At 42.8% G+C, this 144,179-nt stretch overlaps 1 protein-coding gene and 2 long non-coding RNA genes across 8 annotated transcripts; all 3 read left to right on the top strand.

The window, feature by feature from the left end:
* The first annotated feature begins 26,519 nt into the window (after positions 1–26,519).
* On the top strand, positions 26,520–117,058 carry LOC120731025 (neuropilin-2-like). 6 transcript variants are annotated; one of them, XM_040027750.1, is made up of 18 exons: positions 26,520–27,350; positions 39,048–39,228; positions 51,118–51,299; positions 58,029–58,256; positions 60,296–60,451; positions 60,542–60,711; positions 64,056–64,211; positions 73,036–73,180; positions 77,278–77,453; positions 78,188–78,355; positions 79,396–79,540; positions 90,499–90,573; positions 92,909–93,073; positions 98,474–98,742; positions 98,845–98,941; positions 100,463–100,495; positions 112,641–112,703; positions 113,415–117,058. In XM_040027750.1, the coding sequence occupies exons 1-18, from the start codon at positions 27,275–27,277 to the stop codon at positions 113,738–113,740; spliced, it is 2,811 nt and encodes a 936-aa protein (XP_039883684.1). In that variant the 5' UTR covers positions 26,520–27,274; the 3' UTR covers positions 113,741–117,058. The 6 variants fall into 6 exon arrangements, with proteins under 6 accessions (XP_039883684.1, XP_039883688.1, XP_039883685.1 ...); XM_040027754.1 differs by lacking the exon at positions 112,641–112,703; XM_040027751.1 differs by lacking the exons at positions 112,641–112,703; positions 113,415–117,058 and adding an exon at positions 105,452–112,271.
* Positions 39,235–50,024, top strand: LOC120731027. Its single transcript, XR_005695262.1, has 2 exons — positions 39,235–45,069; positions 45,118–50,024. It is a non-coding gene; the product is annotated as an uncharacterized LOC120731027 (long non-coding RNA).
* LOC120731026 lies at positions 64,218–72,047 on the top strand. The gene is made up of 2 exons (XR_005695261.1): positions 64,218–66,110; positions 69,130–72,047. It is a non-coding gene; the product is annotated as an uncharacterized LOC120731026 (long non-coding RNA).
* Positions 117,059–144,179: the final 27,121 nt, after the last annotated feature.

The following is a 144,179-nucleotide window of genomic DNA, read 5'->3' as shown; positions in this document are numbered from 1 at the left end:
AAGAAAATACCCGCCAGGTTGTTACAGCCCCGGCAGCAGCCTGAGCTGTTGATACGAGGCAGGATGGATCCATGCCTTCTTGTTTTTAACGCCAAATTGTGACCCTACCAGCCCAACATCGCTGTGCACTCATCAGACCAGACACCGTGTGAATTGTAGCCTCAGTTTCCTGTTCTCAGCTGAGGAGTGCGGTCTTCTGTTAAAAGTTGACTTACTGTTGCTTCACATCAGCTCAAAAGCAGTCTGGCCGTTCTCCTTCGACCTCTGGCGTCTCTCTGAGAAAGCCGCTGCTCACTGGCACGCCACTTACAAAGTCGCTTAGCTCACCTTTCCTCCCCGTGATGTTCATCTTCTAAATTCTGATCAAGTTAGGAGTAAAACACACGAGTAAGGTGTGATTCAGGGTGCAGCTTTCAGGTGACTGATACGTTGTTACCGCATCATGTCCTTAGTTTCTCTGATTCATCCCTCATTTGTGAGTTCTCGTTTGAAATTAATAAATAAAAATAAAGATGACGTTGATGTTATTGTGACTACATCCATTTTTAATATACAGTCTGTGGCTAAGATGTAACATTTATGAGCCGCCATCATTAAATCACCACTAGAACTGCTTTGTAGTTTTTGGGGAAGAGAAAACAAAATCCATGTAAATGAGACTAATTAAACTGTGAATTTGGCTGAATGAAAACACTGCAGAGGGGGAGCAGCGTATCGAGACTGTGTCTCTTCCACTCCTCACCAGATGTTGTTTGTGTTGCCCAATATTGTCGTTTGCCACCTGAAAAGAGGACGAAGGCTTAGATAAAAGGCAAACGGAGAGGAAGAGAGGTTTAGCCTTTATCCTGTTGTTCTGGTTTGTTTCTGAGAGACGGGGTCTCAAACTTCACACCAAAATAAAAATGATAAAAATGATACTACTTCTGAGTCAGCCGTGAATATCTGTGTGTGTGTTCGAGCAGATTGAGCTGAGCACAGCTCCTACGTCCGCTTTGGTTTTTCACTGCGATGTGTTGTCATGGAAATGTTCTCTCCGTCTCCTGTGGATGCGTGCGTGTTCATTAGGCTGATTTCATTAGCTGAATTAGCTGCTTTTGAAGCAGACACGCAGACCGGGGAGAGAAAGGTTAAAGATTCAAACCGAACCAGAAATGAATGAAAAGGTGAGGAATTGAACCCAAAGAAGGGAGAAGTTGACTCTCTGCAGCTAAAATTCAGTTTCACTCTGCTGGGTATGAAAGTGAAAATGACGCTGATATCGTGTTTTGGCAAGTTTTCTGCAGGCTTAACGATGGCGCAGCAACAAAGTGGTTACTATCATCAGTGTGGTGAAGTTTAATAGTTAAACTACTTTGACAAAGGTGGTCATGGTTCTCCAATGCACTCACAGCCCAGGGTGTCAAATACTGCCATTCTTGCAGTGCTGCTGGCTTCACAGAGTGGTGTCCTTTGGTGTCCTTGCTGGAGCCAGTGCAGCAATAATAGATGGCAAGAGACAACGGTCCTCTTTCAGAGAGCTACAGTGTCAGCGTCAGGAGGCTGGACAAGTGAGGATGGCGAACGTTACAGCGCTGTCTGCCAGGAGAATGTGGTTTGTGTCCAGTTTGGGAGCTTTTTGTGTTGGCTCTTTTGTTCCTTTGGTTTTCACTCCCCAATGTTGCTCACTGTTTTAACTTTTACTTCGTGAGCTGGTTCGGCACTACGACTGGGTTAGAAATGACCGAGGACACAATTCCCCTGTTATTGAATGCAATTTCAATGTGCTTTACTTTGTAGTTATATTTACCTACAAATACTTAAAGGTACAGTGTAAGTAAGTTTAAGTTTAGTTTGTTTAAGAAAACCAAACAACTGTGAGCTGCAACTGTAAACAAACTGTAAGCACACTGCACTCTTTGAGCCACAGGTTTTATGGGGCGTGGCTTAGTGTTGCCTAACTTGTGGGTGCTTTACAGGAAAGACTCGATTACATCATAGGTGAGTAAATATTGATGGTATTCTTTTTTTCTTGTTGTTTTTTTTAATCACATTTGTCTTGGTAAAATTAAAAAAAAACGTTGAGTCATAGAACGCTGATAATGCACATCAACATGATAAATATTACAAAAAAAATAAAAAATAAAGATGCAAAAAGGTCAGATTAATCCACTCTATAATACAGTGCATGCACCCAAAACGTATTTACGATGTGAGATGGAGAAAAACTGTTTATTTTTCTGTAAAATTACAAAGAAATTATGTAGTACTTCAAATTGCTTACACTATAATTTGTCTCCTTTCTTGTAAAATCTTGGAATATATTACTTATATACTGCTTAAATTTTCTTACAATGTAACTATTTCTTCATTGATGTGAAAAACACAGAGTTATGCTGTATTTAAAATTACTTATGCATTATTTGCACAGTGTAATTATTTCTTTGTATCCTGTAAAAACCTGACTTGTTACCCTGCTCTAGTGCAGCTACCTTTAAGTAGTCATAATTACGTTGTAATTACACTTAATTACGAGAGAATTACACCCTTATCTGTGGGCTATTATAGAGTGTTACAGGAAATTTATGGTTTGGATTAAAAATACTGTTTTTGCAACACTGTGTGTACCTGGTGTGTTTTAATGCTCAAATTGTTGTTTTCTTATAGGCGCAGGGAGTGAAAGACGTGTATCATGCGTTGCCTAAGACGGTGTATCATGGAAGTCATGCCTAAGGGTGCTTATTGTGTGTTTTTGCAACAACTGCGACTTTGATGAAACTGCAGTATTTCACGCCCTGGGAATGAGAACAGGCTGTTTTCATATCTCTGACTTTTCTCTGTGACCACTCCAGTACAGAGTAATCAGTCACACATTGGAAGTTTATTATTTGACCTACAGTTTTATTAGAAAGTTGTGTTCCTCGTTGAACTACAAAGGAGGAACAGTAACACAAACCTCTGAGAGCAACCTGCTTGATTTGACTGGGTCAGGCTGCTGATGCCTCATATTATCAGCGACTAATATGTATATTTTTTCTTTGTGTGGGAGCTGTGAGAGTGAGGGGATGTGTTCCTGGAGGAGAAAGACTAGACTGAATACAGTCCATGAGCAAAGACCTCCGGTACTCATTTGTTTGTTTATATTCAGTTTAATGGGATATGAACTCCTGGTGAAGTCCAATCATCCCTTCCTGCTTCCTCAGTCTCTGTGCGTATGCACATGAATATACGTGAACACAGTTTCTCTGAGGGAGAGAGCAATGAACGCTGAAACGTCATCTTTTTTCATCTTCTGTCTGTCTGCCTGACTGACTACTCCTGCTTTCCCTTCTCATTGCTTCCTTCTGACTTTGCAATCTTTACTCTCAGCTCATGTACACTTGCTGTGCATTATCGCAAGAAAACGACTCAACCTGGAGCTTTTCCAAAGCTCTTTTAGTGGCTGTCACTATTTCTTGAGCCCTGTTGAGCTGATGCTTATCCATAAAATCTCCAGTGCTCATCTTCTTCTCAGTCTGAATGTTCCTAATTCAATGGCCTCTCGAGAAAAAGTAAATGAAACTATACTAATATTCAACCCAGAGGCTCCTAAAGTGGAACTATTTGCTTTTTCTTGTTTTCTGTATTGCTGTAGATACACTGACAGTAAAACTCAGGCTTCAGCCAGATCTAAATGCTCAGTTTATCTTTCTGGTGTTTTATTTTTCCTGCTTTTGTGTCCGTATGACGTCAGAGCATGCTTGCATGTTTGTCTTTGGCACACAGCGCCATTCAGCTCAGTTCAGGGATCAATCACAATAAGGCTTAGTGGGAACATTGTTGCAGACAGAGGAACACATTAGTGAACCGCAGCATAAAATATTAAGTATTATTCCGAGCTGTACAAAGATTTGGAACTAGCTCACCTTTTCATTGGCTGCTGTGAGACTGCATTAATCTTGTGAATGTATTTTTACATCTAACCAACAAAAAACCAATAAAATCCAAGTAGAGATGTGAAGGAAGTGATTGTAGGTTGAGTGCAGTTGTTTTGTTCCTGTCATATTTGAGTTCCTGTAAAGTCGAACCTTTGGTAAGATGAGTTTAGCGTGGGTTTGTTTTCTCGTGTATTTCTCATTCGCAGGGCTGGACTGGTAATCTGGCATTTTCCCGGTGGGCTGAAGCACTTTTTGGCTGATGGGTCTATTGAAAGGCCGCTGTGCGCCGGCCCTACAAGCACTGACAGCAGCCCATTGGTTCATTTTCAATACTGACACAGAATTTAGTGGCAAAAGTCTGGAGCTGAAAAGCCAAGACAGAAAAAGAAAGTAAAAATAAATGCAGAAAAAATGTGTCAAATAACGACACGTTAGCTGTCGGTGCTGCTGCTGATGCACCGTCAACAGCTGTACCAGCAACAACTCCTCACAGTCGCAGGAGGCTGTGACTCCGTATAGAAGAGCAGGAGGAGAGAGCGCAGTCTCAAGGAGGCAGCGAGGAGGAGAAAGACGGAGGTGAAATTAAAAGGGGACGTAGGGACGTAATTAGAAAGGGACAGATTCAAGTAAGTTCAAGCGACTTTGACCATGAGCCACGTCTAAAAGCTAAAGCTAAGCACTAATGCAACAACTGTACTAACCTGATTAAAAAGGAAAACTGTTCCAATATCGATAATAAAAACCAAACATGGCAGGACCGATTTGTCCCAGTCCAGCCACGGGCATTAGTATGTATTACTGGACTTGTTATTTGTTCCCTCCCGGTTCCCCTTTACCTCATCCGCCCTCCCCTCTCTGTTAAGTTCATGTTTCATATTTCCTCAGTTCAGTCACTGTTCCTCATTTCCTGCTTTACGTTGGTAACTATGTATCTCTGCCGTCTTGTGTTTAATTTTGTCATTGACTGTCTTCACCTGCCTTACCCTGCTGTGTCCACTACCCTGATTATCCTTCCCTGTATATACAACATCAGCCCCTTTGGCCTTTGTTGTGTGTGTTTTTTGCCCGTTTGCCCCTCTGGTGTGTTTTCCTGCATCTCTCTGGATTTATTTTACTTGGTTATTTGATTCCTGGACTTCACTTCCAGCTAACAAAGGTGTGTTTTCTGCTTCATCTACACGTCTCCATGTGGGTCTTAAATTTAAAAAAAATCTCTCCAACAAGCTTCTCCTCCAGCTTTTTGGTTGCTATGGTGATTGCACATTCAACAGCCATTTGCTTTATGACAGCAAGAAATCACCTGCATAAAGTGCGGTCATTTCTAACCCCACCTTTCAAAATCAATTTTTATTGTCGTTATTCTGATGAGGTGTGGCTGACCTTCACATATTTTACATTCATAACTAGACCTCGAGTATTTCTTAGTCTGAGTAATATTCACACCCATAAATTCATACAAAAAGCATACACACACCATCAGATTACTCACCTACAGCACACAGAGTATAAAATTGAAACTCTCTGCACTGCTGTAGTTGCCTGGCAATATACTGAGCTGTGTTCCAGAAATAAACACAAACACCACAGAATATATGTGGAGAAGTATTTGTTATAATCCCTCTGCATATGCTCAGAGGAAGCAGAATATTTTCAGGAAATGAAAAGTGAATAAGGGAAATGAAGAAAACCAAATATATAGGGAGAAATGCACAGATTTATTTCTACCAAATATAGACTTTATCGCAGTTGCTTTCTCTGACTTTTCTCTGCTACTTTTTGATTTACAAGGCTGAATTTCAGCTTTTAATGTCCTTACAGTTTATATGTAAAGCAAGTGCACACGCATGCTTTTCTGTATAAGGATCAAGTAAAGACATTGTTTTGATTTGAAACGCAGAGGCAGTGAAATAGTCATTCAGGACATGTCATTAGAAAAGTTTTATGTTTTGTTATGTGTTATTTATGCTTTCCTGGCATTTAAGATCAAGATCAAAGTGCTTATTGTCATGTGTCACAAGAGAAAAGGCATTTCTTTGTGCAATGAAATTCTTTCTTTGCTGTCCATCCACAGATGCCGTTTAATATATACAATAGAAATAGAACATATAAATACAATAGAACAAATAAATAGCTGAAGACAGAAAAGGCTCCAGCAACAAAAGCTAGAAATCCCTCAGAAACCAGCTACAAGCTCTGCCTGGAGGAAAAGTTTGGATTCTGCAGGTAGAGGCTGAATGATTTCTGGAGGTTTATTTGTGTAATATGAAACTGGGCACAAAAAACGGTGCTGCACTGAAAATCTTGCAGTTGCTTTGTTTGCCTGTTGTTTGCCAATTTTTCTGCAAACACTTGCAAACTTCTTGCCAAGCTGTAGTGAAACTGAAAAGTTGAACATAAACTGGGAACAGAGACGGATGAAACGCATCAAATCGGCTTCATCAAAAGCTTCGGCATATGTCACAGCTTTTACTTTACAGGTCAACATTGTCCTTTTGCTCTTTGACGAGCACTTCTTCAACATTGTTGAGTGTTTACAGGCAGGTTGGCATCTTGCCTGTAAACACTATCAAACCATGGCGATCACAACAATCTGCTAGTGACCAAAGCAGCTGCAAAAAGGTGCATGCCGCTCCTCGCAAGCAATTTCACCTGACAGCCAAAAACCTCCAGCAGCCACTGGTCTCTAGATCGGTGTGACCGAGACCTTAAATATAACCTTTGGAAACATTTTGCTGACTAAGGGCCAGATTTACTAACAGGTTGCATCAGTGTTGGAAAAAAGTGCTGCCTGTATTTACAAACAACCCTTTTCCTCAGCTCGGTTTTCCATTAGGTGGTAGTACCTGGTACCAGGTACTTTATTAGTACCTACTCGGCCGGGGTTCCAAGTGATCTGATCCTAATTTTTGAAACGGGCCATATGCGTGCACAAAGAACAACACCGTGGTCTCCAAGTCTGACAAAATCCATGCTGAACAGCAGATATACCGTCACCTGGTTGTCCTCGTGTTGTTTCTGTCGCATACGAATGACGTCACAGGGCTTTCGGCTGCATTGAGAGCGCACTGATGACTGTGTAAGAGGCGGGAACAGAGATGGGCAGATAAGATAAGATAAAACTTTATTAATCCCTCGGGTGAGTTCCTCTGGGAAATTAACGAGTAAAGTAAGGGATTACTATTGCAAAAACGGTAATTAGATTACCGTTACTTTCCCGTAGGAACGCTGCGTTACTGCGTTACTAAAACCGTGATTTTTTTGCGAGAGTGTCTCATGACAGTGACGTAAGCGAGTGCGACGTTCGTGACAACAGCTGTGTGCAGATCAACAATGGATCACATATCGAGTGCAGAGAGAGTATGAGCATGCAGCGTTTAAAGCGTGGAAGTACTGACCTTACTTTGAGTTTGATTCCATAAAAAGTGACAAAAACATTAGTGTCCGCTGTGCGTGGGAAGAAAACTTCTTTTTACAGCGAAAAAAACCCCTAAACTTCCAAACAAGCACCCAGTAGCTACGACGTAATGGGAAACTCACAGAGAAACTCGCGGATTCTTCCACTGACCGCAGCACACCTGCACCAGGGTAACCCTCCGCCTACCCCACTCCTGCTTTACAGGTGAAAATAGAGCAACAGGACCGCTGAGTCTTTGACTTTATTTATTTTCTGCTGTGTTTTACTTGCATCTATTTGAAAGACTGAGTGTAAACACAAAAAATATTTTATTTTATGAGCTGGAATGTGCAGAAAATAGGTTTAAATGTTAAACTAATTTCTTCCAGTCAGAGAATGTTGCATATAATTACATTTTTGCTTGATGCATAAAGTTAAAAGATTAAAACTAATAAAACAAGTTTTAAAAAGAGACTTTTCCATTTGATTACATTTTGTATGATGGATTATGCAGAAAAAGTAGAATTGGGCTGAAAGATCTATCGCTTTATCACCTCTTCAGGTTGTAAATCGTGTTTTTAAAAAGTAACTAATTAATTACTTTTGAAAATAAGTAATCAGTAAAGTAACGGGATTACTTTTTTGGGGAAGTAATCAGTAATTAGTTACTAATTACTTTTTTCAAGTAACTTGACCAACACTGGGCGTGAACTCGTTGATTTTTGTGACCGACCGTGCTGCATATGTATGTCTGGGAGTTCTTTTCTCAAAACACACACAAAAAATATGTTTTGCACTATATTAAAAAAAAACAGCAAAAATGAAAACTAACCACACCTGTGAGGATTGAGATCATTTAGTAAACGTAGTCCCAAGTTTAAGTGTAAAAAGTTTTAAAACGAAAGAAGAAAATTAGCATTTACAGACACAGATGTTTGCTTTCTGATTGGATCTTCCCAATCACAATAATTAAGCCAACACATGGTAGCTGGACTGACATGTATTATTTCCGTCTTTCTTGTGTGGGTCCTCCTCGCCACGGCTTCCTGCTGGCACTGCTCTTTTGTCATATTTGCTTTGCAGCAACTTCCAATCTGTTTTCCACCTCCATAGCCGCCTTAACCCATGTGCTACCTTCAGTTCCATCTCATCACTGGTCCTTGGAAGAATCCACCAGTCTCAGTTTTTACACCCAGTCTTCTGTCTGCCTGCTGTTTAATGCAGCACTCACATGCCAGGTGTACACTGGATAAAGATCTGCACATAGATCGTTTTCAACTGAAATTTGGTTTTAAAATAAATATATATTAGTGTATATGTAACAGCGTTCAGACGTATAAAATGTGACTGGGATCAATGCACTGGTTTACTTGTGAGTTATTTCATTAATTCATCTGTAATCTGCGTGTGTGTGTGTGTGTGTGTGTGTGTGTGTGTGATAGAGAAAGAAGCACAAAATCTCACGCATCTAGAAATGTGTATGTGCGTGTGTGTGTTGTTTGTAAGTGGGTGTTAATTGATGCGTTCTCTCCTTTTGTCTGTTTAATGGAAAAGCACTTCTCATTAAACTGTCACTCAAAAATGTGTGCTGGTGTGTGCGTGGACCGGGAGAGAGAGGAAGACGGGAGCGGGTCATTATAATACAGTGTGAAAGGAGGAGAGAGAGGTTGCGGGAGAGGTGCAGAAGAACAGACCATTACAACAATTAGTGCGCCTTTTAAAAAGCTTTTCCTCACAGGCGTTTGATATTGAAATGAAACAATGTGTCTCTGCAGGAGGCTGTCGAGAAATTAGCCTAACAATACATTAAATGACACGCTCGCACGCTGCCTTTTCATCACCTGTGGAAGACTTGTTTCCCTCCCCCTCCCATTTCGCTCATTTCATTTAAATTAAATTCACTTTTGTTCAGATCTATTGTGTTAAATACTTTTAAGTTTACCTCTATTAAGTGAGCTGTTAGTAAATTTTACTGAAGAAAATAATGTTTTAAAGGTTACTTAATTTGCTCTGGGGTTTTCTACAGAGGATTTTAACCTAATCTTAAATACTTACTTCCTGCTTTAATTCATGGGCTTACAGAATATTTGTACTTGTGTAGCCTTGACTCAACCTGTCACTTCATCTTTGATCTAAAACAAGCAATTCTGATTTGCTGCCCTCACAAATAGAAAGCTTGAAGTGCCAGTGGGTGGGGTTTCTGAGCTCACAGTGGCTGAGATCATCATATAAAAGCATCCACTCTCAATGACATCACAGAGACCTGAAAGTAAAAAAATACTGTCAGTCACCAGTACTACCCATCGGCCTTCTGCTTGATGCACTCATGGTAAAAGTTTGAATATCCTCGGTGACTTCTTGAAGTATCACATTAACAAGATTTTCCAAGAACTTGACCTCTGACCTTGACTTTGAGGTCAAGGTCACTGAGATCTGAGATTTTGAGTAGAAAACATATCAACTTTAAAATCCTATGTCACCTCATTCTCGAATGATCACCTTCACAAAGTTGGATGTCCACACCGCCGGCACGCCCACTGGGATGATGACATCAGCCGACTGAGGGGTAAAACATGTTGGAAGGATTAGAAAGATTTTGACTCACACGAGTACTTATAGCCTTGTGTGACCTCATCAGGGTCGTCTGCTCTCACTGACGTCACACACAGTACACGTTTTATAGGCTTGATGGTCAACACTGACACTGATTGGTTAGCTTATGTAACATAGATCTTTTTGAGAGATGAAACGCTTTATTAACCCGTTTGTTGGAGCCACACTTACAATTTTTAGTCAAGAAATCCCACAGGAGAGATATAGTTACGTATTTATCTTTTTTCCTCTAAAACACTGAATGTGATAAACTAATTATTACCTTTTGTTTATTTAGTAGCAGCTTGTGTAGTCCAGTGTAGGTCAAAGTTGGTCATGATGATGATCTGGTGTCCATTGTGCTGCTCCTGTATTCTGATTGGGAGCCTTTAAATCTTTAAATGTTTGTTTGGTGTTACACGGCAACAGTTTTTATTTTTTTTAACGACACTGTATGTCATATTTTTGTTTAATCTTTTATTTCGTTTTCTCTTGGAAAAGTCATCCAGAGTTTATTGCTCAATAAATCAGATTTTGTGGGCTTGTTACTCCAAGTGTTGAGTCGAGTGTGCGTTGGCAAATCTACTCCTCACCACAGGTGGCTAAAATAACTACATTTGGATCCGCCAAAGTGAAACTCTTTATGTCATTCAGACATTAACGTTTTGAAAAAGGAGCCACAGTGCACGTTATTTACCATCTAACTCACAAACTAGGCAGCACATGTTGTTGTGTATCACGGACGAACATTCTTGTGGTCCTGTTAAGCTGCCTGCTTATGTCATCCACAGAGAAACAATACCTCCACAAATTTAGTAAATTCTGGAATTAGCTGTCACGCTTGGCAGGCACAGCATCCATAAAAACATCCTAAGCCAATACTTTGTAATCTTGTGCGTGCCTATCTGTCAGCTTGGCTGCACTTATTCAAGACTGACACGTTAAACTGTCGTCAGATAAATGAAAACAGTTGCATGGTTGAAAGGGGGCACCAATCTCTACGCTTCTTGGAAGAAGAAGAGTGGAGATTATGTGAAACTTGCTATGGAGTACATTGTTACAAACCCACAATCCCCTCCCCACCGGGTCGTCCTAATTTAAAAAACTTACAGTCTAATTTGATGTTATTTCAATCATATATTCGTGTATCAATCACAATGCCTCTTTTTAAACACTGCTAGTTGGATTTCAGTACGGATGCATTCATAGATGTGTCTGCTCCACAAACAAAAAAACGAACCAAAAACCAACAAAAAATGATTCAAACACAAAAAATCACAAAGAAAGAACAATACAGTATCCATATCTGAACCAAAGAGTAAAACAGTGAAATGTGGATTATTAAATATCAGGTCTCTCTCCTCCAAGTCTCTGTTAGTACATGACTTAATAACTGATCAACAAATCGATTTACTCTGCCTTACAGAAACCTGGTTGCAGCAGGATGATTATGTTAGATTAAATGAATCAGCACCCCCGAGTCATTCTAACTACCAGAAAGCTCGAAGCGCTTTTTGAAAGTGCTGTAACTAAGTTTAAGAATATATTTCATCCACTGTTATCATCTTAGCTACCTGAACGCTGCTCCAACAGAGCTCGATTATCTTGTTAATAATTTTATTGCAAATGACTCTGGATACTACAGCTCCTCTAACAAAGAAAGCCTCAAATCAGAAGTACTTTCATGGCATCTGACAGTGGACTCGTCTCTGTGCTTGTCCCTTAGACCTCAGTGCAGCGTTCGATACTGTCGACCATAATATCCTATTAGAGCGATTAGAACATGCTGTAGGTATTACAGGTACTGTGCTGCAGTGGTTTGTATCATATCTATCTAATAGACTCCAGTTTGTGCATGTAAATGGAGAGTCCTCTTCACACACTGAGGTTAATTATGGAGTTCCACAGGGTTCAGTGCTAGGACCAATTCTGTTTACATTATACATGCTTCCCTTAGGCAGCATCATTAGAAGACATAGCATACATTTTCACTGCTATGCAGATGACACCCAGCTCTATCTGTCCATGAAGCCAGATAACACACACCAATGAGTTAAACTGCAGGAATGTCTTAAAGACATAAAGACCTGGATGGCCGCTAACTTTCTGCTTCTTAATTCAGATCAAACTGAGGTTATTGTACTCGGCTCTGAAAATCTTAGAAATATGAACTGAAAAACTAGTTCATGCATTTATTACTTCCAGGCTGGACGACTGTAATTCATTATTATCAGGAAGTCCTAAAAACTCACTGAAAAGCTTTCAGCTAATCCAAAATGCTGCAGCAAGAGTCCTGACAGGGACTAGAAAGAGAGAGCAGATTTCTCCTGTTTTGGCTTCCTGTTAAATCCAGAATTCAAAATCCTGCTCCTCACATACAAGGTCTTAAATAATCAGGCCCCATCTGATCTTAATGACCTTGTAGTACCATATCACCCTATTAGAGCACTTCGCTCTCGCTCTGCAGGCCTACTTGTTGTTCCTAGAGTATTTAAAAGTAGAATGGGAGGCAGAGCCTTCAGTTTTCAGGCCCCTCTTCTGTGGAACCAGCTTCCAGTTTGGATTCAGGAGACAGACACTATCTCTACTTTCAAGATTAGGCTTCAAACTTTCCTTTTTGCTAAAGCATATAGTTAGGGCTGGACCAGGTGACCCTGAATCCTCCCTTAGTTATGCTGCAATAGGTCTAGGCTGCTGGGGGATTCCCATGATGCATTGAGTTTTTCTGCTTCAGTCACCTCCCTGAGTCTGGTTCTGCTAGAGGTTTCTTCCTGTTAAAAGGGAGTTTTTCCTTCTCACTGTCGCCAAAGCACTTACTCATATGGAGTTGTCTGATTGTTGGGGTTTTCTCTGTATTATTGTAGGGTCTTTACCTTACAATGCAAAGTGCCTTGAAGCCACTGTTGTTGTGATTTCATGCTATGTAAATAAAACTGAATTGAATTGAAACTAGTTTGGCATACTTCTAAAGACTCAGTAACACAGGCCCAGTATTTCTTCTTCGGTCACCTTTCTCACTCACTATGTGTTAATAGACCTCTCTGCATTTAATTATTTGTTATCAATAATCTCTGGCTGTCTTCCCTAACACATGTTTGTCCTGTCTTCAACCACTCACCCCAACCAGTCACAGCAGATGGCCCCGCCCCTCCCTAAGCCCTCAAAGTGCGAGCTCTTTAAAGTTAACAAGAAGCATTAAAATAATATAACACTAAAATATGACTTAAAAGGAAATAATTAATGAGACAATCAATTTCCTAATTAGTAACATAATCGCGCATTTCAGTACTCTAAAACACAAGTTCCACCTTTAAACTAACTAAACTGACTAAAGTCATACTAACAGACTTCTGTGATTATATTTAACAACCTCTGCTAAACATAGCAACTCAAGTTAATGCATAAAAAACAAATATTTAAAGCCACATTTTCAAAACATCACTAAAACACAAACATCTCCATACCTGACACACAGAAAAACACAAGCTGAGTGTGTTTGTGTGTCTGTCTTCTGATGAAAGAGCGGCAGAGATTTCTTTTACTCACTTTAACTTAGCATGCTAGCGTTCGCCTAATAACATTGAGATAAAACTTGTTAAAAACTTTGGTTAGCAAACTCCAACCTGTGTGGGCGTTACACTGGTCGACTCATATATGAAATACAACAGCTGTTTGGTCATATTCAAATGACAGTTAACGGCTTCAATAATCTTTTATTGACAGAGAGCAAAACGACCGTTCCCTACCTCCGGCTACGTTGGAAACCACTGTGACCAGAGTGCACACGCAGGTAAGTATGCCATCACACAGTGCACGTCCAGCAGGAGGTGGCAGAAGATTCAAATCCAAATTAAAATATTTAATAAAAACCAGATGTTTTGGTAAAATTAATCAGCGTTAAACACAACAACTGTGATCTACTCCCACATTTACTCCAGTGGCTGTTTTTATGATTTTCTGTCTTCTTTATCCTTTTTCTTTTTAATTCGTTCTTCATTTTCCATGATCCAACTTTCCAGCTGTGATATATTCATTTTATTTCTTACTTTAAGGCAGGAATGTCAAACTCATTTTTCATGGTGGGCCGCAGACAGCCACTTTGATCTTAAGTGGGCCAGACCACTGAAACCTGTCTGTGGGAAGAAGTTTAACTACACATTGAGTCCCCCAAATATGTTAATGTAAGAAAAAGAAGTATAGTTTCAGCAGCATGTCTCAGTTTTCCTATATGATAAAGAAATGCTGCTACAGTAAATGAAAGAAATCTATCAGCACAACTCTTTAAGGTTAAATTGTAATAAATAATTCTGTAAAATTACAGTTTTAAAGATCAGCTTAAAAAACAAATATCTGTGGTAGACGGTGAAAAACAGGAACTTCTCTCTCAGTGAGTCGCTTATTTATTATTTATTTAGTTTAGCATAGTATGAACATCCATGGGAGAGGTCTTTATCACTTCATCAGTAGGAAAAGCTGTAAAACTTATGAAAATACAGTTAAAAGCCCAAAATCTAAGCCCTCCTTCCAAAAGCCGTCCTGTAGGCCTGATTGGAGTATTTGCCCGGCTGATGTTGGCCCCCGGGCCTTATGTTTGGCCTGTCACTAAAAAGTGGGATTGCAGAAACATGAGCAGATGGATATTTTTACACAGAACTTCTTTATTTTGTACTTCTGATAAAAACATTCAAGGCACAGTTGATGGCCTACATCTCCCAGCATGCCTGGATGGGTTCCACAGGATCCTCCATTTTTCGGCTGTAATTTAACTTTTGAATCTGAGTTCCACAGCTTCGACTTGGCATGTGTGTATCTGGAGGACTGTAAGGGTGATGGGGACACAGAGATTGCTGATGCAGATAGACAGACCTTGTGTTTTAGTGCTTTCTCACTGAGACTGGATGCTTGTTTGTTTTGTTTGTGTTTTAGCCCATTAGTCCCAGTCTTGACGGACAGGAGCAGCAGCAGGGGGTCACACTTAGAGGTTAACTGTGATTATGAGGACTTGAGTTTCACAGTGATTTAACCCTTGTTGAGCAGCCAAACTCTTCAAAAAAGCTCTTAAAACTGTGATTTTGTGGGAACTCTTCAGTGCATTTAATAGAACATTTGAATTTCATTATATTTCTTATTTTATTTTGCTGCTAAGCAAAAAGGTAAGTTAAAATACAAATGTGGCCGCCTGGCCACCTGGTTTGGGCCCTGGCTGTCTGACTCTGTGCTAACCGACTTGCTAACTGACCAGCTGAATGACCAAGTGAACGGTAAACGTCCCTCGCAGAAGCAATTCTTCACTGACCATTTGTCTTTCCTCTGTTTTATTACGCCACCGTAAAACTCTGCAGTGAGAGACGAACCCTAAAAAGATAGGGCTGTAAAAGGAGAAGCTGTCTGTGTGTCTGTGTGTGTGAGAGAGATGCTTCATTAAATCCTTTGTATTTCATCCTGTGCCTTATGCTAACACCATCCAGAGCCATAAAGACGAGGAAGAGAGAAGCAAATGGAAAAGAAGAAAACATAAAAGACTGAGTTACAGTGGTCTTCTTCATCCCTCTATCTTCTCCTTTCCGTCTACACTCTTCCTCTATCAATAAATCTGCTAAATGTACTCTTATCTTGGAAAGGATGCATTGCTTGAAAGCGGTAGAGAGAATTTAGGAGGACAGGGAGAGAGCGTTTGCAGATAAGCATATCTGAAAAAGAGTGAGAACACGATGGTCAGGGAAAAACTGGTTTGGCAGTTTTTCTGTCGGATTAACTCCCCTGCCTTTAAAACAGGAGCAGCACGTGGCCACGTCCCACAGAAACAGGAGTCACAATACGACATCCGACATAAATTCAAGACGGTTTAGTGCACAAAGTTTTTGCAGTCTCACACAAAGAGTTCATGCACACACACAGTTTCCTTCTAGTAGTCTTTTAATCCTGACTGGGCTTTTCGTGATAGGTGAATTAGACAGTTGGGCAGCGTTTCTTTAGCATGAGGGAGAAAATCGAGGTGACGACACTGCACAGAGCACGAATGTACAGAGTGGAAACTGTTGAAACAACAATAAAAGAGAGAAACAGAATAATAATGAGAAAACTGGAGAGAAGAGCTTTAATTAGTAACAGATTTCTGTGACATGAGAAATGTGCGTGCGGTAAATTACACTGCAGCTCATTTCTTACACAAATGCATCAGGACATCTTCTTTATGAATAAAAGCAACTTTGTGGCCAATTTATGCACATTTTTCAGATTCCACTTAATGTGTGACTGTTATTTCCAACGAGCTTAGACAGCTCATAAATCTTTGAAGCCGTGTGATTTTGAGACAATCGAGTTGTTGCTCACGTGCGACTTTTATTGTCTGGCCTGCTGCCGGTCAGCAGTTTAATGACCTCTGAGCTTCTGACCCAGAATTCAGCGTGACGGTTTAATGATCACACACGATCACTCCAGATCTCTGTTATCAATCTAAAGGTGACCTGACACAGCACATGTTACGCTCCCATGGTCGAGTGTGTGTGTGTGTGTGTGCGTGTGTGTGTGTTGCCTTTTGTGTCCACTCAGTAAACAGCACACGTGCTCAGTCAAGCTTGTATGATAGCATTATAGGAGTGCGTGTGTGTATCTGTCTTCAATCTGTGTCATCAAGCCATTCAGTGTGTCATTGTGCGTGTTTGGTGTCTGTTAACACACTTTAGTAGGTCTGGGAAATGAAACAGCTGTTGACCCCCCCACCACCACCACCCATCTCCTGCACTGATCTCAGATGCTGTCCATCAGCCAAAGCTCCTCAATCAATTAGTGTCCACTAATATCTGTGTGTGTGTGTGTGTGTGTGTGTGTGTGTGTGTGTGTGTGTGTGTGTGTGTGTGTGTGTGTGTGTGTGTGTGTGTGTTTGTTGCACGGGGGTGACGGAGGATGCAGTCAACCATGTCAGTGAAGTGGCGGCCCCCAAATGACATTTGTGGGCCAGTATAGCAACCCTTCATTTCCCCTTCTCATCTATTCTTGCTCAGTACACACACACACACACACACACACACACACACACACACACACACACACACACACACACACACACATCCAGATCCACACAAACTCGTTTTTTTCTGCACAGCAGATTATTATTGTAATCTGACAATTCCAGGTGTTAAATCTACCAGCTGCAAGAAATAGGATTTTACAAGAAGCATCACATTCCATCCATCCGTCCGTTTTTTGTTTTTTTTTGTTTTTATCAGGTCTCATCAGCTGTCCCACCACCACAGTTTCATCCATCCACCCATGCGTCCAGCTAGTCAGCTAGCCAGCCATCTGTCTGTCCTCTCCTCTAAAGCAGACAGAAAAAATGGGATTTTCTCCAGGAAGCAACTTTGTATTCCTCCTTTTCCCCCAATCCTCCTTCCATTCACTGTCTATCTCTGCCAGATTGCGAAAATAGGATTTTCCCTGGAAGTAACTCCAATTATTATATCACCTCCTCCTCCTTCTAGTCCTCGCTGCTCTCCCTCCCTCTGTCCTATAAATAGATACCCAGCTACAAAACTGCATTTGTTCGCTGGTAACTCCCTCTCTAATTGACATCATCACAGTCTTGATATTTAAGTTATTTTATTTTTTACATTTTAATTTAGTGTTTCTGGAGGTGGAGTTATTTTAAATCTGTGATTGCGAGCATATGTCATCCTCCCACTTTTTTTCATGTTTGTTCCAAAGAAATAGCTGCTAACTTGCTGCCTGCCAGAGTGAATCATCGTGTTGTTATACTGCAGTGCATTAAAGGCACCCTATTATGAAATAAAAAGTTTTGACCTTGTTAGCATGCTTGTGTTTGTCTGTGTTTTGATACGCTGGAGCAGAGCAAGCAGCCGTGACAGCACCATGGTGTGTATGCATTTCATTTGGACTCACGAGTGTCTGTTGCTGTTTTGCTGCCCTGCTGTCTGTCCTCTAAAGCAGACACAGGTGAAGGTAAGACTGCATTGCTCAAGCTGACACCAGGTCATTCCATTGCTGTCGATGTTAAGAAGTGTTAATCTGAGTAAATGCTGTGTTCTCCATTGTGCTGCAGGTATTGTGGGCTTCTTAAAGCACCCTATGACCTTTTCTCAGCACCCTCTCTGTATTTTCTCCTCCTGTTAAGGTGTAGCGCTACAGATGCGCTTTTTTTTGGCAGGAATGAATTATTTTCATGCCAAATATATAGTTTTGATAAGGAGAGTTGAGGTTTTAGTTGTTTAAACAATGACTGGATAAGAACTGTAACCCAGGAGTACTTCACTGGATTAAAAAGCCTGACTTCTGCCTTTACATGAACGCTTGTTAAAGTGATTCCTTGAAAATTATGTAAATGAGAATCCTGTTTCTGGAATTGGCGTGCACCCCCCTGAAAAAACCACACTGAATAATCTTGTTTCCCCTCTATAACCTGATTACTTAAATTCATGCAAATGCGCCGTGACCACTGAATTTGGCACCGTGGAAATCTGGTGGCGCAAAATTCTAATCTGGCTCAGATTTTTCCTGCAATGCAACGTTTTGTGCACATTCCTCGAAGAAAACGGCGTAATTCCACCGACATCACTGCTGACTTGATGAAGGGTTTAATCGGCGCGACTGTTCAAACCTGAGCGTTATGTTTCCCACAGTGTTTTGGGTTCTGTGCCGTGTTTTTGGCACTTTATGAACCATTAAGCTCACAGACGTATGACTAAAGAGAGTCCCGCGCATTTTTTAACACTGTTATTTTCAGTCTTAACACTGCTTTTGTCCAATATCCTTCTCCATCTCTCCTCGCCCTGCTCCGTCTGCTTTTAGCTTCTTATATTTCTGTATCAGATATGATAGTGGTGACATTTCTCCATCCCTCGGTTGTTCCAGCCTTCCCCATCATATTCCCCCAATCCTACAGGAGTGGCTGCATGAAGGTCAAAAAAGTATATATATATGTTTTTTTAAATCACCTATAGGAGATGGAAATGTCACATGTACTGTATATGAGCTGGTTACAGCAGACTTAGCGCATGTTGCCCAAACATGCTCTTTCTAAGAACAAGTCCCCAGGTAAGAAAAAAGAGACCCTATTGTGCTGTGAACCTTTTATCTGTTTGTGAGTGTGGACAACAGCTTGATGAGTTCAGGGTGTTAACAGTCAGGATTAGCACACAGAGGGTAGAGAGGACAGGGAGCACAGAGAGGTGCCACAAATACTGTAACGCACAAACAAACACACACTGATACAGTTTGTGTAATGAGCCTCCGAGGGGTTAGAGGCCACTTAATCAGCGTTAGGTTTCCTGACCCATCATTTATCATTATCAGGCTGCTCTCTCTCCACATTTGTGTGCGTGCATGTGTGCTTTTGTGAGTTCATGATTAAGTTATTAACCATAATCCTATCAGTGTGTGTCATCTAAGACAGACAAGAGTCACCCCACCAAGAAAACCACTGCTATTGTGCTTCACACAGCCAGAAGGCTCCACTCGTCAAACACAGACAGACTCACTAACAAATCCCCCAAGGCTGTTGTTACTGATGATGTCATTAGACAGAGAAGGATGCTGGGATCTCAGCATCCTGTCATGTGTGTGTTCGTTCTACATACTTGTGAGCAGTGACCCGTTCTTCTCTTTAATTCCAGGGTTACAGTTGAGCAGCTTGCCCATAAACAGGTCCGCCCTTTGTTTCCCTTTAACAATACCACCATACATATGAGTGCTCTGTCTGCAGATGGAAGGTGGTGGATCGTGCAAACGGTGCACGCGTGCATCTCTTCCCCATAAGTAAAAGTAGAGTTAGTTCTAATTACAGAAACTGTGTCGGCAGTGGCTTAAACAGAGAAGAATGGGGCGACCAATGAAGTGATCTAAAGTTAGAATAATAATAGAGTGAGGGGAACAATGGAGGGTGATGAAAAGGGGTGTAAAGAGCGTAAAGGGCTTTTTTCTTCCCCCCTCACTGTAAGCTGTCTCGTCAGACAGTGACTGATGATGCTAAACACAGCGCCTCAGCTCTCACACGGAAACCACGTGACTGTAAAACTTCAGATTCACAGGAAGGAGGCTGTGTTCAGACCGATGTCCTGAATTAGTGCCTTTATTTGGAAGTGCGGTATTTTTCTCTACCATCTGATAAACTTCGAATATTTAAGGCTGCAGCATGTTTATGAAAATATTTTGGTTGTTTGCGACGGTTCTGTGATTACTTAGACACAATTCATCAAAGCAATCAAGAGGAAACAGACATGACATAGTTAAACCTTTAATGCCAAACGTATCATATCTGATATGAGTTTCTGTGAGTCATCAGTGTGATTTTTTTTGCCCCAAAAAAGTAACAAAAATGCCTTCTGTAGCAAAAATGACACAAACTAAACTCATATGTGCCAATTTATATTGGATCTATTTTTTCACATTTGTCAGAATGTTCAATAAAAACCTTTTTTTTTTACATTTAATTTTCTCTCAGTTCTTTGATGCTTCACCCTTTAAAGGGTTGAAATCTGCATGACAACCAGGAAAAAAATAAAAATGTGTTTTCATTTTCAACAACTCAGCAGACAAAAGTCATTTAGAGACTCACCTGTAGAGTCGACGAGCGTAAAACAAGTTATTAAAAGAAAAACTCTAAAGCTGTGAGCTAGGATTTCTTGCTTGCCGTACATTTTATTTTTCTTAAACAATATGAATATCAGTTTGATACCCACTCCACACGCAGACGAGTACTTACAGAGTCAGTCTGACATCTTAGCAGCACCTGCTTTTTCCCCACTGTGGAACGCTAAGCTACTAACTGCTGCTGCTGCCGTGCTACCAGCTGAGTCAAACATCCAGAGAGGACACTTATCTCCAAACCACACAGAGAGAAAGAGAGAAAAGAAACGGAGGGAGGGCAGTGGGTAAATAAATATATATATATATAGCAAGAGAGAGGAGTAAATGAGAAAGTCAGGCAGAGTGGAAGAAAATGGTATAGGATGAAAGAGGCCTGCAGACAGAAAAAGTTCTACAAGGAAAGCAAAGAAATTGTAAAAGAGTGGAAATAAAGAAGAACGAGAGGGCAAAAGTTGCACGATGGAGAGAAAGAAGATAAAAGGGAGAAAGATGGAAGACACGAGACGCTTGTAAAGAAAGCCGGACAATACAATTTTTAGAAAGAGTGCAGGCATCGTTCACAAACTCCCCGCAGCTCTGACGGCCGACTGTGATCAATGAATGTCTGTGTGTGGGGTTGTGCGTATATTAGTGTCTCTCTATCGTCTTTGTGTCCTTGCTAATAGCTGAGTGGACTCCCTGCAGTCTCCACAGGCTGTACTGTGATTATCGCTGCTTAGCTGCGCACCCACACAGAAACACACACGCATGCCGACACAGCTCCAGCGCTAAACGAGTATGTCAGTGTAGCGCGTGTTAACTGTTGACACACTAATTTACGGTGGCCTCCCGTAAGATCTGCTCGGTAATATGGCTTATTGATGAGGCCGCGGGGAGCGTGTGTGTTTGCATTACTGAGAATTTTCAGCATGGGGCTAAATGGGTATTAGTGGCTTGTGTTACTGCAAATTTTGATATTAATGTGATACCAAATACATACTGAGCTAGTAACGCTGATAGCGTCTTACTTTCAACAAAAGATAACTTTCAGCTTATAAGGGCAGCTTATGTAGGGGAGAGCAGCGTGCCACGATTGTGTCAGGATTTATTACACCTGGATTCAGTTGCTGTGTGCGACCCCCAATCGCAGCAGATGGCCCCGCCCCTCCCTGAGCCTGGTTCTGCTGGAGGTTTCTTCCTGTTAAAAGGGAGTTTTTCCTTCCCACTGTCACCACAGTGCTTGCTCATAGGGGGTCACATCATTGTTGGGGTTTTCTCTGTATGTATTATTGTACAATATGAAGCGCCTTGAGGTGATGATTTGTATAAATAAAACTGATTTGACTCTGTGTGTTTATGAGACTCGCTGACAGATGTGGGTGAGGTATCATCATTTCGTGTGTGCCACATTGTTGTTACAGAGTCCCTTTTTCCTGTTATTCAGTTTTTCTGGCTTTGTGCTTGGACCATATTTATGACTGTTGATTTTAGGAGAGAAAATAAAAGAAGAGACGAGAGGTAACCTGATTCACGATGTGGGAGAGATCTTAGACAGGAAATTTCATTTTGGACTGCGGTGAAAACCTGGACGAAGTGCAGCCCTGCAGAGTCCCCGGAGCCTTCAGACGTCAACAGGTTGACACTACACACACTTACTCAGAGATAAAAAATATCTAGCACTCTGACAGCTTCCAAATATGCACTCAGAAATCTTTAAAGTCGTTGACATACAGACACTTGCCCAAACATTTACTCCCTGGCACGCTCACAGGCACAAATGAGGAGAGGTTGATGGACACAGTGCTGCTGATCCCTCTTTGGTGGCTTTTAGCTTTAGAGGAGAAAAGCAGTTTCAGAGCGTTAATCAGAGGGGATCAAAAAATCTGGGAGAGCGCTGCCCTGGGCCCTTGCAGGCAGGACTAGCTGAGTGTGTGAACAGTTTGTGTGATTTTCATTTGTTCCCAGCAGACCTGGCAGAGCTGAACTTGATTCCTGGGATCTAATTTCTTTGGAGGAGGGCTTTGAAAAAACATGGATATTGCTGATATTAGAAAGAGGAAAAAGCCAAGGAGCTGATCTACATCATTCACCTCCCAGGAAAAATGTGCCTTCCACTCCAGGTCCTGGGAAAACAGATTGGGGAGATGTGCTGTTTTGATGAAAAGCCAGGAGTGAAAATTAGAAATAAATATTGAAAGAATAATATTTATAAAGTACAACGAACAAGAAAGAGAAGGACACGATTAATGTGCGAAAGGAAAAAAGTACAGAGCAGACGTGAATGGAAAAGAAAATCCTAAAAATAAAGAGGTGGCAAAATAAGAGACGTGACGCTGCAGAGCGATGGTGCTGACGAAAACACAAATTGAGAAAGCAATGGAGTGAAAGACATGAATCCATGAAATCATTCGTCAGAATAAGTGAACTAGAAAGAGAGAATAGCAGAGGTGCAGCGTGTTGGCGAGGTGTGGACATTGCTTGTCGACAAGACCGCCGACAAGTTCTTCCCTCGACGCAGAGCAGGGATCGCCTTACCCTCGGCTGGCTTCACAGCTCTGCAGAAACACTGTTTATAAGGATGCGGTGATGTTTTACCCAGCAGGTCGGGTAAAAAGATCAGGACTGTGGAACGTGCAACAGTTACTAAATAGCAGTAAATGATTCATCATGGCCACACTGTTGAAATGTAGCATCAGTGACTTCTTATACTTAAGACATGTGTGTTGTTACCTGCAGGACTAACTGACTCAGGAAACGTAGAGAGAGAAATGCAAACATGCTAACGTCATAGCTCAGTGTTGCGTTACAGTGTTGTGATAAAAGTTACACAATTTATTTATTATAAATCAGAAGGAGGGAAACGTGTGCTCACTGTTCTGCTGCACTTTAATCATTTCATGTCTTTAAAAGATGTTTTCAAAGACAAACGTTCAGTCCACGCGATCTCTTTGCTGAACACACTGAGCACACACTTGGTTTCTTTCCCCACATTTACAATCAAACGCTGAAATCCTGTAAAGACACAGACTGTCTGTCACACTGATTTTCCGTCTCCATGAAGGATCAGGCTGAACAGTAAACTTCAGGTCTGGAAAACAAAGCCGATGTGGGGAAAACTGTGAGCTGGTGGAAATGTGTTAACTTTCAGTGCTGCTCTCTTCAAGGCGCAGGCCTTTGTTGTGTTTACACACTGAAGTAAACTTCTCATCTGTGTTTGAGGTGTTGGTGGCGTTTGGAGCCGCTGTAATATTTGCAGTTTACTGACAAATATTATGTCCTGCTGCGTTATTTGTAACAGCACACGATCAAAGAATCTGGACCATAGTTTTCTGATGACATTTCTAGTTTACCGATCACTCAAACAATGTTCTGAAGACGATTGCTATTCCCTCCAAAAATCCAAGATATCCGATCCAAGATGATATTTCTTTCCATCGAGTCTTTGGTGCAAACGGTCTGAACTATTCTAGCATCTTTGAACTTTTTCTTATTTCATTTTTATCTTAATTTATTTAACTGTTTTAAAGTTAAATAAGTTAAGATAAAACATTTTTAAAATCTTTTCTTCAAAACATTTTACAGTCTATTTAATTCATTCATTAAACACACAAACTAATGGCTGAACATCTGGATTTAGGAGCTCAGGAGTTCATACAGTCCAGAGACTTTAACACCTGCTCCACAGCTGGCAGCTGTAAAGAAACAAATATTTATGGCAAATGCATCAATGAGAGAAATGCCAAAGCATCAGTGCATGGTAATGACTCTTTGTAAACTAAATAATAAACAATGGTAAGTGTCTTAGATATATTTGTACCCCCCAAATGTCACTTTATCGTGACTCCAAGTTGTGTTGTGCAATCAAATGTACCTTCATCACAGGCAGGTGGTTCTCTCTGAGGTGGAAACACTGGCAGGGTTGGTGCTGTGAGCAAACCAGCAACAAGTCTGTCAGTTTCCCCAAAACTGAGTCTCGATGATGTCATTGGTAACTTCTTGGAAACCCAGTCGACTGTTTGGCAGACGGCAAAGGTGCCATGGATCAGCAGAGCCTAGTTTCACAACACTGTGTCAGTCATAAAGAAGAACGAGCGGAGGGGAAGTCCAGAAGGTTTGAGCTCGTGTGGCGCGGTGCTGTGGATAAGCTGAAGTTATTTTTCCCGCCAACTGAAGGATTCTCAGACTTCCAAAGATTTTCCTTTAGCATCCTCTGCTCCCGTCCTTTAAAAAAGAACCAAACTAAAATCCACTAAAAAAAGACATTTTTCAGTCATATGCAAAAGCTGAAAAATGTTTAGGAATCAAGACTTAGAGTTAAAAACTGCTGCTGAACATCTTAGCTGCTGCCTGGCTGCTCAGAGTAAATCATGTTTGCAAACCGTGACTCTGAGCGCTGGGACAGACGATACGGCGACATTACCACGTGACTGCAGTGCGCTTTCATCACCTGACAGATTCCAGGGGACCGGACCGGTTTCGGTTTCAGTGGAAAGACACAGCACGAAAAAGGCAAGACGGGTGAGAGTGGCAGGTTACAGAGGTCGTACACTAGAGGGACCCGAGCAATGAGAAGGGTGACAGTTACTCACTCTTTCCCTCACCCTCTCTCTCACACACATTGAAATCTGTCATGGAAAAAGAACTCAATACCTTTAGGCCTCCGGAGATGTTAGAAAACATCTGAGTGACTGTATGCGTGTGGTGTGTCGCTGCTCTGAGCTGAGATCACTGATTTACCTTTATTTTGCTGATTGGAGGACAGGAAACATAAATATAGACTGAACATTTACCTGCTTCCCTACCTTGCGACTTTGATTTGGGAAAACAAAATCCCCACATCCCCCTTTCAGGCTGCTTGTTCTCAGAAACTCTTGTGTCAGAAGAAATATAAATATTTGGCACATGATGTAAAACGCATCAGCAGCCGTGTGATTATCGTCTCTGTAATAAAGGAGTTTTGATGGGGTTTACTTCCCACATGAGTTTTTTCACTGAGTGGTCAGTGGTGAGCTCAGCTGCGTGGATCCGTGTGTGAATTTGTGTAGGGTGTGTCCTGGGAAGGCAATGCAAAGAGCTAAGATTGGATTGGTTTTTTAGACCACAGGCTTTGGTGTTGCTAAAACCAACACCTCCCACTGACATCTATTATACTGCAGGGAGCAAATGAGCGAGGGAGGGAGAGAGAGCGTGCACGTGGAAAGAGAGTGGTTTTAAGTCTTAGTGCGTGTTCAGTAAGTAGACAGAAATCCAGTCACCTTTCCATTCAACTTCATTACCGCTGCAAGTGTGTGTCAGCACATGTCCATGCTTGTGTGGTGAAAGTGTTTGTTTGCATGCGTCTGCATCGCTTTCCTGTCTGTCCTCCGCCCCTCGTTTAGATTCTGTTCAGCACTGACCCATGTGCCCTTGGTAAACAGCTTTTTGCCCTGGCTTGTAGACAAGGGCTTATATGTTTGCATAAAGGTGTGTATGAATTTTTGCATCCCGGAATTCAGCCTTTAAACCACAACGGCCGCTCTGCATGACAAGTAAACCTCTCTCATAGTAATCCCGAGTCAAAGTTTAGATTCCCCTTCGTTCTGATTGGTCTATACATGCAAACCATACATGGATCAATGTTTCCCCTGTAATGCTGTAAACCAGCACCAGGTACCTTAAATCTCCTGGTGCTATACTACAAAGCTCATAAAGCTGTGCTGTGGGCATCTTCTCTCCCAGTTTTCTGCCTCTCTCCTTTCAAACTCGATTCCCTTTAATACCAGGAGGACTGGAGGAAGAAATGTGAGCAGAAAGGCGAAAGTATGAAGCCACAGAAAGAGAATGAAGTGGAACATTTTGGGGAGAAGGCAGAAAGAAATTTGGTAAAATGAAAGAAATGGTGAGAGTGGGAAAGATATGTTGGAGGTAAGAGATGGTCAGAGAGAGAGGAGATGAAATTGCTCTTTAATCAGTGAGGGGCTATATGGAGGCGGGCCGAGGTGCCTACTGTAATCCGATACACGCGCACGCGCATGGTGTGCACGCGCACTCAGGCAGGGGACTGAGTGAGCGGTCCTGCTCGCTGCCACAAACCAGGCGGAGAGTGGAGGGGAAGGAGCGCGTGCTACCGGGAGAGAGAGAGAGGGAACAGGGCAGAGCGTCTGAGCGCAGACACGCACAGTTGTGGGAGGACAGCGGAGAGGCACCACGTTTCTTTCTGCCTACCAGCTTTACGCACGCAGATCGAGCTGCTCGGAGATCCTGCGTTGTCTTTTGCGCATGAACGGACCATTACCGGGAAACTAGATCGGAACACATTTAATTTCCTTACCAAGAAAATGCGCCTGAAGATATTTGCATAAAACAATTGGAAATATTTTTAATCCAAGGAGGAAAGACGCGAGTTACTTTTCCCCGTTTCCGTCGCAGTTAGCGCTCTCTGATGATCTTTTTGGTTTCTAGTTAATTTGAAACGCACAATTTTCTTTATTTACTCTGCTGATCTGTTTCCCTGCGCTGCCGACTGTGCGCACAGCAATGGATTTTAAACCGTGTTTAGAGTTCAAATTGCGTTTCTAGACAAGTTGCTCTGGTTGAGGAGAAGTGGCGGCACGCACTCACACTGCTCGCATGAACTGTTTTTCTCCGGCGTGTTATTCTTAGAGAGTCGGGTGAACGCTGTCCGGCTTTTGGATTTTGGACACAACCGTGTTGCACGTTAGAAAAACAGATAACTGTGGAAACGGTCAGGGAAGTGCGACCTGGAGCCGTGTGTCAGATAAAGCAAATAAAACCACACAGGAGGAGAAGACGTGTTTTATTCTGAGGGGGAAAGATGGATTTATTCGTTTGGCTCTGTGGATGTATTTTGGCTCTTCTGTTACCTTCAGCGGTAAAAGCCGGGGAAGGAGGTAAGTTTGATGCTGTTGCTGTCCGCCTAAATCCAAGCGTCACACAAGGTGTAAAAAGAGAAAATAAGAGCAGTTACACATCACAAAACGAATAAAAGTTGTTTTCTTTCAGTGCGGTGAAAGTAAATTCAGGGAAAGCATCATTGCGCAATTGGTGACTACGGGCTCGAGCCAAATCTCCGCTCCGTTCCAAGTAATGCGCTGAAACGGCGCACTGCTGAGGGACGTTGATTACTTTCATCACATTTAGGAAACAGACCCGCGCTGCTGGACGGCCTGTGAGCCAGCTCTCTCGGTCCGGTGCAGGGACAAACGTTAGGAAGTACGAACGGGCAACAGAAATGATTTTGTCACGATGACTTTACAGATGAAGTATCTTCGTCACCAGCCGTGTTTTTTTTTAAAAATTTAATCCAGGGCTGATTTCGAAGGGATGCTGGTTTAATCAGCGTTGATTTTATCGTCTTAAAAAACATCAGTAACGACGTTCAGTAATAAAAAGATGACAGATCGAATCTTCTGTAAATTCCTGTCGGGAGTAATTTTGTTGTCAGCAGTTCTTCTTCCAGCACGTTTCCATCTCTTGCGCTCTTCTAAAATTCCTCGAAACTGTTTTTACTAAAAGGAAAAAAGCTGAACGCATTTCTTTACGGTGACTTCCTGTCATTCCGGGAGCGCGGAGAGGTGGCGGCCGGTGTGACGGGACTGCTGCCTCCGTGTACCGGAGGTCAGGTCCGGCCCGGCGCTCCACGGAGGCTCGCGTTCGCTCCCGAGCCCGTGTGAGCGACGGGATTTGCGGCTGTGTAACCCGACCACGAGTTCACCTTCGAGTGCATAAGCGGGAATATGATGTGAGAAGGGAACGCGCATTTGCTTTTTACGCTCTGTTAAATGTGGGGAGGCAGAATCTATCGCTGTGTGCGTTTTCGTCTCCAGACAACCTTTACGCACGAGGAGGATAGCCACAAAAATCTTTTTCCATATGTGAACTTGATGCACAGACGACGTTTTAAGTCTCTTTGGTTACAACGAACCTCCTTGTCACCACATAAAACACTCGTTACCCAAAGTTTCTGTTACATCGTCACAGGCAGGGGTGTATGGGGAGTTCGACTCAACTGATGGACACTCAGGACTCCGAGTGGTCTGACTCAGTTTACGTAAATTTAAGAGCTTAGCTACTGCGGCCTTTACCAGGAGACTGATGACTTTTGTTTTCGCTGCACACACTGATTGTTAGCACTGGTTTCTCATTGCTGCCTGTGCAAAGACCTGAATACTTGGAGATATATTTCTAGTCTCTCCTCGAGTTTCACTTTCTGCTTTGTGGTGAATGCATATGTGTAAATCTAGAGAGAGAGAGAGAGAGAGAGAACCGAAAGGGGGTGGCTGCAGGGAGGTTGGTGGCATTCGAGGTTTTACGGCCTTATTCCGGAGGGCTTTTGCAGATCTCATGACTTGGATTGAGTGGCCCTGATTGCCAAATGTTGTTTTGGAGAACCACAGAAGTACAGAAGGCACAGGGAGGGCATTCTTTACATACAATTCACTTCTGATGTGAGGAACTGTATGGTGGAGCATCCTGCTATCTGTGGGCATTTTTACATTAGGTTAAATCTGAACTAGTAATTTAAGGCCTGTATGAGGTGATGTGAATGTTCAGATGATTAATATTATAAATAATTAAAAACTGCTGACTTTGTGCAAAGCATGCAACGGGTCTGAGGTTTTCCTGTCCAGAAGAAAGAACAGCAGGTCATTTGATCAGCAGTTGTTTGTCTTAAAATTAGTCACATTTATATTCCACACCAAAGCAGGAAGTATGTGCTGCAGTCCAGCACAGGAAACATTCAGATGGAAACTCTGTGGCATTCAAGGAAGATGAATGAGGTGTTTAACTTCAATGCCAACGACTGGAGTTTGTTCTTTTTCCAGCTAAATGACGCTGACAGTGGGGTTAAATATGAGAACATGTTGATATTCTGTTCTTTTTTGACCTCTTACTTTATGTTTGCTGACAGCAGGTGAAGCCTGATTTTCATGGGGACCCCCTCGAGCGCCCCTCGAGGTTTCCCTGCAGGTACACCGAGCATCTCTGGAACAAACACACACATTTTGAGCAGTAGGATATGCAGAATGGAGCTTTCTCAGCAGTTAACTTTTATAGATGCCTCTACTTTGTTCTCTCTGGAGAGATGAGCAAGGAAAGCATAGTGAGACTAAGAAGTGTATATATAGAGAGACGCGGGAGGGTTGGAAGTACAGAGGGAGGAAGTAACAGAGACAGCAGAGACAGAAACAGGCAGAGGGAAGCAGCAAAAAGCAGTGAACGAAACGGAAGAATGATTTTTAGCCTCGCTGTTTGATCCTGTTTCTTCATTCCGTTTGATCACAGCTGTGCCTGGAAGGGAGATAAACGGACATAATTGGCCACTCAAGACCAGCTGTCTGCCTCCATAGTGTCTCTGCTGAAATATGGTGGATGATGAAACAGGATCACCATGATACTAAGTGTAAGAAGTGTGCTAGCGGTGGTGGTGAATTGCCCACAGGTACGCATTAAGGTTTGGTTTATGTGATTGTTTTTGATGGCTCCACCCGGCCTGGTGTGATTTTAAAAGTCTGAGCAGTGGGAAGAATTTCCGGAGGTGAAGTTAACAGCTCCATTTACATGCAGGGGAATAAATAAGAACGTCTGGCAGACTTAAAGGCTTACCGTCTAGCAGGTGCTTCACCATCCACGTGAAGATGTTTTAGTTTGGTCGCTGAACATGAAACAGCTTCTCCTGTACGTGCACCGTGTGCTGTGAGTGTGAGTGGGTCTGTTTCCCGGTGGGGTCAGCTCGTAGTAATTAAATGTTACATCAATTTGGGTCATAATGCTTTGTAAGCGTCAGTTGGCCACCAATAAAACAAATCATCCATGTCATTCACATAATGGGGTTATAGCTCAGAACCTAATGAACTGACTCGCTGCCACAAACAGTCATTCCACGTAATTACAAATCCAGGTTTTAACCTGAAACACTGCAGATATTAGAGTACGCAAATATGAATTCAACAGTATTTTCTATAATTGCACAGGCCTTTATAGAGCTGTGTAAAAACTCAAACAGCATGCTTATCATTAAGAGCAATTAACGATCCTTAAATCAGCTTCCTGGTGAATTTGTGTGCATTCTCCATAATCTGTTTGTTTTGAGTTATTCTTTTCTGTCATATTTGTCGACTGATCCACTGATTCTGAGGGAAGGAAAACAGAAGATTATGTGTAACGTGCGAGCTTTCCCCAACACGAATTGGAAACTTTTCTCCCCATAAAGTACACACAAAAAATGGAGCAATAAAAAAAATGAAAGAGATGCATTGAGCAAGAAATCAGGAGAGTTTGGACGTGTGCAAGAGAGAAAATGAAAGGGAGAAAGTATTACGGGGCATTAGTGAAATAAGAGGAAGGCAGCAGAGTGTGAAGCAGTAGTTGAGTGGAGCCACCTGCAGTAAACTAACCCAGATTTATTCTTCTCCTCTGAAACGCACAAGAGAGTTTCTGGGCAACGTACTGCACATTTTATTAATAAATATGTACTCGTATTATACACTGAAGGTGAAGGATTTAATTTTCTTCATGTGATCTTGATAAGTGTAAAATGACATTATAATAAAGGGATGTTTGACACTGAATATGAAATGTTGCTCACCCGTTTTTACAGATATCAGGGAACAGATCGGACTAAGCGTTGCGTTGGCCTGTGATGGTCAGGTTTATTAAAACATTTTATCAGATAGCTGAGTTTGCCGAGCTGGTGCAGGTGACACCTTAGAGCCTTTCCACTGATTTCATTTTAATCATCTTGCAGGCAGCAGGTGTTTTCCACCAGGCCTCAGGATTAAGCGTTACACGTATTCATCAGGGACTCAGATCACCACGGCGGCTTTTTTTCCAGTTTTTTAAAACAAACAAACAAACAAAAACAAATGCATTACATGCCACTGAGCCGTGCAGCTAGAAGAGAGACAAAAATCACATGCATCAAGCACGATGACATTAGTCTCTCAGTCATTAGAATAATGATAGCCTAAAAACAGAGTGGTTTTTCCATCGACATCAACAACCTAGCTGCAATGAGCGAATAAACATTAACCCAATTAACCTTTGGCACAGTCGCCCCTTCTCTTTCTCTCCTCTCATCTGTAAAAGGGAAAGGACAATTAGTGGGTCCAGCAGGATGTTCTAATTACAGTTATCATGCCATTAGTAAACTGTTAGTATTCTAGTGTCTTCATTGGCCACTGGTAATGACTGGAGTAATTAGAGAGGATGCTGGGAGCGAGTGGGTGTTCTTGTGTTTGCAGCCTTGTGAAGAACATTTGTCCTCAGAGGGAAAGGGAGATCACGGAAATCTTTCAAATGAGGATATTTGCCTGTTCCCACTTCTTTTAAAATCCTCGCACACAAAGAAAAACCTGTGTGTGTGTTTGTGAGAGAGTAAGCCGGGCCTTCTGTGTCTGCAGCAGTCCCTCCGGAGCGCTGTGGAACGAGGCCACAGGTTGTTTTCCTTTTTCTCTCCTCGTCACACCGAATCATCCTGTTGTTTTCTACTTTTCATGGCACTCCAGCTCTTCTTTAATAGTGCGCTCTGTGTCTTTCTCCACACCTCCCTCTGTCAGTGTTTTCCCTCACCCCGATTAAGAAACCTCCCTCACCTTCTTTTAGCCCCACTTTGCCACGGTGGAAAATCTCTTTACTGTTTCAGCCGCTCACTTTCTGTCTGGTCCCTGGAACTCTGTCAGTCTGTGTTTTCTCGTACTTTGGAGATCCATTCACACGACTCGCTAGAGACGCTCATTCATACGCTGCTTAAAAGGAGCTCTTTTCAGTGACTTAAAGGAATACGTCACATTTACGGCCCACCGATCAGCAAAAACATTCCTTACATAATCAATTTTTTTATATACAAGATACAGGATGATTGATAGCAGCCTTCACTACAACCGTAATGTCAAAGTTAGCAATTTTATTCAGCTGCACAGCAGGGCTTAGATGTAGCTAAAGAGATTAAAGAAGATATTGACTAAAAAATGTCTAAATATATGAAAAGTCTGTGTTAAATGTGCAATACGTCAGATCACTGGCTTGGAAACACTACATTTCTGACAAAAATGTAAAGAATGACCAGTTATGTGACGTGCATGCGATGTATTGCAGCGACAGCTCAAATCATTGCAGACTTCAGTCCAGCACACAAAAATGAAATGTGGTGCAGGCCAAAGACCAGTTTTGTATTTTCTAATCAGTCTTTAGTTTGACCTTTTGTTTTTTAATTCAGTGTAGTTTTTATTAATGCCGTCAGCGTTACTCTCGTTAAAATGATGTTAACGCCAAATCTCCGTTAGCGAGTTAACGCGGATCGCCCCGTACGTGGGGCTGCACGGCGCTAACGCGTTGATGCCGTGCAGCCCCACGCGTGGGGCGATCCGCGTTAACTCGCTAACGGAGATTTGCCGTGTTAATGCGGTTATGGCATTTTAAGGAGATTAACGCCGACAGCACTCGTTTTTATTGCTTTCAGTGTTAGTTTTGGTCTTTTTCAGTTGTTATTGTATTAAAAGTATATGTCAGAGGTGAGATTTAGGGAAACGAGTGCACGTATTACAATAAAAACACAACTTTTTGAAAGCAGTGACTCCAGAGTCTCACTAATCACAGCCATCATCACCTCATCAGGCAAACGAATTATATTTTCTCAACATTTGAGTTTAATTTTTGTTCATTATTTTGTTTTAGTTACTAACAACAACCATTTTTCTTTTTGCACAGTCATCGTCAGGTCGGTAAACACATCGATGGATTTGCATTTGCAGCCATTAGAGAGCCAGGGTTTATTTTTCACCTTGTACCGCCTCACCTGCACTTAGAACGTCTCCCACAGCCATCCATCAGCATCAGCTGACACTCCCAGCTCCAAACTCAGATCTTTAGCTTCTTCAGTGATAGCTGGCACGCTCACACTGATGTTCGTTTGCTTAGAGAACTTAAGGAAAGTCGGGTCAGACCGAAGCAGCACCAATAAAAACAACGACTCGAGGAATTCTACTGACTGCACCTTTAACGGTCTCCTTCCCTCACGCTGCTCTGCCTCTGAGAGTTTTTCCAATTAGCCGCTGCTGCTCTGGTATTGATCTGAAGTCTTTCTCTGTGTCTTATTTTGTCTATTGTTAGATTCTGTGTCTACTGTCTAAAGCCCCGTAGATCAGGGTGTGCCTTTGCTCCCGAGCAGAGAAGCTTGATCTGATGTCGGTGCTTTTTCTGTATCACACGCTCAGCTTTTTTTATGAGTCACTTTCTCCCTTCTCCTCATTCTCCGATCGCTCTTTCCTTTCTTTCAGATCCTTTGTAGTCTTCCACTCATCCCTCCCTCTGCTTTACACAGATATAAACACACGCTCACTCTGTGGTTTTCCACTGAGTCTTAATGCAGGGCACCTGGAGAAAACAGCCCCACCTGTTTGTGTGTCTGTGTGAGTACAGTATGTGTGTGTAGGTTATAATTTTTTTGGTCCGGTGAGCTTTTTCTGAGCTGCTGACTTTCTCCTTTCAGCTGATGAGAGACAGATGTTCTTGCATTACTCTCCCTTTCTCACTTTCATCCAGCTCTGGCTTTTTCTCCTTTGCTCTGTTTTCTCTTTCTCCGTCCATTCCTGAGGTTTCCCAGGTTTGGGGGAATAAAAGCACCTGGGTATGATCCAAACAACACATTTCACTTTGTTATTTTCAGTGTCTGTCATATTCCCAGAGTCACACCAAAGGTTTTTAATTGTGTTTGTATCTCTAACGTTTAAGGATTCAGTGTCTGCAGCCTTTGTAGGCGTTTCACAATGTTTGTAAATAGTGAATGAAATGCAGAGAAAGATTGGAAAACTGCAGATGCAGATGGCCAGAACATACTGATAAATTTAAGGACCCGACTCTTTAAAGGTCACCGTAACGAGGTTGCAAGTCTCACGCTGCTGTTGGTGGATAACAGGTTGATAGTTTCTGAACAAGCTTTCTGGTTAGCTGACACATTTTCTTGCTTTCATAACAAACACTCACTAAACCACTAATGCTTTCATGACGGGTCGGACCGGCATGAAGAAATGTGGACTCTGACAGATTGGCAAAGTTCTCGCAGACAAGCAAATCGATTGCTGCGAGCTGAAAAGTGTCTGTTTAGAGTCCAATCAGACTCCCTCAGAGGGAAAACGAATCTGTAAGAGCTTAAAAACAAGGTCAGAAAATTTGCATTTGGGGCCAACAAACAAGGATCTGGTTCAACTGTGCGAACCAGCTTCATGGAGAAGAGTGTGCACGAGTTCGGGTCTGTAGGGAAATGTCATAGATTCCTCTGTGGGTACATCTGAGTGTATGTGTGTGCTGAGGTGGGAATGTGGGGAAAAGTTGCTGAATAGGTGTTATCAAGGATGCAATACTAAACGGCAGAGAGCCATAAATAATGCAATGAGCTGTCTTATATCTGTGCTCGACTGCTTAGCACCATTTACTGCTGCTTATCGTGTGTGTGTGTGTGTGTGTGGTCTGTATTCAGAATGGGGATGTTCAGTGGTTGCATTTGTTGTGAATGTGTGGTGCAAATACAGCCTCTCCCTGAAGATCACACACGCTGATGCGGTTGAGAGAAAAGCTTTACTGTGTGAAAACGAGGGTCAAGAGGAGGAAAGTGTTTGGATAAGGCAAGGACACACTGCGCCAAAGAAGACGCCGATGTTTTGATATGGCGCCTTGTGGAAGTACCCGCTCGGCGCTGTATCGGCCAGAGCCTAGTTTGATGCTACGCTGTGGGTTTAGACCAAATGATAAAAAACAAAGTCAGACAGGACTTAACGCTGATTCAGGTTTCCACGGTACTACAGTCACTGTAGCCTCTTTCCCACTAGCTAGCTTTTTCCCTAGTTTTCCATTAGGTGGTAGCACTCCTTCACAGGAATCAAACGGCAACGACGCACATAGCCACACCCAAACCTGGAGTCCGACAGAAAGCTGCAGGCCGAGCAGCAGGCGCACCATCGCCTCGATGTCCTCCAATCTTGTGTTGTGTCGCGTAGAAATGACATCACTGGACTTTCAATAAGTGCCCCTCAACTGTAATGGAAACCAACCATTACAGTTGAATCAAATCTAGTGGAAAATAAGCTTAAACCAATGAAGAGAACCTCTGCTGTTATAAACTCTACTCTCTGTGTTAGTGTAATAAAAGAAAAACGAGTAAAGCAAGCATTGCTGTCTCCCGTCTCCTGTCGCCGGCAGCTGCTGCACTCATCCTGTTTGCCCAGCCCCACTTCACCAGGATGGACCGTCACCTTTGCAGCTGCTCGCAGCAGGCTGCTCTGTGACGATTAAAGGATGATTCTGTCTTTAACCTATTTGGTAATTCTTGACGTGAAGTCAGGCATTTCCCCCACTCAGCATCTTCTCTGTTCTGACACACATTGCACTTTTTTCACAGAGTGCATGTCTGGGTGGGGAATACAAATTAGGATTATAACAGGTTTGCTTTTGGAAGCTGTATTTATGCACCTCCCTGTTTTACAGACATAAACCCGGAGCCGTGTCCCTCCCTTTGCACGCTGGCCTATCGCTGCAGGGGCCTGACGTTTCACCGGCCGTATATTTACATGTTTCGTGTGCAATATGAAATTCATCATGAATGGCACTTCATTCTAAAGGATCTGATGTCATCCGTGCCCTCATCGCCTCAATTTGTGTCACTCTCTGCTCTGTTTGGATGCAGTGTTTGTTGAACGACTTTGTGTATGTGTGCACGTCCGGAGATTAATAGACCCTTAAAGTAAAGCAGACACTATACTTCATGCACACACGGGCGCTGCCCCCCCTTTTTTTTTTCCCGGGGGGTGGCCTGCCTCCCTCAATATCACACCGGCCTTATTCATCAGACACTTGGAGGTGCTGTCTTTATCGGCCGTATGCCAGAGGTGAAACAGGGAGAGGAGAGGTACTTAAGCTTCCCCACATGTGGAAAACAGAAAACTATGGATTTCAAATAGGAATAACCTTATTTTAATCAAAGTGGTCCTAAAGGATACCATTACAATCACGGAGCGCAGCTCCTGAGGTAAATGCTGAAGTGTATAGTTGCACAGGTATTTGTTTAAAGCGTCCAGCCAACTTTAACCACAAATGATTCATGTGTAGCTGAGTCAACGTCTGTGGAAAGAACAATTTGGTCAGCTATTAAAAACGAAAATTTAAAAAAACAACCTGTGGATGTGCCAGAGTCGATTTCCTTATCCTTCAGATAACATCCGAGCAGGAGTTCATTTATCAGTCAGATTTGAATCCGTAGTCATTGATTTTACACCCCTTGCATCACCTTTCCAAGAGTTTTCATTAGCTACGTTTAGCAAAGCAGCGTGTGCTAAAAGTGGTGTTTGGCTGATGTCGTTGTGAGATTCCAGAGTGGTTAAACACTAATCCAGGTGGTGCTGAGATGAAATCCATCTGGCTGGCTTACATCGCCCACGTAACCCTACTCCTGTACCACTGTATGTCAGGAGGACATAAACAGGACTCGTTGGTTCACAGCGCCAGAGACCAAAGAGAGGCAGGCAGAAACGCTGAGATACGGAGCGGTTATCACTAATTGTTTGCAGACAGAGTGAGGTAGACACCAGATACAGATGCCAAAGTGTCACTCACGGTGTGCGCTGAGCGCTGAAGTCTTACCGGCTCTTTAATCCTCTCTTACTGACTGTCTGATACGCAGTCAGCCATGTGAGCGTGGCAACAACGTGATATTTTCGACGTGCGTTTTTGTTTGACCTTTTCTTTTAATTAGTTTCGAAGATGGTGCCTGATAAAGTGTTTATGCGTGCGTGTATTAATGTTTGCATATGTTGACTCCACTCAGAGTAAGTTTACAGTAGCCACACTATTAATAGCTATGGCTTTAAAACATGCTGCATTCTGCCGAGCAGTTTGACTTGGCTATGTCATCCCTCTCAGCACAGTGGCGATAAATAAAACGTCACGGCCCAGCGAGTGAGATCGTAGCAAAGACAGCTCACCTAACCTCCTCCTGCTGCTCTTCCTCTGCTTTTTTTCTTTTGAGGCGAGTTTCTTGATGCATATTTAGTCACGGCTGAGAGAGCAATAAGCTGCTGACTATCAAGAGCTTGATTGTGAGTTTGTTTTTCCTTCTTTTGAAAACAGGAAATTATTTTTAGGGGCTGCTCACCGGCCAAATATTTCCCATCAAGCAGCCGGCGCTCACAGATGCTGTTTTCACTAGAATAACCTGGCCTATTGTAGCCATCTTTTCTTCCTCCAAAATATTTGCAGAAAATCCATCTGCTTTGTTGGAGATGCTCTGATTGATCACATTTTTGGTTGCTCAAATTCTTCCCTGGATATTTGAAATAATAGTCTCTTTTTTTTAAACAAAAAGCACTTACTATTAATTTTCTGCCATTGCAGAAGAACAAGTTACTCGTGTTATATACTTTAACCCTAACCTGCATCACTTGGGTGGATGTTATTTTGGAGCAGACTAAAAAACGTGGCGGTTGACTGTTCTCTGTCTGTCGCTGGCTCAGACTGCGCCATTATATCGGACTCAACAAAGCTCGCATTCAGCACATACTCGCCACGATGGTTTAACTTGTGTTTTGCAGATCTTAAACAATGAAGAAGCTCGGCATATTTAGCCTGTGCAGTCCATCAAACAGGAGAGCCAGCATTGTGCACAATAAGTGCCAAAGATTTCATACAGTGGAGTTGTGTGTGTTGTGCCGCTGGGTGTCACAGATATGTATGAGTTACCCATCTATGTCAGGGTACATCTGCGGCAGTGAACGAGGAGTATTGTTTATGATGTGACACAGACGTATGAGTGCTGACAAGTGGGTCCGCTCTGTGACAGTAACTGCTGCATCTGGAAGTGTGTGTCTGCGTGTGTGTTTGTGTGTCTGTGTGCGTGCATGGCAGTCCTTCCAGGCCAGAATGAAGTCTTTGTGCTTCACGATGCTGTGTTGACCTTTAACACCGCACACACAGAGACACACTCATATCCTGTCTCTGCACACACTGCTCTTATCTGCATTTTATCTGTTTTGCTTCATTTATTGTGAGAATTCATGCACGATGAACAAATATGCTCTGAAATAACTGGAAGTTCACTCGTGCTCCTGGTCAGTATCGATAAGCAGACAGAACTGTAGCCCCGCCTGCTGCTGTGAAGGTTATTACAGATAAAAATTAATATGGAAGTTTATCTCTCGTCATTGTTTTATTATTTGTCTTTCAGTTGTATTTTATTTTTTCACCTTTAGTCTTCTGGGTCACGTAGCCTCTGCCCTCTTGCTCCTGAATTTCCCTGAAAACGTGAATCGGTGAAATGTGTCTGTGAAGGTTCTCAGTCATCCAGGTCATCGTAGTCAAAGGAGCTTGCAAAGAAAAGCGTCTGGACTTCTTTAAGTTACTTGAAGACGTTTCACCTCTCATCCGAGAAGTTAATCGGTGAACTTAATCTAACTGTGAACTCGTGTATTGACCTGTGTTAACGTTTCAAACACGCAGGATGATTTTGGTGACCAAAGCCTATAAGTAATCATATCATCCACTTGAGTTTCCAGACTTGTGTAAAACATGATTTCTCCTTATCTCTCTCTGTTTCCATCCAGCATCTGAACCATGCGGCGGCAATTTAGATGCAAGCGATGCGGGCTACATCACCACCCCCGGCTACCCTCTGGAGTATCCACCTCACCAGAACTGCCGCTGGGTCATCACGGCCCCTGAGTCTTCGCAGCGCATCGTCCTGAACTTTAACCCGCACTTTGAAATAGAGAAACTGGACTGCAGGTAAGCGAAAAATGCACAAAGGACTTGATATATCTTGCCAAAAAAAGGAGTAAAAACTAGCAGATTAAGAGATTTAAAGCTGCTCGCTAAGTTGTAGCTAAGGAAAGACGAGAAGTTTTGCAGACGGCTTTTTGTGTGAGCCAGCCTTTCTCTGTGTGAGAGTTGCAGAGTGTTTTCGGTGAACTTCAGCCCACTCTCCTCCTGTTTCTCTGGCTTTAGCTATCCCATAATAATCACTCTGGGACCTCGCTGGGTCCCCTGTCTCTAATTATCAGGGTCTAATTACAACACATTTACTGTTCCAGCATGGTTTTCACACTTTGGAAGAATTAACACAGATTAGAGGATTTGGTGTCCATCATTGTTTTTTGGCTGTTTGGCTTCGGTTGCACACCGAGGCTCACAGAACGAGGACATTTTGACAGTCTGAAATAAAAATACAGCAAGCAGTGATAAAGGCAGGCTGAGTAACAGGCTTCCACCAGGGTTTGAGTCTACTGTTACCTCCACTTTGGCTGCAAACAGCTGAGTACAGAGGGAATGATTTGCCAAAGTCATATAGAAAGTTCTCACTTCAAGTTATGAATGTATTAACTGTCCAACGCTTTGACTTAAAAGAAACTGCTTACTGTCACATCATGAGTGAATGCATCCTGCAAACAGCAGAGGAGACCCTTTGGGGCGTTACCGCCACTGTGAGCGCGCACGCACGCACGCACGTGCACGCTCTTCAGCCTACGCCTCCGTTCCCGTGCATTCCCATCCAGTTATTAACATTTCAGCCGTATCAATTATAGATAGGTGAATTTCCCCACTCAGATGTACCAAAATCATTCAGACATTCCTTTGTTGGAATTGAAGCATCAATATTTCAACCGGCTGCCTGTTTGTTGAGAGGCTGAAAGGTTGAAAAGCCCGCTGTGCTTTGCTCAGTTTTGCTTCTTTCGCGCTGTGCTGTGGAAATGAAAAGCATACTTCTCTCTCTTGTCTCCCTGCCCCCAACATTTTTTTTCCACTTTTACTCTGCATTCACTTTGATACATTAGATGCTCTTTCTCTCTCAGTTTTGTCTCTCTGACATATCTATCCTCCCTTCTTTGCTACATCTGCACTTCCTTTCCTCTTCCTCTCTGAGTTTCTTGCATCCATTTAAACCCCGGCCGTTTCCCAGGAGGAGGAAATCTGCAAGAAACACCAGCAGCTGATTTATTTATTGTGGTGCATGCATACTGATTGTGTACATGTGTGTTTGTACACTGCCTTTAAATAACTCCAGTTTGTTCCCAGTGATGACAAGCACCTTTTTTGCAAAGTCACCGTGCAGATTATGCCATTAAGAGGGAGACACTGTTGGTGGTAACATCTCAAGCTTACAAGTGCCCTACAACTCAGGGCTATTTAAGTCTGCAGGCACTGAGTACGTGCATATGTGTGTGTGTGTGTGTGTTTGTGTTTGTGTAACAGTAGGCTGAAATTTAGCTGTTAGGTTCAGAGGGCAAAGAGGCCGAGGAGAAGAGGCTGCCGGTGTGCGTCTGTGTTTGCGGGGGGAGTGTACACACAAACACCAGCACAGCCCCCTGATGTCTCTGTCATTTAACACTGTTTGGTCATAAGGACGTTATAAATGTGTTTCTTTTCTTGGACGTGCAGATTTTCAGCTCTGAGCAAGTGAAAACTGCCATTAATCTTTAGTTTGTGGGGACGAAAACACACACATTCACATTATTGGGACAAAGGAGTCATCTGTGTTAACAGACAAAGAGTACATTATGAACAAGCATATGCTTCCTCCCATACTTTTTATCATTAAAACAACCCCCTCGCCGTACAGTAGCATCTGTCTCTCCACCAACACTGAGCTGCGACAACAGCACGGTTATGAATCTGCATGCCCGGCCAGGCAGGACTTGTTTTATTATGTCACTACGATGAAGCAGTCTCATCTATTATGGGCCTGATTGCAATTTAAGATGGGAATCTGTAATCTATAATGCATCACATTTTGTCAAGCACTCCGGTGGCTCTGCAGAGAAAATCGATGGAGTGGAAGCCAGAACAAAGAGAGATGTTTTCATTAAGATTCATGTACAGCAGTAATTTAAGTGCAGGGAAACAGCTGAGGGGACTCGGGGAGATGAAAAGGAACGACAGGAACATCGGGAACTCCGTGAATCAACATGGCTTCCCTTTTTGCATCACGTGACCATCACCGTGGTAACATGTATGTCCATGTAAGTCTGCTGTATTTGTTATACCTGTGTGTATTTTTAAGCCAGTCTGAACTCGATAATCTGACTGAAACTGTAGCTATTTGTGTCTCTTTATGTAGCTTGTATAGATGATGAAAGATATTTCATATTCAATTATTTAAGAAAGTCATTTCCAGTTTGTTACATTTACTCATTTATAACAATTCGAGACTTTATTGTCAAGTCTAAGCATACAGGAGATACTGTTTCTCTCTTACCTTCGCATAAAAAAGCGATTAGGAATATTTGAAAAAGATAAAAGGATACTCGAGGGAACATATAAGACACTTTTAAACGTTTGTGGTATGTTTAACCAAAATCACAGCTTTTTACCGAACCGTAGTCTCCCAGGTGACAAACCCACGATTTGCTCCGTCACCAGCGCTGATGACGGATGGCCTCAGAGGCATTTCAAACGACTGCGGTCTTCATCTGCGTTGCCATCGACCTCTCATACAACAACAGCACTCGCTGCCCCGAGATGAAAATGTTCTGCTTTATTTCACCTTAGAGGCACGCATGCTTGGTGTCGCTGTTATTCAGCACACCCAACAGTGCAGTATGAAGCACTCAGGAAATCAAATAGGTTTATAATTGCTCAAAACTGAAATGCCAGCTGTCCCAGAGGGCGATGGGAAACAATGCTGCTTGGATATGTGTCTCTCCTGGAAGACATTCTGAGCGTTGTGCTTGGTCGGACACAAAAATAGTTTTGTAATGAATGGAAAATATCTAGGAGGGAGTTCAAACCCAGCCTCAGAATATGGCATGAAGATGAGCGTGACCATCAGAAATCACCACACTAGGTTTCGCCTTCAGCTGAATGTTAGAAAATTTAGAGGGAAGTTTTTTAAAGCCTAACAGATTTATGAAAAAGTGTTGAGCACCAGGCAAACGATGGTAAAGAAGTCCAGCTCTCTCCCAGGTTTTTGGCTCTAGTTCTTCAACCTGATTGTAACCTAAATATATTCTGTGTGAGTGTTCACAGTATTTGTGAAATCCAGGTAAAGCGCTTCTCTGGATTGATGTGAAACTTCTGGGATCGTCAGGTAGAGTTTCAAAGAGATGCTTCCTGAAGTTTACCGTATGAGACAACAGCTGGTTCACTGCTTCAGAGCTTCCTGTAAGCTCACTGCACTGCTCTGTCTCTGAAAGCAAGATCTCTATTTTGGAATGAACACACACACACACACACACACACACACACACACACACACACACACTGAAAAGTGCAGCGTCAGGGTCCATTGGGGGCAAACTCAAATCATCCTGACAGCTCCCTCCTCTCCTCTTCCCGTCTGGCCCTTTTCCCGTTCCCTTCGCACTATTCATCTCACCCTTCCTTGCCCCTCCCACCCTCACACTGCCGTCCAGTAGACCCCATCTATCATCTTTTATCCACCTCCATTTACCTATCCTCTTCTCTCCTTTTGGGTTTATCTTCTCCAGTCTCCTCTCTCTGTTTCCAGCTAATTTCTCCTCTTTTTGTCCCTCCTAAACCAAATCATTATTGAGCATCGCATATCAGAAAACATACACTTCCTTTAAATGCTTTAAATGCATCTGCTCTGTCTTATTCATGATTCGTGCCTATACATCACTTCAATTCCTTTTCTAAGTCAGCCTCCTCTTATTCAGCGGGACCACACCCTGTTAAGATGCTATCTGCTAATATTGAAAGGACATGCAGCATGAGGCTTCCATAAACCTGCATAAGGAGCAGAAGCAGATGCTGGGAGTGGATTCTGGCTCTAGAATAAACCCTTATAGCGTGTAAAAGGCAGACAGTCACATCACCGTTTTCACGGCTGCATGGCTTAAACAATAAGCACGAAGTAAAGCAGTGAGTTAAAAAGTGATTTATATGACAGAGAAGCACCAGCCGACATTAATGCTTTCACTAATGATTTAGACCTTGTCTTTGTACTCTGCCTCAATCAATCATTTCACTTCACGCTAGCTTTTCTCTTCTCTTCTCTTCTCTTCTCTTCTCTTCTCTTCTCTTCTCTTCAATCTGAGGTGTATCAAATACAAACATTGCTAAATCAGTAGTATTGTGATACTGTTATTTTGTCACACACACACCTGTCTGGTGAGCAAAAGTCCCAGCGACGCGACCAAGAGACGAAGTAAAGGGAGAGTGATGTGATGTGACACTAGCCTGAGGGCAGGATGGCAGAAAGAGAAAGGTGGGAAGAGAGATGAAAAGCCTATATGACAGAGGGAGGAAGAACATATGGAGTGACAGTGGCTGTTCAATTACCAGCTGTGGGCATTTAGCAGCTGCCTGCAAGTTTGAATTAACATCACAGTGACTACAAGCAGGAGAGTCAACGTCCAGACAAGTATCCCAACACAGACGAGCTGACGGTTCTTCTCCGAGCCTGAATCTGTGCCACGACACATAGTTTGAGTTTATTTACCTGCTTTTGAGATGGGAAAACTCCTGCCCAGGCAAACCTTCAGGCGGATGCCTTCCTCCCCTGCAGGTTGGATCACGGCCATGCCGCCAATTTATTTGTAGAGAGAGGGGTCTCGTTGTTGTTGCTGCATAGTAGTTTGTTCATCCCTCATCTGCCACTCAACCAAATAACAACAGCTTCTACATGCTGAAGCAATAAACAACATCTGCAGTTACTTACAGCTCCTGTATAGGGCCCTATTTGTGCTAAAATGACGTTCACGTGCTGACTCGATGCAGGGCAGCACATCTGGATGGTGAGCAACGCAGCCAGTTGACGAGACCTACATAAATGTTTTGTCACGAGCTCAGTCCACACAGAGTGTGTGCAGCGTGAAGCCTCACAGTCACAAACTAATGAGACTTCCTCCGTTTAGTTTTGTCTCTTCAAATGTTTCCATGTGATCTTTTCTCGATTCTCAAACCTCAGATTCTATAAAAGTAAGAAACCAGAAACAACAACGATTTAAAGTGTCAAAGTGTTGCTTTCTCAGGTTATTCTTCTCCAAACTAGAGAAAATGCCTCGAGTACATAACCAGTGCAGAACTAATAAGCAGACACTTCAACCCCAGTGGAAGGTGGGATTAAGTTATCCTCCACTGCTTGAGTGACCTGATGTTACAGAAAGAGAAATTAGAAGATTTGTTGAGCTCCGAGGTAGTGATTTTAGGAAACGCACATGAACACATGCACGCACAAGCACGCACACACACATACACACACGCCTCAAGGTAGCGTAGGTAATAATGATAATATCAGTGCTCTGATTTACAGACACTCCCCGGTGCCCTGAAGGTGTCCCTGCTATCTTGTGTGTGTGTGTGTGTGTGTGTGTGTGTGTGTGTGTGTGTGTGTGTGTGTGCGTGCAGTAGTGAAGGACTGAGCCTGATCAATGTGTGTTAAAGCCATAATGAGGAATCGATTGGTTGTCGTGGAGACTACTGGTGGACACATACACATCCGCACTTATATATACACACAAACACGCACTGTCCAGCTGTCTGCAGTAACAGTACTATTACATGATATCAGTGAAGCCAGTCATCCTCCTTACTCTCTGGTAACGGGTTTGGTGACAAACTCACTGCTGCTTTACGTTTACACAGGTATGCACACAGGTATACACACAGGTATACACACAGGTATGCACACAGGTATACACACAGGTATGCACACAGCAGGGAGCCACAACAATCAGCTGTGAATATTTTGAATAAGAAATAAGTGGGAGCGCTACATGATCTTTTCCTTCGTTCTGTGAACGCTTTACAAATACTTCGTTTCGACATTTAGCCTCAGACTGTATACAAAAGATGGGCGGAGCAGCTGCAGCACCACCTTTGGGTTTTTGCATTCACAAAAACCAAAATTTGAAGCCTTGACTTCGGGTGTGTAGGTGTTACAATACCTTACAGTGGTGAAAACCACAAGCGCACACACACACAGCTACTGAGTACAGACCTGTGTGAACAAACAGGGTTTGAGTTTGTTTTTGAATGTTGGCACAGATGTAACTGATCTCAGGTCAGCGGGCAGCTGGTTCCAACGAACCGGACTTTCCTCGGCACGCTGGGATCTGATCCTGGGCCAGTTCGCTGTCCTTCAATCTCATCTTTTTATTCCGGAGTGAACATATTTATTGGAAATGGTGGAGCATTAACTTATTAGCACGCTTGGTTAAAAAGGAACATCCATACACTGTATGAGTGCGTTACACAGACTCTAACAGCTGCTAATTCCTGCTGAGTATCATGGAAATGAAAGCGTGGCACAGGTTTTATTGAAAGTCCGTTAGCACAATGAAACACACAACAAACTGCATTATTTAAGATTTGTGTTGAAAATGCTTTAAAAAGATAATAAACCACAAACCTGGCTGGAAGGTGCAGGTCAGTGAGGGTAAAGCACAGCAGACAGCTACTGTGTCAGCATCCAGCAGCCAGCCAAAGCAGCCATGCTCTTAACTTTACACAATAAAGTTTATGATAAAAGTACAGCCCATGGAGAGCTATTATGAAGGGGTAAAGTGGCTACAGAGAGCAAAACACTCTGAGCGTACCAGGCTGTGGACATGCGCTGTTGCAAGAAGCACTTGTGATTCCCAGAGGCTTGCTAAAACCACCAAACCTATAATTATTTCTTGTCTTGACAGTGAGTCGATAGTTTTATTCACTTCCTTTTGAACCACTTTAAAATATCACCGATATGTTTAGCTTAGCTTAAAGTCCGTTGCGTCGTTCACATGACTAAAGCTGCAAAGTGTGTCTGCATGCATGCACGTGTGAATTGCTTGAATATGAAGTTAATGTCATTTCCCTTAAAAACTTTCTCAGAAGCCTATCAAGCTAACATATCATCCCCCCAAAAAACATTTAATAGACTGAATTTGCACCAACGCTTTAACAGGCGTTCGTCCTCTCTGTTTCCTCTCCGTGAAAATCCTGTCACACTTAAACGCCCACCTGGCCCGGCTTCAGCTCTCTTTGTTGTCACCGGCCGTGTGTGCTGCACAGACGCTCCGTCTGCCTGTAAGGGCGCCCCTGATGTTTGAAAGAAACGTGCAGGTGTAAGAAGACAACTCCCAACCCAAAAAGAGGGAATGTGTGGAAGGCAATTAAAAAGAATCAGGGGTGGAAGTTCATCTGTATCCAAATCTTTCGCTTGTTTCCCGGCAGGCAGGCTTTGGAAAAGCCTTGGCTTCTCTCGTTTCTGAAACATCCCCAAAACACAAACAAGCGCAGGCACACAAATCTCTCAGAATGTCAAATGTTAGAGGCCTTCTTTCACAGCTCAGTTTGTGCTCACAATCCTCACTTGTCCTGGTTTCCAGTGTTCCCTCCCATGTTATGCAAACAGCTCGTTAACAAATACATTTTAGGGAGAAGTGTGGGAGAAGCACATTTGGGGTTCGTGTTATTCCCCGTGGCAAGTCTCAGTACATCACTGATTGGCCTGCAGTGAAATGTATTGGGGTGATGGGGTAAGATTAAACAGTTTGTTAGAAGCTGTGAACCTCCTACACACAGACAGATTGGGAACCCTTCTATAGATCAGTGTGCATGGCCACAGGCTCTGTGTGTGTACATGTGTTTACATGTGCGTGGAAGCAGGTCTCATGCGAGCGTGTAGTAGTCGTGTAAGCACAGAGCTGGAGGGAGGACGGCTGGCACGAAGCACACCTGTCTCTGTCTGTCTTAGGTGTGGAGCTGGCAGAGTGAATGCAGTGTCATGTTCCCTCCCAGACTACATCCACGCTGCACCGGCTAAATCTCAAATCTTCTCCTCTTCGTTTTGACCCCGCTTCTACACCTGAAAACTGAGCTTTTTCCAAAATGCTTTCCAAAAGTGGATAATGCCGGCTCGAGGACAGCTGGGCCTCGGAAAAATGATCATCTTGTTTTTTTTGTTTTGTTTTTTTGCCACCTGCCTATGTATCTCGCTCGTAATCTCATGTTTTTGCCCTATAAGTACAATTAATGAAGCGGAGTTAAACATTAAAACATGTAAAAGCTCTCCTAATCCTTCTTCACCATCTCTGCTTCTTCTCTCTTACCCACACACTGGCTCTTAGCCACTGGTTATGTGCCTGACAACATTAAAACAAGCCACGCAGAGGAAGAGAGGAAAGAATGACAGTAGAAAGAAAAGAATAGAAATCACTAGAAACAGCGCAGGCCAGAACAAAGAGAGAAAAGGAGATCTTGTGCTGGTGTGAGTAACTGTTAGACAAAGTTGTCAGTGCTAGAGAGGGGAGGAGGAAACTGTCACCACAATGAGGCGTTCTCTTGGGGAAATATGACAGGAACTCTGACACGTACACGCGCGCGCGCATCCACACACACATGCTCGCAGTGCGCTGACAGCTCGCGTCATAACTGTGTTAGTTCCTCACAAAGCATGATGGGAGAGTGGGAGGTGTGTGACCCTCATTATGTTGGGAGGTGGCTCACCTGTCAGACTGCACGCTCACACACTGCTCTTCATCGCTATTGTTCGTGGGGTTTATTGTACAAGGCAAATGTTATGAGGAATGAACATGTTGGAAAATGCTCGCTGAGAGTATAACATGCTGAAAATGTTACTCTGTAAAAAATGTACCACCTATTTATTATGGCAGGATGTGTCAAGTAATGAGAAGGAGCACAAACTAGAAGGCGCTGACTAGAGTTAAAGGCATAAACTGTACTTAAAAGATGGACACAGCCACCTTGACTTCACCTGTAGGCTAGCAAACCCCCGTTTGGAAGCTTTTAGCATTTATTTTAGTATTTGTTTTAAATTTGGAACCAGAAGTAATCATATTCGGATGAGGGAAGTGCTTATTTATCAGGTTCATTTATCACATTTATACATTGTATGAGTGCTAGCCCTAATTAACATTGTAGTTGCTAATTAGGGCTAAGTAACATAGTATTAAATCACTGGAATTGCAGTTTAAAGGCTCCAGCACAGCTGTGAGCCTGCATTAGATGAGTGGAAGAAAATGGATGGATGGGATTGCAGAGACTGTTTGGACATGCTGTGAGTACACTTAACCTCAGACACAGTCGTGTTTTTGTATCAGTCTGTAGGCCTTTCTCCTCTAAAGTGGAGTATTTTAACATGGGAGTGCATGGAGCCGGCCCCGAGTGCCCATTTGGCGGACTGGAGTTTTTTGTCACGTTGTCACACATTTTTCGACCACAGAGGTCATGTCTCTCTTAAATCCTGGCACCTCATTATGAGGTTTAGAGTCTGGGCTGAATAGTTTTCGTAGAGTTATCACTATCCTTCTAAATGACAAAAAACATCTATCTGTGAATGTGTTTTGGCCTCTTTGTCCACAAACAGCAGCATTCATGGCCAGCATCGGAGTTTTTCTTAATAAAGCTTATGGATATTTTTTCCTGGAAAAAGTACTCTGTTACATTACTTGGCATTACTCCATACCATGGCCTGTAATGCACTATAGCATATGAAGTCAACAATATAAACCTTAGGCTACAGTCCGACACGCCAACACGAATCCCTATCCTGCTGAGGACATGAATTTTCTTCTAGTGTTTTCTTTTAGGGTCGTTGCATTTCTATCGCAGAAGCATTTACAGGCTGTAATGGAGGCTTCAGCGCTGAGTGTGGCGGCTCAGCACTGCCGTCGTTACCTGTTTAATTACAGGCTCTGGCTGCTATGCTGGGGTCTGCATACACTCTGCTTTAACACCAGTCTGGGTTCTTTGGATGCAGTTTGCACTTTACCATCACACTCTTGTCCTTTCATACAATAAAAATAAAAATAATTCTCACGTCATGACTCCTTAAAAGTTGTAGACCACGCTGTAGTTTTCACTCCTCCCTGCACGGGAACTGAAATCAGCTGATCATAGCGCGAGTGCAGATGTGTGCGCATCCTGCAGAGAGCTGAGGAAAGTTTGTAACAAAGTAACAACATGAGTGTAACTTTAATGCACATTACTAATGCATGCTGACAAATACTGAAAAGACCAACTGGCCTTATATATGTTTTTAACTTTAATATGTCTGTACTGCATGTTTAATATGCAGTGGTACACGATCCATTAATCCACTGGCTCACTGGGAGGTTTTCTGTTTCCACTGTAAAGTATTTTTGAAATGTATAAACCTTTTAAACTCCAGGGTAAATGGAAGCGTGTCCATTTGATTACTTTGGAAAAATGTTGAAAGCTCAGTGTTGAAGCAATTCATGTGACTCATGTGGTCAGAAGTAGGCGATGTGATGGACAAACATCTACAGCGGGAGGTCAGCCAGAGTTTTGTTTTGCTGTAAGAAAATTAGCTGCTGGAGGAAACTGTATTGAGGAAGCTATTTTAGAGGCAGGCAGGTGTGTCTCTGGTATTCAGACACAGAGGCAACGCTCCTGCTGCCGCTCCGGAGATGGGCCGTAACATTTGTGCTCAGAAAACATGAAAGAAAGAAGAATAAAAATAGATGTGCAGTCAGTACCAGCGTTTTACAGAGGAAAAAACATTTGCTCGCACCCGTCTGCTGATCTGTAGCAAATAAATGTGTAATATTGAAAATAACCGTGAAATTCGAAGACACCGCTATTAAAAAGTACTAGATATGAAAAAACAAGGAAACTTTCATTTAGTTGTTGATCATCTTGATTATTTGTAGTTAATTGTGTATCACAGTGCTTCCTGTCTTATTTAAACATAAGGATTTAACACAGCCGGAGGGAACAGCACAGACATGACCTAAATCCTTTTGAAAATGTGGATTTGTCTTTGAAAACAAGCCGAGCAACAAACACGATCCACTCACATTTCTGCGAGACGTAAACCAGAGTCATTCGGTCCACATTAGTCAATTTGTACCATCAAAGGGCCTCGTGTCCGTCCGCGGTTCAAACAGTTTGGCTTTTGTGTACGTTTGTGACTTTGACCCTTTAACCAGAAATCTCGTGATTTATGGGAAACAGATCGATCGCTGTTTAAGTGCTGCGTTGTTTTGTGCTTTGAAAGCCATCAAACTTGTAAATATATTGTGTGAAAGTGGGAATCTGTTTGTGGGGATTTCTAAACTGCATTGTGTGTGACATCATGCAGAATAAAAGAGTGCTCGCCATATTACTCACACGTTCCTTTTGTTTGTACTTATATTCTGCAAACCACGAAGCTCAGCTGTTGGAGTCTGTGATCAGTCGGTTACAGAATCTTAAAAAGGTTTCTTTTTCTATTTTGCTTCACGCAGGTGGTGCTTTTCATCTCGCACCATATGTGAACTGCCAGCTTCTTCTGCTGTATTTATTTGAATCGCGACGACACCCATGCCGCCGCTGATAGTAACTGTGCTTTCAGAAGTCCCTCTAGCCCCTTATAGATGCAAACAATCTGCTCTTTGCTTCCTTTTTACAGTCAAATCCAATGTGATGCCTGCCAAATAAAAAAGAAAGGAGAAGAAACTAATAAGATCAGAGTAAAAGCAGCTTGTGGGGAATTTAACAGTTTTCTCTTCCTGTAATTGAACCATCATTTCCTTTCCTCCTCTAAACACCTCATCAGTCTACTAATGCAATGCTTTCAGATGTTCTCGAATATACTCGGGTATTTTAGGCTGAACGTGATTGGTGAATGTGTGTTTCTGCCTGCGACCGAGCTCTGAATCGCCACTGGAAATTCTGCCCAGGTGTTTAGTGAGGTGTGTTTGTGTGTCGCAGGTATGACTATGTAGAGATCCATGACGGGAACTCAGAGTCAGCTGACCTACTGGGGAAGCACTGCAGCAACATCGCCCCCCCGCCGATCATATCCTCAGGGCCTGCGCTCCACATCAAGTTTGTGTCAGACTACGCCCACCAGGGGGCGGGGTTCTCGCTCCGCTATGAAATCTTCAAAACTGGTAAGTTTTCACTTACGCTGCTCTTTTTTTAAAATATATATATATATATAAAGAGAATAAAGATCCTTTGATACTGAACAGTTTGTATTCAGTGGTTGAATCATGGGCGGATGTGGTTAGCACATTTGGGCTTCTGTGTGGAGTTTGCATGCTCTACCTAAGCCAGGCTGCTCCAGTTTCATCCAACAGTCCAAAGACATGATGACACGGACTGGTACTGATGGAGTCCCTGCAAGTACACCCCATCCCACAATGCATCGGGGCAACATGGGGTTCAGTATTTTAACCAGCAGAGTGGAGGATTCTGATTGGTGGATGACCCGCTCTATCACCTGAGCCACAGTCACTCAACATACTTTTTTCTGACTTGTGTGGATGCCTGCCTTTGTCATCCTCCAGCCTCTCCCCCTGTGTTGGCTGCGACAGGCTCCAGCCCAGGTGACACGGATTGCAGACTCAAGCTTAATAACCTGTAATGACATTTATTAAATTAGAATTTAAACTGCCAGGACAACCCCAGTACGACACTGTTGTACGGCTGACAAAGCCCTCTTCATCGGCACCCATAAAGTCTATCCAGCACTCCCAAAAAGGACATTATCACTGTAAATGACCCGCACACGCGGGCAGCCTTAACAGTGAGTGAACAGGATTTTATAAGAACTGCACCCATGAATAGGCTATTAGTAACTGTATTACAAGCTAGCAGAGGATTGAACATGCTTCATTAGGCGACCAAGACTCGTTTATCTCCCTGGTGTCAATGGAGACAGAGCGAAAACCACGAGAGACGCAGCCGAGGACCCTCGAGAGCTCTTTAGTCTGTCCAGGCAAGACATCTCTTCCCTTCATGGCACTTTGTGTGTGTGTAGAAGTGTGTGTATCCGACACGGCTCCCCTTCACGCTGCTACGGGTCAGCCAAAGCGAGACCAATTGAGATCAAGGGCATGCGAGACAGAGAGGCGCGTAGCGTCGGCCCCATGGCCATCTTGTCCCGTTCCCCCTGAAAGCATTCCACACATGCCTGCTTAATTGAGTCCTGAGCCCTGCTCCCCTGAGACACACAAACACACACATGCACACACACAGAGGGCTGAGGTTACTAACACAACACGTGTGCTTGTTGGTGTTTCTCACTTGCTGGCACCAGCGTTTTGGGATTTCTTGTCTTTCCCTCCGTGCATGCGTGCATGCGTGTGTGTGTGTGTGTGTGTGTGTGTGTGTGTGTGTGTGTGTGTGTGACTGTTACACAAGACAGAGTCCACCTGATGAACATGAGTGTCAGCGTTCACACTCAAGCACCCGAGGGAGAAATAGAGAGCGACAAATTGTGAATCAGTTACTTTGTTTTGAATTTATCATCAAGTCATTTCTCTTTTTCTTTGCATGTAAACACTCGTTTGTGTCTCTTTTTAATCTTAACTCCATAATTCCAACACATTACTGTAGTTTATTCAGTAAAATGTATGTAATGTGCAGCTTAATGAGCAAGAAAAGCATTCTTTGTTCATCGCATTTCTCAGTTTCTGCCATTTGTGGTTTGGAAATGCTGATGATGTGTGCAGTTAGGCTGACATTAAAACATTACAAATACCTTGTTTGGGTATTTTGCCATAACTACAATCACACATTTATTGTGTTTAAATGGTCAAACGTTTTATTTGAGATATGAGAAATACTTTTAACTCATTCTACTTATCAAATTTTAATATGTAACCACTTAAATCCAACTCCTATGAATCCTCTGCAGGACTTTTCTTAGTTAGTTTGTGTGTGTGTGTGTGTGTGTGTGTGTGTGTGTGTGTGTGTGTGTGTCCAGCCTTTTCTGGCAGTAATGATGGAGCCATTTGGAAAATTCAAGCTGTTGTCATACGGCTAACAAGATCTTGTTATCCTGGAAGGTGCAACTGAGCGTCTGGTTGTGTGGATGACTCGATTTTGTGTGTGAGTGTATGCTAGACAATCTGTATACCCTCATGGAGAACCATCTAAATTTATATCTGTTTTTGGCACCTGCACATTCAGTTCTGTTCAATGAAAAAGAAAGATGAAAAAGCTTCTCTTCTCCTCTTTTCCTGCATTTTCACGGCCTCCACTTACGGGTAAATATAGTCTCACTGCTTGGCACAAAAATATGTGGAACAAAACAAGACAGAAACTTCTTGAGAAGAGCTTTAAGTTTATGCATTGTCCTCTTTTTAAAAAAAACATTCACCACAGCTCTTCTTCTTTTAAATTTCTTCCAAAATTTGAATTTATGACTATTTTTTGCTTTGATGTAATTCATCCGTTCACTTCGTTGACCTTTCTCTCATTTTATTTGATTTCCTCCAGTAGCAGTAAACATCGTTGCACCGAGACACTGTTTACTGGGGTGAGAGCCTTGCTGTTTCTTGGAAGAGGAAGGCTTGATTTCTCAGGAGCATAACATTCAAAATTAAATTAAACTGAATCTTTCCAATTCAAAAAAAAAATTCTTTGTGAATCTGAAGCTCACACTGAAGTCTTTGTTATAAGAAAGTTCAGTGATTCGCTCAGTTTCAGTGCCCTGTGTTGTTGGATTGTTAGCATTTCAATGCCTTAACTCGCTTGGCTGAACATTTAGAGGACGCCTTGGCTACAAACCCTTCCTGTTACTGGGGTGTGTTATGGAGTGAGGAGTAGGTTTGCATGGAGAACACAGGCACATGTAATGCATTCACACATACATGTGCACGAACATGGGAGGCTCACGCGTGCACGCCAGTAGCCGCCATTAAAGTCGAAGCACATAAACAGACATAAAATATAAACAACGGAAATGTCAAAACAAAACGACGTGCTACTGTTGTTATTGTTTACAGCCCTGTTGCTATGGAGATTGTAGTAAGATTCCAGCCAATGGAAACACAGCCGACCAATCAAATTTCACTGTCTAGGCAGTGTGCCCCCAGCTGTTATTGTGACCCAGAACTCACCACACACACACGAATTCAGTGATGCAGGCTGAAGGGTTACTCACAAATGCAGGGCAGCTTGCGTGTCTGCATGGAGATGTTAATTCACACACACACACAGACACACACACACACACACACACACTGCTTATCTTTGCATTAGTGGACATTTCACTAATTAATAGTGTAGACGCACCCTGGCCTGAACTTGAGCCGAGCCTAACCTTAAACCTTTAACACTAACCCAAAACCGAACGCTCACACTGAGTTAAGAACGCGACCTCGTGGGCAACAGTTTCTGACCTAAATGTGAAGTGATTGAAACTGAGCAAAACAATTTCTGTGAGTAATACAAGCACACCCACGCACACCTTCCCACACATGCGCACACTCAGCCACCTCTCTCTATACATGCACTAGGCGTGTAATGTGGAAGCTGTCGTGACGATCCTTCCGATTACCGCTGTTGTTTCCTTTCTGCCTAATGGCTTCAGGCGCTTCCTCTCTGCCTCTGTCCGGCTACCCATCGAGTCAGTTCATTAGACTGTTAAACCAATCACGTCGCTCCCTCCTGCCGTCGCTGAATTTTATTGAAGAAAGTGGATCCAGATCTGACCTAGCAACAAGCAAAAGGTGCCCCGAGCTTAAAGGAGTGCAACAAAGAGCAGAATTGTCTTTAAAATATTCAATAAATTTACAGTTAATTAGGAATCTTTCACTTATCTGCAGAGTTTCAGCTCCAAAACAGATGCAAATATCAAATTTCCAATGTTTCACTCCGTTACACATCACTGAAGAATCACAGTGTTTTGAACTTTTAGTAAACTGGAGTGGGATGACTACAGGGATGGCAGTTAGTTTTCATGTCAGAGTGAGTTTATAAAGAGAAATCCTCAGTGATGCAGTGACAGAGGCTCAAATGTAATGTCAGAGTTTCAGCGCCACGAGCCTCCAACTTAAACAACGCTGCAGTGGAATCCAAACACATATGGAAAGCAAGGCTGCGGCTGCGCTGGAGCTGTTAAACTGTGTGTGGTCGCCTTTCAGTGTGTGTATGTTACAGTAAATCTGCTCTGCATGTGGACGTGTGTGTGTTTGTTAGAGATTGATGAAAGGAGAGCCCGAGAGCCTGGTGAAGGCTTGGAAAGGAGCTTGAATAAAATGTAGAGCTTCACATAAACAAACGTGCAGATTTTTATGGGAATTATATTTTATGTTCACATTTAAGATAAATAAAAGTGTTTACATGCACTCACAAGCTTATAATTTTAAAACACACACTGAGAAAGTTGGTCCTATCTCTCAGTGCCTTGCGAGCCTTAAGCGCCATCACCAAATCTACCCAGCAACACACACGCACCCTCATGCAGACACACACACGGCACGCTAACCGCAGTTCCCCAACCCTTACAAGTTAAACACGTGTTTCTTTCACACCTACCCGCTTCAAACAGATGGGAAGGAAGGTGAACACAAAAGGAAATCGGAGAAGGTGGAGGTAGAGAGCGAGACGGGACAGACTGGAGGAAGATGGGAGAAAGGAGGGCACAAGTGTTTTTGCAGAGTCCACTAACGTGAAGTAATGAAAGGGGAAAAAATCACTGCGGGCAGAAAACTGGTCAGGCGTTTACTCTACACATGCACGGGCACTCGCACTAATAGTCACACGGGCTCGCGCTATTCAGTGATGGACTCTGCAGGGGGGCCAGACGCAACGAGCGACAGTGTTTGTCTCTGGGTGAGCGTGTGTTTGCTCGCATCTGAGGTCACCGCACGAGGGAAAAGGTCACAATAACAAGAAAAATAGACCAGGGAGGAAGAGGAAGAACCGGGATATATGCATGCAGGCCATCTTTATCAAACTAAAGATAGATGACGTTGTGGAAAATTAATGATGCCAGAAATAAAGGAGACATTCGGTAAACAAAGCAGAATGTGAGAAAAGTCCACAGACGATGCTTTGGTTTATCGGAGCTGGCATAAATCAGTCACATGTCCCGGCAGATTTATGCATTTGCTGAGTGAAATTCCACAGACTGAAAAAAAGCAGGGAGGAGACAGAGACATGTGTTGTATTTTGTTCATTCGCAAATATAGAAAGCTACGATGAGCGATCGTTGTGACCATGTGGACGATGCTGTAAGAACAACTAAGCATCTGTGGTGTCTGAAGTGTTCGTGTGCGTGTCATCAGGGCCGAGTGTCGACTATGAGCAGCAGAAACATTTGGTTAAAATGTCTACTCGTCTTTAGTCATTCAAGTTTCCTTTACACGCTGACTTACGCTCACTATTAGCTGCAGTGATCCATTACAGCGGGTCTGTTTATCCACAGTACTTTGATACATTTAGAAACATTTTTGCAGCTTCCATGTAATTTTGTAACACAAGTACAAAGTAAAATGTCACCTTTAATGTCATTTGATCAGATAAAATATACATTCAGTTCATACCAAACACATTTTCCTTAAAGATTAAGCATTTAATCACATAAACCTTTGATTTTATATATTTATATATTTTGGATTTTACTCAAAAATGTTGCTTCATGTTTATTTAGGGTGAATTTTTTTTTGAGTGTACGCCATCTGTTTAGTTATGCATGTAAGTCAGAATGAAACAGACTTAAAGCTCCAAAAACCCGTTGGGTTGCTGTGAAAAGCATAAAACACAAGCTGTTAGCACTAAAGAATTCAGCTGAAACGTGTCTATTGTACAGGTTGTTGCAAACACACGTAGTTTAGGTTCATTTTTACAATGCCACAGAGCTCACAGTGTTTTAGTGTCTGCTAACTTCTCTTCATTAACTCATGAGAGACATGAGTTACCCTAAGAGGCTTAGACAGTGTTTGGTCTTATGGCTGGGTGGCCTGGAATAATGGTCCAGTTGGTGCAAGCACACTGTGTGCGTGCATTAATAGAGAGGGTAACACCGCCCTGTCACAGCATGTTTATGTGTGCGTGACTGTGCGCATGTATTATGATGTCTAAAGCTCCTCTTAACTGCTGGACCACCCGTCCATGACACCGTCAGCAGACCGTCTGTCTCTCTCACTCCTCTTATTCTGTTTGTCTCGTACCATCTCCAGTGTTGCTAATTTTTCTTAAAGATTGCAGCGGGTTTGAAACTCTGTGCTTTTTCCCAGGAATTGTCAGCAATAGAAAGTCTGGCTTAAGTGCACTTAAAACGTGGGCCGATCCTTTTCTTTCTGCATACTGAAACTTGGCATTCGGTGCAGAATATTAGTGCTTTTTTTTGTGGTCTTGCACAACGTGGAAAAGTTGGGGATTTACCACCTTAGAAAGGCAATATTTAATATGAGTTGACTTTTTGTGTTTGTTTTTTTGAGCTGGAAAAACAAACAAAGAAATTAGCCGTCTGTTATCTTACAGCTTTGTCCTCTGTGAAACCCTCGGCCTGTGTCTGTCCATGAGATCGGCCTTTATGTGAACTCGAGCTACTTAAGCACACTCATTGACACTCTGTAGCCCCAATCATAGACATATATTATGTGAAGTGGATGTTTTAGTATCTAAATAAAACTGAGATAGCAGAGCTGGGAGTTATGAAACAGAGAAACATGCACTGAGTTGAGTTTAAAGTGCTCGCCTCTAAAAACAGCACCTCTGGGTGTCTGCCCGGAGTAATGTCATTAGTTTGAAGTGTAATTCTTCTCTAAACAAATCTTGTTCCAAGATTTTTCCAGTTAATGATTTAAATCAACGTTTAACTGCTATTAACATGAAGTTTTGATTAATGTACACAACGTTTTGTTTCTCTGTCTTCATCCCAGGTTCAGACTGTTCCCGTAACTTTACCAGTCCCACGGGCCTCGTCGAGTCCCCGGGATTTCCCGACAAATACCCCCACAACCTCGAGTGCGCCTTCATCATCATTGTCCCGCCCAGAATGGATGTCACCCTCACCTTCCTCACCTTTGACCTGGAGAACGATCCCCTGCCAGGTGGAGATGGAGACTGCAAGTACGACTGGCTGGAAGTTTGGGACGGGCTCCCGGGAGGTACGACATTTATGCTTCGGATCTGTCGGATCGAGTGATCACTGCGTTATTGTCACGGCTGCTGCGATGATGCTGATGGAGATGTCAAACTATTTCTCAGCCTTGTCATGAGTCAGTGCAGAGAGCAAAGTGAGTAATATATGCGCTCTGCCCTGCCTACATCATTATTGACCGAGGTGGAGTAGCAGCTATTTTAGAAGCTATGCGTTGGTAGATGAAAGCTAAGCTTACAGGCAGGATGCTGGCACCCACTGTGGAGAAACAATGCAACTTTTCAAGGGAAAAAAATAGCAACTGTTGAGCAAAGGGAGAAAAGAAAGGGAGTGAGAGGAGGAACAGTGGAGGGTGGGATATTTCTGGTCTAACTGCTACAAGAACTGGAAGTTTAGAAGGACTCCAACTCCGAGGCGCACAACCCTTGGACTGAGTTTCAAGCAATGGAAGAGGTAGAAAGAAACAGGAGAAAGAGAAGTCATCGACTGCTGGGAACGCTGGAGCAAAGGAATGACCTCTGGTCTACCTTCGACAGGAGGAGTGGGAGAACAAAGCTGGGCTGGAAAGACGTCCAGAAAGAAGCATTTAAATATTTGGAAAACTTTGCCAATTTTATTTTAACTTTTAAAACTTTGCTTTAAAAACTGTCAGAGTATAGACACAGAGGATATTAAACAAGTATTATAAAACCATTAAAAACATGAAGCAAAGACTGACTGGAATAACACAGCGCTTTCCTTTCTGTAAACATGAATTTCGCCTTAGGCACAATGGAAAAACAGAGACACGATGCACATTACGGAGGAAGCAGCTTGAAGGGATACTAAAAAAATCCCTTTCTTCAGGGGTCAGAGAGAAGAGAAGACTTCTGCTTTGAGTGATGGAGGGAGGCAACGGGAAATACAGCGAGATGAAGAGGGAGAGGGTTGGAAAGGGAAGGAAATTTACTGGGTGAGAGTCAGAGGTGAAGGACTTTTAGTTTCAGGAATAAAAAAATCCTCGACAGGAAGAGTGAAAAGGCAAGCGGAAAGAGTCTGTTTTTTTTAACAGCAAAAGGTGAAAGGAGTGGGAAGGAGGGAGGAGACGCTGCGAGACAGCCAGCTGACCTAAAAATCGATTTATTCAAAATGTAAAGGGAACGAGAGCCTGATAATAAAACAGCGCTCACTCGATCAGCGGCAGAGACACCAAACGGTTGTTTTCAGTTTTTCCTCTGTGCACACATATGCACGAGTCATTTCTGTTGAGTTCGTTTTCATCTCCTAAAATCTAAACCCATCCATCCGAAATGGGAAGCCAAAAATATATAATCTTTAAAAATATTCACGTGTTTGCCTCCTCTCGTTTCTCTCGTCTTCTTTTCCTGCTTTCCTTTTCTCTCACCACAATCAAGAAAAGACTTATTACCATTATTTGCTCAAGAGCCCTATTTCAAATATCCACCCATTCCAAAAGGGAAGGGGAGAAAATCAATAGCACTGATCGATCGCCGGCTATTTTCTCTCCTCCTCCACAAACCTTCTCATGTGTATATGTGTGTGTGTAAAAGAAGAAGAAGTAGCAGGATGAGTCAACTATTTGTGTAACACTCACACACACACACACAGACCCTTGGGCTTTAAATCACACTCATCTGTTTGTGTTGACATATACAAGTTGTGGTATTAGAGAAGAAGACAGTAGAGGAATCACTTAGATCCACACACACACACACACACACACACACACACACACACACACACACACACACACACACACACACACACACACACACACACACACACGTACAGTATGTGTGTATTTGTATATATTAGTGCACTTTCTCAAACCGTGTCCAGATGGATGAAAGGAGGGAGGTGAGGACATGAGGGGGTGGAGTGATGAGCAGATGCAGGAAAATCAGTGCAAGTCATGAAGGATACAAATAAACAAGCGTGAGGTTAAAAGATGAAAAACATAAGATTATAATCTCGACCGTTGGACGTGTGCGATGTTCAGTAACACACAAACAAATAAATGATGACTAACTGCCGTTTGATTGACAGTGGGCCCTCTGATCGGTCGATACTGTGGGACCAGGGTGCCTCCCGAGATCCAGTCATCCACTGGGATCCTCTCTCTGTCCTTCCACACGGACATGGCCGTGGCTAAAGATGGCTTCTCGGCTCGCTATAACATGACGCACAAGGAAGTCAGCGAGAGTAAGCCGGAGTTTGTAGCGTGTTTTCTCTCAAAATAACGCAAACGAAACACGGATATTTGTCAAGATCTGCTCCCCCCTCCTCTTACAGCCTTCCACTGCAGTAACGCGTTCGGCATGGAGTCAGGAAAGATCACCGACGACCAGATCGCGGCGTCGTCGACCTTCGCCGACGAACGCTGGCTGCCGCGACAGGCCCGACTCAATTACAACGATAACGCATGGACGCCCTCGGACGACAGCAACAAGGAGTACATACAGGTATGAGTGTGTCCATCCGGAAACCTCACACGGTTCAAAAAGCCGCTCCTCGAACACCTCGAGCTCTGGAAAGATTATTTCACGGACGCTTCACTGTTTTATTTCCAGACCCTAATCCTTAAATGCAGAAGTTTACTCTGCCTAAACTAAAAACAGACTGCGCTCCCATCTTAACACCATATTTTTCCTCGTGTTGACATATCACACATAATAACTCTACCGCAGATATATTTGTCAGCGTATGTGGGAGAGCAAGTGAGAGAGACAGAGCGAGTGGGAGGTGTGGCGCTATCAAGGTTCAGCAGCTCGATGCCCGGGCAAGGCATTGTTTCCTGTGTTCCAGCTCTGTGCCAACTTTGCACCATCCCTGAGCTTGAGTTATGAGGCTGTCTGGGTGAGATGGGAAGGGAAGGCGAGGCCGACTCACCCCGTAAGACGGGGAAGACTCAGGCGGGTCAGAGGGCTGCTTTTCAGCCAGACACCTTTTGTAAACAACAGATTACCTTTTTGGTTGTCACGTAGGGGTAGCCTCACAAAGCCAGCACGCAGCTTTAGCGTTGTGCTTTGCAAAGGGACAAATACCTTTAGGGGGGACTGGTTTTGCTACAGGTGTGTTTTGTAGAAGAGGCTTTAACCTTTAATGTAACTAAGTAGTAAACATGGGATCTTTACTGGGGTTTCTTCCAGTTCTTTAAAAGGAGAAAGCATTTATAACTCACCAGTATGTTTAAAACGACTGTTTTTAAAGCCATTTACACATGTTTCCACATATATATTCATATTCATGCACACATGTTTGAAGGGGGGGATAAGGAAGCTTTCAGGACTTCTATCGATCAAAGAGCAGGCAGAAGAGCGAGCCTCGACCCTGATATGGCTGTTTCAGCAGACGAGTGACTTTCAAGATTGATTATCACTTAAACCCGTTTGACCTACGACCCCTAAAGCATTGCCTATTGAACGTTCTTTACAGGTTGCATTTGTTAACTAGTTAGGATCAGCTCAAGCATGGATTGACTAACCGCTGCATACCTTCTGTGTTTATTTTAGTCCTTTAAGGGATACAACTTCCTGTTTCAGACGTATGACATTTACACTTTCCTTATTTATTTTATCTTTATCTTGGAACCTTTTTTTGGAAGATGCTGCACGCCAGATTGCAAACTGCTGACCTTAACTTCTCCTACAGTTTTCTGACTTGCCTGGATGCCAGCTGCAAGGCTCAGTTTATTCCCAGGTTTCCTAAATTTACTACACAGTCAGAGTGCAATACGAGCCTAGCATCCATTTGTTTGTTAGCAGTGTCAGTAACTCAGATATGTATGCATTAAATGTTTTTAGAGGAAAAAATGTATGTATCTTTAGTGGCGGGCTGCAGAGATTAAACATTATTAAGCACATATTGTCTATGACAGACAAACGTCTCCTTTATGTTAGCTGGACCTGTGTCACAAACACAGTAGTCACAGACGTGGATTAGAAGCAGCACTTCAGACCTCATAAAAACACAGGAAGAGATTGTGGCCAAGAGGAAGTGCACAACGCCTCTCACAGCTGAAACCTCACACCCTCAGGGCCCCTCTCAAAAGTAGCTGACAGAAAACAATTTGTATAAAACACATTATTTCATTTCCATGTTTTTCCTGTTTTTCCTCGGACGCTCAGACAGACGATGTGATCTCACAGGGAGAAACTCCCGGTTTGCGTTGGGTTTGTGTCTCTGTGGTCGGCGGTGCTGTGGTCGGGGCATCGTGTTCCACAGAGGCTCTCAGCTGTTCCTCTGCATTAACACCTAGCACAGAGCAATGCCTCTGCATGCATGCATGTGTGTGTGTGTGTGTGTGTGTCCGCCTTGATGAGCAGCTGTCATAAATGCCAACGTGCCTCTCCTTCTTGTATCTTGCACCCTGTGGAGTCTTACAGCTTAGTGCTTGTGAGTGCAGGGCTGAGTTTTCAGATCAGGCGTGCTTTAATAAATTTAGGATAGCTCCTCTATTCTATTCTATTCTGTTCTATTCTATTCTATTCTATTCTATTCTATTCTGGCCTGGCTCACTGAGGTGTGGTGCAGATTGATGATGCGAGTGCTGGTGGCTCTGTTATTCTAACAGCTCTGTGATTGATGAGGGACCTTCCTACCTTCTTTGGGAAGTCTCACTTAGCCCTCAACCCCCCTGGATTTCATTCTCTTTTCTCCCTCTTCCTCCCATACTCACCCCGCCTTCTCCTCTCATCCGTTCCTCTCCTCGGTTTCGTGTTATCGATTAGTTGTCTTGGTGGATCTCTGTCTGGCCCTGCCGGTGCACGCCTGTGTGTGTGTTTGGTGGAAGTAATCTGGAACACCTGTCTCTCTGACAGATAACAAACGCAGCATTTTACCTCCCCTGGTGTTTTGTACGATACCTCAGTGGGACATACAGCACACACTTGCACAGCAAACACACACAACAAGTTCTGATTAATCTGCAGGTTTCTGCAGCTCCAGTCGAGGAGAGCAAATGTTGTAATCTACACTCGAACTTTTCTCATCTGCTCCTCTGTGTGTGTGTCTTTAAAAATGTGAAATACTCGGGTTAAAGAATCACAGGTGTGCTCTGATCCTGGCAGGTAACTCCACTAAAGCTTCAGTGATTTATATTAATACATTTTACTTCAGGTATTTTCAGACCGGCAGTGTTTGTTATAAATATGCAGCCGTTCATTAGCAGTGTTCAGTGTCTTCCCAAACACCATCACTTATTGTTTCTTTAGACTCCTTCCATATTGAGAGAATTTATAACAACGTCTTGTTATTTTCCGTTGTTATTTAAATACCTTCATCGCTCTGCTGTGTTTACTCGTTTTGGGCACTATGGAGCAAATAAATTCGAGTCTACTTCAGGGACCTTGAAATCCCGGAGTTTGAAGCTTCGCATCCTACACAGTGCTTCCCATGTATAATGCAACGCAGCGAGCAGCATGCCAGCCACGTAGTGTAGCATCCACAATCAGGACGGGGAGGTGATTATAGCTATTGTATGGGAGGAAATTAAAATGAGCCCCGGGTCATTACTATCGATCTGCCAGGAGAGAGCCGCAGAGTGGAAAGAAACCGAGAGGAGTAGATGAGGAGGGGAGGAGAGAGTGCCGAACGGGGGAGATGGATGCAGATAACTCCAGGTGTATATTTGTGGGATTATTTTTGTGTGTCTTCAACTGCTGTTGCACTTAAAAGGTCTTCAGACATTTCTTTGATCAACGATAGCTTTAGAATGAAATCTTACATCTTCAGTACATTTGAGTCTGAGGATTTCTCATCATTTTCTTATTAAGTAAAAGTTTAAAACCTTTCTCTCCCCAAACAGGTGGACCTCCATACTCTGAAGGTGCTTACCGGCATTGCCACACAGGGCGCCATTTCAAAGGAAACGCAGAAGAATTACTTTGTTACCTCCTTCAAGCTAGAGGTCAGCACGAACGGAGAAGACTGGATGATCTACAGACACGGCAAAAACCATAAGGTAGGTTCAGGCACATGAGGCGGGAGCTGCTAACCGGCGTCGGGCTCCGCTGGCATCTTGATGGGAGAGGTGGACGGAAATATGAGATGGATTATATGCAGCAAGAGTTGACCTCAAGCCCAAAATTTAACTGGTGTCTGCAATTACAGCCTTTCCACTGCCATTCAGTTGGCCTCATTTAAGGCTTTATGACTGAGCCAGAACCAGCACGAGTCTCCAGGCTCTCGGTGATATCTGACATCATTGTATGCAACTGCATTTACACTGCACATTCTGCTTTCCCATCCCATCTGGTTTCTTTTAGTTTCTGGTCTGAGCTCTGCCTAACGTTGACCTGATTGGGGCCGGGTTCCAAGCCGTTTTTCTCTGAGGTGTTAAGGCATGATGTGTCATCAGTGTGCACGCTGCAGTCTGGCCAGCCAGGTAGAAATAAAGCAGACGGCATTATGAGTCTTAATGGTTGAGACTGCAATTAAAGTAAAAGAACATTCCAGTGGTTTTGGCTGGTTTTTCCATCAGAGGCGTTCTCCCCCTGCCCGTGGTCACACATGTTTGTCCTGCGGTCTAACTTTGTGCTGTAAACCTTTATTTCTTCATGAACGCTAATGCATGCACGCAGTCACATATGCATGCGCTTTGCTATGAGAGGGAAACAGGAGCTCCAGTCTAACCATGTGGAATTCCTTAGTGGAGATCCCACAAGACTTACAGCAAATGTTAACTCCCACAGAAGTGATGGTGGGATAAAACAGCACAGAAAATAAAAGATGGGGATGATGGATGATTGAGGAAATGAGGGAGTTTCTTCAGTTATATTTACAACATATTAAGCTTAGTTAACTTTTATTTTTAAGGAAAAAAAGCTAATATCTTTGGTCGTTTGTGTTATGTGGTAATAAACGGCATCTGTTTTACAGTAAATGGAAGGAATAATCTTTTACATTTCCTGTGGAAATTTGGACTACAATAATAGGAGCTCAAACATGATGTCAAAGTTGATGGTCTCATTAACTGTCCACAAAAATCTAGGCAAAAATAAAAGTTTATAGCTTTTAGAAAACTTCTTTATATATATATTTTATTTTTCCCAGGCATGTGTAAGTGTAACCGATCATATTTTAGATTAATATCTCCATCATAAGTTACAGGCACTGGCCTAAATGCTCACAGCACACAGCAGTTTATCTACAGTAAGGAACTTGGATAAATCTCCAGGTTCAAGAGATGACAGGTTTGTGATATTCCTGGGAAGGGTGAGGCTGAAGCTGTGGGAGCGAGAGGGTTAATCGTGCTCTGCAATCGTTGGTGAACATATGCATGGGTTTTTTGCGGACCTGCACCACAGCTTACCAAAAATGCAGTTCACTCTTTCTCCTACCAAAGCTGGAAAATAGTGTCATTTTCAGCAGTGAATGTCTCCCTGGGACTGCAGAAGCAAGCATGCTAGTGCAAAGAGCTGGGAGACACAGGGACGCCGCACAACTGTGCACTTTTTAGCTATTCTAATTTTTAATATAATGCTTCATTATTTCAAGTTTGGATTGGAGCGCATTTCTAATGCTTTTGCATGTTTTATGCATGCATCATTCTCAACTACAAAGGTATAACTCAACTGCAGATCTTCATTTTTAGTGGCGCTAAAGTAAATCCACCGAATAATGAGCCATGATACCGTCCATGCAGACACGCAGCAGCTACAGCCCAGTTTCACAGTGACATCGGGCAACGAGACAATAAAAACATCCAATATGCAAAACAGATTAATGTGTCGAGGCTAGTTGCTGGTGTCACCGCGCATAATCCTGCTTGTTTCAGCCACAACCCTGGAAAGCTGTTTGGAGCTGAATACCAAGGGAGACATTGAGTTGCACGTGTGTGTGTGTGTGTGTGTGTGTGTGTGTGACGAGGAGGGGATTGCCATAAATCAGCAGCACACAGAGAAACACACACACACACACACACACACACACACAGGCAGGGTCTTTCTAGCTGTTTGGCTCCCTGGTGTGCCAGTCTGTGCTGTAATCTGAGGCTTCGGCTCAGTGTTGTCCAGCACCCCTTTTAATCCACATCTACACACCACTGTCTCAGTGCCATAATAAGGATATTATGCAGATACGTACAAATATTGTGAATGTGTTGTGGCAGCATTATGTTAGATCAGAACTAAACGGCGGAGTGGATGATGGTCATTTATCTGATGATGAAACGATGATGTCAGCATCTTGTCCTTTCTCGGTTGACACGCCTCAGACGGGCCACTCAGCACTGGCCTTGCCCTGCTGACTTTCTCTATCGTCTTTCAGGGGTTGTTGTCGTGAGTTTTTGTGTGTCTGTGTTTTACGCTAGAAAGATATAAATCACTCCACAGCAGTGGCCAAGACCTTTTTGGCAGTGTGTTTTATTCTGCAGTTTGTAAAACGCTGCGTCTGCATTAACAGGATAATTCAAGGAAATTGTATTTCATAATTGAAAGCAGATCCTGGATCAGTTTATGCGATAGATCACAGTTTTCCTTTTGTCTCGCGGAAGCCTTAAATCAACACGGCTAAGTTATTAATTTTGAGAAGTCGTAGCTGTTTTAGCCATCCAGGAAATAAACAGAAGTGCCCCGACTGTACACCTATCCATCCATCTCCCCTTCTTGACATTTTCATTCACTTGCCTCTTCACTAGTTCTCTCAGAAGCTCTTCATCCATCAATTGCTCCCTCCACGTCTCCTCGTTCACTCACTTCACATCTTCCTTCGGCCTCTCCTTACACTCTCTCCGCTCTCACAGCTCTCCATCATTCGCTCTCCCTCCTCCTCCTGTCTCTGAGAAAGTCATCAGGAAATACGCCGGCACGTTTGCGCCGCTTAAACAAATGCCTTTTGTGCTTGGCAGCAGCGATGCCTCGGTTTGTGTGCGTTAATTTGGAAGAATTATTGAGTTAGTGTTTTATGGGCAAGAGGCATTAAAGCAGGACAAGAAAATAATGGAAGCCACATGGATAGTTTGTTCTTGCAAAACCACCATGCATGAAATAATTAAACATATATAGTGGAGCAAAAACACACCAAACAGCACACGCAGACATGTGACTAGATGCATTTACATCCTCTATCTTTTTGCATATTAACTAATCAGACACTTCTTGTGCACACATACACACACAGGTATGCGCACACACTGTGGCTTTAAACATCTGGGAGCCTGCCTGCAAGGGCGGTGCTGCTGTCACACAGCATCGTGATGATTTGTGTGATCTGTAATGTATTTGATAATGTCATTAAAGGCCTGTCGTGAACCAGATGGGGCATATGGAATACATGTTAACTTGGAGAAACTTTTCAGGCGCAAGCATGGAGTAATATCCAGACTTAATTTGTTCCTATTTGTATTTGCAGACACTACCAGAGGAAAAGGGGAATGACAGACAGATGGGAAAATGTATTTGTTATTCCTATTGTGAAGCAGCGATTTGCCAAGGTTTAATCGAGAGGTCGTTGAATTTGCATTAGCCACAAAGAGATTTGTACCTGTAACTTTCTGTGTGGCGTGTTGTGCACACGACAAGTAAGGCAGCAGTTTTCTGCAGCCCGAGGCCTCGGCGTGAGAAATTATGTCGTCTCAGTTGCAGTTTTTATCTTTAGGAGCTTGAGAACTTCTCTATATAGCTAGATTTGAGCTTGACGTGGGACAAGTGTCATTACGTAGCCCCACAGAATTGCTGCAGGCAGACCTGTCTGTGGCCATTACAGAACTGGACCTCGGCCAAGACCAAAACCTCCTATTCCCACTTTAATCTGTGGGAGGGAGGATGGATGGAGAGAGAGGGATGGAGGATGGAGACGTGGGTGGAATGAGCAGGAGAGAGAGGGATCGTGATGGGAGGAAAGTGTAGAAAAGTTGAAAAAAAAATCAGGAAAAAAGTAATGGAAAAAAGCAAAAGGTTAGGCTGATAGAGAGAGGAGAGACCGAGCAGGAGGAGGAAGAGAGGTGGGAGCAATGCAGGTTCATAGGGGAACAAGTGAGTGAAGGAAAGAGGCAGGCGGGGGGAAAGAAGTGTTCATAGGGGAATCATGGAGCAAAAGAAACAGGGATAGATGGATGAAGCAGGAGAGGGGGAATAATGAGAATAGCAGACAGGGGTGTTGACCACAAATCCCTCTGGATAGTTCAGAGGTCTCAGCAACACAGCCTGGAAAGATGTCAGGAGAGAGAAGGAAAATAAAGCGACAGAGTAGAGGGAGGTGAGGGAAAAGCAGAAGGGAGGGCCGGGTCAGCGCAGAGCAGGAGAAAAGAGTTTGTGACAAATGAAGAAAGAAAAGCTCGGAGAAAAAGCGAGAAAAGGGACAACAGGGGATATTACGAAGGTGCCGTGTGTCGTTTGGTCTGTGAGATTTGTGCATTGTTCTGCCACACACACACAGACACACACACACACGCGCTCGGATTCAGCTGTCAAAGACAGGTTACCTCCCGTGTGCGCCAGCATGTGCCTGTGTTTGGCCTTCTTTGATGGAACGAGAGGAGATGGGGGGTGTTTTATTATTTTATAACTCAACGCATGCACATGCACACGACGCACACTCGGCACAGACATTTGAATAATTCAGCGCGTCTGTGCCGGCCCTCTCTGGCTGACTGACTGTGGCCTTGCGTGTTCTTTACTTTCCCGTGAGGTGAGCGCACTCGTTTGTCAGTCGCCTTTCCTGTAGTTACTCGCTAGATCTGATTCGCTGCCTTTTGCCTGCAAACCAGAATCTGCTACCCAGAACTCTATTGTTATTCAGCGGAGCAGGTGTGTGTAAATGAAGGAAAAATGGTATTCACTACATGTCGGCCACCTTTGAGCTTCACTGAGAAATAAAAGTACTATTTGAAGTTTCTCTTTATGTTATTTTGTTAAGAGCATTTCTGTTTGCTTTTGTAGGTGTGTGTGTGTGTGTGTGTGTGTGTGTGTTGGAGACAGACAAAGGGGGGAGGAGCATCTGTTCACCCTACTCTTTGCCAGTATCAGCTTCCCTTGTCTTCTTACCTTGGTGGAAACATCAGCCCATTTACAAATGCAGACAGACTCTCTCACACACACAAACACAGGCTTAATAACCTGAGCTGGGCTGCAGGTGTAGTCCATTAGCTGATTGTTATTGAAGCCTTTTAGACTGAGACTGTTAACAGTGTATTTAGTTTGGTTTAAGACCTCAGGGACGCTGCGTATCCCCTTACACCTCTCTGTGGAGTCTCGCTGCGGAGCCACGACCTGGGAGCCGTTACGGGAATGCGATATTTTTGTTTGCATGCGTGCGCAAACTCACGTGTGTGTGTGTCATCTTTGAGATGTTTCATTCTGAAGTGTCCCTGCTCTTAAATTCACTTTATTATGAGACTGATGTGCGGGCAGGCACCCGTCCACACAATCAAAAGTTCACATACTTTGACTTTTAACAAACGTGGCAGCATAAAATATGGCCTACGTGTAGAAAAACATATTAAATTTTTAACAAGCCGGTCAGGTTATAAATATTTATGGGGCTATTTCTTACCAGGGGAGACGCCTGACAGCTAGAATGGCTGGCCTCTAAGGTCTCCCTGTGTCCGAGCAGGTTAAATCCAGGTGTTCTGGCTTTCTCCTGAATCATCTCCCGCATGATTCTGAACTGATTCTGCAGTGTGCATGGTTTGTGGTCTATGTGTCTTAACCCTGTGAAGGACGGGCAGCTGTATCCCATATTTTTCCCAATATCAGCCAGGAGAGCCTCCAGCTGCCCCGTGATCCCTGCAAGTGGTAAAGATATAAGTTCACAGTCCTGATGAAGACAGTGACAGCAGTAGCTCAGCTGCAGCACGCGCAGGTACAAGCTGCAGCACGCGCTGCAGCACGCGCTGCATCCCTGATGACCCTGAACGAAGCTGGTAACTGAAACAGTAACAGAACCAAGTTCGTGTCAAAGTTCTTGCTCACAGCTCCGCGGAGCCAAACACTGTTTGTGCAAACGTTAAGCTGCAAAAAAAGCTGCAGGTTAGACTTTCACGCAAACATACACGTGTGCAGAAGTATCCACACACACGTAAAAGTGTGTGTGTGTGTGGTTGTATATGTGTACACTGAAAATGTTTCAGTGGGCACCCAGGGAAATCAGAAAGCACCCGCCAGCCCCCAACTCCTCAGAGTGAGACTTCATAATTACACTTTTACACAGTGACACACACACACACACCCTGACACACACACACACTTGTAATTACAGTCTGCTACCACAATCCCATTAAGTCTTTGGGGCCTGTAGGCATTTTTCCATCATTTAACAGGTCACAGTTTCTAGTATGAATGCTTTTGTAAGGGCGTGAGTTCACAGAGGCCGACTTTGTGCTGTACACCCACTGGGTCACGGGTTCAATTCCCAGCTGGCCTGGTGGCCTGCTTCTGTTCTGTTCCAAGTCACAAACTCCTTTCATCCATATTTTGTCACCCCTGACGAGTCCTGCTGTTCAATGGATTGTAGACAGGAAGAAAAAAGTGATTTTTATCTTTCACACACACACACACACACACACACACACACGCACACACACACACACACACACACACCACACACACACACACACACACACACACGCACACACACACACACACACACACACGCTCACACGCACACACACACACACACCTAAAACAAGGCAAACATCTATAAATGCGTAGCCAAGCAAGTAATTGCAAGGCCTTTGGCTCTGTTGAACAAGGCTCACCGCTCTGTGTAATAAACACGCTATGATGTTTTCAGCATTAATGTAACATAATAGAAAGAGTGTTAAGGAAAAAGAGGCTTATTTGCTCCTGTAATGAAACAACAGCATGGATTATCTTCCTTGAATTTACAGCCGTTTATCATCAGCGAGAGACGAGATAGAGACATCGGAGAAAAAGACAGAAACGAAGGGAGAAAAGGAAATGAGAGAGCAGAACCCCAGCTGTTCTGTCCTGCTGGGAGACCAGCGGAGATGGCTGTTGGCGAGAGAGACTGTCAGATAGACAGAGATATAAAGTCTTGATGTCAAAGACAAAAAGGGTCCTTCTAGCTTGCATTCAGTTTCCTTTTATCTGAACTTGTGTGTGTTTTCAGAGGAAGTGTGGGGAGTGCAAGAGCTCAGAGGGCACCGTGTGAGAGCAGAGACACATTACATGCATGTGGGGAGACAGTGTCTGCACGCAGTGTGTTAGCGCATGCCGTGTGTGTGTTTGTGCATCGGGGGTTACGATGTGTTTTTCTTCGTGCTGTTTTCCTGCGTGTGTGTGGTTGAGTCGAGAGGACGTGAGAAGAGGATGCTCTCCCACATACTTACGCCCGTGATTTATTGCGCACTGCATGCCCTCAGAGTGTGTGTGCGAGTGTGTGAGTGAACCTTTGCACCCCTTCCCTCCTCGGTGAACAGTCACTTTATTAATTTTGTGGCTTTATGTAATCAAGTAGAGGAGAAACATTAATCTGCTGCCTTTTCACCTCACATTAAGTTTCATTAAGTGTTGTCTTGAATCACAGCTGTGGACAGAGGCGTAAACTTAACTACAAAGCAAAAGATTATTGTTTTTCATCGTGCCACGGTTAAAAGAAACTAGATGGTTGTATCATATGTGTCATCTTTCTACCACTTACAGTCAGGGGAAAAGAAAGTGCTCACACTTTCACTTCTAAGAGTTTACATATCGGGACACAAACGATCACGTGGTCCTCAGCAGGTCAAGTGCATGCAGCATCGGATTAATATCAACGATATTAGATTGTGTCATTATTTATTTAACAGAAATTAACCAAAAAAGAGAAAAAAACTCAACTCAAATATCTGTGAGCTGATAAAAGGACAATAATTTCAGTTTATTTGGCCAATGTGTAAAATTAAATTAACAGTTTAAAACATTTGAAGGTTAATCCTGCTGTACAGAATAGCTGGGATTTATTATGTGTATGCAGTACTGTGCACGAATACTGAGCCGCCCTCATTTTCTGTATATTTTGCAAACATACATGGAAATACAGCAACAGCTGAGTTTGTGCAATTCTAAATAGTCTTCAGGAGTCGTTCTCCAGGCTTCTCGGAGGTCATTCAGAGCTCTTCTTTGCTTGTTTCTGCCTTTTGTACCTTTCTCTGATTCAACACTGCTTCAATGATGTTGATGTCCGAGCTCTGCAGAGACCAGTCCATGACTGATCATGTTCCACTGTGTTTGTTTTCACAGCAGAGTATTGGGATCATTGTTGTGCTAAAAAATGAAGCCGTTGGCATTCAGACACTCTTTACATGGTTTTGCATGTTGGATCAAAATCAGTTTTATCAAGATCTCCAACACCAGTGGCTAAAATGCAGCAGCAAATCACAAAAGAGCCTCCACCGCGCTCGAGAGATGGCTCTCGAAGCGTGCCGAAAGATACGACTTAAAACTAGTTCTTTGCTACATTGCCTCTTCTTGTTCATTCCCTGAAATAGATGACTTTTTCATGTGTCAATGATTCATAGGTCAGGATTAAGCAGCTTAAAAAACAAGCAAAAAAGCATTTCTCTGAAATTGGATCAGGCAAAAGGACGAGACTGAAAATGAGTGAAAAGCAGCCAATGTCCTTCAGGAAGCCGGAGAACTTTGGCTCAAGAGCATTTAAAAAAAAAGACAAAGTCTGGCTCATTGGAAGGAAATAAAAGAGAGATGACTTTTGCACATCGCTGCATGCAGCTCATAGAAGTGTGACTCAGCAATATCGGGCTGTCTCCCATTATCCTTACTGAGCTCCAGTTCTGCAGACGGACTCCAAACGTCGCACTTCTAAATGTTCCTTTCTGTCTGCAGGTTTTCCATGCCAACGCCGACGCCACGGAGGTGGTCCTCAATCGAATCCCACAGCCGGTCCTGGCCCGCTTCGTGCGGATTAAACCTCAGACGTGGAAGAACGGCATTGCGCTGCGGTTCGAGCTCTACGGCTGTCAGATCACGGGTAAGACAGATGGTGCTTTTTTTTCCTGCGGAGTTTCTCAGACTTTCTCGGGACAGGGGTCAACCTCCTCCTGGGATTCCAGCGAAAACACAGAAGTCAGTTTGTCAAGTGCAGGAATATTGTGAAAGGTTTTTCTTTATTTGTATAATCTAATAATAAACAGGTTTGTAATTTGTCCATCCATTAACTCCTATTCATAATTCTGTTCATGCCGCCTTCCTGTCTTTTTCTCCTTTTCACATGTGTGCAACACACCCACCCTCGTGTGCACTCTTGCCCTTTCATATACACACACCCCTTCTCTGTCTCCCACTCGCGCACACGCACACACACACACACACACACACACACACACACACACACACACACACACACACACACACACACACACACAGCCCTAATAGAATAATACTAGAGTGTGATGTGTGGGTGATAACATCAGAGAGTAACAGGCTCTCAGCTTTCATCTGCAGCCCTGGCAAACAAACACGATTTCAACCAGCATAATCAGCTCAATACTATAAATAGATAAAACTTAATTAGACTGTCTGTGTTTGTGTGTGCGTCTGTGCGTATATGGTAAAAGAGTTTCAATCCATTTGAGCATATCTGTGTGCATGTGTGTCCCGCTCCACTGTATCATTATTAGGTTAGGGCCTCTCTCTGCTGCCATCGTAGCGGCCATTGAGAGGGACAGATATGCTCTTATCCAGGAGGGCTATTTCAGCACCCACACAAATCACAATCACACCGAAACAATATGATACTGTGTGTGTGTGTGTGTGTGTGTGTGTGTGTGTGATAAATAGACAGGGATGTGGAATATATCAGGTATCTTGCCTGTGTTTTTATTTTTTTACTCTATTTTAACACCTGAAATTGCATTATATATCACTCTGCCTTTTTCACTGCTTTCAGGAGTGAGAGCACATATAACCCCGTTTTTTGGGGCATCGCCCTGCCTTTTGCTCATCCCTGCCACCTTGCGATTCCTGTCATCCATCATGAGAAAAACATTGAGTTTATATGCAAAGTCTTGACACTTTCAAGGCTGGTTTTTGTAACGAGGGATGTCAGAGTTTGATATTTCCGAGGCTCGTGGCGAGAAGCAGAAACTGTTCTGCTGCAGTTTCAGGGAAAATGTCCATAACCTGCTGAAAAAGCCCAAACATACCTGCTAATGGCCATGCAGTATCTTTTCTGAGCACACAGACATGCAGGCAAACACACAGTCAAACACACTGCCAGGGGGAATGTGATAATGCCCTACACAAGCCTATAAAGGCAGACATAAAGCAGTCAGTCACTGACATGTCATTAACTTAAATCACACTTTTATGTCTTCTGCTCTACTTTTTCCTCCGTCTCTCTCTCGTCAGTATGTTTTTCTTCCTCTGTCCTTCTTTTACCTTTGCTGACAGCCACCATTCCTTCTTCCAGCATCCCTTCTTTAAATCTTCCCGTCCCTGCTCTTCCTCCCTCCATCGCTTCTCCCTTAATCTCATTTTATTTTAGCACCGCAGCACTTATCAATCATTTATTTTTAGCACCTTTTACTATTTTTCCCAGCAGGGCTTGTGTAGCGTGTGTATTTGTAGAAACTACACACGTGTGCGTCCAGCTGTGCGTATGCATCAGCTAAGTAGCGCCTCGGCGCCGTACTTGTGAGACCCCGTTATCAGAAATGGCACAGTGGGAGTTTGTGTTCACCTGTGTGTGGGCGAAACATCAGAGCATACGTGAGAGGAAGTGGGCTTCTGAGAGACCTTTACTGTCCGACTGCTGTGTGCATGTGCGTGCATCTCTCTGTGTGCGTGCATTTGAGAGCTGAAACTATTTCTGCTGTGCTATCTGTAGAGGTGATATGCTGCACTCCTACGTTAAAGGAGCTGCTAAAATACACTGATGCAGGAAATAAGAAACACACGGGAATGACACGGGAACAGCGTTTCCTTCTAGCTAATCGGTTTTCATGTCTGCTGTAGAGCTCGAAGGAGCCATCCAGCCTGGCTGGAGCTGTTGTTGTTTATTGTTGATTCATTATTTACCATTCTGAGGCACAAACGTCACGGCATTAAACATTCATCTCCGTGAAGACCTGAAGAATGTCACCATCAATCACCGTCAACCTTCACTGTCAGCCGGCTCTCTCTCTTTCCCACTTGCATCTCCCTCGCTCCCTCTTTCTCACCCTTTCCTATTCACTTGCTGCCTTTTCAGTCCATCTCCCCGTTTGACCTTTTGTCTATCTCTTTATCGTCCCTTTGTCCTCTAACTCCTCCTCCTCACCTTTGTCTTCCTTTCCTCCATCGCTCTTGTCTTCGTCCCAGATCAGAACTGGTCACTTTGGTTTTTTTGGTTCCTTTTGTGTTTCGTCATTATTCATGGCAGTACCATATTTTGATGCTTGTCGAACTAAAAACCATTTGTCAGTGTAATAAACAGTATCCCTTTGATCTCCACCATGCTTTCATTTAGTGCTTCCATTTGAGAGTTCTCTGGCTCAATTCCCCATGAAGAATCCCCCTTTGGTAGGCAGGTTAAAATTATGCATCAACTTTGCAGCAGCAGGAAGGCAAAATAATGAAATGGGCTGATGGAAAGCAGCTCAAAGGCACCGCGCCGCGTAACATACAAGTTGTTGTTTGTGTCACAAACACAACATTTTGCTCCCAGATTAGATCAAACAGTGTCGCCAAAATATTCCAGACCTGAAAGCGACGTTCAATTATGAAGGATTGTTAAAAGACAGATGCTTTGGTGTAGCAGGAGCCTGCAGACGGAGAACAGTTTGGACAGTCCAGCATCGTTTGAAGAATCATGAAAATATCAGATTATGGCCCGTTATGTCCAAATTACTTACCAGATACAGTCCTGTGCAAATGTGTCTTTGTATTTTCTGTCTTTGTTACTTTGTTACTAGCAGCATGTCCCAAAATTCAACTAAAGAAATGTCTTTAGTTGGCTCAATAAAAAATAACAAAGTTTGACAGACATGAAATTGGATTTTTGCACCAACAAGGTGATTCCCAAAGTGCGATTAGCTGGAAACTTGTCATATCTCAGCCTGGTGTGCAGTGAGTCCTTAAAAATTTAAGAAAACTGGACCAAAGTGGAGGACCGAAGAAGAAGTGGTGTGTCCTGGACTGACTGTGGCTACAGGTCTGATGGAGCGATGAATGCAAATTGGACATTTCCAGTTCAAGTCGTTGTCAGCATGTACGCAGGAGGTCAGGAGAGCGGTCCAACAGTGAGTGCCAGTGCAGTGAAGGCATATCCTAGCTGAAAAAACACACAGTGGAGCTTCAGTCATGGATGGGTCTCCCCAGGACTCGGACCTCAGCATTACTGAAGCAGTGTAGGATCATCCTGACAGAGAACACAACCAAAGGCAGAAACATCCAAAGACGAGCTTTAAATGTCCTTCAGGAAGCCTGGAGAACCGTTCCTGAAGATCCTCAGGGAAATTAGAAGAAAGCCTTTTTAACGAGGACGGTGTTCGTACCAAATATTGATTTTCAAGCGTTGTACAAACTCCGTTGTTGCCCTATAGACTCTATTTCCATGTATGTTTGCATATCGTTCAATAAGTTGCTGCAGTTGTTTCTTACGAGCGACATATAAAGAACCGAGTGCTGTATATTACTCCAGAGGATTTCAGATTTTTAGCTTCCGGGCAGCCTCTAATATTACATAACTAGTTTCATATGCAGCATGAAATTCCCAGCGGTAAACATACAGTGAGCTGTAACAGCAGAGGACAGGAGAGCACATCACTGCATCAAACTTTAAATTCATAAAATCAACCATTTAGCACCAGTGTTGTTGCTGCTTTAATGTTTTTAGCTGCTGACTGATGTTTGAGGCACTGAGTCAGAGGACGGGAACGTTTTCCAAAACGTTCCCAAACTGCTTTTCTTTTATTATTATTATTATTCTTAAATGAAAAGAAATGAGGGGTATCAATGTTTGTTTTGTGCACTGATTGTAATAAGCTGGCAGAATAAATAGAAGTCATCTTTCCTGCCTTAAACTTGAGAAAAAATCCTCAGCGGTAGCATTAAGCACTCCTTCCTCTCTGTGTTCTGATCTATCAGATGCCCCCTGCTCAGAGCTGCAGGGCATGTTGTCTGGTTTGCTTCCTGACTCGCAAATCACTGCGTCCTCCATGAGGGACATCCACGGCTCCATGGGGGCCGCCAGGCTGGTGGCCAGTCGATCAGGCTGGTTTCCCAACCCAACGCAACCCATAGTTGGAGAAGAGTGGCTGCAGGTATGTCGCTATAGCCTAGCATCATTCATCTGCTCTGTCTTTTGATTTTTTTTAAACTGCGTGTGAGCGGCGAGGGGTGAGCTGTCAATCACAAGGAAGCCACGGCGTTGACCAAAACCTGCTTGTCATAAATTTTACTCTTAATGGCAGCACAGTATAGGAACGCACAGTTTATAACGGAGAACACTTGAAACCAGACACTGAGACCATAAACGTCAGAACATCAGAAAAGGTCGTCTGAAGTGATAAATCAAGCGGGGGTGGGGTCAGTTTCCCTGAAACTTGTTTTTGCAACTAAAGGAGCCATAAAAAAGCATCCACATCTGTCTTTTATAATGTAATCTACGGTTTGGTCAATCAAATACTGCAGGCCGGGCTTTTCCACACCTGCACTGGCGATCACAACATCCACCGAACCCACAAAATTACTGTAAAATGACACACGTGACAACAGCAGGGTCTCTAAACACTGATGGAGTTTTCAGCCGTCGTTTAGATTGCATTTGTGAACTGACCTTGGTCATGAACTGCTATTGAATAGAAAGAAGAACCCATTTCCAAAGGCTGAATCTTATTAAAAGTTCCCCAATGGAAAACCAACGTTTGATTGATTATATGCTCGGGAAAGTCACAGTTGCCACAATGGGCAGGGGATCTGGAAATTGATCGGTTCCATGGCGCAGAGGGCGAGCGAGCAATAATAACTTTGTTTAACTTTGTTTTGTGTGCTGCAGGTGGACCTCGGTGTGCCCAAGATGGTGCGTGGCATTATTACCCAAGGTGCACGAGGCCTGGAGGGCAGCGCGGAGAACAGAGCATTTGTCAGGAAGTACAAACTGGCTCACAGCTCGAATGGCAAAGACTGGACCTACATCACTGACAGCAAGACTGGGTTTGCTAAGGTAGAGGAGAACACACACTCTCTCCTTGTTTTTGACACAAACGGGGGCCCCCTCTATCCTCTGGTCCGCCGTCACTTCTCACTCATTTGCAGTTATTTATAGCCGTCTCTCAGCCGAGCCTTTCCCCCCGTCTCCCTCTCTTTCTCCTCGTCTTTGTCTTTTTCATTCTTGTCATTTTTCGCAAAAACGCCGCTTTATTACAGCCTCGGCTCCGATAATAATTCAATTTAATCACCTCGCTCGTCATTCTTCGTGCTTCTGTGTCTTCCTCTCCCCGAGTTCTGCGCTCTCCCTCTCTTCGTCTCTCATCCTCTATTTGTCTCTCATGGGTGTTAATTAAAAATGTCTTTCCTGCATCACCACTCAGCACTGCTGGCGTCTAACGCACTGCGAGACGGGCACTTTAAACTTTGTTCTGCTTTCTGAGTCTATGTCTTAAAACGCTTTAATAGTACTACTGAGTGCCTGGATTTTCTCCTGATGCTAAAATCCTGTTCTCTCTCATCTGCCTGTCTTTTTAAATGAGCGTCCTGGGAAATTCATCTTACGGTTTTTAAAATTTCAGAAATGGGGAACACAGAGGATACAGTTCAATTAATGAAACCAATAGTACAACTTTCACGGCCCACGTTTTTTGAAAGGATCGCTGTAGTCTTGTCTGTATGAAGCTTGTAATAAATCTTGTGCTTTTGCCAGAGGCTTCTTCTGCCTCAAAGACGATTTGGAAATCAAAGGAAACATCTTCTGTCTGTTGTTTTTTTTGACACATGTCGCTCTGGGCGGGGAAACAATGCTAGTTAGTGTCTTATTTATCAAGACTTCCATTTTTTTATTGGTTTCTCATCAGGCGGGATAGTGAAATACCAACACTTGACTGCCTCCACTGGATTTTCTGTTGTTTTAGGAATTTTTTTAAATGGTCAAACAGATTTGGGCACCAGGCAAAAATGTATTGCTGACTGCCTTTGAAACGATGTCAAAGAATTTAGCATCAAATGCAGTGAAACTGTTTCGTGCTCACCTTTCACATTCTTCCTCAGATTTTTGAGGGCAACGGCCACTACGATACTCCCGAGGTGCGGAGGTTTGACGAGATAGTGACTCAGCACATCCGAGTCTTTCCAGAGAGATGGTCGCCCGCCGGGATCGGCATGAGGATGGAGGTTCTCGGCTGTGACCTGCCCGGTAGGAGCGCACACATGTGGATGATAGGAGAAACTACACGCAGATGAAATAAAGTTGCATGCGTGGATAATGCAGGAATGAAAGTGGAATACATCTGCACATATACGATAAATTAAACGATCATATTTCAAAACCAAACACGTGCTCTTTAAATCAGAGATTTTTGTCTTCGTCCTCGTCGTCTTTTTATCTGCCCTGTGTGTGGCTTTGTGCTCTGATATGTAGATTTTGCACGTGTACACAGCATGTTCAACGCTACAGCAACACAGTTTTCCTGGTGCTGGATTTGGATTTTTTCACTACAATGCCAGATTCTCAGCTTCAAGGATTCAAGCGTGTCATATGAAACCAGATGTTACATTTTAAATACTTGATGGCACATTCTTTGTCCAGAACCTGTGGACCTGCAAAAATGTGTCAGTTGCTTTCACTGTATTTGTGGGTTATCATCCATCTGTACTGCCTGTCCAGGCAACGTTGCTGTATTTGGTGGAATATGAGCAGGAAGTTTGCCCCTACACTTGAGAATTCATCCCAGTGGCTCTTTCTTCTTATGCATCATCAGTAAAGGTGGCCCATCATTATGAAGGGTGCTTCCAGATGGGGTTTGTCTTGCTTTTGATACTGAACACTGGTTTGCACCTTGTGCTGAACCTTCTGCATTTCCCTCTTCAAGTCCTCTCTGCATGATGCACTTGGATAATAACACGCTGACCTCCAGGAGAGTACTCTTTACCCGGCAGTGTTTCTTTATCTATCCTGAGATCATTTGCTGAGCTTTACATGTAGCTGAAATGACTATTGAACCCTTTATGTTTCCCAAAGCAGCTCTTAGGCTCTGAAACTCTTAAACTTAATAATAGCTGCACTGTGATCTTTGGTTCTTCCCTCTGTTTGCTTGTGAAGAGCTCTGTGATTTTCAGAGCAACTAAGATAACAAACCTGTGTGTGTGTCCAAACAAACGTACATATATATGAATAACTGTAGTATTTGTGCTTCTGTCATGGATTCTCCAACATATCGCGGGGTTAAAGTTAATCATCTTGCTCTGCGGGAGGGTTTTCCACATGTCTGGACAGGGATTAACATGTCTAGGTCATGGGACTTTTACTAATAGTGGCCAGCTGTGGACTATATTGTGTTCCCAGCCCATTATGTTAGCAGCATGTTGCTAGTGTGTCGTGAAGGATTAGGTGAACTTTGGTGTTTTCCTTTTCCTGTTGTGTTTTTTAATATTTTAGCGGAAGCCGTTGTTTATCAGGAGTGCTTCTTAGTGTGCAGTGTGTGTAAAGTGATGAATGTGGACCATTACTCTGTGTGCCACTTTACTGAGCTGTGTAACCACAATTTATTATAATATGCTAGCGTTGCATGGACCTTGTTAGCTGTGGCAAGCTTTTTTTTTCAGCTCGACAATAATTTAAGCATTAAAGCAATCCATTGTACAAACCTGACACTTTTTTTTCTTCTGCTTAACTTGAGCAGTAATAATGAGCTGTTTAAATTTCCACTAGATGAAGCAGAGACAATGGATCCAATGTTATTAAAGCTGGGATGTTTGAATGCATGATAATATGATCGTGTCCTTTAGATAGCCAGTTATTACACAGTAATACACAGTAACAGCAGTTGAGTTGTGTTTTCATAACCAGACCTCTATACCTGCTGCTGTTATGACCAGTCCTCTCCTTCCCCGTGCTCTCTGCTTCCAGCGTTTTCAGATTTTACTGCTTCAGTCAGGTTGTGACAGGTGAAGACGAGAACAGGAAATGACACGTACCTGTTCCCAGTGGACACGAAGGGGGTTGTTGCTGCGACCGATGGCTCCAACTCTGTGTCTCTGAGCACGTGTGTGTCCATTTGGGTTTCCGACAGAGAGAGAGGGGGGAACCCGAGGGGAACGTTATATCCCAGATGTGTCAGGCCTAACCAGGAGGCCGGTGATGATGGGGACAGAAGGGCAGCCTCTTCTGTTCTTAATACAGTTTCTAACAAGTGACCGTGGACGGAGAATAATGCAGATTATACAGGAAAATCACAGCTTTTCGTGAGGTGTTGAGTCCTGACATGACACCATCGATGTGGTGTAGCATGTGGTGATTTACGTCTTTGCACTCGATATTTTCGAACACGTCAAACTCTTCATGAAGCCTCTTTAAACTTTTAGTCTCTCCTTCAATGAAACAAGAACAGAGATGTCACTGGACATCGTGGGCCACACAAGTGTAAAGAAGTTTAACGACACAGTTAATCTCTGACATAATACAACAAAGTGCAAGTTCAACAGTCTCAGTTATTCTACATGATAAAGAAACGCTGCTGTAGGAAATGAAAGAAACCAGTCAGCACGACTCGTTCAGCTGAAGTGTGAAACTACAGAAAAAGTTCTGGGAGCTCGTTTACCCAGACAGTTTTTTAAATGCACAGAAAATGTTTTTTCTCTGTGTAAAAAACAACAAAACAAGTGCATTTCTATAGTAGATGGTGAAAACTAGGATTTTTTTCTGGCGTTTATTGGTTATCTGTTAGTTAATTACCTTTGTGTAGTATGAAAGGCCATGGGGGGCTTTACTGACTCTTTATCAGCAGGGAAAGCTGTGACAATACAATTAAAAGTCTAAAATTTATAGCCTTGGTGGGCCGATTCTGGCTCCCGGGCCTTATGTTTGACTCACCTATACTACATTAAATATGCAGTCAAAGCCATTAAACTCCATCTGCTTATATTTAACAGTTTTTCCAGTTAAACCTTTTGGTTCAAGCGTAACACAAATCTAACAACGAGGACCCGGGGAGGACCCGGGGAGAGCTGCTTTTTCTGGCCATAAGAAAAAGTAAAATATGCATAAACAGAAGTAACGTCTGACACGAGCGCACTGGTTATGCTGTTCGTAAACTACGTGTGTGATAACCGTGCACTCCATATCTGCAGCACCATCTCCATGACTGTAGTGCAGATGCACATCACTGCGGTTGTGCTTGCCCTGGTTGTCTGCTGGTCTGGCTTTCGATGTGTGCGCGCCAGATGTTTGCCTTCTGGTTGTAATCCGTGCATTACACACGATAACAGTTCACTTCCACTTCACGTGTGCAGCACGGTAACCATCCAAACTACAACACACAACCACACACTAAGATAATTGTACGTCTTTAGTGGCTTAGAGAAAGTGAGCATTATTAAATTTCACTTTGTGCGTGTCTTAAACGGCCTCCATCCTAACTGATGTGAGGATAACGATCCAAAAACGATCCAGTCATTCCGACCTGTTTCCTTCTTGCTCCTGTGTGTTTTCGTTCTACCGGTTGCTGTAAAAGAAGATTAAATATTAAATATTCAACGGTGCATCAGTTTCAGTCCAGTGAACACAGCTGTTTACACGTAAGTCAGAGACTCGCAGACATTCACGTTCGTCCTTCTCACCGAGCTGACGTGCACACAGTTACACGTTTTAAAAAAGGATCCTTAATCTTCTTTTGTTTAGCGAAACACGGAGATGCACACTGACATCCTCACACTCCCAAGCTTTGCATTGTTGTGACCTTTTCAGGAACATTTCCACATCAGCAAAACTCAAGATGCAGCAAATGTAAACAGAGACAGCTGCACCTATAATTAGGATTCCCCCTTTTTTCCTCACACTTTAGCACAAATAGTCGAATCGCATCCCGCCTGTCTCACCGCTCAGGAATTAGTGGGCTTGCATTAATGAATTCATTAATAAATAAGCAGCATATCGCCGTCATACGCTCTCCAACACAGTCGCAAACATTTACACTTATTCCGGGGAACGCATCGATCCAAGCAGCCAGTTTAACATGCAGCTAACACTGTTCTCTTTTTCTGGGGACTGAACTTCGTCTATACTGAGCCTGTTCAAGCTCAGCTCACAGTTTTTTATTGAGTGAATCGAGTTTGCTTCCTGGTAGTTTTTGATATAAATAGAAACTTTTCAGCCTTCGTCCTCACTGAGATGCTTCACAACAGTGCATACAGTGTACTCTGGTACTCACAATTACTATAAGACAAAGACAGTGTAACACACTGTCAGTCATAGCAGCAGCTTTAACGAATTTAAAAGGAAACTGCTTTTCCATTACTGCCCCTGCGTTGTTTTCATTTTACAGTGAAGCACGCTGACCTGGCCACGGGGCTGTAAAACAATTTCCTCACATGAGAGAGACAATCTCAGCGCACAATTGCAATGAAGAAATCCAAAATTACACATCCGAGGCTCTTAGGGGGAACGCAATCATGTCGTTTACCATCTCATTATTGTGCCAAACTTTCGGTGCAAAAACAGAAACAAAAGCCAGAATATTATTGCGGGACTCGTTCTAATCATTCACGCTAGCTACGGAGGCAACGTGTAATTTAGGTCTCGTAACCCCGACTGTTGGATCTGAACTCTGAGCTCGCACGCTGCCAGTTTTGTTCATGTTTTAAATGAGTGAGCTATCAGAACATCTGCTACACTCTCATCTCTTTCACTCCACACCTAGCTGTTGGCAGGCACGTATGTACACACACACACACACACACACACACACACACACACACACACACACACACACACACACACACACACACACCACCTGTTTGGCACAAAGATGTGAGTTTGGTTTTAGTTGTGTAAATACATGCTTAGTTTCTCATCACATTTGATAACTACATTGTTATGGGCGGGGTGCTTGAGGAAAATAATGGAGACAATGACAAACACAGACACAGAGTGAAAGCGCTTTTGTCCGGAGCCTCCGAGTGCTTAATAACAGCGTTATTTTTATTCAGCTGCTGCTGCTGCTGCTGCTCTCGGGATCACGGAAGTCTTAAAATACCGCCAACCAGATTGCGACACAAATTATGCTTCCTTATTATTATGTTCCAACAAAACGGCAATGATTAGCACGATAGGAGCCTCACTCGTGGCTGATGAATGCTGCTTTTCACCGCAGACTGTAAATGAAGGATAAGCATGGCTTGCAGCTCTGCAAGAAGAGCCACAAACATGCACTCTTTCTCATGGTCAGCAGGGGGCGACTCATCAGAAGTCAATGGGCTCAGATCTCGATGAGTGTCTGCACAGTGTTCATTTTGCAAGTTATGATCCCCATTCGTTTAAAAAAGGATGAAAGGACAGCGTGTGGCTGATTTGCTGTGACCGTGAACTTCTCCTGCAGTTTCTTGGCCTGATCGCCACCGCCTGCCTATCATGTCACCAAGACGACGACGGCATAAATGGCTCTGCTCGCGGCTTCACAGAATAATGTTACATTGGCCTCATGTATCTTTTATGTACGGTTTATGTCTTTTTATTAAAAATATGGACTCTAAAAGAGTGCTGTGTGAAATTCTGCAGGATGTGGGGAAGTACGTCGAGCAGGGAGGGTTTGACGGACTGTCCAAAGAACAGAGCACGTCGTCCTGAGTGAGAAATCCCGGTGCAAATGTGGATTGAATGTTGGCAAAGCGTACAGCATTAAATTTCCATGTAGGAAGCTTTAACTGTGGCTGTGACTTTATGACGAGTGTTGCAATATGCACAGGCGACTAATGGCCAAGAACTTTTCCTTTGTCAGTCACTGACACGAGGAGAAGTTGGACCAGGAAAACACACGTCAGTCGTTACAGTGGCACCCTGGAGGGGAACGCTGCTGATCGTCCTTGTTAAAGACATTCTGGAGGTGTTTTCCAGCAAGTCATTCAGATTTAGCCAAGTCTCTGTGTGTGTGTGTGTGTGTGTGTGTGTGTGTGTTAGGTCCAGCTTTGCTGATCGCATTCACATGTGGGCCATGGCCTGAGTCCAGACACTTTCATGTGATCTGCAGGATGTGTCCTCAGTTACACCCACTGTTCTCTCTCCCTGTTCCTCTTGCCTTTTCTCATTTCACTGAAGAAATGAAAGTGGTTATGAATGCAATGCTGCTTCCAGTAACAATAACTACTATGCAGATTGGGTAATTTTATGTTTTAATAGTATTCAGATACTGGGAAAGAGCTGCACACGTCACTGTGAGTTTTGTTTTTCTAACCGGGTTGTCCAAAGTCTTTTTTTTAATGGAAAAGCAGAAATGGAAAAAAGGTTTGCGAGAGGTTTTGTTCATGTTTGTGGCTTCTGCAGGTTTCACTGTGTCCTGCCAAGGCTCCTGCAACAAGACACAGACACACTCCATCTCTCCAGAGTCCCCACCTTCTCTTCTCTGTTTTTATACTTGTGATTTCTTCCTCTCTCATCTTTAAAAACTCAAACTCGTGTCCATCTAATCAGTGCACAACAGACTCAGGTAGTGCACAACGTCTACAGAAGAACCGGGATATAAAAATAAACAGCAATCAGTTTTAAGATCCTGCAGGGATAGCTGTTCTAAATGTTTGCACCACACCATGTTCCAGAGGGTCTGATAACACAATGCACCAGGCTGAGCGACAAAAAATCAATTGTCCACCACGGCGGAGCAGCCGAATGCCCTGCAGCTGTGCTCTCGGTTCGGGGTTATGCTTTAGCAGAGACAAAAGGCCAAGTTTGCAGCTCACAGTGATGTTCTACTGTTAAGTGTTGAGCAATCTAAACTATTTTAACCACACAACAGGGATTTGTTTACTTCAGGACAGCTCAGTTTATCTGTTCCTTCCCTCCTGTCTGAGATATCACACATGGAAACACTTAGGATGCGGTCCAGGTTGGTTGCGGATGCCTGTGTGTATATGCAGGTAGGGCTCAGTGTGCAATGAAAGCTCGTCTTTTTCCAATATAAATATTTAAGTTTGGCTCAGCATGCCTTTCAGTGTTTCTCAAATATGCCTTTCTCTTTTTCCCCTCTGTTTCCTCATCCTTCCATCCATCAAACTATGTAAAAGCCCAACTGGAGGGCTACACGAATACTGCCCTCGCTCTCAATCGCTATGTTTAAAAATGATTTCATTTCTTTTTAGCCAAAAACCTCTGTGCTCACGTAAGACAACATGTTGCCCTTGTCCCAAACCGTACGTCCAGCCTATCATGTGCCGCACCTGAGGCTTAATCCGACCACGCCCGAGTCTTGGAAGGAGACAACAGCTTATTAGTGCTTGGTGAGCGAGAAAGCTGTCCTTCTCTTCTCCATAGATCCTAATGGCCTACTTAGCTTAATGTTTCTTTCCACACTTAAATTCATTTTCTCTGTAGCTCACCATGTTTCACTGATGTAGTTACACACTCACTGCCAGCAGCTTCTTTTTATCATCTCAGTTGTTGTCGTACTTGTCTTGACACTTAAGGCAACAATTACAGTCGTATACCTTGTGGTGCTTTGTTGCACAATGGGCTAATGAGCAATTTACTGTCTGTAGTTTCCTGACATGAAGAGTGCTTTTGCTTCTCAGCTGCACAGCTCATGGCTCTGCCTTTTAACCAGAAGTTTGATTGTTGGCAGCTCTTTAACCACAGTCATGTGCTCAGTTTTTGCAGAAACTCCCCTTCCCTGTCTACTAATGTGAAACCTTGTGGTCCACTGTAGCACTTATCATTAAAAAATAATTTTAAAAATATCATATAATTGGTAGCTTTCTGTACAATTTAGTCTGGAAATAATACGCTGCTGTAAAGACCTCATTTTCCAAACCACTCATTTACAGATGGAGTCATAATGAGCTTAAGTCACATACAGTACAAACAAGCCACAGCTCTGGGTTTAAGAACAGTTGTCTGATTTGACCTTCAGATGTTTTCCAACATCACCTGAGATGTGATGTCATATTTTAGCATTTAACAGCCCCCTCCTTTAGACTCATTGCACAGCACTAGGATCAGATTTTCTACTTTTATCTGCTTCCAAGTATAATGCTGTCATCACCAAGTGCTTTGAGAAACTGGTTCTGGAGCACATCAGAACCTGTCTCCCCCCGGCTCTGGACCCACACCAATTTGCATATGGGACTAACAGGATAGGGCGGTCGTGGCTCAAGAGTCGGCAGTTTGTCGCGTAACCGGAAGGTTGCCGGTTCGAGTCCCGGCTCGGACAGTCTCGGTCGTTGTGTCCTTGGGCAAGACACAACTGGTGATGGCCAGAGGGGCTGATGGTGCAATATGGCAGCCTCGCCTCTGTCAGTCTGCCCCAGGGCAGCTGTGGCTACAACTGTAGCTGCCTCCACCAGTGTGTGAGAGTGAATGAATAGTGGAATTGTACAGCGCTTTGAGGGTCTCGAAAAAAGTGCTATATAAATGCAATCCATCATTATTATTATTATTAACAACAGATCCACCGAAGACGTCATTGCTCTCCACACAGCTTCTTCCCCAAAGCGATCACCATACTCATAAGTGGCTGATGGGCCCCACAAGTATAGTAGCACGCCAATTTTCTGTCCTCACAAACATGTACACACACACACACACAAACACACACACACAGGTTAGCAAGTTCCGTCTGTAAGGAAGGCATGCCTTTCAGTCTTTCAGTCATTAAGTGGAGGAAATCCCCTCCATACTTACACACATGCACCATGTCACCAATAATTGAGTAGCAACAGCTTTCTCTGTCTCTTAGACACACACACACACACACACACACACTGTGTCAGTAGTCATTATTTAGGCTGACAGAGGTAGATTTATACCCAGAGCTCTTTCCATAATTGAACAGTTTTCGTCTCTGTGTTTCCGCTTTGCCTTGCTCAGTCAGCAGCTTTACAATGAGCCCTTGGGCCTGTGACACCTTCTGTTCTTCAGTTTAGAAAGTGTGCGTCTGTGTGTGGAAAAGATCGAGTCGGAGGGTCTCTGCAGGTTTCTGTAAGTCAGCACTGGTGGACCCATCTGCAGAATATGTACGTCAGGATTGGTTTTTCTCATGCACGTCAGTTTCAATCTTCCCACGAGTGACTGAACTCTGCCACCTTGTATTTGTCCTGCCATTTATTTCCATTCAGCAAGTAAGAGTTCAAGTTCCTGCAACAACATTTTTAAAAATATGATTAAATTAAGTTGTTTAAATTATTTCTGATCTTTACAGTTGATCCAGAGAGGAACCTGGTGGATTGAAGAAGAGGATGAGGAGTAGGAGGAGTTAAGAAGAGGGGAGGAAAGGAGAGCCAAATTGAATTAGGCAGGTGGAGAGGAGATGAAGATCGAAATAGGAGGCTGACTGGAGCTGTGTGTGGTCACTAATTAGGAAATTGGTGGTGCGAGGTGGAAGGGTTATGTTCCCTTTTCGGTGTCTCCCTCTCATCTCCTATTCCTCCCTCTTGCCCCTCAACATGGGGGGCTAATTACAGTGGTAAAGGGCACCAAATTAAAACAGCTTAATGTCAGCAGCTGGGAGCTGCTTATTAAATGTTAATATCTAATTTTGAGCGTGCGCGTGTGTCTGTGCTGAAAGAGCAATATGAGTGTTTGGGCTTACATAATAATCGTGCATACTTTGACTGTGAGCGGACTGTGTAAACAACTCAAAGTTACACACACACATTAGAGTGGATGAACCCCAACACTGCAGTGCACTCAAAGCTATTAGCAGAGGCTTGCAAAGGTTACCAGTTAACACTAAACAAGACACACACACAGAGAAAGATCACCGCGTGAGTCATGGAAATATCTACAACAATTACACTCGAAGCAAATCTGCAGCAGTCTGAGATTCAACTGAATGATTAGAATCTACATCAAATAACAGTGGACCGAGTTACAGCACAAAGAAAAGTGCTGAAAGGTGGAGGAGAGTGAGAAAGAGCAACAGGAAGAGACCCAATCTCAACAAAGAGACGAAGAAAGAGCTGCAAAGGGGCGAGGAGAAATCGAAATATACCTCAGGGAGAGACGACAGAGAGAGAGAGCGAGGGAAAGAGTTATGGAGACGAAAATTGCGGTTGTGGTAAAACAGAAACAAGACTGGGTACGATTTCACTTCTGTGCAGGAGAGTCGAGAGAGAGACGGAGCATGTGTGTTTATGTGTGTTTAGAGCTTTTTGTGGTGGCAATAGTGGTTTTGCGAAGCAGAGCCGATTCTGGTCCGATTTATTGTGACAAACGAGAGACAGGAGATGGAAAGAAGGAAAGAAATATGAAGGGAGGAAAGAAAGAAAAGCCACGAAACGAACAGAAGAAAAAAGTAGCTTCTGAGAATAATTTGGTGAGAGGTTTGTGGTGTCTGGCTTGTGCCACGCAAGCCAATCTTCTGTTCCCTTACGTCAACACGCAGACACACACTTACTTTCACCAGTGTGTGTGTGTGTGTGTGTGTGTGTGTGTGTGTGTGTGTGTGTGTGTGTGTGTGAGGGAGAGAGATGGGAAAGCATTCATTGCCATTTAAGGAATCTTAACCAGCAGTAGAAAAACTGCTTATTAAGACCAGAAGGTTTCGGGGTTACACTGTCATACCCGAATGCTGACGTCTTTGCTCTGCAGGTCTGTGAGTGTGTGTGTGTGTGTTTGATCTATCATACACTCGATGCACGCTGCTGTGCTCCAAGGTCAGTGTGAGTGCAGCATCTATCATCATAGCATTGTGTGAGCGTGCATGCCAGCTTGCAGTGGATAAACAGAGCGGTGTGGCACAGTCCTGAGCTGAGTGCCAGCTCACTGCATCAGCTCGCTCTGTCCCTGCCTGGATCCCGACAAACGTCAGCCCCCGAAAACGGCGAAGAGAATTTAAAGCATCGTCAGTTAGCACCGTGTCTAAAGCCTGGCTTTGCTCAAACATCACAGCTGCACTGTTAAAATATTACTCTTTTCCACCGTGCAGCGAAGCAGTCGCAGAGCAAACTGTGAATATTTAACAAGACGAGCTCAGATTTAGTTATTCCAAGCCCAGCGTCGTCTCTGCTTATTATGGCCTGTATTTGTATAGCGCTTTACTAGTCCCTAAGGACCCCAAAGCGTTTGACTGTCTTGGAGAGAAAACAATAAAACAAATTATCTATTGCCTATTCTATTCTATTCTATTCTATTCTATTCTAACCTTTTGTGTTTATTTTTTGTGTTGATAGAAACCACCACTGTACCTGACACTGTGACCCCCACCACACCTAGAGTGGAACAGACAACCTCTGTGATGAGATCTGGTAAACACACACACCCACACACACACACACACACACACACACACACACACACACACACACACACACACACACACACACACACACACACACAGTTTGTGAAACTGTGAAACCGTCACAACCTGATCTATTGGTTTGTGTTTCTAGACACAAATTTTCACCTTTTTCGCCTCCTCGACGTGAATTTGTCACCTCTTATTTTCTTAAAAGCGTGTTTTCATCTGTCCGGTGTCACGTCCACTCATTTGTGCCAGGCACACAAAACTGATGTTTTTCACATATAAAGTATGAAAAATCTGTTATGAAACGGCTGTGTGCAGGCAGGAAAAGGACCCAAAGTGCAGACTCCGCACACAAACGTGAACTTAAACAGCTTTAATGCTGAACTCAAAAGGGTAACAAAACTGAGAACACAAAATGCGCTTACACAGCAAGATGAGGGTAGATGAGGGTAGATCGCGACACAGAGAAACACAGGGCTTAAATACACAGAGGGGGCAATCAGGGAACGGTAACAGGAGGGAAACACAGCTGGGGCAAATCAGGCCTAAAGAAACAGGGGAAGCAAAACCAGATACATTAACACCAGACATGGACCTTCAAAGTAAAACAGACTGAACTTAAAGACACAGACTCACAGGCAGGCACTGCAACAGAGGGAACAGAGACGTAAACCACAAGGCAGAACTCTAACCAAGAAACCAAAGACTAGAAATGATAAATAATATAATAAACTCAAAACTCAACGACCCAGGCATCCTAACAAAATCCACGTTGGAGGCATTGGTGGTGTGACCGAGTTCACATCATATCGGCACAGGTTCAGGGTCGCAGGGTGGGTGGAGTCTATCCCTGCTGTCATAGGGCAAGATGTAGAGCAGGGGTGGGCAATTCCAGGCCTCGAGGGCCGGTGTCCTGCAGGTTTTAAATCTCACCTTGGATCAACACACCTGAATCACATGATTAGTTTGTTACCAGTCCTCTGGAGAACTTCAGGACATGTTGAGGAGCTAATTTAGCCATTTAAATCAGCTGTGTTGGTTCAAGGACACATCTAAAACCTGCAGGGACACCGGCCCTCGAGGCCTGGAGTTGCCCACCCCTGATGTAGAGGGTCTATTTTAAAAGCCATCCATAATGTATCATTAAAGGCAAATTAAGAAGATGTACCCACACAAAACAGCTCGGTTTATAAAAAGACCATGCTGTGACTTAAAATGCAGCGGTCGCCACTTCTTTTCAGCTCTGTTTTCTTGGTTGCCGGGGTGAAGTGTCCCCACTCTGGACAGAATATGCACCACATGCGCTAAAGTTCCTGCTGAAATACGTCAGTTTCAAAGTTCTGCTGACTGTCAGGAAAAAAGTTTTAAATCAACATATGCAAACAAACCGGTTATTTTTCATGACTATTTCACATTTTGCTGTAACACACACACACACACACACGCTCAAGCTTTCTTCATTCAAGTGCATGCTATCTGCGCTCTCACATATGCAGATTTCTTGCATGCACGCATGCATTTATTTCTGCTCGTCTCTCATCCGCACACACACACACTTGTGCACACACTCGAGCTCTTAAGGTCAAACTCATGATGTCAGTGTGCACCGTGGGGCCTCTGGGCTTTGAAGTCTGTTAGATTCAATAGTCCCACAGGAAGCTCTGTTTGAGTGAAAATAAGCTCGCACAGCCAGAGGATCTTCATACAAACACAGGCTCACATATTGGGAATATGATTTCACAGCTATAGGTCACCGACTGCCTCGCTGGAGTTTATGCAGAGCGTATTGTGATGTAGTTTAAGGAAGCGCCTTTGCTTTTTTGTTTCAGCACAACTGAAGGTAGCAGCTTATTGCAGTCCAATTACAGCATCATTTTTCCTTCTCATTTGTGCTCATCTTATTACTTTCATGTCACCCCTTGAGTTTTGTATCATTCACCTTTTGCTCCGCTGTTTTCTTTCTGTCCATTTTCTGTCTGTGTTTGCTTTCTGTTATTTCTGCTGCAATTACTCTTTCTTTCAGTCTGGCTTTTATTCTCCGTTACTCTAATATTTGTATTCAGTATGATTTTCAAGATGTCATATTGCATTGAGCGCTATTGCAAAACGTCTCAACACAATGCGAATGTCGCTCACGGCACTATCAAAATAAAGACCCTGCCATTACAGGACTGAGTCTCACAAAAGAAAACTGAGAAAAAAAGAATTTGTTTAAATCCAACACAATACTAAAAGCACTCAGAAGAAGCTGTCGGGTGGTAATCAGTAGTATTTTAGCCCAAACAGACACTTTTAGAACCTTTATTTGTAATCTGTTTTTCTTTCTCGATTCACAGCCACCACTCCGCCCCTGTCGGCCGTGTGTGGCTTTGAGCAGAGCCTGTGCGGGTGGTCGGCTGATCCCCAGTCAGGTGTGAGCTGGACCCTGCACACAGCCAGCAGCAGCTCCACTGTGCACGGCGCTCATGGAACAAGGCAGGACCTGGCACTGGGATCAGAAAGTGAGTACCCACGTACTTTGGAGACTGAAGGGGATAAAATGTGTGATTTTTGGAACAAATCAATTTGATGAACTGTGTTGCTTTAATTCTAACATGAGCCCGTCTCTTAAAGTTTCTCACCACGATGTCCTCTCACTGTATTTCTTGGCTGCTTGACAAAGATTTTGTCTTTTGCCACAAAAAAAAAAAAAAATTCTGACATTTCCTCAGTGAGACAAAGCAAATTTCACATCATGTGAGAATAACCTCGCTAGCCCATTTAGCTACTAACAACCCATAATGCCTTCCTCTAAACTAAGAGGCACAATCTGTAGAGGACATTTGGTTCTGCAGACACACAAATGTCTAAATCAAAGAACAAATGCTCATTTTTAGACAGAATTTTGAATAAATCTTGAATCTGGTCGGGTTAACCTGAGCATTATGTAAGCTGCTTTAAACCCCAGTCACACAGGTGTGGAGACCGGCGGGAGCCACCGGTTGATAAGGGAAAAACCGAGATTCCTCATCCAGTTGGAAGGTGATGGCAGGAAGTTGCTTTGGTTGGTACGAGATTGTTGTGGTCGATCATAGTTTGCATAGGAGACGCCAACTACTCGCTAGGCGCTAGCAAAATCCAAATTCAAACCTAGTAAAATAAGATATACCCCATGTACACACATGCCCTTCTCTCAGAAGTGCTCCTTCTGAGTTTCCCTTTAGAAACGTGCGAGGTTAGCATGGAGCTTACACGTCTTCCATGAAAGCTACAGGCAACCACAGCAGTCTCCTGGCAACCAAACAAGTCGCAATCAGTTTTTTGGTGCAGCGCCGTCTTTACGACTAATTTCACCCAGAAACCCCTCACCAACCGATCGAGGAATACACGTTCAGGCCTGTGTGACTGAGGCCTACATGCTCCTCTGCAAGCCACTTTGCAACCCACCTGTGTGTTGTCACTGATGCCTTCTGTGTTCTGTACTCTTATTGTAATAATGTCATATATCCGTAATCACTTAACAATCTTCACGCGAAAAAATCTGATCTTAAGATTTTCAAAATAAAACTGCTTACAAGTGGAGAATAATAATTAATAGCTACAGCTCTGCTGGCTTTCTCAAGCACACACTGTAGAAATTCACCAAGCAGACCTTCCATCTTCTGAAATCTCCACAGGGTTAGAACCCATTAAAAGGATTTATGGGTGGGCCTCCTCCTCTAATTAAACACTCAAACTTTCTGAAAACTCCACGGGCCCAGCAGAAAAACATTACTTATTATCTGGGCATTTCTCATTTCACAATATCTCTGTTTTTTTAAAGACATAAAAGAAAGCATCGTCACGCTGAAATGTCTGACCTTCCTCAGCACAAAGACTTCTTGAGCTAATTAAGAGCAAAGCGGTCGTCCTGTGGTGGAATATGATGCATCCCAGTGCTGGGAGGAACCACTGACAGCAACCATGATGCAAGGATTTCACTCTTATCTGCAAAAAGTGTGCACGACGTCTTAATTGGAGTTTTAAAGAAACCGTTAGGTTTAACAGTTTCACTTTCCTTACCCTAGTTTGTTACTTTCTCATCCTGTTTGTCGGGTCTTTTCTATTTTTTCTCGTTTTCAGATCTAATCCACGACAGTTCTTCTTCGCTTATCTCTTTTATTTTGTGCTTGAAGCATCTTTGAATGCTGTAATTATCTGACTTCGGGCTTCGTGTTTCTTCTTTTTCTAACTTCTTTTCCTTTAATCTTTCTTTACAAATGTCTTTTTGTTCTCAATCCTTATTATCTCGTGTTTTTGTCTTCAACATACAGCTGAATTATTCTTTTATTAAAAGTCATTCATTTCCTTTTGAGGTTGATTCATACTGATATATCATATATTCTCGCTGGCTTCACCTCCGTTTCCCTCAGTGGTACTTGCAATTTTCCGTCCATTTTTAACAAGAGAGCAGGAGGACTGTTTTATCAATCGCACACACACTTACTGTACCTACACACCCATAAGGTGCACACACACGGCCCAGAGCGGTCAGATAAGTCAGATGATGGCTTTGACAGAAGTGCTGCCTTAGCTCTTCAGCTCTCCCCGGGGCTCCACACACACACTTACACCCACAACTCAAGGTGGAACTGTCTGTATATTAAACACCCAAGGCATAAGCCCCCCCCAACACACACATACACACACATATATATATGACCTTGCCATCCACCAACGCTTTCTTTGTATCTGCTGAAACCATCCAGTTCATGGTTGAACGAGCAGCAGCTTTATAAACAGACAAGGCCGTGACATAAGGCAAAACTCTACAGCTCACTAGGATCTCGTGAATGTGCGCACGTATATGTATGCACCCTTATGGGTGTGCGCCTGTGAGTGTATGTAATTGACTTAGCAGCGTCCCTGTCTCCATGTTTGACAGCAACATGACATTAAGTCTTGTTCTACAGCAACATTAGCGTGGCACCCTGTCTGGAAGCTGTCTCAATATGCAAATCAAATCCCCAGCCCTTGTCATTAAGAGCCCTTTTAGGTTTTTTTAAGAGAGGAAAATCCAACCAGAACAGAGCTCATAAGTTATTCTTTTGATCTCAGATATGACACGACTGAAATTCTTCACCCTGGAGATTTTCATCGAAAGAGTTGTTGTTGGAGATGGAACAGTTATTGATAAGGAAGGGCTGAAAGGAGACAAAAAGAGATAACTGACAGCGCTGTCTCGCTTTCGTTCTCTTCATAGCGCTGCATCCAATTATCTTGGTGTTTAAATGTGATGGGAAATATATTGATCAGCTGTCTGTGTCCCGTGAAACCTAATCACACACATACAGGCCTATTGTACAAGTGTGAGGATGGCACATGAAGAAACACCACCACAAGAACTCATGCACACACGAGCACAAAGACTCAACACACAGATATAAACAAAGATACCTAAAAGTGAACAAACACTCTTGTAAACAGACTGCAACACACACACACACGCACACACGCACACACACGCACACACACACACACTTCCCTCCCTCCCTCAGAGCCAATTCTACATCCCTGTCTATCCCTCCCATGGAGAGTTGTTAATTAATTCCCTCCCCTTGTACGTTCGCCAAGATCAAACGCAGAACGACAGAAAAACACTTCAACTTTTCTCTAACTGTACTTAATGAGCAACGGTAATTTAGCTCTTTTTTTGCATTGCCTCCAAGTGAGGAACTGAGTTACAAATCCATTATTCATTACGATGAACGGCAAAAGCTGTCAAATGTTTTTCTTCCTGTCTTAGCCAACGATGGATGGACGGATGGATGGACGGACGGACGGACGGACGGACGGATGGATGGATGGATGGACAGATGGATGGATAGATGGATGGATAGATGGACAGATAGATGGACAGATGGACGGATAGATGGATGGATAGATGGACAGATAGATGGATGATGGATGGATAGATGGATGGATAGATGGACAGACCGATGGATGGAGTGAGCTGGACAGATGGACCGGATAGCTGATGGACAGCTGGACAGGATGGATAGATGGATGAGATCATGATGGACAAGGAATAGACTGGATGCAGATGGACGGATGGATGGATGGGATAGATGGACAGATAGATGGATAGATGGATGGATGGATGGATGGATAGATGGACAGATGGATGGATAGATGGATGGATAGATGGACAGATGGATGGATAGATGGATGGATCTATTGATAGGATGGATAGATTGGATAGATGGATATAATTTAGATGGATGAGATGGACAGATGGATGGATGACTGGATGGATTAGATGGACAGATGGATAGGATGTGGATGGATAGATGGATGGATAGATGGACAGATGGATAGATGGAGGATAGATGGATAGATGGATGGATAGATGGATGGATAGATGGACAGATGGATGGATAGATGGATGGATAGATGGACAGATGGATGGATAGATGGATGGATAGATGGACAGATGGATAGATGGATAGATAGATGGATGGACAGATAGATGGATGGATGGATGGACAGATGGATAGATGGACAGATGGATGGATGGATAGATGGACAGATGGATGGATAGATGGATGGATAGATGGACGGATGGATGGATGGATGGATAGATGGACGGATAGATGGATGGATAGATGGACAGATGGATGGATAGATGGACAGATGGATGGATGGATGGATGGATGGATAGATGGACAGATGGATGGATAGATGGATGGATAGATGGATAGATGGATGGATAGATGGATGGATAGATGGACAGATGGATGGATAGATGGACAGATAGATGGATAGATGGATGGATAGATGGATGGATAGATGGACAGATGGATGGATAGATGGATGGATAGATGGACAGATAGATGGATGATGGATGGATGGACAGATGGATAGATGGATAGATAGATGGATGGACAGATAGATGGATAGATAGATGGATGATGGATGGATGGACAGATGGATAGATGGATAGATAGATGGATGGATAGATGGACGGATAGATGGATAGATGGGCGGATAGATAGATATTATTTTAGGGGTTTTACCCTTTTTTCTTCTCCGTCTCTCCTCGAGAAGTGTCACACACAGTGTCGGGCTGTCGATAAAAAGGCTATTTGCAGCTCCACCGAAGCTTTTACTCTCCAGCCATAGTAGACAAACAGCCAAACACAGCAGCAAGCTAATGATTATGCTTGTGTTCAGAATGGGAGGAAAACACTGTAGTGCAGCCTTTTTTCTCTCACTCTTTGTTATTTTCTTATTCTCTCTTCCCTTCAGCCTCTTTGCTTTCTCCTCGTCTTTCTATCCCGTCTTTGGGTCGAGTGCAGAGAAAGAAGGTGAATTTGAAAAAAAAAAAACCCTGAGTGAGTGATTGTGTGTAGAGGAAGCAGTCACACGCAGATACACACCGCACGCGCACAGGCATCGTGACGGCGTCGGTACGATGGCTGTGCTGACTAAGTGTAGCAAAAACATGGAGAGCAGCAGAATGAGGTGTCAGCATTCAGAATGATTAGGGCTGTTTAGTCTAGAGCTGTGTGCATGTGTGTGTGTGTTCATTTGTATCCATAGCCATTAGCAGCCATGATGAAATGGCAGTCTCATTTGCAGTTAAGCCCCATACCACAGAATGATGGCAGTAATGCCTTAAACTGTAAACAACCACATCCTGCTGCATTACTACACAGCACTGTCACAAATCATAAAATACATTAAACTGGGATCCAGTTAATGAATAAAATGCAAATAGCACGCAGAAAGCCATACATGTGGTGTCATGTTGTGGTAAGAAGAGTAATGATGTGTCGGTTTAAAGGCTGCTAATTTATCTTTTATTACAACCCATTAGTGTGAAATGAATTACCGAGTTTACATCGGTATCATAACCAGCACAACTTTTTGGCCTCTTTCAGATTTTTCAGGGAACTACCTTCATCTCGATGCCGGAAGCCACACCCTGCGCAAGAAAGCCCGGCTGCTGAGCCCCGAAGTGGGGCCAGAGCAAGGCCCGCTCTGCCTCCAGTTCTACTACCAGCTCCAGGGAGAGGCACAGGGCAGCCTGAGGGTCCTGCTGAGGGACAACGACCAGGGAGAGACCCTGTTATGGGCATTAAAAGGTGACCAAGGCAGTCACTGGAAAGAGGGGCGCACCATCCTTCCTCGAAGCCCCAGAGAATATCAGGTAGATAACCGCTGAGTGTTAGCGTGTTTATGAATCCCTGAATTAAGAAGCTAACACATAAGCTGAGCTGTAATCACCTGTATGTCACTTTCTCTGGTGTAGGTGGTGTTTGAGGGGTTTTTTGAACACCCGACAAGAGGACATATCAGAATAGACAACATCCACATGAGCAGCAGCGCTGACCTGGAGCAGTGTGCACGTAAGTCCCATTCACCTGTTGGCACCTTCATTAATATGCTGGTCAGTGTTTCCGTCTGTCAGCTATCACTCTCTCCCTGCTTCACACCGGAACATTTATTCTGTGTTTTCGCCAGAGAGCGAGAGTGATGGGGGAGAAAAAAATCATAATATTTCTCATTTACACACACACACATCAAAAAAGTGAAGCGCAAAAAAAGAAAGTAGGTCACAACTGCCCTTCGGGCATGGATCCTTCACTATCTTTTATTATATCTCCCACTATCTCCTAGTCTTTCCCTGTACCACCCCATCCTGCTGTTTCCTTATTTGCTCTCGTTTATCCATCTCCAGCATTATCTTCCATTCAGTCTCTGCAGTCGAGCACTGAAAATAACGTGCGTGCTTGTGCTTGATTACTGGAGAGACTCTCTACTCTGGAGCAGAGAGACAGTAGTTAACCAATGAGGCTGCTATCAGCGACTGCTGTCGGCTCACTTGTAACAATTTGCTTTGCAGAGAAAAAAGGGCAAATTTCCATGCGCTCCACACGCTGGGTTAAGTTTGAAGTCCTTCATATTTCCTGATTTCACAAAAATGCATGTGAGCCTTGGTTCAGAAACAACTTTGTTTTTATTGTAAAAAGATTTAAAGGCAGAAATGAGTCGTATTATGGACTTTAGGACCAGTCAGAATATATTTGCCTTTAGTGCTGTAGTGCATTAGTACACCTTTAAGTCAAATGTTTCTGTGAGTCAAAGACGCTAGTTTTCTCACTACCGCTTCTTTATCTGTGCTGTAACTAGTTTTCCCTTCTTTTTCCGTTCTGTCGCTCTTTCTCACTTCCATAAAAGATGCCACGTCCTCCAGCAAATAATAAACAGCAGTAAAATTCAGTCCGTCTTCCCACGACCCCTTAACTTACCTCCACCCTTCCTCTTCATTCCTCAATTTCCCTTCTCGTCACTCTGCCCCTCACCCTTTTCACCCTGTTTTCCGTCTGTCTTTTTCTTCTGCCGTTAAAATCCCAAAGGAAAGAAAGAGGACGAAAACGCTGTAGAAAAAAACTTTTAAAAAAAGAGCAATCGGGGAGAGAGGGAGAATGACAAAGCAAAGAGAAGGTGAGAAATGACAGACATAACAAGAGCCACTTTCCCTCTTCCCTCCCTCTTGTCTGGCTCTCTTTATTTTCTTTCCATTTTGTAAAAATAACTGTCATCCTGGAGGATATATGGGCCTTTGGAGTCTTAAACTACCTCTGAACTCGACAAAGCTTTATTGAGTTACAAACGCCTTAACCAGGACTGCGGTGCAATTTTGCAACTCTATTAAAAAACATTTGTGTTGACATTCATTAAAACTATCAGCACCATATAAATGTAATCATATATAATATAAGCTGAGGACATCTGTTGTTATTTTATTGCATTTCATATTGTGAAGGAAGCTTCCAACGCCATGGGCGACACACATCCTTTCACATTTACTCTTGCTCCTTGTCTAACTTAGCTTCACTAACATTTGTTTTTCCTTTCTTTTCCAGAGCCTTTGCATGCTTTACTTCCTGGCCTGAAAAGTAAGTTCTACTTCACGTGCATTTGTACTTCCTGTGCCAACATGTCTGTGCTTCCTGCTTTGTTGCTTAGCTCAGCTTGCAGCACTGCAAACCCTGTTAGTGCCTTATTACCATACAGGCTTCCACAGCACACACTGTTAACTAGATAGGGGGTAAAGGTATTACTGTGCATCACTGCACATGTGCAGTACTTCTTGTAGTAGCACATGTACAAAACCAGAGTGGAGTGGGCTTTGTGAGGGGACAGGTTTGCAGGATGGATCCACTGCATTTTTCTGGCATGACTCCTTGCATGCTGGGCTGAAACACTTGATTTTGTAGTTTTTTTTGGAGTAAAAAGAGATTTTCTTGCCTTCACACAAACAAACACGCACATGCATACATACTGCAACAGTAACACTTGACTAGCAACAATGTGCAGCTGTAACAGAGGGTGTTTCAAATATGAGCAGTGCACTGAACCATATTTGTTACAGTTTTTAATTCTTACTCAGGTTGTGTTTCATTTTATACCATAAACAATTTCTCAGATGATGTAGGGATGAGGGTTAAATCACAGGGTCAGGGTTAAATTGCTGCTTCTGGTCTGTTTCTTTGGTGTCAGTGAAATTGCAGAGCTTTTTATCAGTCCATCCATATTTGTCTTCATAATCAGTCTTTCCCATCATAGTTTCCTTTATCCTGATTCAATTTCAACAGCTTAGCATCCTCTTTCCCTGCACATCCAGCTGCTCCTGGTCCACACTCATTTACGTCTCATTTTGTCTTTCCTTCTCCTTTCCCTGCCGTCCCCTCTCCTCTGGTCCCTGATCCCCCTTACATGAAATGCAGAGCACATCACACTCAACTTTCCTTTTCTCTCTCTCATTCATCCAGAAATAGGCCAGTCTGAAAAACGATAAAAAGTCTTAGAGCAATTGTGCTACTGGATCTCTTGTTTTCGAAGTCTGGGTTGGGACCTAAACCACGAGCTGTTTGTGCTTTTGTTTAGACGCCCACAAAATACACATACTGGTCTCTTTGAAGACTTGCATATAGAAACTGGACTTCAGTTTCTACCTCATGCTAACAAAACTTTTGACCACTTGGAGAATATAAAGGCTTTTTGGTGATTTGGTTCATGGAAGGCTGAGGCTTAAACCAGAGGACTCTGCTTTTATTTTGCTAGTTTCCTCAAATATTTCTGTTTGTGTGTGTGTGCGTGTGCGTGTGTGAAAACTATGAACACATAGTGTGAACTCTGAGAAGCACTTCTTGTTGTCCGGCACATTAAGCTGAATGAAAACACAAAGACATCCAAGCACCAGTGAAACCCAGGAGACAAGTTCAGAAAACTCACATCATCTGACTCATACCCCGAGTATTTGACCTAATCCTCGCTTTATCTTAAACTGTCATGTGACTCCCAGCACGACAACGCTGCTGGTTCTGACAAACACCATGTTTCTTGATCCTGACCCCCAGAAAGAAGGATTAAATTTCTCCTTTTAAGAAGTGATCTCAGCCCCTTTAGGGTTTCTCTCTGGGTGAGCAGATAAAGTTACACCTCAGGTGTTGTTTATTCTTCTTAGTGTCTCGATGTGAGACAAACAAAGCGTAGTTGTTTTTGACAGTTTTAAAGTTGACCGTGAGAAATATTCATGCTGTCACGGAAAGCTTCTGTTAAAAGGAGGCAGTGACGAAGGCTTAATCTGAATTTCTAAATTGATTTTAAGGAAAACAGGAAACCCCGGCACAACCAAAATGATTGCACTATATGAACTTACAGTCTTGTTACCTTCGACACTGTTGCAGCTCTGAGACCACCAGCAGTCAGATGCCATCTTCAAAGAAACTTTGGTGCATGGAGATGGTGGAAAAAACGATAATAAGACTGAGTCGGCAATTACATTAAATCTGTTTGTGATAATACAGATGATCACAGTGATTACCTGTGATGACATAAGCTGTTGTTGTTTACATATACAGCATCCAGACAGAAACTCAAAAACAGAAATTCCTCCATTCACAGTGGCGTAGTCGCTGCAGGGCGGCATCGGCAACCTTTTAAAAAGATATACAAGTAGAATAAAACCAGATGGCAGCCAGTGGAGTCGAGTCCCTAATGCAAAGACACAAACTGCAGACAACTTGTGCTCATCAGTGGAGGCTGACCTGGATTGCAATGTGTTGGCAATATGTCTGCATTCATAAATAAGACAGCAAATATCAGCAAACATTTACCAGTCATTCGCAGAGTAACTGCAGTCGCTACAAGTCAGTGATTGTTTGATTGGTTGCCCCCTGCCAGGTGACCTGTGGGTACTGCTGCAAGCAGTCGCCAGATGCAAAAACACTCAGTGCACTCATAAGCAACCAGCGATTTTCCTAAACGCCTCAGTCGGCTCCGTGAAGGCGACGCCGCGGTGTCAGGCGCTGTCAGGTTGTCCATCTGTGCCAGTCCGGTGATTTGATACCTCAAATTTGTGTCTTGAACTCAAAGGTTAACTGATTATATGTTGGTGGTCAAAGGTCAAGATCACCTTACAAACCAAGCTTTTGGCCATGACTTCAGAGGTCACACGCTAATTATTGCAAAATGTCACACAAAGGTCTAATGGGATAAAATGACAAAGTGGCGATACTTTATATCCAAAAGGACAAAGGTCAGCTTCACTGCGACATCATAATGTTGTGCAAAAACACTTTTGTGGTCATTACATGGCAACCATAACTCAGGAACAGAAGGGGAGATGGTGACAAATCGCATTTGGTCAGACGCTGATTTGGCAGCACTCATATTTGATTCGTAGAGCGTTCACTACACATTATAGTCCAGACAGACGGCAAGTTTTTTACTATAAAATCTTCCCGGTGGATTAAAACGTACAGTAAAAATATACATACATATATTTAGAAAAAGTTTGATGTTAAGAAGACGCTCGCAGAAACATTTGAAAGTGTCTGTTGGAAGCTATCGGTTGATTATTGCACACACACTCGTGCGTCTACACAGAGAAAAGGGGCTTACTCTGGTTTTCTGTTTTGTTTGTGAAGTGAGAGGCCGGCTTTGATGCTAATTAAGTGATTCAGAAGCTGTAGTTACCAAACATCCCTTGAAAGCTACACGTTTTAGCTTTAGCAGCCGTTCCCCTTTGCTACCTCAAAAAGCAAAGTAACGGTCAACTTTTTCAGCCCTGGAAATTATTTGTCAGTTAATCCACCGGTGGGAAGACTCTCCGTGCAGCGCAGCTTTACAATCACAGCCAATTTTAAACCCTTAAAGAGTGCGTCTGAACTTCAAAAAAAGACTAAATTAAGCTTACTGGTTCCGTGAGGTTTTGTATCCTGCTTTGCAACTCTCCTCCATCTCTTATTTCAGCTCTTTTTTCTCCTTCTCTCTCATCCCATCTAGTCCTCGCTCGCCTCAGTTCTATTTCCTCTTTTTTCCTTCCTGTCTTTCTTGCTCATGCACCGTCTTTCCTTTATTCTCCCCCTTTCCTTTCTCTCTCTCTCTCTTCTATAACCTCTCTCTCAGCGGGTTTCTTTCACTGCGAGTTGACAGAGTATTGAACTTTCAGACAAACCCTTTAATGCAGGATTAAAGATATCATGGCAGGATTAGCGCCCTGCCTTCTCTTCCCCACCCTTGCACCCTCTCTCCTCTCACTTTCTACCACCCCTCTCTATTTCACTCCATTCTTTCCTCCAATAATGCCTTCTTTCTTATCCTTTCTCTGCCTCTGTAATTTCCCCCTCTCCCTCTCCATCTCTTTCTCTCCGCACTCAACTTCGGTCTGATCTTGCCCCGATAAAAATGCCGCATCCCAGCAAATACACCCACTTAACACTCCCCGCCCTTTGTTCAAGTCGCCCAAGCACTGCATAATCAAGGCTTTGCATTCTCTGATCCAATCTGAACGCATGGCATGGGCCTTTGCGTGTCAATGTGCAGCTAATGCTTGTGATGTTTGCATAAATCAAAAAAAGAGAGAGAAGAGTTACAGTAAGTTAAATATTTTATAAGAAATGAAGCCTTTAATTGGTTGTTTAAATATTAACACACAGCAAAATGTTAAAGCTAAAGTGGTTTTTGCCTGATTTATTTTCTTACCTTTAAATAGCGGCGAGCACGAGAGTTTCGGCACACTGCGCTGTAGAGTAAATGACCCCTGCTTCTGTTGTTAGGTCTGTCAAGCTCTTTGTTCTCTCCAAGTTTACAATGATTTTAGGCAAACGCTATAATAAATTAGCTCTAATTAAAGCTGAATAAGCAAAAATGTTCTGCTTCAGTCCTCAGAAGACTTTGAATGCTCCTAGTTTTCGTAATGAATTCTTTTAAAGTGCTGCAAAACATATTTTAAATATGGATATAATAAGCTAAATTTCCCCTTACAAACAGTCTGGATTCTCACACCTTAATTATAGATGTGAAAGATGTGCAAATAAAGAAGATATAAAATGCTGCCATCTTTTTTAAGAAGGTATTTCGGCCACATTCAGAAGCCTTTTCAGGGTCCAGGTGGAAAATTCTGTCCAAGTAGAATTAGGAACGAAACCACAAATTAGAGTCCAACTAAACAGTCATTCTAGTTTTAATATTGTTAATTATGATAAGGAGGCTTTTCTAACATAAACGACATACGTGAGCTGATAGCCAAACTAATATATTTAGTTTATTACCAGAACAAAGTGTGTTTGCCTTGAATAAAACTCATTATTATTAATAGGAAAGTTAGCCAAGCATGTTAGTGTTGCAGTTTGAAGTTATAATGTTTGAAAAAGTGTCACTTTTACTGCAGCAGCATGCTTCAGTGTGTGGAGATGCTCAGAGCTTGACAGACCTGCCATGCTCACTCACACTCTGACAGGGGTGAAGTGAACATAGGTCTCTAAATCTGAACTCTTTAATGCAGTCTGCATGCCTGCCTTGCTCATCTACTGAGCCAACCAGTAATGTGTCCTCCTGCCCTCCAGGGGGTGCCATATCTGGAATGGAGCCCACAGTAGACACAGTGGTGGTGCAGCCAGTCCCTGCCTTCTGGTACTATGTGTTGGCGGGAGGCGGTGCCCTCTTGGTGCTGGTCAGTATAACCGTGCTGGTGATACTGTGCTGCCACCGGTACCACTGGGCGACCAAGAAGACCAGCAGTAGTCATCATCATTCGGTGACGTACCGCAACAACCAACTGCCATATCAGCAAGGTCGCCAAAACTGGTACCAGAGCCAAAACCCAGGCTGTAATCTGATCCATAGCCCTAACGAAAACAACCTGAACCCAAGCACCGGGCCGAGTCTGGAACCCATGCTCACCATATCACTGGAGAAAGAGGACAGCTACGATTCCCAGTGTTGAAAAGGCCCATCTGATTTAATAGTATGTTTTTTTTAAATGAAGCGATCAAGGGGTGTGAAAAGAAGCCGTATTCAGCATAATCACTGCTCTTCACTGATGAGGATCTGCTCAGAGGCACTCCAGTGCACGTTGCTGACGGCTGATCTAATTAACTGATCGGCGTACACTAAACTGGTAGAAAGAAGTCCTGACATTAAACTGTACCCCTGAAGAGCAGATGACAGAGCTTCGGTTGTATTTCTGATGGCTGAAGAGGGCCTGATAACGACACTGTGGGGCAATTTTTTTGATGTCGAGCGTAGACTGGCTTCTATACCTGAACCCTGAAAGCGAGCTGGATTATGACCACAGTAAATCACAGTAAAGGTAGTATGAATAACAGGCTGTGGATGACACACACTGCATTTACATGCAGCGTACAATGTCAGGGTTGTAACAGCATATCCCCCACCTTCAGTAAATGTCAGAGCAGGATCTGTCTGTCTGCCCCGCTCTGATCTGCAGCTTGGACATTGCCTGTCTCCAGATACCCGTCAGACAGAGGAAGGATTTACACACAGGTAGAAAAGACACGCTGTGTTTGTGTGCAGCATTAAGAGTGATGGCTGCTTCTCCGGGACTGAATGAAGCCCAATTTTATTTGCCCACGTGTGTTTGCGAGACTGAGATAGTGGCAGAGACAGATTAATAACAAAAAAACAGGAAGAATTAGTGTTGCCCGTCCAGCTGTGACAGATAGACAGCTGCACATGCACCCTGCAGCTCTGAGACGGCTTACGTCGCATCACATCAGCTGAAACACGCGCACCAATATATGCACGGACACTTCTGAGATTTTCAAGTCTCACATGTTACTTTGAGTGTGTTTTTCATTACATTCTGGATATGCCTTTTTAAAAAACGTGCTTTAAACCTATAACCTCCGATATGAGGTAGTGCCTCTGTGTCCAGTAAGAGTCTGAATGGATGCAGTTTGACTCTACAGTTTGTTGCCTGGATCTCGTGGATAATCTGATGCCTGTGTCTGTCAATGTTCAAACTAAACACCCGTGTATGTCTTGCACACATTAGGTTGGGTGAATGAAACAAAAAGAAAAGAAGTACTATCGTGCATCATTTGAATGTGGAATATTGTTTTTCTTAAATCTCTGCAAATACAACAATCTACAAACAGTCTTTACTTTCTGCACATAATTACCAAGGCCTTTTTTGTTTCTAACACATCCAACACTGGTATCCAGTCCGATAAATGAGACCAAACTTGCTTTGATAAAGAGCATTTTACAACTGAAGCCTTTTGGAAAATCATTTATCTGCTTAAAGACTGCCGACTGATTCTAGAGCAGCAACAATGTAACTTTTTATTTATGTATTTTCTGTTAGGGGTGTAACGATTCTCCAGATCCACGGTACAGTTCATGTTTCTTTTGAATTAACGAGAAAAAGCAGCAAACAGGTTTTTGACACGATTACCTACCTTCACAGGACATCATTGGACGGGAGGATTAGGGCCACTGAGGAAAATACTTTTGAGTCGTCACTTTTTCATCTTCAGTGGCCCTAATCCTCTCCTGTAGGTAACAGCTGCTTTTAATCAGCTCCACATGACCAGCTATCATAAGCAATACAAAGTCATGTCTATTTAGCACATCATTACAGGACGCAAAATCTGTCTGTCAGCTGCTAATATTCATCCCATATTTGCAAACGCATGCTGTTTATACTAACACAAAAATGCTCCAGTAAACAGACGCTCATTTAAACTGGATTTTACAGCAAAGCTTGGCTAATGTACCAGACGTGACCCTGCAGTTAGTCTGCCATGGCTGTCACGTATGGTCTGTCTGTATTTACAGTCTTGCACTGAGTTGATGCTTTTAACTTTTACATCATCTCCATATCGTATCAATAACAAGATGAGAGCGCAGCGGCGGTGAGGTCTAACGAACGAGGCCGTGGATGTATCGCAAATTTAGTGTCTGCTTCTGAACTGTTACACCCCTAATCGGCATCTGTCACTCACTGCAATGATGGTCTGTGTAGTGGATAGAAAAAGTCGACACACCTGTTAAAATGTCAGGTTTTATTGAGACCGAGATAAATAATTTCCAACATTTTCCATCTTTAATGTGACCGACAGTTTATCCTGTACAGTTCACATGGAAAACAAACTAAAATCTAAAAGGAGGGAAATCTCACATTTAAAGTAAGCTGGTTGCATTACACAGCATTTTGGAGGTAGTACTCCGTCAGCATGGCACATCGTAAATTAACATTATTGACCCTTTCCAAACTGGTTGTGAGGGTGTCGCCTGTGCACAGCCCTCCTCAGGTCACCCCACAGGTTTTCTTTTGGGTTCAGCTTTTCTGGTGATGATATTTTTGATGACTTGGGGAAATTCATATCGATCTAGAACTTTCTAGCAGACACCTGAAGGTTTTGCACCAACGTTGGTTGGTATTTGAGACTTGTTCCCTGCACCTTGACTACTATTTATTTAAGTTCTCCAGTGCCAGCTGAAGAAAAACAGCTCCAAACCATGATGCTGCCATCACCGTGCTTCACAGTGGGTCTGGTGGTGTTTTGGTGATGGGCACTTTCTGGACTGTGGCCACAGAATTCAGACCGTAGAACATTTTCCCACACGCTTATGGAAGAAGTGAAGGATGCAGAGATTGTTGTCACGTGTGGTTAACGTCGCGGTCAGCCTCTTGGCAACCTCCCTGACCACTTTGGAGGGGCACCCGGTCTCTTTTAGTCAGTAACAAAGTGTTAACTAAGCAAGTGTCAGAAAAGTCGTGTTAGACCAGCTGAACTTTATTTGATTGTAGTCAGAATCTCTTTAACCGATGGCAGGTGTGTGCTGACTACTGTTTGGCATGATTTTGAATGTCATTGGTTAATTTTCTATGCAAACCAGTTATAAAAGGACGTGCAACCACATTATTTCATTATTTATTTATTTATTTATTCCCTCCGAAACGTTAACAGTTTGTTTTTAAATTGAACTATACAAGTTACAAGTCATATTAAAGAAAGCTCTCACCCCCCAACCGGTCACGGCAGATGGCCCCGCCCCTCCCCGAGCCTGGTTCTGCCGGAGGTAACTTCCTGTTAAAAGGGAGTTTTTCCTTCCCATTGTCGCCAGGTGCTTGGTTATAGGGGGTGTCTGATTGTTGGGGTTTTCTCTGTAGGTCTTTATTTTTGACTATAAAGACCTTGATGTGACTATTGTTTGAATACTAACAACATTGAAATGAATTGAATGTTTCATCTTGGTCTTACTTGGCATTTTAACAGGACTGCTTTCATAAGTTTGATTGTGTATTTAATCAGCAAGTGTAACATGATGCATTTCTGATTAGCGGGTTCATATTTTTGCAGTGTAGAGAACATGAGCACTTTTCTTCTTAATTTACTTACATCTACTGTGAATCTTTTCATAAATTGATTAATGTTCTTTCTGTCCTTCGGTGTTGCTGGTGCACACTAGTCACACTATAGTTGTTTTTATACTTGCTGACTAAAAATTATATTGATTCTGCACACTGGGATGAAAAAAACTATTCGGTGTCATTTAGTGTTTTGAAAGCTTTGAAAGCTCTTTTAAAGCTTCTAGTTTGAATAAGATAGGAGCTCATAATAAAGCAAATCTAAAGTGTTAACGTGTTTTATGAAGAATGCTCACATGATGTCAGAAAAAATCTATCTAGATTGTGAAGCTGACGGTGTATCAGAGTGGACTTCACAGCATCTCTACCCCCTACATCATTTTGTTCATGCCCAAATCCCTGAGCCTTTTTATCAAAACCCACTTGTTCCTGTTCTTCTCTTTCCCTTCATTGCAAATCCTCCCAGTGAAAAACACAGGAGAGAAAATGAGAGGCAGAAATGGAGGGGAGCAAAATCTCTCAGAGGAGAAGGGCCCATTAAGCGAGCCCCCTTTTTCTCCAAAGAATGTGCCCAGAGATGGAGGGAGATGAAAGAAGTAAAAGGAAAAAAACGCTCTCTATACTTTCTAAAGATAGATCTTTCTTTTACTCTAAGAGGGAGGCTAACAGGGAGGCAGGTTGTGGTTTGGATTGAAGGAAAGAGAGAATAGATGGAGGAGGGCAGGTTGTTTCAAACACAAAAGCAGATGAAAGAAGTCTTTTGGCAGAATAGACAGCGTGATGAAGCCTCACTGCACTGCACACACACACAGACGAGCAAACGCCATCTAACCACCGCAGACCTCTATTAGCCAAGAACCCAGATTTGCAGCAAGCTCTCAAAACACCGTTATCAAAATCATTGTTTCATGCATTTTTTTCCACACTGCAGATATTCCCCATATTGGCTTATTTCATCATGCTGCATCTTATAAAATGCTGTTTTGTGCCTTAGTCAACAAGTATTTTAGTTATTTTGTGCTTGCATATCCATTTCCAGTGTGCCGAGCCCCTCTCCCTTCCATATCAATCGACTCGCGTATGATTTACACATTATATGACTCATTCTAGCAGCCTTGTGCCATAACCCAATCAATGTGGGGCTGGATTCAAATAGAGGAATGATATACGGGTGTATTTATGTTGTGCTACCCGTGCACTTTTCCCCTGCACTCTCTCTCACTCTCTATCGAACTTTTGCAAGTTTCTGGCGTCTTTTCATGCGGCCCTTATAAATCAGCCTCCCTCCCTCCCTCTCCCTTCTCCATCACAGACTACTTTGAAGCCTTTTAATAATTCTAATTAGATAATGGAGCTGATTGCATTCATAAAGCCCTGCGGTAAGCATTTCTAGCCCTGAGGCCATCTCTATTTTTTCTCTCTTTCCTCCTCCTCCTGTGGAAATATTATCGTACAAGCACTCTAACAGGTCCTCGGGCCCCTCTGGAACAGCGAATGGTGCCAAAGAGCCATCCCTGTCTCTTCCTGAATAAAAAAGATCCTTTTTTATTTTTCTCTTTACTAATTGGAGAAGGGAGATAAAATGGGGCTACGGGGAGTTTTAATCTCCTTTCAGATCCATGCGATGATTCTTCTCAGGATCCTCGCCCGAGGGCTTTCAGCCAGGATCATTAGAAAGCGTTCAGCAGTCATCCAAAGAGCGTCCAAACCTCTGGTTTTTATCCTGATTTTTTCTTCTTATCTTTCTTTAAGTGATTTAATGTTTTGTCAATGCTTGCAGTGAAAAAGGAGAATTTAGAGCGTGGAGGGTCTGTAGTCAGGCAGCAGATTTACAGACGTGTCGTCTTTTGCATTTCAGTAGGAACCTTTAAAACATAATTACAGCACGGCTACCGGGTTCATTAACTTCTGAATAACTGCACTGTTTTTACATCTAATTACACGAGAGTATTAATTCATTAAAGTCTGCTGCCGACGCTCTCTTTAATCACTTTTTAGTTTTGCAACCTTTCATGCTTTCAGCTTGATTGTAAATTTAGATACAACCACGCGTTGAGATTTTATCTTACTCTAGTGTATAGCTTTGTTTTTTATTTCTTAATGAATTAAATGTTTCTTCTGTAAATCTGTTGGAAGCAGAGCAGCTTGATGATTTTGAAACACGGCCTCAGATGAAGCTGAGTGTAGTTCACTCGCTCCGCCTGAATAAAATCAGCCTTGAGGCTGTAAACTTCTTCATCCCCGGCCTAAGCCACATTGCTGTTATATTGCTTTTGTGCACTTTCTCTGCCTCTGTCAAGATTTGATGGTTGTCTTTCAATGTCATGCACTTTGAGGACATTAAATATTGATGTCAGTCAAATAACTACATTTAGAAACGCTCCACTGTTTGCTTAATTGAATGCACTCAATTAGCATAGGATTTGTTTGTCGTTTTAATATTTGAAATGAAATTAAAATTTGGTTAATTCCTTTAGTTTGTTCTCTAATTGGGTTTGGAAAATCAATTTTTAGAAAACAGTCTTTCGTTTAAACTCAGTTCTACGACATTCATGAGCGAATAGTGCAGCAGGTGTCATTTAAAGGAATTCATCTGTAAGCTTTGAAGAAAATATGCAAAGTTTGTAAATGCAGTTTATTGAAGGTGTAATCGCAAGATGCCAAAACTGTCTCACAGACGAACAACTTTATCTAATTGAGGAAATGAAGCTTTTTTTCATATGTTCTAAATGAGTTTTTCACCTTTTATCTTCTGAATATCTATTACAGTTTCACTTCATAATGTGTTTTTGATTCCTCTGCTCTGGCAGTAAATGATTATCAGCTGCTCAGATATTGCTCCATTTATTTCTGGGGACTGTAACGTCAATTTCCTTGAATAAAACTGAAGAAGAATCGAGCCCTCAAAACCTCCAAAGCCTTGCACTCTGGCCTGCCTCGAACATTTAAAGTGGTATTTTAGCTTGTTGAATTTCACGGTCTTGGAATAAAAAGAAAATAAACTGTGGTGAATGTGAAGGTAATAAAGGTAATATTTTTCTATGAAACTCTTTTGTGTGCTTTCATTTTTTAAAATTCAGCCTCCACTCGTGTCTTTCTTTTCATTTCTAAGCAAATAAAAAAAGAGCACTGATGCTTATCACATAATGGAAGTTGCTGGCTTTACGCAGGTAGTCTGGGAGAAGAGTTCAGTAAGACTGGATGTTGTTTTTCGCCGATAGACCGAGCGCGGAACAAAACAGTTTGGATGGAGGAGCTTTCTTCCCTGATCTCTTCAGAAAGTTTAAACTCTTTGAGCTGTTTGATACCCATCTACAAATGCAGCGTAGACACGGAGCGACGTTATCGCGGCGGGACTCTCGAGTAGCTCCAGACGGTTTAGATTAATACTGTTATTCTTTCTGTCTCTTTAACAGATCCCAGGCCAATAGATTTTGAAAAAGATCCTGTTTTCAACCACAAGCCCCCCATCAACGAAGGTGAGGTTATCCTCCTCTCTCCTCGCAGCCTCGGGCTATACTGGCTGTTTTACAAGTCTCACCCAAAGACAAGTGAAATTGCTCTTTAAGGACAGGCGTGCCTATGGCTCCTCCAGAAAAGAGCCCGTGGCAACGGTGACAGACAATCTCTGCTGTGTGCAAAGAAAGGAGACGAGTGTGAGCGAGCTGGCAAAAGCGCATGTCTGCGTGTGCATACGTTGTGCGTTCTTCCTCGTCCTCCTCCTCTTTCATGTTCCACGGCAGACAAAGTGAGACAGACAGCTTCCTTCTGGGCACCGAGAAAAACATCTGTCTGTAACAATCACAGATTACATGTGTGTGTGTGCCCACTGCTCCTTGTTTCTTTCAGCCCCTTGACAGAAACAAGACGAGAGTACTCAGCTTTTAGCTCGCTAAACAAGTCTGTTTACTGTCTGTTTACAGCTTTCCTGCTTGTCTGCAGTGTGTGCTTCCATAAAACACTCCAAATGCAGCACTTAATTGTGGATTGGCTCGTTCGTGTGTACACATTCATTATTCGGATTAGCCCGATTGCCTTACTAAGTAGGAGTGCACACTTCAGCCCTCACCACATGCACCAGATCGTACCTTTAGAGTAATTAATTGCATTACGTTTTCCAAAGTTGCTAATCAATAACAACTGTGGTCTTGAATACATCAGCTTGCTAAGATTTCCTATTTTCTCTCCAGACTATGTGTTCCCAGGGTGGCCATCCTCCTTCTCCACCCCCTCCTCCAACATGGACCCCCCCTCCGTCACCTTGGTGTCAGAGAAGGACAAGGACAACGCCTGGCTGTACACGCTCGACCCGATCCTCCTCACCATCATCGTGATGAGCTCGTTAGGCGTCCTGCTGGGAGCGGTGTGCGCGGGATTCCTCCTCTACTGCACGTGCTCCTACAGCGGGCTCTCCTCGCGCTCCTCCACGACACTGGAGAACTACAACTTTGAGCTGTACGACGGGATCAAGCATAAAGTTAAGATGAACCAGCAGAGGTGCTGCTCAGAGGCATGAGGACTCAGAGGGGAACTCTGGAGAGTGATGGTGGGGGAAGACGCGAGCCCCCGCAAGTCATCTTGTTCTCAGACAATTTGAAAACGAAGCACTATCTGTAATCTCGACCCCCGTGTCCCCTACCTAATGCCCCGCTAACCCCTTGCTCTGATGTCTAACGGGGTGAACCCGGAGTTTCCCCGATTGTCTATGTGCCAGTGGGAACTTGTGATCTTTATCTCCCCTACATGCTACGAGGCCTAAACTAGGGGAACATGTGACCCCCGTCTCCCCCCGCCTATAGTCCATTTTCTCCTCTGCCTGCAGGAGACAGCCTGCTCGATTCTAAAAGCCTGTGATTGAATGAAGGAATGAAAAAAAAAAAAGAGTATTAATGATTGATCTACCATTGAATATTACCCACGAGCCACTGGGACGACATCGAGAAGAATGGACCACAGCACCTGTGACAGTCTGGACATTTGGACTACAAATGGCAGCACAGTCTGGGCTAAAGTGTTGGGATTCTTGATGAAGAAAGGAATTTGATGATCCGCCCTCGTGACTGACGCAGACGTGAAACTTCAGCGCGAACAGCAGAAGCATGTTCCACAGGGCACCAGTGGGTCGGTTCAGTGGGTCATTTTTGACTGAAATCAACACATATCAAGTGAATGCCTAACCCCCCCCCAAAAAAAAGTTTAAAAAGATATTGAACCACACAACTCAAATGATCTAGATTTCTAATGGCAAAGAAGGAAAGGAGTATGAAAAAGGACATTTTCTTTTCTTTTTTTTGGTTTGTTTCTGAAAGTGTTGGATATGAGTTCTGTGAGTTTTTAACGTCCATTAGCCTGCCATGTGGCGCTCGCTCGCTCCTTTGTCTGCCCCGGTCTGCGCTTCGTGAAACCAGTGGCATAGAAGAGTAATGGTGACTGTTTTTGTTCTGTTTTAGACTTGTGTCTCTTTGGGAAAAAAAGGTAAAGAAAAGCCAGCTTCAGTTCGTAGCCGCCCTGTAGAGCTCTTATGCCATTTTTTTAGCCTTTTATTTTAGCTTTGTGTTGGACTCCACGGTCTTACGTGTTCTTTCAGTCCTTTACTAGCTATTTTGGCCTATTTTCCATTACAGATTATGAGTCTTTACAAAGAGTAGAGGAAAGATAAAGTAAGGCAGAAAATCAGAGGTTTATCAAAATCTAACATGCTGTTATGGAGTCGTGCTTTAGATTCAGTATTCTAGAGTTTGTTTTTGGTATATATCTCTATTTTTTTGCTTTCCAAACTGTACGATGCCCAAATGATGGACAGACACTGTGTGAAGAAAATGTCAGTGATTGTTTTATTGCAACCTATGGATTGCCAAAGAGCCTTGTATGTGCACGGTAGGGCTGCGGGGATTAAGAGCGATGAGTCGTCACGCCGCTTATCCACCACTCTTAACTTTACCCTTCTAAACAAAGGCCGCTCAAAGATGAAAGGCGAAAGAAAGACTACAGGAGGAGAACGGAAATCGCACCGTCGACTTTTTTGGACACACAATCGAGCCTTAAGCTAACTACAGTATACGCTGTATCGGAGGACAGCCATCGAGGAGGGCCAGTGCTGCTGGAGAGACTGATAAACAGGAGGAGGCACACACACACACACACACACACACAGAGGTAGAGAGGAAGACCGAGGCAAAGACAAATAAATGGTTGTGTTTACATGCAAGTGCCAAATGTGTTATTCAAAAAAAATACCAAGCAATCGATCGTTTAGCCTAAACTGAGCCTTTCTTATAGGTATCTTCGACAGCTGATAGCATCCCAGGTGTGTTTCTGCTGTTGTGTTTCTATTTTGTTTGTATTTCGCAATTGAGTCACAAAATAAAGAAATGTTATTGGTGGCAAAACATTTAGTGAGACTGCAAAAGAAAAAGCAGGTAAACGTGCAAATTCGACAAAAAACACAGGTTTTACTTCGTGATGCAGCCTGTGAAAAGCAGGATAAAGATGCAGCTTCTATCACAGGTTTAATCATTTATGAAAGTGCTGCAAATGAATATCTAACCGAATCAACGCCCAGTAATTTGTTTGACATTTCTAAAAAAGAAACCATGTTTGGTTGGAGTCCTGCCGACTCGAGGTCGGCTTTAATGTTCCCCGAAGTGCTCTAACAAAAAAACACTGATGTTAAAAATATCTGCAAACCTTGTGTTCAGACAGAGAAAAGTTTGGGGAAATATAGATTTTTCTAATGCAAACCTCACTTGTGTTATTTTGTGTATGGAATAAGAAATTACTGAGCATAATTAATATTTTTTAATAGAAGAAAATCCATCCAAAAAGTTTCAACTGGCAACATTAAATCAACTTTAATTAAATTAATATCCAATCCAGTTATTCTGTGCATGTGAGCGTATCCAAAGACTGCGAAAGTAAAGAGCAAACAAAATAAAAGATAGAAGATAGAAGATGAGCGTGAGGAGGACAGGTGGACGATGAGAGACACACACGACTTCAGACTGGAGGACTAAACGCTGAACTCCGCCTCTTTCTTTTACAGATGAAACCTTAATCCTAGGAAGTAGGTTTTGATTTTCTTTTGAATCTGAAATATCACGTTGTTATCTTCTACGGTGTAAACTCAAAGAGCAGAGGAAACGGGGGGGGTGTAGGAGGAGAACGTGTCGCGCTCGGTGCATCTTTGCCTGCAGCCCCTGTTCTTTCTCTCTGTCTTCCTCTCTCCTCTTTCAAGGGCACGCATCGATATAGCCAGGAGGCCTATTAAGGAAAAATAAACAAAGAAGATGAAGGGAATAGTAAAAGGTGTTGAAAGAGAGACGAAGGAAGGGAACAATGGAGGGAGACGGAGAGTTTTCTGTCCATCTAACTGTGTTTTCATTGGACTGTTTTCCAAGTGCCTTGGAGCTCTCTCATTATGTCTCTCTTGCTTGCTCTCTCTCACTCTTTCTCTCTCCCAACTGATATCTTACTCTCTCTGTCTCACACACACACACACACACTGTAAACATGACTAGAGAATATATTGCAACAGTTCTATAGAAACAATGAGACACACACACTCATGAAGTTGTCTCTCCTCCTGCGTGACTTTACTCACTCATTCCTTCTGGAAGTCCACATAGTATTACCTCTTCTGTCTCGATGGACACACACACACACACACTAATGACAGACACACATATGTACACTACATCAACACAAACCTACGGCACTGGCCAGATTATTCAAACTGTTGTTTGTAGACTTTGTACAGAAAAATTTCTTTTTTTAATGTTATTATTATTATTATGATTATTATTATTATTATTTAATAAAGGCTAAACAACATGTAGTCTGGTGTTTTGTGTTTATTTATATTCATATGTATACATTCATATATACATACATAAAAGAAATTTCCATCACATGTGCAAAAGTCTTGAGCCAGCGTCTCTATATTCTCTGTATTTTGCCTTTTCCAAGGATGCAGACTCATTTAAACTGGTCTTGATGGTCCAGGCTCTCTGAAGGGCTGTTAAAGTTTTTCTGTGGGCACTGGCTTTCCCCCCACTCATGTTTAGTCTAGTCCTCCTGCCTGAGCATTTTCAAAAGAATGTCTACTTGCTTGTTAAGACAATTAACTCTGGACTATGAATCATTCAGGGATTTAAAAAACACACCTACGAGATGGGATGAACTGGTGTTTTGTCTACACATAAAACCCAGAAATCTTAGCAAAGAACATATTTGAAATCATATTTTCAGGCACCTAAAAACCTAAAAGTCACGTCCTTAAGAAGCAGGAAAAAAACAGCAAGGACCTGAGATCTGCATTTGGACCTTCAGCTGATCCATCTGCTGTTCACTGAAGCTTCAGCAGAAATCATCTGAGCGGAAAGGCAGCTGTCGAGAAGCCAAGTTACACAAAAACTGGACTCAACTAGTTTGTCATGATTTGCTGCGCAGCTAGTTTTATATTACGAGATCATTCAGAGATTATTAGCATTGCAGCTGACGGCCTGGCTCTCCATCCTTCTCTCCAAATGTAGTTACTCCTGGTGTAAAAACAATAATAATAATAATGTCTCTATTTTGACATTATTAAAGCTTAATTTTGCATATTATGCTAACATTTGTTCATTTTTATTAGGCTCAGCTGCAGCTGATAGGACGTTCACTAGCTCACATGCATTTTATTATTAGGCATTACATCACTGAGGGGTCTCCATGAACAGATCAGAGCTATGCTGGCTGTATGAACACCTCCACTTGTTGGACGTGCTGCAGCAGGATGAGTGGAACAAAAGCAGGGCTGAGCTTCACCAAACGTAACTGAGCTGCTGAGAAGTGAAGAGGACGCAGAGGTCAGAAGGTGTTATGAACCACAGACGTCTGTGAGCACGTGAACGAGCCAGCAGACAGAGAAACCAGCGCTGCCTCTCCTGGTTCCTACGCTCCCTCTCTCCTTCACCTCCACTCGCTCCTCCACCCTCACACTCTTTGTGTCCTAGGGCTGTTTTGGAGTTTGTACCCGTGAGAGGGCAAAGAAGGAACGATCAAAGATTCTCTTCATTTAATCGAGTCGTGAAAGCTTGCTCCTAATTAACACGCACCCATGAAAACACACCAAAGCACACACGCCTGATGGAGACTAGCTGGAAGATCACAGCAGGAAATTTGTCACCCACTCAAATAATTTATCTTAAGAGTGAGAGTACTGATGGGCCCAACGTGACAACAGTTTTGGATAACTGCCTTACAGTTGGGCACGGCATGCATTGTGTGCAATTACAAGAGTGTATGTGTGTGTGTGTGTGTGTGTGTGCATCATAAAGCACCAGATTTAAGACGGAGGCAGAACACCAGCAGTTTATATGAAACCACAGTGAGAAAAGGTCCAATATAGGAAAACCATTTCTCCTGCACTGCCCAACATCCCTGACCATCTGCTCCCCTTTATACTGTTTTTAATTGGCTGTAACTCTGTGCAGTACGACTGAAGTTTGCGCTTAGCCTTGTGTAATTAGCTCAGAGAGCCGTTACCACTGACCTGTCGGCATCAGCATTTCTTTCTCTTCTTTCTTCTCATCGCTCCTGCCCTCATTTATTCATCACTCCATCGTTTCACTGTTTTTCTTCTTCTCGGGAGACCGACCTGGTTCTCACGCTTTCTGCTGACATAAAAAGACACAACAGCACACGCATGAACACAAGTCAAAGTTTCTGCGCGAGCATTGAGCCAACGCTCTTGAACAGAGGCTCATACAAACTCAAGTGTACCAGTGTGAACGTCTGCAAGCCTGTAGATTCACACACACACACTTTGTACTCACACTTCAGGCGTGTCTCTTGTGGTTGGCATTTGCTGAGAGTGTAACCTACTAACACAGATTTTAACTCTGCTCAGAAGCACGAATCACTGATCACACACACAGGACATATTCCATGTTTCATCGTTTTGTTTCTCTTGATCAAAACCAAAAGTTTCAGGATGGAACTGGAGCTGTTCTGGTGATTGATAGCAAGGCAATAAATCAGACAAAGAAATGGGGAACAAAGAATGTTTTAAATAGTAATAATATGCTCATATGATATTGTTTGATAGTGCTCAAATTATTTAAAAAAAATAAAGTAAAAGCCAATTTGCCTTGGACTAATTGGACCTTTACAATAGATGTTTTTTTAAAGTTTGGTGCTATTACCGGGCAAAGCTCAGTCTGGATGTCCTTCTCTGGCTTTAATAAGTTTGCATTTAGATGTCATGGAGGCGGATGCCCCACAAGTGGTACCTAACTTCTACTTTTTTCTCCTCTGTGCTGAATAGCATGCATCAGCAACTGGCAGCCCTGTGCATACAGTAAGTCTGTGTTTTTACTAGAAGACAGTAAAACTAAGCTGCTAGGTGAACCGACTCTGCATTGCATAAAACTGTTCCAGCTGTTGGCTCGGGTTGCTTACGTGCATAAATCCATACTCAAGGATCAAATGGACGAGCAGAAATCCAGCAGCTTTGGGAACATTTTTCTTTAACCCAACACGGCAGCAACAACCCCAATAAACAAAATCATATCAGTAAAAGGAAGGTGCATTAAATAGTTCAATTTTTGGCCGTATTACGACCTCACACATCACCCCGTGAGCTTGCATTCTTATGTGTGTGCAGAGCAGCGATGTGCACTGTGCAGAAGGACATTTATCCTTTTCAGCTTTGTTGGAAGTGTAGATAAAAACATGTATTATAACTGTTCCCTTAATAGCCTACAATAACTTCTCATTTATAGACATAATCATTTCCATTGCACTTTATATGATTATCATATCGACTGAATAAAGCTGCAATGATATTTTAGAGCAGTGGACAGAACAGAAAAGGATATTTAAAACAATGCAGTATAAATCTGATTTGCATGCTTTAGTCTCTCTTGCTAAATCAGATTTTGGCATTTTGTAGTGGACAGAAAGGAAGTTAAGTGCAAAATATTTTCTTTACCATATAAAATCAATTCCTCCCCACCTGGGTGGGCGCCTGGGTGAGACGGTCTTGGCAGCTTCCAGCACCCTGCTCTGCTAATGTCCCAAACTCACTGGCTGCACGCTGCTAAATCAAATTATGTTTCATCAGACAAAAGCTTTTTCTTTTTTTTCCTCGCTACACATGTCCAAATAAGATTGCTGTAAATCTAATCACAGCATAAGGTTTATTGCTTTCTGATTTCTGGCTTTTTATTTGTTTGGCCTCCTGCCAGGTGCTGGCAAGTGTGCCTGAAAAAGTAGCCAAATTAAAAAGTTGCAGTAAACCGAGGGACTCACCTGAGTGAATTGGTTGTGTGAAATAAAATGTTTTTTGTCTTTATGTCTCTTTTATAACAAAAACTAAGCCAAATTGCAGAAGCAGTGAGTCAAAAACAAAGTACACCTGGACTGCAACCAGGTGATGCTATTCACATGCACTAATTAATCATCATCAGTAAGTGTGGGCACCTGGATGAAAGCAGTTGTTTTGGCAGTTTGGAAAGACATCTGAGAGAAGCAACTGTTTCTGTTCATCAAGCTTATCGGGGTTATAAGGTCATTTATAAACCATTAAAGTCCATCGTTGTGCAGTAAGAAAGATTATTGCCAAGTGGAAACCATTCAAAACAGCTGCCAATCCGGTCTTTAAGTGATGACGAGTGAACTCTGCTTTCTGGTCCAAACTACAAGGCTGTTGTGTTTTTAACATGTTTTAATGTTTTGTTTTTAATCTGAACAAGCCCCTAAAAACAGTCAGTGATCACTGTCGGCTTCTCTCGGTTTTTATTACCACTGTTCATTTTAAAGCTCAGTTTTCAAACCCTTACAATGAAACTACAGCCCAGCCCATGCAGCAGTATATTAATGACTAACCTTGTATTGTGGATGGATTATCTCAGTGTTCTCCTGACTGAAGTTTGGTACGTTTACAGCAGCGGTCCCCAACCTTTTTTGCGCCATACCGGTTTATGTCCAACAATATTTTCACAGACCAGCCTTTAAGGTGTCGCGGATGAATACAAAAAAATAAATCCACTCACAAAATGACTCACGGACCTGCCCGGGTGTTGGTGACCGCTGGTTTACAGCATCCTGCCATACAATTGCATTTGTCCCTAACCATCGGGAACCCTCACGTTAACTTTTATCAAGTGGAAAAAAGTTAGCATTCGTCCTCCAGCTTCACTGTGTTTATGCTATGCTAACATAGCTGTGTAGCTAGCCACCACGTAGCACATCATTATATAACAGCTAGCCCAACTTCAGTAACCCTACAAACGTCACTGCTGTTTAGTTTTCTGTCTTTGTTCATATTGGAAGTGATAGCAGAGCTGTACGTTTGAATTTTTCAGAAATCTCTCAGTCAGAACATGCTATATCATGTTTAGGTGGAAGCTAGCGAGCTAACTTCCTGCTAACTTCTAACTCTGTTAAACTTCATAAATTCTGTTTTCATGGATGTTAAACTTAATAGTTAAACCTAGTAAAGCAGCAACGCTGATCATTTTATTAAAGATGAAAGAATTTAGACAGTTTGTAACTCTCAGTGATGCCGCAGTGTTCGTTTGACTTGGGACCTGAAGCGGAGTTTGGTCCCGGAAACAGCTAATGACGTCAGACTTAAAGATCCCAGGATTGGACGTCCCATCCAATTCAGCCGGAGGTCACACCGTGCACTGCTCAGAGAAACTGAGAAAAAAACCCAGAGCTCCATCTCAGACTCTACAGACCTCAGTTAGCATGCTAAAGGTCAAAGACAGCACAAGTAAAAAAGACTGAAGTTGTTTAGAAGGGTTTCCAGTTGACCAATAAACTGTTTCATCAAAACGAGATGATAACTAAACAAAAACTAACGCACGAGGACAGAAAACTATGACGAAATGTGCTGACATTTTCATTGATGAGATGAAAATACTCTGGAGCGATAAGACCAATCAGAAGTAGCCTCCTTGTGCAGAAAAGTCAGATGCGCACATTCGATGAATTAGATCCCCGTTTCTCACGACAGCATGACAGAACGTCAGTGCTTTGGAGGAAGAAAGAGCAGACACATGGACACATTTCATAAATGCTCTCAAGAAAACTTTGCAGACTGTGTGGAGCGCCACACTGGTAAAAACACGACAGTCTGAGTTTATATTTAGTCTACTATGATCTCATGATATTTAGTCAACTAAAACTAAAATACTTAGATGCCCAAATCATGACTAACACCATGATTCGCTGTTTAAATGAAGCCTCTGCTCTTTGTGTAATTTCTTGTCTCCGTGACTGCAGATCGCATCATTCATTGCATCATTCTTCTTCCTCCTTTACCACCTGTGCTTTTTCCCCAACATGTCTTCTCTCTTACTGTAAATCATCTCAAACATGCCTCCCTCGTTCCTGCATCGCTTCTCTTATGAAACATTTTATCACAAGTGTCTTCTTCACCTGCTGCTTCCATATTTCATTTTTTACCCCTCTTGATTAATTCGTGAACGTGCCATCAGTCACCATTACAGCAAGCACATTCTGCTGCGATGATATCAGTCTCTCCGTTCAGTAGCCTTCGGCTTATCTTAAACTGCTGCTCAGCCACAAACACTTGTGCTTTTAGAGGCAGTTGTTGACATTAAGACTCTTCAGCAATCCGAGGCTGTGGTTTCTCCCCTCGGAGGACTGTGTGTGTGTCTGTGTGTGTGTTTACTTAATAATGAAGCTCAAGCCTCAGTGTGATTGCAGCAGGAGTCACTCGCACACATTCTCTTCAGATATGGAACATACTCAAATGCCTGCGAAATAACATGCTGTACAATACACACAGGCCTGCCTGCTGACTCCTTATCCCAGAAATAGCAGCAGTAACCCTCAAGAGGGCCGCGCAGTGGTCTGCCACAGAGCCAACTCTTTCATCTGGGTAGGTGGCACAAGTGTGAGCGCACACGTGTGTGTGTCTGTGTTTCTGTGTGTGCGTTTCAGGGGGTGTTGTTGGCACCAGCAGCCTGTGTTTTGCACTTCCTCTCCTAACCCACACAACCAACTTTACCTCACTGCAAAGGCTCGTACCCACACATACCTGTCAATATGTGTTGGATCAAACTCGATCTGCCTACTGAGCAGCCTCGCACTGCGTGTTCGCTTCAATGTTGCACAAAATTAGACTCCGGTTTAGCTCTGGCTCTCAGTATCGTGGGGAAGGGTGCCCCCACTGGACACTCACCTGTTTGTCTCTGATTATGTTTGTTAAAATAAACACTTGGAGGAAGTCTGCACAGCTCTATGTATGGAAAACTGCATAGAAACAGTATATAATTTCACTGATGTGAGGCAAAAAGCTCTCGAGGTTATGCTTAAGTAATGTGCAGAGACGGATGTTTAAGTATGTCATCCATTAAATCGGTTATTGAGCTTTCATGCTCAGATTTAAAATGATGTACAGAAAAAAACACAAACCATTCTCTGCCTTTAGACATAACTTATCCTACAAAGCTTTAATTCCAGAGTATCGACATATAAACCGGAGACAGAGTTTGCAGGAAATGTAGCGACCTGTTTTCAAGGCATCAAATGTAATTGGACAGTGATCAAAAGCTGCTTCATGGACAGGTGTGGGCTATTTATTCATCAATAAAGCAGCTAAACTGTCTCTAAACCATTCCAAGTTTGGCATCTGCATTTGGAAGCTGTTGCTGTCACAACGTGTGGTCAAATAAGATCCCAGCACACAAAAAACACCAAAAAACAGGAAAGGCAGGCCATCCTTAGGCTGCAGAAACAAAACAATAATTTGGTGAGATAACAGGGAACATTAAGGGTGGCCAAAAATATTCAAACAATTACTGCACCGGGGAGTTCTGCAGCACAAACACAAACGTGTCTGAAACACGATGATATGTGATCACAGCATCATAAAGAAGACCACTTCACAACATCCAGCCACATGAAGAGCACTCTCCATGAGGCAGACATATAATTCATTACAACAAGGTCCAGCCAATCATCAGTGTCAATAACAGACTGAATGTATGAGGAGCTTAGATACAAAAACCTCAGTCCAGCATTTTTTTTTATCAGGTTCCTAATATTCAGGTTCAGTAAGTTCACTTTAACTGCAATAAAAACGTTTTACACTGAATGACGTGTTTGGATTTTAAAATGTAACTTATTGTTTATTCAAAATTAAACACTCGACAAACTGATCTGCAGTTAACACCACAAAGATGCAAAATTACACCAAATTTTATCGCTAAATAATAATTCAATTCAATTTTATTTATACAGCGCCAAATCACAACAACAGTCGCCTCAAGGTGCTTTATATTGTAAGGTAGACCCTACAATAATACATACTGAGACAAACCCAACAACCACATGAAAAACTCCCTTTTAACAGGAAGAAACCTCCAGCAGAACCAGGGAGGGGCGGGGCCATCTGCTGCGACCGGTTGGGGTGAGAGAAGGAAGATGGGATAAAGACATGCTGTGGGAAAGAGACAGAGGTTAATAATAATTAATGGTTAAATGCAGAGAGGTCTATTAACACACAGTGACTGAAGAAGAAACACCCAGTGCATCATGGGAATCCCCCAGCAGCCTACACCTATTGCAGCATAACTAAGGGAGGATTCAGGGTCACCTGGTCCAGCCCTAACTATATGCTTTAGCAAAAAGGAAAGTTTGAAGCCTAATCTTGAAAGTAGAGATAGTGTCTGTCTCCTGAATCCAAACTGGAAGCTGGTTCCACAGAAGAGGGGCCTGAAAACTGAAGGCTCTGCCTCCCATTCTACTTTTAAATACTCTAGGAACAACAAGTAGGCCTGCAGAGCGAGAGCGAAGTGCTCTAATAGGGTGATATGGTACTACAAGGTCATTAAGATAAGATGGGGCCTGATTATTTAAGACCTTGTATGTGAGGAGCAGGATTTTGAATTCAATAACACCATTAAGAAAATACACAGAGATTATGTGTGAGCTTTCACTCATTCTTTCATTTTCTGTCAGATTTAGAGCTCTTCATTCAGTTTCCAGTACAGATGGAGAATAACCCAAAGAGACACAGTGAGAGGGGAAACCTGGGCATTTGTCAAATATTTTGCAACTGTTCACAGAAATTTCACTTCCTAAAGAGAAAGCTAAAGGGGAAAACAAACAGCTGAACACAGCTGCAGTGGAGGCTTGCCAAAGGAGGAAACCCATTCTTTACTCACATCCATCAGTTTCAGGCTTTAGATGTTTGGACTTTCTAACAAAGGGTTTTTAAAAAAAGGCATTTAATGTATCCAGTTACTACACACTCATCCCTGTGGTACGCAGTTAGAATGGTATGATTATTAGTAAATGATAGTAGGGATTAAGGAAGCTTGAATGTTGTCCAAGAGGAAATAAAACCAATATAAGTCGGGTCAGGGACAATTTGTTCAGCTGGAATGATTACAGACATATTACAGGAAGATCTACAAATGTGTTCCTGATGGACTCTGCAAGTTATTGTGATCAATTTGCATACAGGCCTGAAACTACTGTTACCACCTGCCAGCAACAATGTGATTTAATAGCTGCCTTTGTTCTCTTTGCAGCATTTCGTGTCATTCTTTAGAGGGAAAAGAGGCTTCCGGTGCTCTGTGATGTTTTTTAATGAAAAATGTCACATAATGATGCCAAAGGAAAGAAAAAATAATGATGTATGATGTAGGCCAGTTCTGTCTTCACCAGGCTTCCTTTGTGTGCGTGTTTCCTTTTACCTCTCAAGGGGATGAAAGTCCACTATCAATAATTTCATAATAATGCCCCCATGGCTTCACGTGTATACAGAGCCTCGAAGCATCAATCATGACTCACAGTGTGTGTGTACAGTATGTGGGGTTTTGTCTATGTGTGTGATGCAGGGTTATTTGTACTTGTGTGGTTTTCTTTGTGTGTTTGAGAAAGTTTTTGTGTTTCACTGTGTTGTGCATTTATCAGCAGCTCAGGGCAGCGTGTGCTTATTGGACTGCTGAACGATGGGTGTATTATTCACTGCTTGATGGAGAGTGACAGATGAATGCCTTTAAGAGCGCATGTATGTGTATCGACATGTTTGGATGTGTGGTTTTATTTTATTTTGTGGTACCTTTGTGTGCCTGTGTGCATTTGTACAAGGTACAAAAACAGAGGATGTTACCTGTGGTTGAGTGAAAGGAGCTCTAATGCAAAAGAGACTAAAAATGTGCCTTAATATATGTGACTGTTAATCCATAAAAATGCAACAACATCATCTGTGTTGATATAAGTAAGATATCCAGTGAGCTACATAAGGAAAATGTTGATAGGCAGTCTATTTTATCTGTATTCCTGCTAACGGCTGGTCTTAGAAACTGAAGCAAGATGAACTTTTTCTGTTTAAGGTTAGAAGAAGATCATAACCTTGGTTAAATATTTAAAAAAAAAAAAGTCAAAGACTTTATTAAAGTTTTAATCAAAGCTTGATCTTTTCTCAGTCTTTACTCAAAGCACCTTTATTTTCACACCCGTCCACAGATCAGACCCTGGATGCAAACACCGGTGTTTGGGGTCACGGTGCTACCCTTGCCTTTTCATCGCGGGGAGTCAAATACTGCCATTTTCTCCAAAGCCAGAGGCAGCCACCGGAGTTTAATGATGTCTTTTAAATGTTAAACAGACGACTGATCGTGAGGTCTTTTTTTAAATCCAGGAGGCTGTAGTTACTTTATCTTTTTCACTCACGTTTTCTTTTGCTTGGAGAAAAATCTGGAGATTTTTACAGGATGGCGTGTTGGAGGATCAGGTTATAAAAGAAGGCAACTGTCTGCTTTTTATTTCCAGAAAATAAAAGTTAGTAAGTTTTTTTCAATCATGACGATAATTGTGTTGTAAACCTTAACCATGTGTTAATTAGCGTAACCATGACAACAAACCTCCCTCACCTTATCAAAGTACTTATTTAACTGAAAACATTTTCTTTGCCTAAAGCTGACCCGGCGATGAGCACTGATTGTTGATGATTGGTCCTCTCGGGTGCCTTGTCACACAGGCTGAGGAGCATTTTCTCTGATGTGAACACAACAACCAACTAAAGTCTGCACTATGAGACAGATGGAGCGCCTGATGGCACATTCACATGACTGCCAACCAGACGAGTCTGAGTAATGAGATTATTTTTACACCAAAACTGCACGGTTAGCCTTAGACAACAAAACTACTTGTTTAGGTTTAATCACTAAAATTTTGGGAAATACATGGTTTTGGTTAAAATTCACCCTTTTACCACAGAGCACTGTGACACTCAGTCCCACAGCGTCCATGTCAGATGTTAAGAGACTCATGCTGAACTTTATTAGACTACTTTCTTGAAAATGGCACTCATGGGGCTCTAGATCCCGACCAAACATCGGTATCCGATGGAGCAAGGAGCGAGACCGTGCCGGTGCATGAGATCGGAAAACTTCAGATGTCCACTTTTGGTTTAAAATTAATTTCATGCCTGATTAATAATGCATAGAGGTTTAAGATTTCCATAATTTTAACATTTGTGTTAAGGTGAACCACCTCAGGTGATGATGCTGCACTGTGTGAGATCAGGCTTGAGAGGATGAGAACCTCTGCGATTCAGGGAGTTGGGGGACAAGTCCATTCTTCACAATGTCTTATTTTGAAATGTTCGTGCTTACTGTATTTTTCGGACCATAAGGTGCACCGGATTATAAGGCGCATTAAGCGAAACAAAACAGTCAGATAGGTCAAACTTTGCTCAACTCGTTCTTCTTGCTTCCTCCACTTCCGTACCATTGATTCATTACTGTTGAATTCTCTCACAGCTGCTCTATTCCCATGTTGTTGCAGTATATTAATGACTAACCTCGTATTGTGGATGGATTATCTCAGGTGTTCTTCTGACTGAAGTTTGGTCTGTTTACAGCATCCTGCCATGCGATTGCATTTGTCCCTGACCATCAGGAACCCTCACGTTAACTTTTATTAAGTGGAAAAAAGTTAGCGTTCATCCTCCAGCTTCACTATGTTTATGTTATGCTAACAAGCTGTGTTGCTGGCGATCACTCTTTGGTATATAATGATGATCATATCATCAGTCATATACCAGCTAGTCCAACTTCAGTAACCCTACAAACGTCACTTCTGTCTAGTTTTCTGTCTTCATTTATGGTGGAAGTGACAGCAGAGCTGTACGTTTGAATTTTTAACAAATCTCTCAGTCAGAACATGCTATATCATGTTTAGGTGGAAACTAGCGAGCTAATTTCCTGCTAACTTCCTGCTAACTTCTAACTCCGTTAAATGTAATAAATTCTGTTTTCATGGATGCCTGGATGTTAAACTTAATTGTTACACCTGGTAAAGCAGCAACGCTGATCATTTTATTAAAGATGAAAGAATTTAGACAGTTTTTAACTCTCAGTGATGCTGCAGTGTTTGTTTGACTTTGGGACCTGAATCAGATGGAGTTTAGGACCCAGATTACTCCGCCAGGCCCCCTGACTACAGTTGCCGTAACTCTCTGACAATCCATCAAGCAGTCGTAGCTTACCAAAGTTGGACTAAAGCATTTTTGACAGCTTTTTGAGGGTCGTGTACCACATAAAATCGGTTCGAGGTCAGTAAGCACAACCAGAATTCATACATAAGACGCACTGTCGATTTTTGAGAAAATTAAAGGATTTTAAGTGCGCCTTATAGTGCGGAAAATACGGTATGTCTACATGGGATTCATTGTTACTGCTTTAGTTTGTATAAGAGAAATAAATCTTCAGTCATAATGCAAGTGGAAGACATTTCTTCCTCCTCCTTTTTTCACATTGTTTGTTGGAAATTACCCTACCTATTTGTTGTTTATTTGAAACAACCGAGAGCTCCCGATGTGGCGGGAAATGAGAAGTACTGAAGGCCATAAAGGCACAAGCATGTTGCACAGATGGTAATGGTACAGCTCCTTTCTAGCACTCAGCCACAGCCCTCATTCACTCAATCATACAGCACTGTTTTCTATCCCTTAAAGCACTTTTCTAATCAGCACACACTCACACTCTGACGGATGCACTTGGGGCAGTTTGGGATTCAGTACCTTCCCCGAGGACTCTTCAACATGTGGACACTGGAGTATCCAGAACCTTGGTGCACAATTCACTCTACCTCCTGAGTCAAAGTCGCCCTGCACGAGTACATAAAAAATTGTGAAATGCTATTAGAAAGAAATCAAACACAGCAGAGTAGAGGCAGTAATCTGGGTAGCTCCTAATACATTTACAGTATTGATCCTTGCACAGGTTGTTCTCCACATAAGACCGGTTTGAGCCATTTATCAACTTGCTAAAGTGAAGAAAGAGAGCAAGAATGGAGGAGGTTCTTCTGCTTCCTGCTGAGTTAAGAGAAGGTTACCAGACCCAGAACAACCCCTGCACAGCATGGTGCATGAGTGCATGTGTGACAAATAATGCATTTTGTGTGCTTTCACTTGTGTGCCTTTGTGTGTCCTTCCCTGGTCTCCTCTCAGCGTGTTGTGAGTGACAGCTGGTGATTTTGAGCAACAACCGCTCAGACCCGAGAAACCCCGGCGTGAAGCTGTAAATAAGTGCTCGTTCCTGATTTAAGCAGCGGCTTCCTAATACCTTATGTCATGCTCTGCAGGCATATGTTTTTAGTGAGGAAGCTTTGATAAGCCCACTGTGTGCTACCTGCCCAGCACCAAACAACAGACAAAGTTTAGCAACAACCCGAGCTGCTGAACATGCAGCATTTCACTCAGGTGGTCTTATCTGTGGATTTAAAAGAAATGTTGGCATTTATGTTGCATCTTAGACCAGCAAACCTGCACGCATTCATGCAAACTGCTGAATGTTACCAGAGCTGCTAACACCTAAATGTAACTAGACGGACCAGGATAAACCTTCCAAACACTCGTGTTTTTGAAACGTTCCATCTTCCACTTTATATTCTGTTCACTGGTGTTGTGCTCCACTTCTACATTTCCAGTCTCGCCAACATCTAACACAGAGCAGTCTCAGATTTTCCTCTTTGTTTCATTTTTTGTGTTAGGCATCTAATGCAAACTGACAAACTACATGAAAGCTTTGATTTTTCACTAAAGTCAGCAAACTCTTTCCAACTCGACAAAAAGACTCAAATCAGAGGATGTGTAAAAGATAAGTCAGTGTGCAGGAGACAGAAGCTTAATGCAAAAACGCCATTTTTACACTCCAGCATGCATAACGACATGGGCCGCGTTCTTTCAGGAAATGGACATCGTTCCTCATCTAAATGCTTTTGGATGACCGTGAACCCCTGTGGGGATCTGTGTGTGCGTGTCATTACTGGTGAAAGGGAAACACAGGTGGCTCTGCTAACTAGTCTGGACACTGCAGCTAACACTGTGTGTGTGTGTGTGTGTGTGTGTGTGTGTGTGTGTGTGTGTGTGTGTGTGTGTGTGTGTGTGTGTGTGTGTGCGTGCGTGCGTGCGTGTGAAATGAAGAGGCAAAGAATCGGACACACACAGAGCACACAGGTCACGTACATCTGTTTCTTTAACTCGGTGTTTGCTGATGGTTCAAAGACGATGAACGTTTTTTGTTTCTCTCACATCTTATCGCTAAAGCCACTTCCTCCTTGATCCAATAAAACCTCCAAAATTCTCTTATCCTCCCGGATCAAAGGGAAGACACCGATCCCACTAATTTCTTTCTAATTTGATTTGTTCTGTCTCAGATCAAACCTTTATTGTCCTTTGTTGTTGTTCTCTTTTCATGTTTTATTCTCTCTATATGTTGAATACTTTCACCCACCTGAAGAACAAAAGGCTTTTAAAAAGAGGAATCACAGGTTTGGTTTGTTTTGGTGATCCTGACTCTTTATGTTGTTTTTGTTCATAATTTCTGATAAGAATTTCATTATATCTCAAAATTAGACCTTAATGTTGTGTTGTAGTATAAAGGAGTGTTGGGAAGGTTAGTTTTAAAATGTATTCCACTACAGATTACAGAATACATGCCCCAAACTGTAGTAGTTTGTAACGTATTCTGAACACTTTGGATTACTTGATATATTGTCATGCTTTTTACAGCTACGTGAATGTAGTATTACTGTGTGATTTATTATTATTACTGAAGGCTACTCGCCACTGAGCTAACATTATTAGCTGGCGTTAGCTGGGGTTAGTTTTGTTAGACTTGATGGATAGCATTAACAACCTGCTAGCTGCAAATAATCATGTGCAGTTCTGAAGGCAATACCAACTAGATTATTAAATCTTAATATAAAATGAGTAACAGTAGGGTGCACATTAGGTCAGGCTGCACTGTTTGCAGTGATCTCGTGTAGAAAACTATTTCTGTAACAGTAATATGTTTTCTTTCTCTCTGCTTTCAACTGTACATGATTATTCGTAATGCAGCCTTCAGTAATCGTGATGAATCACACTGCAATACTCCATCAAAGATACTGAAGTGACACCTAACCCAGGTAGCTACTACAACTAAAACAAGGTACCCTGCAGTAGGCTAACGTTAGTTTTTAAAAAGAGAACTTACTTCCAGATGTTTCTTTAGGGGGGAGTCTTTTGATGCTGAGAGCAGCTTGGTTGGTTGCAAACAGGTGTTTGCATTGCACGATCAGATTTCGCCCCTTCCTTCTTCTTCCAGGTAAGAAATGCGTTGCTGCCCGTGCACTGCTGGCTCGGTTGTGCTGGCTCTGGGTCCATTGTGTAACTGACACCACCAACATTAACAGGACGCTTACATTAGAGCCTCTTAATGCGTGTTTTGTTTGGGTTTCCAGCAATGCATAGAATTACCAAAAATAGAGAGGGCATAGCCTAACATATGAAACAGGAAAAGACCGCAGTGTAATCCATTTATTTCAACAAAGTAACTGTATTCTAATTATCACCTATTTAAGCAGTAACTGTAACGGAATACAGTTACTTATATTTTGTATCTTAAATATGTAACGCCGGTACATGTATTCCGTTATTCCCCAAGTATAGTTTAAGAATATATACTAGAGTATAAGAATACTTGTACTCTTCCTTTACTCTCTCGCAAGGTGCTGCATGAACACATATAGGTACGTCTTTAAATTGTCTGACAAAGACTTCTGCAGTTTTCTCACTGTGGATTTCCAACAATCAATATGCCACACAAAAGATGCCTTTATGAGTGCAAATACAACAAGCACAAACCACTGGTTACCCTTTGATTGGCAGAAGGCTTCTAAATATGTGTGCATTAGTCTGAAAAAGATGTTTGTGCAGATGAAACCAACATGAAGTTGCAGCAGAATGATCGGAGGAGAGAAACAGCTCGTGATCCGAAGAACACCACGCCATCTATCAAGCACGGTGGAGGTAATGTTGATGAGGCAGGTACTCGTGCCTGATTTGTCCTCTACAAAGATGGATGCTTGGGCATCTTCTCCTGTCTTGTTCTGATTAATTGCCCTAGCATCTGCAGTGTGCTTGATCTCCACCAGCATAGCAATATGGCCGCCCTTCAACATGAGTTTCATTCTGGAGGAGAAGACAAAGGTGTCCTTCTGATGTCTCAGGAAGCTACAGTAGAACAGTGCATTTACTATCTGGCCCTGAGTGATCATTTCAGAGTGAAAGCTGAGAAGAAGCATCCTCCTGACCTTGTCCTTTCCTCATGTGGCACCTGTATCTTGGAGCCTGCAGATTCTTTGACTTTGAACTGCTCTTTGGTCTTTCAGTCACAGCCAGCGACCCCGTTCCCGTCACAAGCGACGAGCACAACAGGGCTTCCAAGGACTAATGGAAAAATAGCAGCTGTACTCAATAAGATGCATTGGGAGACATGCATGAAAGGTGGGAAACCTCAATTTAAACCACTTCTTATGAGCAGAGTCATGAAACTATATTTATTGAGACACTTCATGTTGCAAAGTGAAACCCCGTCTTTAACCGTCAGCTTGATAAAATTAAAAGTGTTTATCATAGAGGAGTCCTGCTCTGTAAGAAGGAGCACATGAAATGTTCACTTTAGGTGTTTCATGCTCTTCAATTTTTCTGCCCTAAGCGTTTCTGTATATATGTAAGTAATAACTGATTTTGCATTGTAGAATAGACTATACCTCTTTCATTAGCCAGGGCACCTAAATCATTCACGACCACAGTTACCAGTGCGCTGTATTTGTGCCAGTCACCCTTGCTTTTTTACTCTCTCTTGCTCTGTATATATTATTTCAGTCTTGCTCGTCTCTTCCTCATTTCTGCTCCTCTTTCTCTTTTGCTCTCACGTACATCTGTCTGCTCTCCCTCCTCCCTGTATTTCTCTCCCTACAGGCTACGCGAGCCTTTCTCTTATGAGAACCCTAGATCTCAGTCGCAGCTTTACAGTGGCTCAATATTGTATCATCTATCACTCTGCATAGGGCTGCAGGCAGCATCAGCCTCAGAGAACGGGGAACAAGATTTACTACAGAGGACGACGCCCTGCGTAGGTGGTGGGAGGATAGACGGAGGGAGATGGAGATGCTTTTGGACGGAAATAGAGACTGAAATGTGACACAGAGATACAGAGGGGGAGAAACGATGGGGAATATTTAACGGAAAGAGTAAAAAAAAAAAGGAGGGAGAGGTGTGTTTGGCAGAAAAAAGTGCAGGGAAGAGATGGAAGCGAAGAGAAATGAATGTAAGAGGGAAGGAAATAAGCAGAAAGACAGATGAAGTGAAAGAGAGGGCTAATGAGCTTCGGTGATTGAGAGCATAGTGTGTGTGTGTGCATGATAGACGTAGTGCTTAAAGGCCAATGCCTAGCTGCGTGTCCATTAGGTGTTTAGTAATGACTGAGGTTGTGTGCGCGTGTGCACGTGTGTGTTCGGTAATCATCTGTGTCAGCGTGATTGATGACTGACCGCAGTCGCTGTTTAAACATTTAAAATCTTCGAGGACGGAGAAGCACAGAGGAGAGCGATGCTTGGAAAGATACTTTCTGAAAAAAGAAGGGTAGAAGCGGAGCGTCTTAATCATCAAATTTAACGTTACATAAACAGGACAAAATTGCACATCAACGCCATTGCTGTCAAACCTTTCTTTCATCCCACATGTATCCATCCTTAAAGTGCTACGTTAGTTATATTCTGGGTTATATTATGAGTCACCACGATGAAAAGTAGGAAAGGCTCTGATGAAAGGCACTTTAAACTAGCTGGTGCATGTTCTAACTCCCGGTGTTTTAAATCGCCGTCCCCTTTTTGCTGAAAGAAAGATGTGATATTATAATGTGGGTGTATGAAAAGCCGTCGCCACACGGTTTGGAATCTGAATAAAACTATTTTTACAGCGTGAAACTTCAGTTCATGAAACCGGACACATGGTGCTCACAGGGTTGTCATGTTGAAGGGTAGCTTTCTCTTCGTGTCTCCTTCCACGATTGCTTTCTGTTCTTTTCCCTCCGTTGTGATCATCTTGCTCCGCCCTAACCTGTCATTGATTGCTTTCACCTGGACTTTGGCTCCTCCCGTGTCCTTCAATCAAACCTCTGTATGTATACGCACATGTATACAGACATGGGTCGGCTGGCATATTGAATCTAGACGACGTCCAAGTTTGATGTATAACTCGAACAGTTATATCTCATGCTCAGGTAGGCTTGGATAGCATGAAGGGCTGGGAACGCTTACTGGATGCCCCGAGTCGAGGTCCTGGGTTTGGTGACCTAGTGTTTATGTTTTTGATTATATTCTGTGAGTTAGTGGTTTTCTCATGGTTTAGTCTTTTGTATTTTCTAGCTTTCTAAGTTCTTCAGTGTTTTGCGATTTGTAGTTCTTAAATTTTGTTCCCGTGCCTCCCATGCTTAGTGTGTCACGTCTCTAGTGTAGGTTTAGTTCTGTCTCCATGTTTAATCATCTGTCTTCCCTGATAGCCATGTCTTCTTAAGTCTGCATCTCCGTGTCTGTCTTATATTTCCTGTTTTACTTTGACGGTCTTGATGGTATCCTGTGTTCCGTGTTTTCAGTTTTGCTTCCTCCTGCCTTGTTATGTCAGATTAGTCCCAGCTGTGTTTCCCTCCTGTTTCCCATTCCCTCGTTACTCCTGTGTGTATTTAATCTCTGTCCATTTTCGCATTGTACACCCTCTTTGCTGAGCTCCTGATAATGTCTTAGTTCTACATTTCCTACCTTGGTTTTTCTAGCTTCCTACGTTTCCTAGTTTGAGTTCTGTGTTCCTAGTTTCTGAGGTTTTTGTATGAGTTCTTTGATACAGGAATAAAGCTGACTCCCTTGGTTCATTGCTTTGTTTTTGAGACCTGCATTTGGGTCCAACTTCCTGCCTCCCACAGCAACACACATGGCACCCCAGCAAGGATTCGACCTATTGTTGGCAGCCTTATTGCTACACTATCCAGCTGCTGGTAATAGAAGCATAAAGAGAAAAAACACTGAAAAAAGCCAAACAGTAATATTTTTAAGTTATCTAAGTGACAAAAACATTGGAGCACTTCTGCAAATATGCGGTGTCTTGATAAACCGAGCAGATATTTGAAGTTTACACAGCTACATTCTTGTCTGAACATATCTTACAAGTGTATTTTGTGACCCAAAAAGAGTAATAGGAGTAATATTAAAACTTAATAGCGGCTGCCATTGTTGGAAAGTGAAATTGGCTTGCTATGAATTCTGGGATATGATGGATCACGTAGGACACACTCGACCCCAATGTTCCCTCTAAGCTGCACGTGTGTGCAATTGCGCACTGCTGGCGTGGTCTCTGCGCACAGAAAATCTGTGTTGCGCACAAAAAAACAAATCTAACCTGAATTGAAATTAAAATGAAAACTTTAACAATTCTGTTCTGCAGTGTTAGTCAGTGAGTGACTGGCTGCTCCAGTATGGGATTAGAACGATGCCACCTTATCCCATAGTCCAGCCAATAATGCGATTCACATTCGTATATACTGTACGCAGCTAATCAACGTCATTGACAGGCTATGACAGCGTCCTTATGTGCCGACACCAGTGTTTTAGCGAGCAAAGCGGCTGATGTGGACTGAAGCCACGTTAATGACAACATGTACAACCATTGGAGATGTGAGCAGGACAGATGGAACAACTGACGAAAAAAGTGTGGACTTTATACCAGTTTTTAAATTGTATTGATCGGCCACGTAAAACCAGAGTTATGATAAAATATCTGCAATGTTTGGTTTCCTTCCTGAATACTGTCGTTGTTTATATTTACTGCAGGAAGAAACGGTAAAAACGGCATTTTATAAGGAAAACGCTCGAAAGCCTGTGAGCAAAAACAACACCAAAAAAAAACCCACCCTTTCCTATTGGTCGAAAAATATACCATGTCGACCAATCGAAAAATGATATGGGAACATGGCCTTTAGTTGTTTAGGAAGGGGGAAGTTTTAGGAGTGACGGCGTGTTTTGAGATGTGAGAGATTTGAGATGTTTAGCGCAAATCTTGTGTAGTTAGTGTGTAGTTAGTGTGTAGTGTAGTCAATAGTTTTGTCGTGTGTGTCAGAACAATGAGGCGACTGCTGAGTGTTACAGGTGTTACAGGAGTGATACATCTCCTGTTGTCAGGCCTGCAGGTATCAGGCTGTTGTTCTCCTTCATCTCATAGTGGACAGAAATTATTTTTGGAGTGACACAAATAATTTGTGTGGCATCAGATTTGATGCAGAACAGCTGATTGTTCTGTAAATAGTTTGAAATGTTTATTTTAAAAAATGCCTTGGCTGCATTAAAAAAAAAATAGCTGCAAAAAACGTTGTTGTTTGCCAAACTCAGTTACTTTTTTTGAAGAAGAGCTTATATTATATTTTTACATGCTGTAGTGCCATTTTTGGGAGCATTTCTACAAATTTGGACAGCCTTCGGCATGTCACTGTGAAGTAATCAGTCTACAAATGCGGCCTCAGGAGGATGCATCCCATGAATTTGGACACCGCCATTGTCAGAGAACCCAAGCTTGAACATCGCACACATTTTAAACATTGACGGCTGGTGGTAAAAATCTGGGGGTGGGGGAACAGCAGACAAAGGCATTGCTCACCCCACATCCAGTTAGCCATCTCTGCTTGTCGTATATCGTGCTAGAGAAGGTCGGTGCATATGCTGTCCCACGATCCGTGGACTGTTGGATCCAAGCTCTGTAATTCTTTTTTCTTCAACCGATTACCTTGTTGTAAATAAGCCACTGAGTTTAACTTTACTGTTGCAGCAGCACTTGAAGTCAGCATCCTCAGTCACGAGTGAGCTAACGAGTGAGCACCGGGACGACGGGTGAATGGTGTCGAACTGTCCAATCAAAATCCTAAATGAGGCAGGTAATCTAAGCAGATTGGTCAGGGACGCACAAAATTGCATCCTGAGGGCTGAATTCTGAGCTCCAGTTGAAACTCGGCATCAGACCCTCGTGACTGAAAAACCTTCGGTCTGTCCACAGACCTAAGTTGGCCGGGGTCCACACAAGGATACATAATGATATCATTCGTAATTTAAGGATTTTTTTCCTCGCAGTGTTTTCACTGGGGCAGCGCCCTCTATTGATGAGCCAGCAACAGACACCACGCGTTAGCAGGTAAAAGGGAGATTAAAAAAATAAAATCTGCTCTTCCCATTTGTCAGATTATCTGCTTGTTTACCGCAGCTTGTCTAGCTCTTCGTTTCATTCCCTGCTCGTTTGTTTCCTTAGACCTCATTTTCGTTTAGCTCTTTGTGCTGGATTACCCAATTCTCTTGTGCAGTGCTTTCTGTTTACATGTTGTTAGTAATAAAGTTCTTTTTTTGCATCCACAACATCCTGTATTTGGTTGCTGCCAGATGGTTAAACAGTTTTTGGCTCATCCAAATGAACAAATGTCACTCGTAGATGCAATCCTCAGTTTTTACAGCTAAAAAAAAAAACTGCAGCGATTCAATCAGGCCTGTCACAGACTGAAGATACACCACTGAGGCGCAGAGCAGAGGCCAATACAGCTTGCATTAACTCAGAGTACAGAGAAAAGTGGAGGAGCAGCAGATAATAAGTCTTCAACAGGTCACACATTTCTAGTTCTTCACATTAAAGAACACTTGGTAGGAAATCTCTCCAGTTACTGAATAAAGTGAAAATATTGCTCCTTCTGGAACAAACAGAACAATTATTTATATTATATTTTACATGTTTAACATACTTTGTTGACGAGCACAAGAAAAATAATCAGCATGAACTGAAATGAGGCCTAACCCTCCTACGACAGCTCAGAGGTTACAAACATTAAGCATGTACAGAATGACTCCCGTCCCGCAGCCTGAATTACCCTGATGACCGTTACGCTCCATCTATGATTAAGATGTATTTGCTCGATGTGTAAACTTCTCTGTGTGTAACTAATATAGAATATAGAAGCCCACCCTCAAAGTGAGTTTGGTCTTTTTAGGTTTAGGTTTCTTTTTTCTTATCAATCACCATCGCTGGTGGCGATATAATAGCACCTTCATCAAAAAGAGATAAAGGCACAAAACTTTTAGCTGCAAGCCAGAATTTCGTCTTCCTTCCTTAAACACAAAAGTGGAGCTTCTGAAAATCAGTTTTCAGGAACTTAAAGAGCGTTTACGTGAGACGAACACACAAACCGAGTCTTTCTTCAGTTCCTGAAACTGGCTTTGTGTAGACAAACTGTCGGATAGTTGCTCGCTGTGATGCACTCGGTTTGTTCACAGTTGCTTGTAAAGTGCAGAGTATGGCTCTGCAGGTAAAGTATTAGTAAAGTGCAAAAGATTTCAGACAAGCGCAGAGAAAAATCGCTCCAATCCCTTCTTGCTGCCAAGCGATGTCTTGCTAAGTGTTGGAAAGATCAAAAAAATATGTGGATTATCTCAGTGGCTTAATGGACCGACGTCTATACTAACTCTGGAGAAAATAACTTATGTATTAAGAAACCAACTGGACAAGTTTTGGGCCATATGGTCAAAATTCTTCAACTTTTTGGAGACTTGACAGCTTGAAGTGCTAATTTGATGTCTGTCTGCCCTTCCCTCCCCTTCTGTTATGGTTTGCATTATTTTTGTTTCTATTATTATGTCTTTTGTCTTTATCTTATGTTCACTGTGTTTTATGTAAAACTTGTTAAAACCAATAAAGAAATGTGTTTTTTTTTTAAAGTATGAATAAACCAAAATATGGATGCACCAAATGTTCCTTAAAAGCTGTCACAATCTGTAAACCATCAAACTTCAGTTTTAAGACTGAAAAAGAAGGAGGGATCTTTTCTGAGACTGATAGTTATGTGTGGACTAAAATAACAAGAAGAGAAATTTCACATGTTTCTATCAGTCTGCAAGGACACTGAGCAATGACCAAGTATCACTAAAACATGCTCTTTCATGGGGACTTGGACACAGGACTGCAAGCACAGGAGACCACATGTGTTACAGCTGCAAAGGTAAAAAGAACAAGAGACGATTGAAACCAATTCCTTAAACTTTCATGGCACAGAAAACAGGAATAGGTACATGCTGGCATTTCACAAAATCCCCGGCATTTTCACTGGGACCAGCTGGTGGTAGGAAGTAAGAAAAAGAATATGGTGTGGGTAAAATGCTCTTCGGCAAACTGTTTTGTTTTCTTTTAAAGGAGGATTTTTGGATTTCTTAGCTGATGTTAGCCAGCACTAGGTGATTTCACGCAACACGTGGAAAGCCAAGTGTGTGCTGCAGGATCAGGGGGTGTTTTTAGCCGACGTTGGTGGAAAACACTGGAGGTTACACAGAAAACTAACAGGTGTGAAACACCAAGGTTTAAGCAGTGGGAGGACAGGAGGAAGAGAAGTCACAAATAAAAGAATAAAGGAAGCTAAAGTTGGCGTGGATGACAGATGGGATTAAAAAAATCAGCGTTTTAAAAAGAACAGGCATGAAGGACAGAGGCATGAAGACGGGGAAACGGAAAGAGGACAGACAAGCATATTGTGTGTGTGTGTGTGTGTGTGTGTGTGTGTGTGTGTGTGTGTGTGTGTGTGTGTGTGTGTGTGTGTGTGTGTGTGTGGGAGTATGCCAGCCTCAGACAGACAGTCATCCCACTCCAGCAGTCTGGATGCTGAACTGTTCTCAGGGTTTCCAATATAATTCACCCGTTCCGCCATGTCAAGTTCCCCATCGTGGCCCTGTAGGGCTCGCCACGCCTCCCTTTCTCCTCGCTTCCCAATATGGGCATCTCGTCCCCCCATGGCGCTCAAAGGGATTATTATGTTTATGTCTGCGCTGCTCCAGTGACCCTGTGACAGAAAAGAAGAGAGATTGTTCATGCTATTTTCACAATGCTTTCTGCGCTGGCAAAGCGTCTCCAGGACTTCACCGTCGGACAGATGTGTGTGTGCGTGTTCCTATTATTATGTCACAGTGGGGATTGAATGCACTTGTATCCATGGGGACTTTTACTGTGAAGCCAAAGATGGAGGTGCTCACAGTTAGACTGCTTTTTCAGGATTTAACATTTGGTTTTAGTGGTAGAATCAGGTTTAGGTTAGGATTAGTGTTAAGATTAAGCTGCTCGTTTGGCTGAGAGGAAAGAAGGACTGTGGGATTTAACCAATGAAAAGGCTCAGTTGCATGCAGGTCAAAAAAGCCATGGGACTTATTATATATTTATCCATTATTACTCACGCAATGTGGACCAAAACTGTTAACATATCCATAATATGCGAACTTTACAAAAACAACTCATAGATTTAATTTAAATCTTCCGACCTGTTTTAAGACTTGAGGTTTTTTTTTTTATTTGACCTCTGTAAAGCACCACAGTGGATTTTAAATGAGACGAACAACATGTGGCTGAAGTGCAGACTTCCAGGTTTCATTCAAGGGGTTTTACAAAAGTAGACCAAAGAAGACAACTGAAGCAGATGATCGCAGAATTCTTTCTTTGATTAAAACTTTCAAAACATTTAATCATCACATGGTGGAGTTAGTGTTTGAACCAGGCTGCAGGTGTTTACTGATGTGACTGCTGGCAAAAGGAGCGGGAAGGTGGCTGCAATAAAAGCCCAGAGATCATCTCAAGGGCGGAAACACAGCCCATTCACCACAAAGGATCTTCATCCAAGTACTAGAAACAATCCTTATATTTAAAATTATATTTGTTTGTCCAATTACTTTTGAGATCCTGAAAATGGGTCATTATTCAAAAACCTTATGTACCCATGTGTCACTGAACGTAGCATCCTCTGAATATAAAGTAAATATGTGATGCGCGAAAGCTAGCTTAACTCTTCACACGTTGAAAAAAACCCAGATTCACTGCAGTTTTACGAGCAGACGGATAAACTCACGAGTCTTCCAACGAAACAATCGTATGTTCTGTGAAATCTCCTGAGAGGACACCAGGCTGTCACTGAACTAAAAGAGCTAAAAATGAGTCTGCGTTAGGAGGCAGGTGGTGTGGTTGTGCATGTGAAGTTTCCACATTAACATGTTGACTATAAGACATAATAACAGCTTACACATATAACAAACAGGGAGAGGAGTCAGGAAGTTAGGCAGTTACTGCCTACACCAAGCAATAAAGTAAATATACATCATGATAATCAGAGAGCCTGAGGCGTGCTGGTAGGCAGGTTTCGCCTCTAGCCCCACGTTCACCACAATGATAGGATCAGTTATCAGTTTTCCAATCAAAATAGAAACACACATTAGCCAAAACATTAAACTTGAAAATCCGCCAAATCTTTTCCTTTTCAGTAGCTTGTTTTTAAATCAAGTTAAATCTAAAGTTGAATTGTGGTAAATGGTTCAGAGTGCTTTTGTGACCGACCGAAGAAAGGGAGGCTGAGCAGGAGGGGAAGAAACAGAGAGAGAAGACCAGGCGGGGGGAGGCGGAGGGGAGGCAGGAAAAACCCAAAACAGGGTCTTTAAATGAGTTTATAGAAAAGCGTCCTGGCATTGGAACAGACACGCCCCATCACACAACGGTCGAGACATTAACTTCTCCGCTCTGTGTTTCCCTCTCTGCCATCACTCTTTCTCTCCCTCCCTCTCCTCCTTCTCTCCATCTGCTCTGACGCTGCACCTGGCCTCTTCACTTTCTCTCACTCCATTTCCTCCCTTTTACTCCTTTTCTCTCTCCTCTCTCATCATTTCTCTTTCTTCTCACTTTGCCAGATCTCACCCTCGTCCTCTTCCTCTCTCTCCTTTTTTGCAGATGAATAGTTCTTTTTCTTTTGTGCGTCTTCCTCAATCTGTCTCTTCTCCCGACAGCGTTTGCGTCTCTGCTATTGGAGCCTTTTACATCTCCGTTTCCTCCCTCTCCTTCCGTTTGATTTTTCTTTTAATGGCTTCAAAGATAATGCAGGGATCTGTTTTGTTCAGTCTATAATATCCATTTCTCATCCCTCCAAGTACTATTTCTTCCTTTCCTTTATACAGCAGTTTTTCTGTTTCCACCCTCCCCCCTTTCCTCCCATCCAGGGGGCTCGCTGTCACTCTGGCTTGGCCTAGCATGAGTGGACCACGTCTGGGCACAGAGAGTCGGGGCTCTCCTAAATATTCCTGGAGTGGTCTGACAGAGTGGCCATATGGCAGAGCATGGAGCTAAAAGCTCCAAAGACAGAGAGGGACAGCACAGACTCCAACAGGCGCCCACAGTGTGAAGGAATGGATTGTGTCCCCCTGTGACCAGTGGGCATGTCCACCACTCATTAGTTTCCCATGGAGAATTGATATTATTCTCAAATCTGCTCGGTTTGCCACAGAGCACAGCCCTGACCTCATGAATATGTGAATGACATGTGTTTGGGCAGAGAGGTAAGAGGAGGTTTTGGTGAAGCACTTGCAAATCTGATGTCAGTCTCTTAAAGGCACAATTGTACAGACTTGTGCATCACAAAAACAACTAAAATGGACCCTTAAATTCAATTTTACTGCCATGAATAAAGAATAAAGTACACGAGGTAAGAGATTTGTGTAACGGTGCAGTTGTGAAACAGAAAAAGAGACAAGAAAGCAAAACAGTGATGCTAGCTGCTTTGTGAGGCTCACTTGGCTTTCACGTGGTCCTCAGATGGTCCCGTTTCCTGAGTTGGGTAACAGCTTTTCAGACTTTGATTTGTTTGTGTGCTGTAAAGTCAAACTGTGGAAACAACACAAAGCATAAACACCTCTCTGATAAATGTTACTGCTAATAAAAGCTTTTCTGCATAACTTCACAGTCATGTGAAAAACTATGTGCTCCCTTACTGCTTCCATAGGAATAAAAGTGTCAGCCAGGTATCGCTAATCACTTGATTAGCTGATTATCAGCAAGTGTGACCACGTCTATGAAAGCAGAAGTCCTGGCGGTTTGCTAGTCTGGAGCAAATGGCAAATGTGAGAGACAGATGTAGTCCTACAGAAAATAATTCCTTCTAGATTCTGCTGCTAAATTTTCCTACTCAGTTGTATATAGTATTTGTATTTCTATCTTATTCTATTGTATATAGTATTATATTTTATTCTATTGTATTTTATTGCATTCCAGTGTTTTCTAATTTCTGCTACATAACTTTGCACATTTGCTGTAACAAAACAAATTTCCCACCTGTGGGACTAATAAAGGTCATCTTATCTTATCTTAAATCACGGGGTGCACTTTTTCCACAGGACTGCAAAGATTTTTCACGATTGTACAACCTGATGCCATGCTATGATTTACCTGTTAACAAAAAAGTTTGTCATGTCTATTTGTACTGAAAAAAATAAAATAAAATAAAATAAATGTGAGCTAAAAATGTAATCTTTTCTGCCACTTTTCTTCTCGCATGACCTCGACAGCTTGGTAAACTGTGCTAAAATTTTTGTTGACTTTCCAAAGATTTTCAGGAGAATTTTCATGTATTAGACATTACATGGTGTTTTAGCTAGATGGATGAAGTTTCATGCTAACAAGCTAACACTGTTTTGGTTTTTCAGGGAATATATAATCAATATTATTGTAAACACAGTACAATGTTAGAAAGGTATTTGGTTTTTTACAGACATTACAGGGTAAT

This window comes from Simochromis diagramma, unplaced genomic scaffold (genome assembly GCF_900408965.1).
Source record: "Simochromis diagramma unplaced genomic scaffold, fSimDia1.1 OVJJ01000343.1, whole genome shotgun sequence".
NCBI classification, from domain to species: Eukaryota; Metazoa; Chordata; class Actinopteri; order Cichliformes; family Cichlidae; genus Simochromis; species Simochromis diagramma.
Note: the sequence above shows the minus strand (reverse complement) of the source record. Positions and strands in the feature narration are given on the sequence as shown.

Excerpts from the sequence above, each read along its gene's own strand:
- LOC120731025 (XM_040027750.1), top strand. The coding sequence starts at position 27,275 with ATGGATTTATTCGTTTGGCTCTGTGGATGTATTTTGGCTCTTCTGTTA. Across the intron at positions 39,229-51,117 it reads ATAGAGAAACTGGACTGCAG|GTATGACTATGTAGAGATCC; the intron begins GTAAGCGAAAAA and ends TGTGTGTCGCAG. Across the intron at positions 78,356-79,395 it reads GCAAGACTGGGTTTGCTAAG|ATTTTTGAGGGCAACGGCCA; the intron begins GTAGAGGAGAAC and ends ATTCTTCCTCAG.